Below are 144,179 nucleotides of genomic sequence, written 5' to 3'. Positions count from 1 at the left end.
CTACACTTCCCTTTTCTCAATAAATTTCAGTGAAGTGGAAAAGTCATTGATTTAGTCCCAATAGAACCTTGCGGTGCGGGGACTGTCTTGGCCATGTGACTATAGGCACTGGAATTGCCCAGAGCCTTGGCTTCTCAGCAAAATAGGGATAACGCAATTATTTCATAGGGCTATAGACTGATAATGGATGTGATAATGGATGTGAAGAACGCTTAAAAACATTTCATAAAGAAGCGTCAGTCTAAGTAGTAAGAATAGTCAACCGAAAATTCTATTTTAGTAGCAACACTTACTTCTCTTATTAAAGAAAGCTCTATTTTATAAATTCGTCATGAACTAGAAACAGTTGTAAAACCAGGGAGTATATTAATAATCAAAATAGAGGGAATGAGGATGGGTGGGGTAGGAGAGCAATGGGAGAAAATTGGGACAACTACAGTACGAACAACAAAAAAAAAAATCTTCCTACGATTCACAAATTAAAGAAATTTGCCCTTGTGCATCAATGCGAGAAGTTCTAAAATAAAATTATTGGTAATGTGTAAGTAAATGGAGGAATTAATCACCAATAGTAAAAAGTGTAGATGCATAGAAAGGACAGAGGCAGCCTGGTTGGTAATCTCATATCTTGCAAACCAGCAGAAATTCAGTATCTTCAGAAGGGAATAAGGGGATTAAAAATGTTAATTTGGGAGGGGTTTGTGGGAGTGTTTCCCACACTTCTGACTTCAAAGACTGGGTCACCCTTGTCTGGGCCTCTTGAGGAGTTCCACATCTACTCAGGGAAGACCAAGGCTCATGAATGTTGTAGGGAGAAGAGAGCAAGAGAAACCCAGGGAACCGTCAGGGGAGAAACCAAGCGCGATGGAGCGCTCTAGTGGCGGAGAAAAAAACCAGGAAGAAAGGGCACCCCCTTTGTATTGTTCTGACTTCTCCAAAAGTCTTATCTCCCTCATGTATAAAAATTTCCCTAAAGTTTCCAGTCCCTGATGGGAACCTTATTCTATTTTCTATTTCTTTTTTTAACTTTATTTTTTTCTTTATTGAGACAACAACTCCATTTTTTCATTTCTTAAAGGACTAAATGAGACTTCTACCTTGCTGTCTAGGATATAAGAAAAACACAGTTGCCTTGAGAAAGTTCAAAATTTAAAAGCAACATATCAGAGGAAGATGGCCAAACCACCCTTAAGGAGATGAAAAGCTCCCAAGTTTGCAAAAAGCCCAGAAGGCAGACTGAATGTATTTACAAATTTAAAAAAAAGAGGAATCAGGCAGTAGAGAGGTTGGTCAGCCAGTAAAGATTTACTGAAAAAAGAAGTCACTAAGAAGAAGCAGTCTGGCGGGGTGGAGCCCAGATCCACAGTACATTTTTGTCTCTGGCAAAATGGTAATTTATGGACACACCAGGCCTCATGGTAACTATGCTTCACGTGGCATTGGACTTCAGTGTTGGTGGTTTTAAGAGTTTGTGTCGACAGCTGCTTTTCTGACTTTCCATTTTGTCAAGAGGTAGAAAGAAGGGGGACAGATAAGAAAGCCTTTAAGGCTCAAAGGCAGATACTTGGCAGAGAACAGCTGGCTAGTTTTTCCCTGGAACGTGCATCCCTCACCCCCCAACACACACACCTACTACGTCTATATTCAATCTTTCATTATTTTGTTTCCAAAGAAACATCTAAAGAAGCTTATATGGTTAGTCAAAACCGGGTGTTAAGGTCGGTTATCATTTACCTTAGACTTCCCTCAGCCTCGGACTCAGTGCTCATTCTTGGGGAGTTCCCTCCGGCGAAGCCTGACACAGTTCACTTACCTTTATACACAGAAGCTACTTGATGGTGGTCCGCATCTTTTACTCCCCCAGCTTGAAGTAAAGTTCGAAGTAATACTGAAGGCACAAAGACTGGATGAGCCTGGCCACAACGAAGAAGAGGACTGAATACAGGTATCCGATCCACACATAACTGTCCTGATCATTTTCGAAGGAGATCAGCAATCTGCCAGAGCAAAACCGAGTAAGTGACGGCCACCAGGCCTCCAAGGGCTCCACACACCTCGTGCTCAGCCGCCTACCCTACCCTGCCCTGTAGGTAACACGAAGTACCGGAATTGTGCAGTGCTCTGGGAACAATGAGTGCCACAGATCATCTTGCTCTGGTGAGAACAGGAGCAGGAAGCACTTAAGGCTGATGACCTATGTTCGAGAGGATTGTGAATGAGCTGCAGAGCTGCCTCTGCAGTGCTGTGTCCCGGCTAAAGAGGCTCTGTGGGACAAGCTGATTAACTCCTAGACAATGCAGGCCTAGAAAGGAATTAGGACAGGTGTCCAGAATGACTTAAGAAGGGGCTCCCCCCTGAGGAGCAGTTGTGCTGAAGTCCAAGCGGACGTCTTGTCATGGCTAACCTGAACTGCTGTCGGGTAGTGGCTGTGGAGCAAGGAGGGTACAGACACAAGCCAGCAGGCTCTCCTGCGGTCCACCTCTTGGACATGGCTCAGCTTTCCACAGTGGTTTTGTTTAACAAGAAAGAGTTCCTAATGTGTATCTGGCATTCTCATGCAGCGGGGGCTGGGGAGAAGTGTGGAAAAGAGACCGCTGAAGAACATCATCATCTTAGAGTTTGAAAGCTGCCTTGCACTCTTCATGCACACTCACTGTAAAGTGGACGAAAACTGTGAGCATTTAAAAAATGAAAATTTAATGGTAAGCTCCTTCCCACAGACATGGGGGCAGAGTGGAGTGGTGGTTGGGGAGGCCCCTAGGATGGCCCAGGCACAGGGACTCACTTCAGCAGCCGAGGATTCAGGAAATGTGAGCAGGTCATACACCACCTTCAGCAGGAACGACTTCAGGATGATGGCGCCGGAAAGTTTTGAAGAGGGCCTTGATCAGCCAGGACTTAGGGAAGTCCTCAGAGGACTTAGGAAGTCCTCTGTGGTCTCAGACTTCTTTTTCTTCTTTTTGGCTTCTTCCCAAGTACAAAGTCAACAACAGCAGTGTCCACAGAGCGGTGGGGGGTAGGATCTTGTCCCCGTCCTGTGGAAGCCCTTGAGCCCTGCTGCCTCCTTTGTATGCAAGCTTTGGTGACATGCAGTGGCACTCAATAGATATTTTCGATGAAAATGTAAATGACTTAACTGCTAATGCTAAATCCACCAAGGCACAAGTTCTAGTAATGCTAAGGCATTATTTTATTTTATCTTTTTTATTTTAAAGCCATTTTGTCATAGAAAATTTCAAATATACCCAAAAGGAGAGCAAATTCCACATTCTACCCCCATGTAGTCCTCACTAAGGTGTTATTAGTATGGTGGGAATACGCCGAATAATAATATAAACTACACTGCAAAGTATAAAGTGACATAAGAATGTGAGAGAGGTCACCATGACCCTGATGTCCTTCCTCTTGCCCGAGTCATACAGTACACTCACACACACCCTCATGGGACAAGTTACCAGGACAAGGACATCTTGGCTTTTGATCTGGTTCTTGCTTAGGCCATGCAGCCTGCTTCCAGAGTCCCTCCGGATGTTCTTCCGCTGCGCTTTCTGCAGTGCCCGCCTGGCCTTCAGCAGCTCTCTTGCCATGTGCGTTTCAAATTTGTTGACCAGTGCCTTGCTTTTTACTCTGTTCATCAACATGTCCAGATATCTTCAAGTGTCAGAGGTCGGCTTGAAGCCTTTCAGAACAACACTAGAATAAGAGGGACCCAGAGGTTAAGGGGGCCCTGCGGAAGGCTGGGGTCAGAGGCTGTCTCCCTGGGTGCCTCTGCTCAAACCCCCACTCACTTCTGGGTTGGAGGGACAGGGAGAAACGAGACCTCCCCCTTCCTCACTGCCTACCTCTCCCCTTTGATCTTGACAGAAGAGTGGGGGAAGCAGGAAGGGGATCCTGTGGGGGAACAAGGGGGTGGAAGACAAGAAAAAAAGAAGTGGAGGGGCACTACCGAATCAAGAGCTCAAAACGCATCACCTCCCCCTCCCCATGCTCCTTCCTCTTCAAACACCAGCTGCCTCTGCTGGTCAGGCTACTCCTTGGGGGACTTCAGCAACGCCCTTTAAGGAACAGAGCAGACCTGGAGACACCCATACTGCCTTTCTAAGGATCAGAGCTTCTCAACCTAGGATTTGAAAAAAATGGATGGAAAAAAAAATCAAGTCTTTATTTTTAACAGCTTCTAACTGATACTTAGCTTTTCCTTCTAATAGAGGCAAAGGCAACCAGAGTTTTCTAAGGGACTGCTTGTGCCTTTGTCTCTAGAAGAAATCACAGATGTTCCCAAGGCCCATTTACACTCATCACTACTTTGAAATTATGGTCATTATTAGACACATTACTAGATCTTTTTGTTTAATGCATTCATAAAGAAGCACTCATATTACTACGCATTTGTTGTTTTTCTTTTAAATATGTATCCCTGGCTGGTGTGGCTCAGTGGGTTGAGTCTTGGCCTGTGACCCAAGGGTTGCTGGTTTGATGCTCAGTCAGGGCACATGGCTGGTTTTGCAGAAACCAGGGTCCCCAGTAGGGGGCATGCGAGAGGCAACCACACACTAGATGTTTCTCTGTCTTTCTCCCCTCCCTACCCCTCTCTCTAAAAATAAATAAATAAAATTCTTTTTTTTTTAAAAGAGCCTTGTGTTGGCTTTTAAAAATAAATAAATAAAAGTAAAAATATTTAGGTAACTATACTTTAATATAATTGTTTTCCTTTATAATTCTACATCATTTATGCATTGAAAACAGTGCCTAAGAAGGGATTTGTGGGAGTTACCAGACAACGGGTTTTGTGGAAGCACAAAGGAGAAGACTGCCTGTTCCACATCCAACTCATTCTATCCACCCTCCAAATTTGTGTCGCTCGCCAGTCCCTATGGCTCCCTGGTCCTGTTCTAACACCTCCTTTCCTTACAGCCCTTCCTTTTCTCCAGGGAACCCCCCAGGCTACAAAGAGCAAACCTCTCTCCCTCCATCTCCTCAGTGCCCCAGTCTAACCAATAAAGAGACTGAACTAACTTTCTCTGGCTTTAAGTAGAGGAGAAATAGAGGCTGTAGGAGACATGTTGAAAAATTAAGATTTCCATTACTTTCAGAAGACTGGGGGGGTGAGAATAGAGGCAACCTGATTTCCAGGCTTTCTTACCTGTCATACCAACTGAAGGTGATTCTACTCAGAAATGAAGCTGTGACTGATGGATTCTGCAAAACACACACACAAATCAGAAACTAAATCAGTGGGAAACAGGAACTCACAGGACTCTAAAATCGGAAACTGATGCAATGTGCCACTAAAGCAGGCTGGTCCATATGTATTTATCTGGAGACGCTAAGGTCACCAGTTGAATGATAATTAGACCTTCTGGCATAGATATGTGAATTAATTGTCTATGTTAAAGATTGGTGGGTCAATATCACAAGTCAATATTTCCATACTCTCTTCACCTTCTGTTTCCTTATGTCATAAACTGGTATATATTATTGTATTCCAGTCTTGAGGACTCCATGAGACCTAGACGTCTCAGGGGACCTGTATGACACCTAGACACCTAGATTTTGACACCTTACATTTGTCAGGGTGCCAGCCAATGAAATAACCTATGAGGTGGGTCTATTTTGAGTCTCACCTCTCGATGAGTCACCTCTTTCTGAAAATGCTGAAAGGATCAGGATGAGGATCTGGAATGCATAGCTGATGAGGAACAGGCAGGGTAGGCTAGACTGGAAGTATTGCCCTATGGCAAAACAAAAAAACAGAAGAGAAAATGAGCCTTTTATCCAAATTAAGTCTTAAGCAGCCCACATATGTCAATATTTGTGATGAAAGCATAGATCAAATCCCCTACATACGATTTTGTCCTGGAGCTCAACTTATTTCATGCCGCTGACTCCACCCAAGAAGCTGCCTAGCAGGCTCCCCTCATCACACCCTCTCATTCCTCCTTACCTTTAAGAGCATCCGGATCAGAGTCTGAAACTGGAAAGTGCCACAGAGTATTGAGAGAACCCAAAATAGGGACAGGAACCAAGAGTTCTTCTGCACACACCATTGCCTGCTATATTGGATCAGCAGAACCAGGAGCTAGAGAGAAATTGACATCAGGTTCTGAAAATACTGGCACTAGCCAAAAATAAGAGGCAAAGAGGATGTCAGAAAAGAGAGGAAGAAAGGAGGGCTACAGGAGGAGATTGTTGCCTTTAATCTCACAGGCAGAAAGCAGCACACGCAAATTGTAGATTTCCTCCCTGATACCACCCAACTTCCTCTTTCAGGTCCATCCATGCTCTCCCTGGGTCCCTCCTTCCCACCCCTGTCTCTAGTCGCCACACTTGGGCGGGGAGTTAGCAAAGAAGGCAGAGGATCATCATCTGCATTCGAATGGCTCTACTTTTGGGAGTCAGAAAAATCTTTTCAAGAGATGAGGAAATTAACTGCAGGCACTGCAGTAGTCGGTGGTGCAGGCAGATTCTGTTGGATAGGTGCAAGGTGTCTGTATCATGATTTTCTAATAATATCATAGACTAAGCAGTTAATAAAAACTTCTCTTGTAACATCTCACTTAGATATAATTAATTAAATTTTGGTTTCCTAAACTCAGTAAATCAATATTCTGAGAATAGGGATGGAAAGCCATGATTTGTAGCAATTGCCAACTTCCATGGTGTAAATACTCCCACTGTAGTGGGTTTCAAGTTCCAGCACAATGTTTCTAGATGCAGCATACCACTGCCTAGACACTTCTTGGTTCTTTTAAACAGCATTATCAAACAATGTGCCTGCAGGGGCCAGGCACAGCATGTTTCTGAATGGACTTTGGGAGACTGTACTGAGCATATGCCTGGCCTAGTGGGGGTGACTATTACTCGGTCCTAGTTGACCATTGCCCTATGGAAATGTAGGCCCAGAGTTGCCAGACATTCTGATTTTTCAAGAAAGACTGAAAATCCAAATAAGTTTGAGGTCTCTTCCTCTTTTAAAATAAAGACATCTAGTTCAATTGCTTTTAAAACACCAGATAGGCAGCCCCCCTCAAACATGCTTGCAGAAGAAACATTAACTTCTGTCATCAAGTTTATAAAATAACTCTAGACACGGTGATCCATTGATTACACTCTACAAATCAATTTAAAAGTAATATTTATGGCATTCAAGAGAATTCTTCTTGTCAATAAGCCAGAATTTCACATATGATCCTTAGATGGAAAGATATGAGCGCATATGATACATATCTTAGTTATTAAAGCTAGTATTCATCCTAAGGAGCAGGGTCTATAAACTAGTGTTCAAAAGAAGAAGAGCTAAAATCTGTTTCACCCCATTATAATTAAGCTTTCCCTCATCACAGGTCCCTTGAAAAAGGTAGATGAAATTGGACCCTGTTTCAGTACAAAGAGTACATTTCAACTATATGACTATGAACAGAGATTAAATAAACAGGGCAGAAGTGGTGATGACCCTTACCCATGTGCCCAGGTAGAGGCTTGGATTGGTATATCTGATGGCAGGGACGGTGGCTTGTCCAGAATCTTCTATGAATACAAGGACCAGCTCTGTGGCTGCTAGAATAAAAAGAAACCCAACAAGCACCTGAGAAAGGAAAAGAGACCACTGTTAGGAGGATATCATTCTTTAGAATAAAATGGTTCTAGTAACAGATGGTAAAAATGGTATGCAGTGATTCATATAAGACAACAAATATTTCTCGCATGAATGGAGACATGTAGTTCAAGCAATGGAATACAGTTCAAAGTAGGCTATCATAAGCTTTTTTGAAGAATGCTGAGTGCGATGGTTTTAAAATAAATCCACAAATTCTTTGATGTTCATCCCTTCAAAGAAGCTCTACTTTCTTTGAGTGTGAGCTGACCCTAGTGACTTGCTTCTAATTAATAGAAAATGGTAGAATTGACAGTATGTGACTTTCAAGACTAGGTCCCAGGAAACAGTTTGGCTTCCTCCTTGTTTTCTGTCTTACATCACAGCAGGGAAAGCTGCCTGCCCCAGTGTGAGGACATGCAAGTAGCTCTGTGGAGAGATTCACTTGACAAGGAACTGAGACCTCCTGCCAACAGCCCTGTGAGTGAGCTACCTGAGAATCAGATCCTCTAGCCACAACCAACACTTCAGAGGACCTTGGTCCCAGCATATTAATGATAACTTCATGGGAGACCCTGAAGCAGGACTCAGATAAGCTGCTACCAAGTTCCTGGTGCAGGAAAACTGTGTGATCAAAACTGTTTATTTTTAAGGTGCTAAATTTTGGTGTAATTAGTTATACAGCAATAGATAACTAAGATAATAGATTTAAATGAAGGATTCCCTCACCCCAGTGGGGGATGGCACTATTACCTTTCTTTAGTTATTAGTCCCAAACTTTTCCCCATATAATCTTCAAAGTTAATATTTCAAACAGTTGCAACTCTGTCATTCTTAGATGACTCCAAGCCGATCAATATTTGTCCTATGAGCTCATGAGATATTATATACATTGTATTGTTCTGAAGACCATCTCCACCCATCAGGATGGAAAATTACTACCTCTGCTGAGGAGGTCCACCAGTATCTTAGCTCTCAAAATGAAGATCTTTAGTATTATCTCACCTGCCCTTTCTATTCCCCATCCATCTATACCTCCTCATTCCCATGTCTCATTCACTCAGAACGACTCAGGCAAAAAAAAAAACAAAAACAAACAAACAAACAAAAAAAACCTGGGCCCTTTGTAATGAAAACCAACCAAAGAGGGAGAAGAATCACTTTTAGCTATAGGACTAGTGCCATTAGTTCACAAGGCTAGAGTCGAAAACATGTTAATGAGGGAATGTGTGTTTCTCAAGTATATAAGATGCTGCACAATATTGTGCTTTCCTCACATGAGACTGACTTTTGGGGAAGAAAAAATACTTGCTTTTGAAGTGGTCAGTAATGTTTGCCTTCAGGTAAATTAGGAGATAAAATAGAGCAAGCTGGAGCTAAAGCACCCACCCTTGAAGATGACTAGGTAAAGAGAATACCAACCAGCACAATACTCCCTAGGCCAAGAAAAAGGAGGGGGCCTTGCCATGAGCTTATGTATGTTAAACTCATACAAATTGATTAGAAACACATGAAGCAGCAGATCATATCAAAAAGGACCAATTTACATTATAAAGAGTTCCTAAAAGCAATTTTTAAAAACCAACAAACTAACAACCAACACACAAAAAAGTAGAATATAAATAGGTAATTTAAAGAAGAAGGGGACTTCTGGTCCCGTTGGAGGCATAGGTAAACATGCTTCACCTCTTGACTCAACCACAGAAAGAATTACAACTAGACCTCAGAACAACATCTAGAACTGTCAGAAAATTGAGCTGTATGGGAAGTCCAACAATGAAGGATTTAAAGATCCATGCCACATTCATCCAGGTGGGTAGGAGGGGTAGAGATGCAGAGGCAGGCGGAGAGCCACAGAGACATGGTGTGGCATGGAGAGGCAGCAGCAAAACAGACAATCCCACAGTCACATGTGGTAGATAAAAATTGGGAGGGGATACCTTGGGAGCAAGTGATCCCGGCCCCAGGCCAGACCATACATCCCATGGTTCTAGTACCAGAAAGATAAATACCCATAACTTCTGGCTGTAAAAAACCAGTGGGGGTTGGGGCCACAGAAGGAACTGTCGGATTTTTAGGAAAACATATGTAGACCCACCTCTTCCGGGATTCAGCACTAGGACAACAGCTGGAAAGGCACCAATCACACGGGGCAAGCACCTGGAAAGCCTCCAGAAGCCAGGCAGTGGTATTGTTCCCCTCTCTGAGCCCTTCCCCCACACAGAGACACAAAACAGTGAAGGAGGTTGCCCCCACCCTGGCAATTACCTAAGTCTCTGCCCCACACAATTTACAGGTAACTTTTCTACAATAGGCTACTAAGACAGTGAGTCAAAGCAGCTCTACCTAATACAGAGAAACAAACACAGAGAACTTGACAAATCGAGGAGACAAAGAAATATGGCCTACATGAAAGAACAGAACAAAAACCCAGAAAAATGACTAAACAAAATGGAGATAACCAACCTATCAGATGCAGAGTTCAAAACACTGGTGATCAGGATGCTCAAAGAACTCATTGAGTACGGCAACAAAATAAAAAAGACCCAGGAAAAAATAAAAGTTACACTAAGTGAAATAAAGAAAACTCTACAGGGAACCAACAGTGGAGGGGATGAAGCCAGGGTTCAGATCGACAATTTGGAACACAAGGAAGAAATAAGCATTTGACTAGAACAGCAAGAAGAAAAAAGAACTTTTAAAAATGAGGATAGTATAAGGTGCCTCTAGGACATCTCTAAATGTAACAACATCTGAATCATAGGAATGCCAGGAAGAGAAGAAGAAGAGCAAAAAAAACTGAAAACTTATTTGAAAAAATAATGAAAGAAAAATTCCCTAGTTTGGTAAAGGAAATAGACATAGATGTCCAGGAAGCACAGAGAGTGCCAAACATGATGGACGTAAACAGGTCTACATCAAGACACATCATAATTAAGATACCAAAGGTTAACAATAAAGAGAGAATCTTAAAAGCAGCAAGGGAAAAGCAGAGAGTTACCTACAAAATTTGTTCCCATAAGCCTGTCAGCTGATTTCTCAAAAGAAACTTTGCAGGCAAGAAGGGGAATGGCAAAAAGTATTCAAAGTGGTGAAAAGCAAGGACATGCAACCTAGATTACTCTATCCATCAAAGCTAACATTTAGAATTGAAGTGCTTCCCAGACAAAGTAAAGCTAAAGGAGTTCATCATCACTAAGACATTATTACATGAAATGTTAAGTGGACTTATTTAAAAAAAAGAAGGTAAAACCATGGTTAAGAAAAAAAACATGAACATTAAAATGGCAACAAATTCACGACTATCAATAACTGAATCTAAAAAAACAAGCTAAGCAAACTAGCAGAACAGGAACAGAACCATAGATAAGGAGATTTTCTGAAGGGTTGTCAGTTGGGAGGGGGAAGGGAGAAAATGGGGGTAAAGGTGTAGAGATTAAGAAGCATAATTGGTAGGTACAAAATAGACAGGGCAAGGTTAAGAACAGTATAGGAAATGAAGAAGCCAAAGAATTTATATGAATGACCCATGGACGTGAACTAAGGGAAGGATTGCTGGAGGGAGTGGGGGTACCAGGTGGAGGGGACATAGGAGGAAAAATTGGGAAAACTCTAATAGCATAATGAATGAAATATATTTTTTAAAAGACAAAGAAGAAGAAACACAAAGGACTTTTAAACATGTGAAAAAATGTTTAATCTCACTAATAATGAGTGTAATTTCAAATATGACATACCATTTTTCACTTAACTAATTAGCAAATATCAAAAAGTTTGATAATAAAAAGTTGGTCAGACTAAGAAAAAATCTCAGTTGAGAGAAATTTACGGTATCTATAAAAATTTTTATTTCACATACCCTTAACTCGGTAATTTTATTTCTGAGAGTTTATCCTACAGACATACTTATATATGCAAAGCTATTCATTGTGGCATTGCTTATGATGGTGGAAGGTTAGAAACCACCTTAATTTCTACTATTATGGCACATAAATTATAGTACATCCAATAAGAAGCATCTCAAGTAGCCAATAGAAAGAAAGAAACAGCCTTGAAGTATGGCTCAGTTGGTCAGAACATCATTTAATAAACCAAATTTTGTGGGATCAATTCCTGGTCAGGGCACATACCAAGGATGCAGGTTCAGGGCATGCGCAAGACTCAACCAACTAAGGACTTCTGGCCAAGATGTAGGCATAGGTTGATACTCTTTGCCTCTCACACAACCTAACAGCAAATCTAAAAACAAAAAATAACCAGAATGGCCAGAAAATCAAACCGTATGCAGTCTAACAACCAAGGAGTTAAAGAAGAAACATTCATTCAGACTGGTAGGAGGAGTGGAGACAGGCAGCTGGGGTAGAGAGGAAATGTGGCAAGGTAGCAGCTGGTGGGCCCAGTGCTCCCACATTTGCATGCAGATAAACAGGAGAAACAACTGGGGAGTGAGACAGACTGCACAGCCCAGGATTCCAGCGTGGCAAAATAAAGCTTCAAAATCTCTGGTATAAAAACCTGTGGGGGTTGCAGTGGTGGAAGAAATTTCCAGCCTCACAGGAGAGTTTGTTGGAGAGACCCATGGGGTCCTAGAATGTACACAAACCCACCCACCTGGCAATCAGCATGAGAAGGGCCCAATTTGCTTGTGGGTAGTGAGAGAAGTGACTGAAAGCTAGCAAAGAGCTGAGCAAATGGCACAGTTCCCTCTCGGGATCCTCCCCCACATACAGCACTACAGTGCTGCAATATGGGTTGTTCTGCCCTGGTGAATACCTAAGGCTCTGCCCCTTACAACATAACAGGTGAGCCAACACACACACACAAAATATGGCCCAAATGAAAGAACAGATCAAAGCTCCAAAAATACAACTAAGTGATGAAGAGATAGCCAACCTATCAGATGCAGAGTTCAAAACACTGATGATCAAGATGCTCACAGAAATGGTTGAGTGTGGTCACAAAATAGAGGAAAAAGTAAAGGCTATAAAAAGTGAAATAAAGAAAAATATACAGGGAACCAACAGTGAAGGCAATGAAACTGGGACTCAAATCAACAGTTTGGACCAGAAGGAAGAAATAAACATTCAAGCAGAACACAATGAAGAAACAAGAATTCAAAAAAAAAGAAATGAGGAGAGGCTTAGGAACCTCCAGGACAATATTAAACATTCCAACATCTGAATCATAGGGGTGCCAGAAGGAGAAAAAGAAGAGTAAGAAATTGAAAACTTATTCAAAAACATAATAAAGGAGAACTTCCCCAATCTGGCAAAGGAAATAAACTTCCAGGAAGTCCAGGAAGCTCAGACAGCCCCAAAGGAGTTGGACCCAAGGAATCATACACGAAGGCACATCATAATTACATTACCCATGATTAAAGCTAAGGAGAGCATCTTAAAAGCAGCAAGAGAAAAGGAGACAGTTACTTACAAAGGAGTTCGCATAAGACTATCAGCTGATTTCTCAAAAGAAACCTTGCAGGTAAGAAGGTGCTGGAAAAAAGTATTTGAAGTCACAAAAGGCGAGGACCTACATTCAAGATTACCCTATCCAGCAAAGCTCTCATTTAGAATGGAAGGGCAGATAAAGTGCTTCCCAGATAAGGTCAAGTTAAAGGAGTTCATCATCACCAAGCCCTTATTATATGAAATGTTAAAGGGACTTATCTAAGAAAAAGAAGATGATCAAAAATATAAGCAGTAAAATAACAAACTCATAACTATCAACAACTGAACCTAAAAAATAACAAAAACAAAAGAACTAGAAAATGGTAGGTACAAAATAGACAGAAGGAGGTTAAGAATAGTATAGGAAATGGAGAAGCCAAAAAATTCATATATACAACCCATGTACATGAACTAAGGTGTGGAAGTGCTGGTGGAAATGCTGGGGGTGGGGGTGGTGCAGGGCAGAGAGGAATAAAGGGGAGAAAAGAATGACACAACTGTAATAGCATAATCAATGAAGTACATTTTAAAAAGCAAAAAATGGACACAACCTATTAATGTATCTCTCTCACATTAATGCTTCTCTCCCTAACTCATACCCTCCCTTCCCCTCTCTCTAAAAAAAATCAATAAGCATTTTCTCAGGTGAGGAATAATAATAATAAATAAAAAGCAGATTTTATGTGTCAAATGGAAAAATCTTCAAGACACAGATGTGACATTAACATTTGTGTTAAAAATATATGTAGGTAGTTATTTCCACAAGGATGAATTATCTCTGGAACTGGTATTGATGGTTGCCAACTGAAAAAAGAATGAGTGACTAGAGTATCATGTACTATTTTGTAGCTGTTAAATTCTGTAAACCTCTTTAAATTATCTCTTAAAAAGACAAAAAGTTAGCCCTGGCTGGTGTGGCTCAGTGGACTGAGTGCTTGCTGGCCTGCAAACCAAAGGGTCACCAGTTATATTCCCAGTGTAGGGCACATGCCTGTGGGACAGGTCCCCAGTAGGGTGTGAGCAAGAGGCAACCACACATTGATGTTTTTCTCCCTCTCTTCCTCCCTTCTCCTCTCTCTAAAAATAAATAAATAAAATCTCTTTTCAAAACTTTCAGAAAAAGATAAAAAGTTAAGTACATTAACCTCCCATTTCAAAAAATTGTGTGAGTAGACAGTTCACAAATGCAAAAATATTCTTAACACATTTTTAAAAATCAGTTGCATTCATACATATAGAAATGCAGACTTCTGCCAAGCTGGAGGCATAGGTGGAAATACTTTACCTTCTCGCACAACCAAGTTTAAAGACAACAAAGTTTTAGTAACAAAAATGCAGCCAAAACACAGAAAATTGAACTATACTAAAATCTGAGGACAACGAACCCTTCATCCAGACTGGTAAGAGGGGTGGAGCCAGCAGTTGGTGGAGCCAGGTTGCACGGGAAAGATTCCCTACTCAGGTGCGCAGATAGCCGTGGGTGGATCCCAGGCATGGGGTAGCAACAGGTAGACCCAGTGAGAGCGCAAAGCGGCAGGCTGACCTCAGTTGCACATTCGCGCACAGATAAACCAGCCAAGGAGCGAGTAGTGAGACAGACTGCGCAGGCCCCAGCAACAGGAAGCAGCGGAGGGGACTGTTATTGCCCCTCTTTGACCCTGCCCCCACATACATCATCACAACCCAGTGACCTGGGTGGCCCTGCCTGGTGAACACCTAAGGCTCCGCTCCTCATAGGTAACAGGTGTGAACAGACCAAAACATGGCTCAAGAACAACTCAAAGTCCCAGAGCCCATAACTCTAAGAGACCAAGAAATAGCCAAACTTTCAGATGCACAGTTCAAAACACTAGTGATCAGGATGCTCACAGAACTGGCTGATTTTAGTCACAAATTAAAGGAACAAAGGAAGGCTAAACTAATTGAAATGAAGGGAAATGCATAGGAAACCAATAGTAATGGAAAGGAAACTGGGACTCAAATCGAGGGAGTGGACCAGAAGAAAGAAAAAAATGACCAAACAGAAAAATATGAAGAAATAAGAATTCAGAAAAATAAGGAGAGGCTTAGGAACCTCCAGGACATCTTTAAACGCTCCAACATCTGAATTATAGGGGAAGATCAGAAGGGGAAGAGGAACAGCCATGAGTGTAAAATTTATTTGAACAAATAATAAAGAAGAATTTCCCCATTCTGGCAAAGGAAATAGACTTCCAGGAAATCCAGGAAGCTCAGAGAGTCCCAAAGAAGTTGGACCCAAGAAGGAACATGCCAAGACACATCATAGTTATATTAGCCAAGATTAAAATGAAGGAGAGAATTCTAAAAGCAGCAAGAGATAAGGGGACAGTCACCTACAAAGGAGTTCCCACCAGACTGTCAGCCGATTTCTCAAAAGAGATCTTACAGGCAAGAAGGGGCTGGAAAGGAGTATTCCAAGGCATGAAATCCAAAGACCTACAACCAAGATTGCTCTATCCAGCAAAGCTTTCATTTAGAATGAAAGGACAGATAAAGTGCTTCTCAGATAAGGTCAAGTTCAAGGAGTTCATCATCACCAAGCCCTTATTATATGAAATGTTAAAGGGACTTATCTAAGAAAAAGAAGATAAAAAATATGAACAATGAAAGGACAGCAAACTCACAGTTATTAACAACCACACCTAAAAGAAAAGCAAACTAAGGGGACAGGTAGATTAGGAAAGGAACCATAGAAATGAAGATCACACGGAGGGTTAGCAACAGGGGAGTGGGAGATGGAGAAGGGGGAGAAGGTACAGAGAGTAAGTAGCATAGATGGTAGGTAGAAAATAGACAGGGGGAGGGCAGGAATAGTATGGGAAATATAGAATCTAAAGAACTTGTGACACATGGACATAAACTAAAGGGGGGATTGTGGGGGAGGGAGTATGCAGGGTGGAGGGGAATAAAGAGGGGAAATGGGACAACTGTAATGGCATAATTAATAAAATATATTAAAAAGAAAAAAGCAAAGTAAAACAATAGGATGCCACTTAGCATAAAAAATAGAGAAAATATATTTACATAGTGCTAGCAAGGGTGCAGAGAAATGCGCTTTAATGTAATTTTGGTGAGACTACAATTTGACAAAAATCTTCCTAGGGTATAAAAAGTTTCCCTTGTGTTTCAAAAGTCTTAAACTGCTCATATATTTTGACATAATAAGTCTACTTCTAGGAATCTATTCTGAGAGAGTAACCCGAATTGAAGGCAAATATTTATGCACAAGAATGTTAACTAGAGTCTCATTTTTAATGATGAAGAACTTATATAACCTGTAATCACCCCAAAACAGTAGTGGAGAGGTTTGTTGGGAGGACTTAATGCTGCAAGAGTTGTTAAAATAAGTTACGGTATACTCATGTGATTAATGATTTTAGTTATCAAAATTATGTTTAAGAATAATATTAACAGAAGGAAATGCTTTTTATATCATGTGAAGTAGAAAAAGTGGACATCAAAATTGCATATACAATGAGTTCAATTATATTTTAAAAACATGCACAGAAAGAGACAAGAGTTTCCTGTCTAAGATGCCAGGTTTAGAACATTCATCTCCCATCCTTCCCCAATCCATTGAAATGACAGTGAACTACCCAAGAAAAAAATCCACAGTAACACTGAGAATATGAATGAAGAAAGTTGAGTTCAGTAGACTGTAGGGGACTGGCTTGTTTTAGTCTGGCAAATGTGACTCAGCTCTGTATGGAAAACCTATAGAAGCGGAGTGCTGGGCAGGAGCCAGACCTTCAAACTGAGTTTTCCCGTGGGAATCAGGCCTAGAAAATGCTTACAGACTGTTATGGCTTGCTCTTGCTAAAAATCCATCACCCTGGTCTAAAACAACGAATGCGTATTGTCTATCTTCAAGGTAATTTCCAAAGTCTGTATGAGTTTTCCCAAGGACAGAGCTAATGAGCTCATTGCCATTCCCCTCTGCATGTAATATTCATTTTCTTGATTGTACCTAAAATGTAAACAATATTATATGTAATAGATAATAAATCTTTTTCTGATATAAGACCCTAAGAAAACAATAAAAGCCCGTCCAGGCAAGGGTCAGGGCGCTCCCCCCTTGAGGGAGTGGCCGAGGCACCATAGGCCTCTCCCCTTGAGAGAGTAGCCTTGCCGTTCCCTTTTTCTCCACAGGATTATTGTCGCCTGTGCATTCATTCTCGCCATCAGCCATAGTAGACCAGATGAGTTTTAGAAGACAAAAAGCAAACCTGCCGATGGCTCAAAAGCACACACAAGAAAAGGTAACACCAAAGGTCGGCTGAGATCAAGACTAGTGGCTGCTATGCTTACATCTTCTGTCTACCCCACCAGACTCACTTTCCACTCTTGTGTCTTCAAGCCTAGACGGGTAAGTTTGCTGCTTAAAGCCCCAGGTTCGTCTGCAAATACAGCCTCTTCCCATGATCCTGTTTCATCTCAGCCACGCGTTTCCTGCTGGGACCCCAACTGGTAGCATTGCCTCCTCAAAGCCATTCTCCTCTTCCTAACAGAACTCCGCCTTTTGTAAAATATCTACCCTGCTCAGCTCAGCCATATGTTTGGATAGAAGCTGGACCCATTTCCAACTCCATGAAGTGAAATAAAACCAGTCATGATGGTCCCATTCCCCTGGCCTGTGACACAGTGCTGGCCACAGAAAAGTGGGGGACAGACAGCTTGTGGGAATTAGCTTGTGGGGACTTCTAGGAAAAGTTTTCTTCACCATTCAAAGCAATACGTAGATCTAGAGGATTGAGAATTCTTTACAGCTCAAAAATAAAAAGACACAAATAGCCCAGGTAAAAAATGGGCAAAGGATTTATTCAAAGGATCCATTTTTCCAAAGAAAGGTGTACAAAAATGGCCAGAAGCATATGAGAAGATGCTCAACATTATTAGTCATTTGGGAAATGCAAATCAAAACCCCAATGAGATACCATTTCACACCTACAATGGCGACAATCAAAAGGATGGACCATAGCAAGGATGGTGTGGATGAGTACAGTAGTCCCACTTATCCTCAAGGGAATACATTCCAAGACCCCCCAGTGGGTGCCTAAAATGGCACATAGTACTGAACACTATATATACCACGTTTTTTTGTATACACACATAACCTTATGGTTTCTCCTTGGCACATCTGAACTGCCAGCACCACTACTCTTGCACTTTGGGGCCATTACTAAGTAAACTAAGCGTTACTCTACACAGCGCTCCAATACTGAGACAGTCGATCTGATAACCCAGACAGCTGCTAAGTGACTAACGGGTGGGTGGTGTATACACATGGAGACAAATGATGATTCCCATGCAGGTGGAGTGGAGCTAGACAGTGAGATTTGATCACACTGCTCAGAACAGCATGCAATTTAAAACTTATGAGTTGTTTATTTCTGGAATTTTCCATATTTGGTCTGTGGTTGACCACAGGTAACTGAAACCACAGAAAGCAAAGGATAAGGGGGACTCCTGGGTCGGAAACTCATTCGTTGCTGGCAGGAATATAAAAGGGTGCAGCCACTTCGGAAAATAGTGTGGCAGTTCCTCAAAATGTAGACTTTCCATAGAATTACCAAATGAATCGGCAATTCTACTCCTAAGGATTATATATACCCAAGAAAACTGAAGACCGGTGTCCATCCAAAAACTCTTACACAAATGTTCCTAACATCATTATTCAAAATAGACAAAAAACAGAAACAACCCAATGGCCACCAACCAATGATGAATAGATAAACTAAATAGGGTGTACCCATACAATGGTGAATCATTCAGTCAAAAACAAGAAATGAAATACTGATACAAGCTACAACCCGGATGAACCTTAAACATATAATGGTAAGTGAGAAACAGCCAGACACAAAAGGCCACATTTAACTTATACGTGAAATAAGCATGCTAGGCATAGAGACCAGAAGCACATTTGCGGTTCCCAGGGGATAGGGAAGGAGGGAAGGAGAAATGACCATTTAACAGGCATAGGATTCCCGTTCAGAGCATGAGAAAGTCCTGGGAGTGGATAGGGTGATGACATTATGGATGCATTTAATGCCGCTGAATTGTGTACTTTAAAATGGTTAATTTTATCTTATGTGTATTCTACTACAATAAAAAATAACTTTCAAAAAATGTACTGATTCATGCTACAACATGTATAAACCTTGAAAAACTTTATGCTAAGTGAAATAAGTGAGACACCAATGATTACATAATACATGATTCCAAGTCTATGACATGCCCTGGATAGGCAAATTCACAGAGGCAGAAAGTAGATTTATAGTTGCCAGGGACTGAAGTGGGGAGGGGAATAGTGTGTTACTGCTTAGTAGGCACAGACTTTCATTTTGGAGTGAGGGAAATATTCTGGAATTAGTGGTAATAGTGACTATAATAAAAGCCACTGAATTATACACTTTAAACAGCTGACTTTTATGGTACGTGAATTATATCTCAGTAAAGCTACTTTTAAAAAGTGATACATAAGTTCACCTAGCATAGCAGCCTCTTTATTCACCTCTGGACACTGATGTAAGGGTGTGATGCCTGGAGCTGCTGCAACCATCTTACAATCATGCGCTTGATAATTGGCTTGATATGCTAAGGTTGTCAAAAAAAAGATGAAAATAATCAGCTACCTGTTGATGTTGCTGAGTGGCTATGTTAACAAATCCTGGACTTGCACTACCTCTAGACTGTTTACTATATAAGATAATAAATTCTTTATTGTTTAAACCAATAGGTATGCCTTGCAGGTGAGAAAGTCTCAGCAGATAGAAATCTATTAGCTGTAGTCAGTCCTGGAGGTGAGTAAGAATAGAAAATGCAAACTGATAACAATTATATTTACCATCACCACCCTCAAAAAGTGTAAAACAGAAGTACTCTCTAAAGAAATTGAATTCTTTCCCTGAAGAAGGCCCAGTGGGTGGTGTGGATAAATGGTGCCCCAGAGTAACTTCATCTAGAGTAAATCCATTTGGCACAAGTAGGAGTAGAGAGGCACAGCCCAGCACCCTGCTCTTGGGGGAAGCCCGGAAGTCCAGACAGCCAGCCAGGACTCGGCGCTCACCAGCAGCCCTCCCATTGACGAGAGGCCACGTGGGGAGGCAGACTTACACAACAGCAGAGGGACCTTCTCCAGCCACACATACTCATTAACAGGTAAGCATATTTAGAAAACAGATCACTAATAGCCACCAGAAAGTTGAGAAAAAACAATAGTATCAAAGAAGATAACCAATCTAATTAACCCGAACAACTGATTCTGGGTTGAAACAAACTATTAACTGAATAGAAAATAATTTTTAAGTATTTTAAAATTAATGTCCTATGGGAGATTTGAGAAGACATTGTGTCCATTAATAGGTTGCTGGGTTTTTTAAGGTTTATTCAAAACTTAAGAAGAATTCTTAGAAGTCAAACCTATGATAATTAAATAAAAGCTCTTTAGGATGACAGGAGGAGAAACATGGAGAAATCTCTCAGAACATAGGGGAAAAGATTTGAGAAGAAGGATCAATTCAGAGTCCAATACCTACCTAAAAGAAGTTTAGATGGAGAAACAGAATCTCAAAATTGGAGGGAAGATAATGAAAGGAGTAACGTATGAAAATTTCTCAGAGGTAAGAGAGACATGGGTCCTTAGGAAGAGAATGTAGAACACACTGAATAAAAAGGGACCCATGCAAACAGACTGTAAAATTTCAGGACATCAAGAATAAGTAGAATAAAAGTTTCTAGAGAGGATAACAAGGAATGAGAAAAATCCTAGTTCGGTAGCTCAGAATTCTGGGGAACAATATAGTAACATCTTCAGAGATTAAATATATATATATTTTAATAAATATTAAATATATTATATATATATATATATATATAATTTGTTTTTTGAGGCTAGCATTTCACATTCAGATGAACATTTTCAGAAAGTGAATCAATCCTTGGAAACTTTCTTCACTGTTGTGCTTCCTGAAATTTTTAGTGAAGGATGTTCTCCAGATCCAAGAAATGTGAGGGCACTGATTCTATTATTTTACACAAAGAGGCATCAGGATGTAGAGTCTATAATTGATGGCAGACTAGTTTTAGGTGTAAAGGCAACCACCAGAAGGACGGAACATGATTGTAGAGAATTGAAAGACCAAGAGTGAGAGGAAGAGAGAGAAAGGAAGCTCGGAGATGGGTCGATGAAAGCAGCAATAGATTTTTAAAATCGATAGATCAAGAAATACAGGTATAAATACATTATTTGCAAATGTGGAGGTAGCCATCAAAATAATTTTAAATGGCAGTCTGGACAATGGGACTTGGGAGGTGCTAGGGTGAGAGACTTTTTCTTTTTTTATGAGAATAGAAGGGTACATACCAAAATGTCAACAAGAGTATATCAGAGTAACACAATTATCAATAATTTAATTTTCTTCCTATTTCCCGAACTGTCTACAATAACCAGACATTATTTTTATAATTAGAAACATATACACACTTTATTTACATAGGATCAGGGGTATCTTGTGGTTAAAGATTATCAAGTTCTTAACAGTGTTTGCCCTTAATCTCTGATTTATTGGAAGAGTTTCAAGCGCCCATGTTGTTTACTAAACTCAACTTCCTAAGGAGATAGAATCACACTGGTATTAAAAAAGAAAGGAGCCCTGGCTGGTATAACTCAGTGGATTGAGCTCAGGTTGTGAACCAAAGGGTCACGTTTTGATTCCCAATCAGAGAATATGCCTGGGTTGTGGGCCGGGTCTCCAGTGGGGGCATGTGAGAGGCAACCACACATTGATGTTTCTCTCCCTCTCTCCTTCCCTTCCCCTCTCTCTAAGAATAAAAGTAAAAAGAAAGAAAGAAAATTTTTTTAAAAAGAAAGGAGTGGTTTGGCCATATTTAATACCACTCCATCTCTTCACAGTCCTCCCTTCACCTGCACTTTCTGAGTGACAAGGCACTCTGGTTGACTCTTCCATCCATTGCAGAGCGTCAGCTTCCACCACTTCCCTGGCAGACAAATGTTTCAGGGATCCCCAACAGTCCATTCTATTGTCAGTTATTATTATTAGAAAATTCTTTTGTATATTAGCCAAAGCCCACCCCCCTAGAACAACCTCCACCCATTTACCTTGATCTTGCTCTGTGAAACTTTTCAGAACTAGTTAGGCAATCTTCTATGTTATACTTCTGCAAATATTTGAGGTAATTTCCACATCTCACTGGCTATACATCATGTTCATTTGTGCTGCACATTTTTCTCACACCTCAGCACTTCCACATCCTCCAGAACCAGATTCCTCTTCTGTTCCCCTAGACTATGAGCTCATCCACTAATTCGTTCATTTATTCATTCATTCATTTTGTAATTCAATACATTCAGTTATCTACTGTACATCAGGTCCTTTCAGTAGGGATGCACTTTTTTTTTTTTTTAATTCAGAGAGAGGGAAAGGGAGAGAGACAGAACATCCATGTGAGAAGAAACTCCCACATGTGCCCGGACCGGAAATAGAACCCACAGCTTTTCAGTTACTGGATGACGCTCCAGCAGACTGGGCCACACTGGCCAGGTCAGGATGCACCTTTAAACAAATAAATTTGCAGAGTCTCTCACCAGCTTGGTCAAGCAAATGCACCAAGTTCAGATGAGGGGAATGCTGCATTAGTAACTGAACAAGACTGGCAGTAACAACTGTTGAGGAGAGTGAGAGGAGCAAACAGCACACAGGCAGGGAGAAGAGGAAGCAGAGAAATAAAAAAAAACACAATCAGGTTGAGGAGTTAAGAAGAAGGTTCTTGTGGAAAGATGTAGTTTTGTTTTGTGGGGAATTATACTTCTGACTTTTTCAGAAAAGAGACTATTTTTATTATTTTTTTAAGAGAAAGCTAATCTGTGTTTGTCACTCTCATGGTAGAGGGCAAAAAAGTAAAGTATATAAATTATGAATGGAGCTCCTGAGAGTTTGAGCAAGGGTGAGTGGATTATTCTCTATGGAAAAAAAGGAAAAACTAATACATTGCTTTTCTTTTTTTCCATAGAGATTTTTGTTTATGAAAGTTAAACAAAATGTGATATGTTTATACAGTGGACTATTATCCAGCCATAAAAAGGAATGAAGTACTGCCCCGGCCAGATGACTCAGTTGTCCCATTACAGCAAAAGATTATGTGTCCAATCCCAGGTCAGGACCATACCTAGGTTCCATTTCTGGTTGGGGTGCATGTGGGAGGCAACCAATCAATGTCTCTCTCTCACAGCGATGTTTCTCTCTCTCCCTTCCCCCTCTCTCTAAAATCAATAAACATGTCCTTAGGTGAGGATTTTTTAAAAAAGCACAAAGGAGCCCTGACCAGTGTGGCTCAGTTGGTTGGGCATCATCCTGCAAAGTGTAAGGTGGCTGGTTCTGTATCTGGTCAGGGGCACATGCCTGGGTTGCAGGTTCATCTCTGGTCAGGGCACATAGAAGAGGCAACTGATCAATGTTTGTCTCCTACATCAATGTTTCTGTCCCTCTCCTTCTCCCTCCCTTCCCCTCTCTCTAAAAATAAATACATAAAATATTTTTAAAAAAGAATGAATGAAGTCCTGATAAATATTACAATATAGATGAACCTTGAAAGCCTTATGCTAAGTGAAAGAAGCCTATCATAAAAGACCACATATGATTCCACTCGTATGAAAAATCTAGGCCAGGGAAACTATAGAGACAGAAAGTAGATTAATGGTTATGCAGAGCTAAGGGGGATGAGGAGATAGGGGTTTCTTAATGAGGGAATGAAAGTGTTCTAAAATTGACTGGGTGATGGTTGCTTCTATCTGTAAATAAACTTAAAAAAATAGAATAGTTTTTAAATGGGAGAATTGTATGGTAACATGAATTACATTTCAAGAAAATTGTTTTTTAGAAGTTAACTAATAGCAGTGATTATGGTGGGACACTGATCTACTCATTACCCAGGCTTTTCCTGGACACTGCAGACTTGACTGACTGTATGGGAGAAGAAGAGGGTGTACCTTTTAGACATGTTCAACAGTCCAGTACGGAGTCACAGTCAGCCATGACAGTTGTGTCAAGTGCAATGTCAAAACTGAAGTAATGGGGTATAACAGGAACATCCTTAGCAGGGGCCCAGAATGCCCAAACCACAAGTCGGGACAGTTGGGTAAGGACCCCATCTGCACAGTGATATGAGTGGGACCTCCACCTGTAGTGGCTATAAGAACTCAGAGCTCCCACCACCCCACTAACAATCAAACTTGGCTGTGCCATGGGTCCTGCCTGGAGCCCCACCAGACTTCAACTTCACCAGACGTGTTGCCATTGCAGCCACTTGGCTTGAAACAGATGCCTACCTCTCCACCTGCAGACACCACCAGTGACAGGGGCTAGGTGGGCATTCTGCTCACATCTAACTCATAAGCTCCCCCTCTCTGTGTGCAATCTTCATCTGACTTTATTGGCTTATTAGGGATGTCTCACCTAATAAACCCGGCACTGTGGAAAGACACAAATATGTCTGAGTGACTCCTTTTAGGATGCTCCCTGACTCACACAGTGACTCTGACAAAAAGCTCTGACTCATTCCCAAGCTCAATGTTCAGAGTCTAAAACATTCTTGTCTCAACACCTATTTCTAGAGTGCATGTAATACCAATATTCAACAGTGCCTACTAAGTGCTAGACCCTGTGCTGTGCACTCAGGTCAACAGGGCAGACAATGACCGTGCCCCCAGCTCTCAGACAGAGTTCTCTCCCCATTCAGAGCCCTACAAAACCCCCACCAGCCCCATCTCACTGTGTTGATGCAAATCCCACTTCCTTTGGGCAAGTTCCCTTCTAAGTGCAGGTAGCCTGAGGTCATTGATGTGTATGCTCACAGAAATCCGAGTCTAACTTTCCTTTCTAAAACCCTGTGTAAAGATCAGATGGGTGGGGGCAGTGGAGGGGACCTAGTGAAAACAAGCAGGTGGTTAACCTTCTGAGGTAGCAACTTCAAATGAGGGTCTTTCATTTCCCACAAGACTCTACATGAACAAGTACAGCCGGCTGAGGGGCTCCTCCCCTCATTCCTCCTGGGCTCTCTCCTGGGGGCCCTGCTCTTTCCATTGTTTCCTTCCTGAGGCACATCACTGGGAGCACAAACCCTTCCTCCCTCTACTGTGAATGATCATCTAGACTTATGGAAGACTGTGGGAGAACGAAAGCCGCATTTCAGACCCAAGTTCAGAGAGGCGAACCGTGATGGTTGGATCACCTCAACAGTGAAGAGGGCACACTACATAGTTCATTTTCACCTCATGGCCGGTGCCAACTGATTTACAGTCTCCTGATATATTGAAACAGCTTAGAGATAGGGAAACCAGTGTTAGCTTCTCAAATACTGAAAGGTTAATACTTATGTATTTGATGGATTGAGAACCCATTACTGGTGTTGAGGGTGTCCACTACCCATAAGATTTCTGAGTCATTATTCTTTTGCAAAAATCAAAGTCACCTTAAGTAGGAAATATAGCAAGGGAGCACAGAAGCATAGGGCAGGCGGAGGAGGGACACTCAGAACCTGGCTCTGCCTGAGACCACAGCCCCTGGAAAAGCCGGTTAAAGACGGAGAAGACACTTTCACCACCAGGAAGATGTCTCTATGGTGCACCAAGGAATCAGTCAGAAAACAGTGGGGTTTCCATACCTGCTTGGCAAGGTAGAGCTTGGTTACAGAAGATTTCTTGGTCCTGGATCTGTACACATGGAGAAGCTGCCAAGGGGCCAGGAGCCAAAGGAAGCCCAAGGGAATCCAAACCAGAACCGTTTGCTCAAAACAAATCGGCAGGTCCGCCTCCGGGCTATCCAGCAATGAGGAATTCTGGGGGAGCAAAATGTGATGATTGTTGGTTACAAGTTTTTGAAGACAGAAGACCAGCCATAGCCCATACCCTCCACACCCAACACATTTCAAAACAATTTTAACTCAGTTCTGTATCTATATCCAGCCTGGCCCTTTAGTTAGCTATATTTTTCTATTCATTTCCATTGATGTAAATTGATCATTTAATGACATCTAGTGACTTCTTGACCAATTCAACCTCTAAAGACCTTTTCTTCCTGTGATTCTAAGCAAATTTCCCCACCAGTTGTTCTGACTTAACTTCACCACTGTGTTTGCCAAGTTGTGGGAAGAAGAGGGAGAGTTCCCCAATTCAAAGAGGAGAATAGTTCCTTGGGATGTAAAAACGTCTTATTCTAGTTTTTAGCATTGAATGAACTTGCTGGCAGACATTCAGACATACAGGCAGCCCTGGCCAGGTGGCTCAGTTGATTGGAGCATCACCCCGCCTGCCAAAATGTTGTGGGTTTGATCCCTGGTCAGGGCACGTTTCTCTCTCACATCCACATTTCTCTCTCTCTCTCTCCCTCCCCCCCTCCCTCTCTCATTCTCTCTCCCCCCCTTCTTCCTCTCTCTCTCTCTCTCAAATCAATAAACATATCCTCCGGTGAGGATAAATAAGAGGGCAGGAGGCATGCTTAGTCATACTACGACATTTAGACTCCCAAGGGCTTATGTCAGAACCCAAGGGGGCCTTCAGCACAGAAGCGGCAATGACGTTAATGGACAAAAGGTTATTCCTAGCAGGTTCTTTACTAGTCTGCATTCTGCAATAAAAAGAAGGGCCTTGTGAGTTGAGGTGGGGGCACTAGTTTTTATATCTGAGTCATGTGAGGGTAGATTATTTTCTCCTAATAAATATTTTTTAATTGTTTTTGTATGACTGTTTGGACAGACTCTTTAAAGAAAAGGTTGAGGTGCTCTGATCAAAATGATCTGCCAGGTAATTCTCAGAAAATTCTCAAGGGTTGGCCTGTTAAGCTCTATCTTCCTGGGGTACACATTTCCTGGCTCTGAGGGCCTTGGGGCCCAGGGTCTTTCTAAGATTGGGAAGTGCTGCCCATGTGCTCTGCTTTCTCATTCCTGCTCTTCTTAACTCTCCGTGAGGTTATCCAACTTCAGAATTAAGACTTCTTACCTACGATATTTAAACTATTTAACAATCTGCGTAATTCTGATGCTGATGCTGAGTTTGTAGACCACACTTTTACAAGATCACTAAATGCAAGGTCCCTTCTTATTCTCTCCCAATAAACCATTTGATTTTGTCTCAGTGCTCATGATGCTCACATGTGCATCCCTGGACTCACCTTCCAGTCCATATCACTGATTGCCAGCTCCTCTAGAACAAATCATTACCACTTCAGCACTAACATATCTCAGCAGGGCTCAATCACGGACCTTCTCTTCTTTCTTCTACCCCACAAATTACTCAGTTCTCACTCCTAACATGGATGAAATTGGAAGCCACCCCCCTATTTCTTTTTAGAGAGGCAATTTTGTAGATAGCTTGTCCAAGAAGAGAGTCAGGATACAATAAATATATGTTATAAAATAAATACATTACTTCTCCCATATAGAATGTCTTCTGGAGATATTATGACATTCTTTTATTTTAAAAATACCCTGAGCTTTACCACGAAGAGAGAGAGAGAGAGAGAGTTGCTTTAGAGCAACAGCATATATAACTTCTCTAGTTCTTATTAGTGGCTGCTCTAGGCTAATCTACTACTCGTTCTGAGCCTGAGAAGAAGATAAGTGTAATTTCTCACCCAAAAAGTAGAGTTGCAGAACTTCTCCAGCATGATTCCTGGAGGTCTCCTAAAATGCAGACTCCTGTGTGACTGTTGTTCCTTAGTGACTCCTTTCCTCAGAGAAGTTGGAAGGTGACTAGCGATGTGTTATCTCCCATTCTGATGTTCAATTCCAGGCAGGTCTCCTGACCTTTCATCTCAACAATTTAATTGTTAACCTTGCTGAAAGGTGTGTTTACATGATCCCAGTGGATAGACATGTGACTGAGGATAGTCAGAACAAGTCCATTCACCAGGTCCCCAAGGACCAGGAGCCTGTCTGGGTGTGGACATATCTGAAAGGAACAACTGAAAGTTGACAGCAGAGCTGACTGTCAGGTCAGGGTTGGAGAAGCCTTTCCTTCTGCTGAGGACACATGATCTAAAGGGAGAAGCCTCCATGGAGGGGTGTGTACCCCTGAACGTGCAGTTTCACCTCTGTTTAAGGCCTTGGTGTTCACAGACATGGGAAATATCCTAGAACACGGAACTTAAAATAGGGTTGAAAGCAGTGTAAACTTTGCAAAACTGAGGTTATGAAATAGCAATATTCAGACTTCCGCCAAGATGGAGGTATAGGTGGATGTGCCGTGCCTTCTCACACAACCAAGTTTAGGGACAACTAAATATTAGCATCAGAAAACACAACCAGAACACGGAAAATTGAACTTTTCGGAAGTCCGTTAACAACAAATTCTTCAGCCCGACCGGTAAGGGGCGAAACCGGCGTCTGCTGAGGGGTTGCACAGGAGGACTCGGTCGGTCGGACCCAGGCGCGGAATCCAGACTCGCGAATCCAGACGCACGGGTTCCAAACGCAGGATTGGACCTAGTGAGTGACCGAGCAACCCACCAGGTGAGCGACTGCAGAGGAGACAGTGGGGAGGCGGTGCTGCGTGTTGACTGCGGTCGTCTATCTGCGCGCGAGCGGACAGGCGAGGGAGTGGGCGGTTGGACCTTGGACCAGCCGCAGCTGAGCTAGAGGGCGCCGCCATTTCCCTCGCTCTGACCACGCCCCCACATAAGCGTCACAACCCAGCGACCTGGGAGTCCAAGGCGCCGCTTCTCCCACTTAAAGGGCCAGAACAGACCAAAAATGTCGCAGGAAGACCTCAAAGCCCCAGAGATAAATCTAAGCGATGAAGAAATAGCAAAACTCTCAGACGCACAGTTTAAAACACTGGTCATCAGCTTCCTCACAGATCTGGTTGATTATAGCCACAAATTAGAGAAACATATGAAGGCTAAACTAATGGAAATGAATGGAATTCCACAGGAAACCCATAGCGATGAAAAGGAAACTGGGACTCAAATCAATGGAGTGGACCAGAAGAAAGCAAATAATGGCCAAACAGAAAAGAGTCAAGGAGCAAGAATTCAAAGAAATGAGGAGAGTCTTAGGAACCTCCAGGACATCTTTAAACGCTCCAATATCCGAATTATAGGGGTACCAGAAGGGGGAAAGGCACAGCCACCAGTGGAAAACTTATTTGAACAAATAATAAAAGAAAATTTCCCCAATCTGGCAAAGGAAATAGACTTCCAAGAAATCCAAGAAGCTCAGAGAGTACCAAAAAAGTTGGACTCAAGAAGAAACACACCAAGGCACATCATAATTACATTAGCCAAAATTAAAATGAAGGAGAGAATCCTAGAAGCAGCAAGAGCTAAGGGGACAATCACCTACAAAGGAGTCCCCATCAGACTGTCAACGGATTTCTCAAAAGAGACCTTACAGGCAAGAAGGGGCTGGAAAGAAATATTCCAAGTCATGAAATCTAAAGACCTACAACCAAGATTGCTCTATCCAGCAAAACTTTCATTTAGAATGGAAGGACAGATAAAGTGCTTCTCAGATAAGATCAAATTCAAGGAGTTCATCATCACCAAGCCCTTATTATATGAAATGTTAAAGGGACTTATCTAAGAAAAAGAAGTTAAAGAAACATGAACAGTGAAAGGACAACAAGCTCACAGTTATTAACAACCACACCTAAAACGAAAGCAAACTAAAAGGACAGCTAGATCAGGAATGAAGATCCTGATGAAATGAAGATCTCAAGGAGGGTTAGCAACAGGGGAGTGGGAGGAGGAGAAGAGGGGAGAAGGTACAGAAAATAAGTAGCATAGACAGTAGATAGAAAATAGATGGGGGGGCAAGAATAGCATGGGAAATATAGAACCTAAAGGACTTGAGACACATGGACATAAACTAAAGGGGGGTAATGGTGGGGACGGGGGGTAGGGTGGAGGGGAATGAAGGGGGGAATAGAACAACTGTAACAGCATAATCAATTTAAAAAAATAAATAAAAAAAAAGAAATAGCAATATTCAGTGTGAACCTACACACGTACAATTTATATATTTATGCACAAAACATTAACCTTAGCTGTAGAATTGTAGGTAATTTTTAATTTCCTTTTTGCTTGTCTGTATTTTCTGGGGTTTTTCATAATTATCAGGTATTATTTATGTATTAATATTTTAAAGCAATTTTTTTGTATCGTGGTAAAAACATGATGTAAAATTTATACCATTTCTTTTTTTTTAAGATTTTATTTCTTTAGAAGGGAAGGGAAGGAGAGAGGAGAGACGGAGATCAATGTATCAATGTATGGTCGCCTCTCGTGGGTTCCCATCTGTGAACTGGCCTGCAACCCAGGCATGTGCCCTGACTAGGAATCGAACCATGATTCTTTGGTTTGCAGGCCTGCATTCAATCCACTGAGCTACACCAGCCAGGGATACACCATTTCTAAGTGTACAGTTCAGTAGTGCTAAATATACTCTCTCCATTGTATGACCACTTTCCAGAACTTTCTCATCTTGCAAAACTGAAACTCAGTAACCATTAGACAAGAACTCCTTGTTACCCACTTCCCCTAGTAAAGCAAGTGTTCTTTGAAAATCAATCAATCAATCAATCAATTACTTTAATTGAAAAAGGTTATCTAGCCTTCACCAGTGCTAACAACTTTCCAGGCCATGTGTGGGGCTGGCCTAACAGAATCTAGAAGAGCCTCAGAAGTAGTCAGACTGCACCATCCCCAACTCTTTGCCACACTGGTCTTCACCAACTGCTGCTGAAATTAGTACTGCAGTACTACGAAGCGGGAGGGAGCAGTCAGGAGAGCTGAGAGAAAACCCCTAGGCACTCTGAGCTTTCACCTGCGGAAGACTTAAAAAGAGCTGACAGGAGGCCCTCCAATGTAATTCCGACCTTCGCAGAGAGTGAGGCAGCCCCCATCATTCTTGGGATTGCCATGGAAAGCAGTGGCAGAAGGGCTGAATGAAATCCCCCAAGAAAATAGAAAGCAGGAGGCAGGACTCAGGACAAAGAGAGCTCCACAACTACCCAGAGAATTTTATCAAGGTTTTCCTCACCTGAGTCCTACCCCAAGAGAAACAAGTCGCCTGTAGGTGCACCTTGTCCCAGCCTAGATCCCTTTTGTCCACAGTTCACCTTCTCTGGCTCCTCTAGTGAGTGCTGCAGTTAGTGATTGGCTCTTACAAGCCAAGTCGTTTTTCAGATGTGCATTTAGTGACTATTTTTCCCCTCTGGTGTCAGTGATGTGGGATTTTGGTTGTCTGACCATTGGCAGGGATTTCTACCAGGTGGGACCCAATCTGTGGCAGGTGGCAGACAACAGGAAAAGTGAATTTGCTAATTTTGTTTATTTCTGTCTGTCTTGAAGATTCTGGTATTTCCTGGTATTTATCATTGTAAGTTTGAGACATCAGTAGCATGTCCTTATGATCAGAGATAGAATTTATTGTGTATATTTGCTTTGTATGTATACCAACATGAGTTCCTGTAATTCTAAGTATCGAAGCCTTCTTCCTCCCTCTAAACCTGTGGATTTTTTTCATGTTTACCCTTTAGTTGTCAATATCTGAAAAGTACAATTCCTGTATCAGAAATGATGAAAATATACAGTAGGTCTCTATAGGAACTTTTGATTTTAATAAAAGACAATATCCTAAAATAGACAGGAACAAAATCTCTAACACACAGGGGTCAAATTTTTTTGATTAGCATACTAAAGCCTCTAGATGAACTCAAGGAACCTCAAGAAAGACAGAAACCTGATAGCCCAATTATTTTCTCATATGATTATGTTTTATGATTTATCTACACCCAGTGTATTTGTCCTCTGTAGTTAGATCAATTAAATTTAGACAGGAATTTGTTATGTTTACTTTTCAGTTCCTCAAGATGCACAGTGTAAACTACTCTTATGTAGTCAAATGGTCTTCTCATACTTACCACATAAGGTGTAAGTGCATAAATAAAACCTGGCTAAAAACCAGGTGCCCAAATGTTTGTTAGGGATTTGTGGCTGTCCTCAGAGTTGTTGCCTTCTGACACCGTTAAATATCTGAATGGTTAACTGTTAAATGGTCATTATCCCAAGTTAATATCCATTTGATGATCTTTTCTCAAAAAAGAAATGAAATCCTCATGTGTGAATCCATTCCTTTACGAGATAATTTTGTCCAAAAGGGAGAAGAGAAATTCTGCTGAGAGAAGTTAATGGTCCTGACCTGGCTTCCCCAAAGTGGGGGGTGCGAACAGCATACAGAAGGCACTAGACAGCTTGCCATACACGCTTCAAAGCCAAACTCCAAAGGCTTTCAGAAAATTCACAAATATCTAAAATCGTTTTCCTTGATGACTCAGTCAGCCCACTCCCCCGACCTTCCATACTTTGCCTCTGTAATGCCCTCCAGCTAATCAGCATAATCAAGAAAAACCCTTAATTTTCCCAAACTCTATGTTTTCCTCCTTTCCCATCTCTTTTATAAATCCTGGTTTTACTTCTGTGTGTTGACAACAGTGTAATAACAGTCTCCCTCGTGCATAAAAGAACTTGCATGCAGATATCTAAGTGAGCTGTTCTTTGACAAAGTGTTGGTTCTCTGCCTCTCTAATTGGCAGATGAAAGAGGATGCATTGACTAGGTTTGTATAGCAAGTAGTTGTAAGAGCAAACTGGCTATGCTTGGAAATGTTCATTGGGCCTGAACAGAGGGCCTGTTGAGTGGTATGGTGTGAGCTGGGGTCATTTTCTAAAATTAAAGTACAAGTCCCCTATGATGTCTACTGCAAACAAGAGGAGCAAAAGGTGACTGATAGGAATAAGCTAATTTTGTCAAAATTTAAGTTTTAAAACAAGCAGGATTTGTACTTTTTTGTGCTTAAAGCATTCTGAGTACCCCCCCAAAAAAAGAAAAAGGAGAAGGTGAAGGATCTGAATAGTCATTAAAACAGGTGTTTTGGTTACAGAATATTTATTGACATGGATAGTGACTAAAAACTTGCCCCAAATTAATGGTAGAAACCAAAGCACAAATCTAGAAACTTCAAAGCACACCAAACAGGATAAATGCAAAACAGACAAACAAACGAAAATCACACCTAGTCATATTATGTTTACATTTCAGAAAATCAAAGATAAAGAAAAAACTGAGAGATGCCAGAGGAAAAAACATCTTACCTATAGAGAAGCAAAGGTAAGAATTACATCTGATTTCTCCTTAGAGACAGTACAAGCAAGAAGAGAGTGGAATAAAGTATTTAAAATATTGAGAGAAAGAAACCCCTAGAATTCTATGCCCTGCAAAACTATCCTTCAAAAGTGAAGGATAAATAAAAACTTTCTCAGACAAAAAATACTGAGAAAATCTGTTGTCAATGCACCTGTCACGCAAGAATTGTTTTTAAAAAGTTTTTTTAAGAGAAGGAACATTATAAAGGGGCTAAAGCTTATGAAAAGAAGGGGAAAATAGCTGTGCAATTTCAGGCAAAACAGACCTCAGACCAAGGAAAATGATCAGGGATAAAAAGGACATTACATAGCGATGCAGTGTCAATCGTTCGTGAAGACAGGACAACCTTCCTCCCTCAGATAACTTAATTGCACATTGTTAAGTGAAAGAAGCCATCAGAACAGGCTGCGTACTGTGTGATTCAAACTATATGACATTCTGCAAGAAAGCTATGGAGACAATAAAAGGGTCAGTGGTTGCCCAGTGTTGGAGGGGAGGGAGGATTTTTCAGGGCAGTTAAACAGTTCCACAGGACACCAATGGGTTCATGTCATTATAAGTTTGCCCAAATCCAAAGAATGTACAACTCCAAGAATGAGTCCAAATATAAAGTATGGCCATGGGTGACAATGAAGTGCCAGCGTAGGTACAACTGTAACAAACGTACCACTCTGTCGGGGAGTGTTAGCTAAGTTGATAATAGGAGAGGCTCAGCATATGTGGGTGCAGGGCTAGATGAGAAATCTCTACGTTTAATTTTCCTGTGAACCTACAACTGCTTTCAAATATAGTCTGTTTTTTTAAGAAGCAAAAAATTAGAAAGCAACCAGCAGCATAGTATGTATGATTCCATTTTGACATAAAATTTGTATACTTGTATGTATCCAAATAATATGTATACTTGTATTCAAGTATACAAGTATACTTGTATGTATTCAAATAATATGCATTAATTCAAATGAACTATCAATATTGATAATTCCTTGAGCAAGGGAGAGCAGGGTCTTTGGAGATTTCCCTGTTCCCATTATACATTGGCAAGGGTAGAGTAAATGTCAAAGAAGTTTGTGCAAGCCAGCACAGGCTCTGGGAGAAGTTATGGAGATAATTGCAGGACCGTTATCTGAAATCTCTTTAAATCACTGAGAATAAGAAAAGTATCAAAAGACTAGATGGTCACCCTGGCTGGTGTAGCTCAGTGGATTGAGTGCAAGCTGTGAACCAAAGGGTCGTTGGTTCGATTCCCAGTAAGGGCACATGTCTGCGTTGCAGGATAGGTCCCCAGTGGAGGTCACATGAGAAGCAACCACACATTGATGTTTCTCTCCCCCTCGTTCTCCCTCCTTTCCCCTCTCTTTAAAAATAAATAAATAAATGTAAAATCTTTAAAAAAAGACTGGATGGGGCAAATGCCTTAGTTTTTTTAGTAGGAAGGTGCTGAAAATCAGATAAAGCCTAACATTAACCACTGGAAAGTTCTAGACAGTTTTGCTGAAGAACAAACATTTTAGGAGTTTTGGAAGAAAAATGATCATTAAGAACCAGAATGAATACTTTAAGAAAAAACTAGGCAACCTAATTTAATTTCCTCTTTTGATGCGATTTTTACATCGGCAGCTGGTATAGTTTATCCTGAACTCAGCAAGGTCTTTAGTTGTTTGAATAATTATACAGGTTCTGGCAGAAGTAAGTAAGGCCTGCTTGAGTGTGGTTGGTAGGGTAATAACATGGGTGTGATAATTTATGGCTTTAATTTGAACATTTCACCTAAAATGTCATATGATGTGCTTCAGTATGCTATTATTATGTTAGAAAATTACATACTTACAATTTGTAATAAAAGTTTGTAATGAAAAAGGGGCATTTTTGTTCCGGGCCCTGTATATATCTAAAGAACTTAAAAGAATGATGTGACCCTGGAAGGATGTCTACCCACATTCCTCAAGGGTGAGCAGGAGCTCCAGCATCTTCAACATTTGTATCAATGACCGACGGGCCTTTCAAGGGACTCACATTTAGTGAACATCTATTATATGTCAGTTGAAACCTCACATAGGTTTCTTAAATAATGAATATATTTCTACATCAGACACTCTAAAATTTTCATCTTGTTTAATCTTTACAGTAATTTTATGAGGTAGGTATTTTTTCTATTTTAATCTACAATAATTCTATGAGGTAGGTATTTTTATTCCAGCTCTACCAGTTGGAAACTGAAGTTCAGGAAGGTTAAGAAAACCGAACACTGAAGAAAGAGTATTTATGCTCTTGGGGGAAGATATGATTAGAAGATCTGATTAGAAAATCTTGAAGATTTTCTAATTTAATGTATATAATATTTACACAAAAGACAAAATACTATGATGATTGCCTTTACCAAGAATACGCAATAGGACCCTGGCTAATGTGGCTTGTTCAGTCGGAGAGTCATCTCATAAACCGAAATGTTGCAGGTTCGAGTCCCAGTCAGGGCACATGCCGGGTTGGGGGTTTGGTCCCTGGTCATATGTTTCTCTTCCTCCCCCTCTCCCTTCACTTATCTCTGAAATCAGTAAACATGTCCTTGGGTGAGGATTTAAAAAAAGAAGGAAAAGAAGGATGTACCACACACAGAATTTTTTTTAAATCACAAGCTATCCTAGTGCCCTGACAATGTGATCTGAATGTGTCAAATACATGCAAGTTTTTAGGGATGATCCTGTTCTGTTGGATGAAGTGTTCTGTGATTTCCTTGCTTTTAAATATTATCGATATTTATAGACTGCACTAAGAGAGACTGCAAGATGTACAGGATCCAGGACACCTGAATTCTGGCCTTAGCTCTGCTAGTCTTATGTAAAATGTTTTCTTCTTTTCTTGTTAGTGGTCTCCACAAATCACTTCTTAATGGTTCCATGTGTGCCTGCTGTAAACAGCTGATTGTTGAGACATGATTCATGATTCAGTGCTTGATCACAATGACTCAGGGAGAAAATCTACTGTATCACGTGTGCTTAGTAAACAAAACTTTGAAAAATCTACAAAAGTTCAATGTTCACAAAACCCAGAGTTGTATACTTTTAGCTAATGATTACAAATAGACTTAAAAAGAATTTCCTCTCTTGTGCAATACCTTAAAGCAGATGTCCAGATTTAAGTGCTAACAATACAAAGATTGTTTTTTTTCCCTTTACATTTTTTTTCTCACTCAACTTTGCTTTAATGGGTCTCCAAATTCTGTGAAAGGTTTTTGGTCAAGTTGTTTCTATTAAAAAGTACTGATTCCAAAAACTAATAACTTAAAAACTGCCACACAGAAAGTCCGCTGTGGTCCACAAACATTCTCCTTCCCTTCTGAAGATTTCACAGTGCATTGTTATAATTAATCAGCCTTCTGCTCTTTAACTTAAAAGGCCAATTGAGACAAATATTTCTGAGATCGGATTAAAACTGGGTGGCAGGTATTGGGGATAATGCTCACTTAGCCTACTGAGATTTCTGGGCAGATCTAGTGACTTTGCCAACTCCAGCTGCCTCCTTCTCCACTGCTCTGACAACACCAACAACTATTTGCCTCATGTCAAGAACAGCAAAATGGCCCAGGCAAGGACAGTCAGCAAAGCTGTCCCCGCACACACGCTCTCCAGAAACCATAGCAGTGATAGCAGAACCACCGGATTTTAAAAAACTATGGGCTATGCTCCAGCTTCTTTGCAGACAATGATCAGTCTCCTTCAGTTCAGCAAACTGGCAAGCAATGTGAGCTGTGAGCAAGTCAGCGCAGGTGCACACCCAGCATTGTTTTGGGCTGGAGGGTTCAGGATAATCACCTGGGCTGTGAAGCCAGCTTCTTTCACTGGTGGGTCATTTTTGTGATTACCAACTACATTGCCAAGATGAACATCTTTGACAGACACATTCTTGGCAGTGAAGCCCACACTGTCCCCAGGAAGTGCTTTGCTCTAAGCTTCATGGTGCATTTCAGCAGATTTTACTAACCATGCCAGGTGTGAGAACACCTGTCTCCATTAAGCTCACAGGGACAGTACCAATACTTTGTAGACATCTTGGAGGGACAGACACAGGGACTTGTCAGTTGGATGAGTTGGTGGCAGGATGCAATCCTGAGCTTCAAGCAGCAGGTTTTCACTGGCATTGTCATCCTTAGGCTGAATTTTCATCCCTTAAACTAAGTCACGTTAGCACTTGGCTCCAGCATGTTGTCACCATTCCGACCAGAATTTGGCACAAATGCTACTGTGTTGGGGTTGCAGCCAGTTTTCTCAGTGTGGGTGCTGACTTCCTTAATCATTTCCTTATATCTCTTCTGGCCATAGGGCAACCCAGTGGAATACAACGGCTAGTTGTTTATGCCCAGTGTGAACACCAGAAGGGCGTGCTTACTGGTCTACCATTCTTGGGGATGCCTGCTGCAAACTCACCAACACCAGCAGCAACAATCAGGATGGCGCAGTCAGCCTGAGATGTGCCTGTAATTATGTTGTTGCTAAAGTCTCTGCCTCCTGGGGCATCAGTGATGGCCCCATAATACTTGCTGGTCTTGAATTTCCACAGGGAGCTGTCAGTGGTGATACTGTGCTCACATTCGGCTTTCAGTCTGTCCAAGACCCAGGCTTACTGGAAGGAGCCCTTTCCCATCTCACCAGATTCCTTAGCGACTTTTCTGATTGTTCTTCTGTCAATCCCACTGCACTTGTAGATCAGATCGCCAGTCCTGGTAGCCTTGTCCAAATCTACGTGATGTCAATGCTAATGAGTCCTTTCCTTTCCCATTTTGGCTGAGATGTAGTGGCAGTTTCCATAGCACTTGCATTCAGGTACAAACTCACTTTGAAAATCTCTCCTTATATGTTTTTAATTGGGCCTGGCAATCCATGTTCCTATAGCAAAAATTAAAAACTATAAATATGAAGTAATAAAATAATTACTCCTAACTTCTCCCACCAAAGATAATCTGTTTTTGTACTTCTGAAACAAAAAAAAAGTCTTTTCAGAATAGCCAGAGACCAAAAGGTAACTATGTAAAAATAATTAAATTAACACAATTTTAATAATATTTTATTTATTGTATGCGGATTCTCCCTTTAATTTTTAAAACCTGAAATATATTGAATTTTTCTGGAAGAATAAACAAGTTGCAAAAAATAGATTTAAATAACAAACTCACTGAATTAGACTTAAAACTTCCAAAAAGAGTCCACAACTAAAAGTTTTATCTACTTTAAAAAGGGAGTATATTGAATACTTTTGAAAATAGTCAAAGTTATGAATGATACAGAATAATGTTCCCAGTACAGTGAAGGAATAAGCTCTTAACTTTTGACAAGCCAGAGAGAATGGGATGAACTGAGCCATGTTTTCTGGACAGCAGCGTATCGGCACAGAAAAAGTGAAAGTAATTTATATCTTTACTTCACATCACAAAATGCACCCTTGATAGATCATAAAACAACAGAAGAAAATGGACTACCATAAAAAGAACGTACTGGAGAAAAAATATTCTTCTGAGTCTGGGGGGGAAAAAGGCAGGATGATATCAGAAAACAGAAAAATGTCTTCTTAAATTTTCTTTACTTTTCAAGAGAATTTCATGAAACTTATAAATTCTTTTTTCATAAGAATTTTAAAATATTCTTATGAAAACAAACACACAGGAAATACATCTGACAAAATAACATGGTGGGGGGCAATATAAATAATAATTATTGTTACCGAACAAGAGGTCTGAGGGAGGGGGCAATATTTGGCCCACCTAGGGATGCCAAAAACTGCTAAAGAACAGGGGCCCCTCCCAAGGATGGAATACTAAAATCTACTGGGCTCTTCTGTCCGCCGCCAATTGGAAAGACATCTCTCAATGCCAGAGATTCGTGAAAAGGAAACAAAATGTTTATTTAATGCTTTTAGGCTTAATGCCACCACTAAAAATAGCAAAGTCCTTTAGGGTATACACCTATACCCACACAGCTCCCGCTTCTCCCACTGTCCCAACTCTGGTACCGTAAATCAGGAAAAGAGCACACGTTTGTGTTTGAGGCCGCTGGCACCGTCAGCTGTGTCACCATGCAGGCAGGATCTCTCTCTAGTTAATCCAAAGTACTGTGGTACCCTCTCATGGTCCACTGGCAAGAGTTCTTTGTACCCAGTTCCAAGCCAAAGTCTCTCCTGCTTTCCAGGCCATGCGGCCAAAGGAAGCACCCCAAAGCCGCGTGGGCCTCTTCTACCAAAGCTGCAGGGGTTCACACTCCACCAAAAGCACTTGTCTTTCTTCTTCACCTGGCTGCAGGGATCTCCATTCTGGCAAAGCTGTGTGGTTTTCCCTTTCACCTGGGCAGTTCTTCCCTCATGTCCCGGAGCCAATCTTTTCCAAGCTCTCACGCAGGCACTCTCCCTCAGGGGCACAACCCCTAGTTACATCCTGGGTCAAAGCCACTCTCTTCTCCTTGGCTCAAAACTTGGCCACAGCTATTTAACATATCTATGAAACCAGTTAAAGGTTATAGATATGTTAAATAATCATTGAGAGGTTAGCTGCAAAACTGTTGCTATGCAAAACAGCTCTCAAAACAGACCTCCAATCTGCAATTTCCTAACATGGGTTACATACTCTAGATGACCTCTTCCCCTTTCAAATCCTGTCCTTCCGCAGCATGATCTTCCACTGCTAGTAATATGTTACTGGGTGGAGGTGTTAACAAGATAGTTCCTTTACGAGGTTAAGTTCCTACTTTTATGACTAGCAAACTAGAGACTAGAGGGCAATCCATGTGGATATTCAGCTCCTACCTTTTACCTAATAGTTTTACCATTAGAGTGCAACATGGTTATTCTCTAACTCTAAAAGATGGATAATGTTACCATGAACATTCATGTACAAGTTTTTATGTGAGCACATTTTCAATTCCCTTGGGTATATACATACAAGTGGAATTGCTGGGTCATATGACAACTGTTTAACGTTTTCAGAAGCTCCCGGACCATTTTACAAAGCAGTTCCACCATTTACATTCTCACTGGCAGTATATGAAGATTTTAGTTGCTCCACATCCTTGGTATGGTCAGTCTTTTAGGTTGTAGTCTCATCCTTGTGGGTACAAAGTGGTATCTCACCGACTTGCATTTCCTAATAACTAACATCGAGCGTCTTTTCATGGCCCAATTTATACCTTTTTTTGAGAAACATCTATTTAAATCCTTTGCAATTGGATTGTCTTTTTCTTGTTGAGTTGCAAGTAATCTCCACATATACAAGCCCCCTCTCAAATATGTGACTTGCAAATATTTTCTCCAATTTCCTGGGTTGTAGTTTCACTTTCTTGATGTTATCCTTTGGAGCACAGCTTTTCAATTTTGATAAAGTCCAATTTTTTTTTCACTTGTCCATCCATGTCATATCTAAGGCTTTATCTAACCCAAGGTCACATGTTTTATGCCTGTTTTCTTCTGAATTCTGTTTTAGCTCTTTTTTAGGTCTATCATCCATTTGAGTTAATTTTTGTACATGATGTTAAGCTCCAACTTCATTCTCTTGTATGTGGATGTCCAGTTTTCCCAGAATTGCTTGTTAAAAATACCATTCTTGCCCCATGGATTGTCTTAGCATTCTTGTTAGCAATCAATTGATATACTAATTGATTGACATTATGTAAGAATTTTTTTTGGATTCTCAATTCTGTTGCATTGAGCTACACATTCATCTTTATGCCACTACATTTTCCTAATTACTGTAGTTTTGTGGTCAGTTTTGAAATCCCAAAGTGTGAGTCCTTCAACTTTGTTTTTTCCAGATTGTTTGGCTATTCTGGGTCCCTTGAATTTCCAGATTATTTTAGATCGGCTTGTCCATTTCTGTTTAAAAAGGTACTTGGGATTTTGATAGGGATTGTACTGATTCTGTACATCGGTTGGAGAGAACTGCTATCTGAACAATACTCTTTCAATCTACAAACATGGAGTGTCTACTTATTGTTAATGTCTTTAAAAACTTCTTTCAACAATGCTTTATAGTCTTCAATGTACTGCCTTACACTTCTTTGGTTAAATTTACTCCTAAGTATTTTATCCTTTTGATGCTACTATAAATGGAATAGTTTTAATTGCATTTTAGGGTTGCTAATTGCTAGTGTATAATAATATAATCAATTTTGTATATTCATTTTATAATCTGCAAACTTGCTCAACTCATTTAATCATTTTTTTGTGTGTATCTATTCCTTAGGATTTTCTATGTATAAGGTCATATCACCTGCAAATGGTGCATTTTACCTTTCTTTCCAATGTGTGCTTTTTTCCCCAATTCTTTTTATTGTTGTTCAAGTACAGGTGTCTCCATTTCCCCCCACCACCACTCCCCCACCCCAGCCATTCCAATCTGTGTGCTTTTTATGGCTTTTTCTTTCCTAACACCTTTGGCTAGAACCTCCAATACAATGTTGAGTCCAAGTGGTGAGAGTGGATATCTTGTCTTGTGTCTCATATTAGAGAGAAAGTATTAAGTATGTTAGCTGTGTAGGGTTTGTTTTGGTTTGTTTTGATAGATGCTCTTGATGAGATTGAGGAAGTTCCTTTCTATTCCAAGTTTGTTGAGTGTTTTTATTATGAAAGGGTATTGGATTCTGCCAAATGCTTTTTCTGTGTTGAGATGATCACGTGATTTTTGTACTTTATTAATATAGTGTGTTACACTGATTATTTGATATTAAACCAGCTTTGCATTACTGGTACAGTGTAAATCCTACCTGGTCGCAGCGTATAATTTCTTTAATGTTGCTGGACTCAGTTTACAGAGCAAAGTGAAGAGTGGATCTGGAGGGACAAACAGAAGATATTCAGCATCGATTACCAAAGGCAGTGCTCTTTTCCCACTGGCAATGTAATCAATGTGAGGATAAAATTTGATGGGTAATGAGACACATATAAAAATAAGAAGACATTGTCCTCTAGCCTCAAAATACTTACAATACCCTTGAGAAGAAACTTATATACATGAAATAATCAGTAAATATTTTTAAACAGGACTAAAGGTGTAGAAAAATAAAATCAAGGTAGAGATGACCTTATGTTGCTTTTAAATTTATACAGTTGAAGGCACAAAGTATTGGTTTCAATACTCAACACCTGGCTTCCTGGGAAGGGCTTTTAAACTATCAAAGACTGATACTAGAAAGTTAACCTAGAAGAAAAGAACTAACATTTAATTGGGGCTTACTATGTACTTGGTGCTTTACTATATCATTTAACCAGAAACCATGGTTTAGTTATTATTCCTGATTTATAAATAAAAAAATCAAAGTTCAAGAAATTAAGGTAACTTTCTCATGCTCACACCTTGGAGCCAGATTGGCACAGGTGTGTCTGACTGGCCCAGGAGTGTGGCTCTCTGTGCCCCATCAATGCTCTAGAAGCACCTCAAAGCAGAAGACTGGAGGTTAGTAGCCCAGTATTTAGTAAAAGAGAGATGATAGTGAGATAGAGATGGTCTGCTCTTTCCTTTAGAATGCAGTGAAGTCCAAGTATAGAAGAGGGTTAGGCCAAAATACTAAACTTGAGTACATGTGTATACGATACTTACACCTCTGCCTCTATATTCCAAAGCCAATCATGAAGACTAGTTTTGAAATATTTATTATCTTCCGTAGTAGTCTGAATAAGCAAGAAAAAAAACCCTTAAGTTATTGTTGATTTTTAAATAGTTTGCCTCTCATTTTTCATAAATTACTTACAAATACTCTACCCTGAAATTGTACCTGAAAAAGTGAGGGAAGGCACTAAGATTTAAAGGTGAGGGAAGGGACACATTTAAATGAAGGCAAGGCTCTTAGTGTACACATTCATGAGTACCCATGAATTCAGAGAGGCTCCATTAACTAGCTTCCTAACCAAAGGCAGGCTCTTTATATTAAGCTTCAGTTACTCCCCTAATATAGAAACAACGGTTCTATTATTAGTGTGTAGTTAGTATAAATTTCAAAAAGCTAGTAATGAACTTCAAAAAAGCTAGTAATGAACTTCACCATTTGGGGCCTGCTCGTCATTAGACTACACTCTCCCAATCGGTAGCCTCAGCTGAAAGGCTACAGGTCCTTGTCAGCTGTCAGATGAATGTTATGGTTTAAGCCACTCCTCCATCTGGAAACAGAGGCAGAGGTACCACAAGAGATCACTTCTGCCTTTTTCAAGTCAGGGAACTTTTATATGCTGCTTCCGAAGTCTGGGAATTTTTATGATGTACCATTTTACTCTGTATCCTTAGCATCTTGCCTAGGGCACCATATCCAGTGAATACATAATAAAGAGAAAATGGAGGAAAAATCAAAACAAAAATCTTCCCTTTCATACTTGGCTCGACTGTATTCATGGTAAAAAATAACAGACTGCTGTTAATAGCATGGACATTTTTATTTTACAAAAAAAAAAAGCAAAATATTGCTATGAAATTGACCCTGACGTCACATTCTAAATTCATACCTTGCAGTTGAATTTTCTCAGTTCATCACTTAAATCCAACGAAAACAGACTAAGCCTCTGTCTACAGAAGCAGCACAGACCAGAGTGGCCATGGCAATGAAGATGGGTGGCAAGATTAAGCAAAGGTAATGATTGTAGCTCTGTTTCAAGTTTTCTTCTTGGAAACATTCTCCACAGCCATGTGAAACTTAAAGACCGTGGCTGTCCTGGGCAGAGAAGAGGCTAAAGCTGTGTCACAGAGAACTGTAAACTATTCTGTCTTCATCCCGTGATATCCAGGTCTCTCAGGAGGGCCGGCTAAACCAGAATATTCTTAGCTATAGCATTCAAAGTCCTTACTAGAGTCACATCTGTTACCTTTAGAGAATATTCTGAGCTAGAAAGAGAGGCTCCCATGGCAACAGAGGAATTTCTGCAACAGAAACAATAAAGGAAAAGATGATTATGTAAGTTGTTAAATAAGCCCTCCTGCTGGAACTTCATTTTATAAGCGACTTCATGGCCTAGAACAAGGGTAAACTGAGGACCCTGGATTGCTAAGCTGCATAATTTTTATTAATTACTTGAAACATCTAGTAGCCAAATCTACCAAACAGTACAATTGATTTTGAATCTAGAAATGTAAGTTCTAAGGCTTTTGCTTCTTTTACATCACATTTTCCCCCAACTTATAAGTAATCAACTACTATTAAATTATAGGAGTCCTCTCAAGTCACATAAGAGTTTCAATTCCTTAAAAATAATAAAATTTCAAGATTACTGAAAATAGAGCAAGGGTAAGGGAAGACTAAATATTAAAGGTAGGAGGGATAAAAATAACCACGACTCTCCATCCTTATACCACAGTTACTACATCTGCTAAAGGAAAGCACCGGAGAATGAGCACACACTTATCTAACTCATGTGAAGCTTAGCTGTTAAATTACTTGAGTACTGACTGGTCTAAGCTGGACAATGACTTAAGGATTAAATGGTCCACCTCTGTTCAGAAGAGCCCACTTATTTACAGCGGGGTAAGAACAACTGCAAGACTTATGTACTAATCACAACATTCCATTCATTTATCATGCCATTAACTAAGGTTTCCTATGTTGGGGAGTAAAGATTAATCTCATCCTTTCTTGTATGTGTCAAAGAATACACTTTTACCGAAACTTCATTCCTGAATCTCGAGCAGACCGAGCAGAACAGTGGAATTCTGTAGCACCTGAACCCTCAAGGATTCTTTGTAGATTTCTGTCTGTTATACCGCCTCCTGTTGAAAAAAATAAGTAATACACTAAGTAGAATAGAATTTTGCATACAACTTAATGAATAATAATGACTGCTTGCTCTACCTACTAAGTTAGAATAAAGTTAGAAAGAACGATGAACTACAGATTCTAAAGAACAACTGGTAAGGCCATAGAACATATGATGGAACCTTCTACGTCCCCTGGTTTACATAACAATGTTATATGCTACAGACTTTAAATCTAAGAAGGTTACTCTAGGGCAAGGAAAATCATCAAGCATTCTATCCCTGCTCCCCCTCAGTTAAAAAAAAAATCAAATGAAAACAAAGGAAGGACTGACTTGAGGTCAGAGCTACAAAAGTGCAGCCTCAGAAAGGTGTCTGAAAGAGAACCTCCAAGATTCTCTCTCTGGACCAGAATTCAAAGACCACACTGACGTCATTAGACATGGGAATAATGCCAAGTGTTACACAGTTTATTATTATAATATCAATTTTTTGTTTCTTTTCACAGAAGAATCTAACTCTCCTTCATTAAAACTGTACATTCAAATACTTATGATCACTCATTTGTTTTGATGAACAATCTCTTAAATATTTATACATAAAGAATCTTATTCTCAACTGATACCAGATTATAAATATAAAATTAGTTTATTCATCTTTTTATCTTTATCTCCTAATGTACAGGAGTATTCAATGAATATTTTTAATGACTGATAAAATATGTACTTTGTATCTCAAGCTGCTCAGGTTGCTGAAGTAACTTGACTTCACACACTCTTTAAGATTCATAAACTTTATTTTCTTAGAGGTACAGTAACATCCCTGAGCCCTAAGAAGTAAAAAGAATACAGACTGAGAAGTCAGATTTAGATCTTAACTCTAGCTTCACCACTGTAACTCTTCACAGCTATATGATTTCAGATAAATAACTTTAAACCACTGAGCCTCAATTTTTTTCACCAATAAAAGAGGGATAATTGCCCACCTCAGAACTCGTTATAAGGATTAAAATACAAACATGTTATTTCCTTCTAACAAATAACAAGATATCTGGCCACTGAAACCATGCTGCTCCAGGTACCAACAATTTTAGGACATAGATAAAACATTTTCCAAACACAGAGCAACACATAGTCAGAACCTTAGAGGAAAATTAGTTCAACATCCTCTCTTTACAGATGGGGAAACTGGTGCCTAAATTTGTTATAAGCTTCATAATGAAAGTCCCTAGATGCAGGGGTGTCCAACCTTTTGGTGTCTCTACACCACACTGGAACAGTTGTCTTGGGCCACATATTAAATACATTGAGACACGTAACCCCCCCCCCCCGAAATCTCATGATGTTTTAAGTAAGTTTACGATTTTGTGCTGGGCCACACTCACAGCCGTCCTGGGCTGCATGCAGCCCACAGGCTGCAGGTTGAACACCCCTGCAGGAAAACAACTATGTTTTACTATCTTTATATTTCTCAATAATGAATGAATACTCATCAAGGCATTTGGTTTCACTTACCTAGGAATTTTTACTTTTTGGTACTTATTTTTATGAAATGATAATAATTTACAGATCTATTCTGTGAGTTCCTCAAGTAAAAGGATTATTTCTTATTCATTTGTTTTTTTTTCATATCTCCAAAGAACTTGGCATATAATTATCATTTGCTTGGTAAAGTTTGTTAAACAGCCACAAATATTTTCATATACAGCACCTTCTCACCCAGGACTGTCAAGCCTCTGGAGGAAGTCGTTTCTTGTGTAACTCTGCCTCCCAAGTAATGCCTTGCACACAGAAGACAACTTAATAATTATATAACAAGCAAAGGCAATCTTAATATTAACAATTATCTAAGCCTGCCTATTAGTTATCAAGACTAAATATTTAGTCTTAAATGAAAACACATTAGACTCGGTTAACCTCTTTAACATTCCCTGATTAATTAACAAAGGGTCTCAAATTTGACAGATAACATATGCTTTCTATCTGCTCATGTTTCAGGGACTTGCTACAAGGCAAAATATTCCTAAATTTCTGGCACTATCCCTTTACATGGCCTCTTTTTAAAAGCTGGCCTTTATTAGTTATCACGATTCTGACCCCTGGGCAGTCTTGGCATCACTGGTGGTGAGACAACCAGACACCGAATCACATCCTTCTGATGTGATGTAATATGACATACACAGAATCGCCCAGGAAGCAGCCTTGCCAATATTTAACCAGAATCCAATTGAGCCTTATCATCTAGTTACCAGTCTGTAGGAAATGCAGAGGCTAGGACATACAAGCTAAAAATGTCAGAAGGAAACAATCTGATAAATCCAGAAAGTAGGACATTTTACAGGGTAAATGCTGAAAGTTTTTAAATATCATTTTAAAAAAACAAAAAGGAAAATTTCTACATTAAAAATAGTAGGATAACAACGAGAGGCAATACTTATTCTCTGATGGGCTCCTGATTTGAACATATCAGCTATAAAAAACACTCTGGGGCAACTAGAGAAAGGAGAGGACTGCTGATATTAAATGGTATTAAGGAATCAGTGTCTATTCTGATAAACAAGACCACAGCATCGTGGTCATAGTAAAATGCTCTGATTTTTTAAGATGCACAAAGACAGAACGTCCTGGTGCCTTTAACTGGACTTTAAAACACCTCAGGATGATGAGACCAACTTTACAAAACATTAAATTTATGGAATGAATATATGCTATTTTATACTGTCTTATACGTTTGAGAAATTTAATAATAAAAAATTAAGACACTCTTTATATTTGTCTCCCTCTGATTCTAGGTGGCCTATTTAATTCTTTAAAAACTTCATTTCTCATGAGCCAGTGTGCATGTCACCAATCTCACAGTTGTCATCAGGGGCATGTATGTGATCTGACTGTTCTGACCTCAACAAGAATTTGGCAATCAGAGACTTTTAAGACCTGAGCATTATATTTATCTGGGGTATTATTTGCTTATACCTTGTTAACAGCTTGGACATTTGGCCCTAGCATAGTGCAGCAGCAAAATGAGCATGCCTGACCAGGGATGAACATCCACATTCACAAAATTCTACACTGTGGGAGAGCAAACATGGAGAAAGCCCAACCCTAGTCAATTTCTTCTCTTGTTTTTTGCTGAGTTTATCCCTTCTAGGATGTTCTCCTCTTTATCTAAAGCTTTAAATCCCAGCAGAGATCTTCCTATCTTAAACGTGTTAATCAAATGTATGTTCTCTCTGAACACCATATGCACTAATACTCCCATGCCACCCTGCCTCCCTGCTCTTGCTCCGCTTCAGATCAGTGGTGCACTAGTGAACGGAAAGATAAATACCTGGCATTACCACAATCCTGCCTTTAGCCTGAAAAAAAAAATAAACAAGTAAATTTTAATATCTTTCTCTAAATGAGGTAATAAGGCAGTGAGAACAGAAACATAAGTTAAATTTTAAAAATTACTATGAAGTGTTTAATTTTCGATAGGTCTTTTCCATTTCTTTGGGATCTTGGATAAGTAAGATGTTCAACATAGTAACTTTTTCTATCCAGTTATTTTATTGTATTACATTAAAAATTTGTACTGTTATAAACACAAAGAACAGGAGAATACAATATAAATACTGAATAATCTCATCACCTTAAGAAAAGCCATTACTGAAAAACAACACTACTCTGAGTTCTTGGCATATGATGGGGCGGAAGCAGCTGAACTTAAACAAGATTTCAATGGTAAAGAAAGAGCATAGCCTTACTGTAAGTTACTGAAAAAAACCTACTCACATTTTGTATTCTCAACTAAATTCCCTAGCTTATCATACCAATTAAATAAAACCACAGGTCCACTTAACTAGGTTTTAAGTAATAATACTAGACTATATGGATTAATTTTATTTATGATAATTCTAGAAGTATTGAAATTTCCTTACTTTTCTTCCAATCCCCATCACATTTTCTAAATAAATTTTGGTGATATATCACTGAAATTCAAAAGGAAATCACCCATTACAAATGCATACTTAGAGGAACTACTAATAGTGGAATTAACTACTACTAGTCAATTCCTACTAGTTAACTACTACTAGTAATTAACCACTAACTAACTATTAGAAACAGGCAGATACCAGGAAAAGAAAAAAAACTACACACTATGTCAGGCTTATAATAACTTATAGAATAAAATCTTTACATTATACATGAATTGAAAATGTTCACATGTGGATTCCCTGAGATGGGTTTTTAACACTGGACCAGCCAACCAGCCCCACCAACACAATTCCAAGTCATGTGCCCCCAGCTGCTCAGCCTGTGCGTGCAGTCCTCCGACACTACCCAACTCAGGGTTAGGTAGACAATCTTCTACTGAGTGCTGCGGAACAATGGAAAAAATTCGACCAAGAACTACCCATAACTTAGTTTCTTTTTCCATAACACAATGAAATATTCAACTACTGTATTCAATAAATATGATTAATGTTAAAAAAAATACTTAATTCTCCACCATGTCCAGTCAGGGCAAATGAGAAAACTGAACGATGGGTTAGTATGGGGAAGACGAATGGGGAGAAGAGAAGAGGTCTCATGTCTGGTGTGAGAAGGGGGCAGAAGGGTAAAGAAGAAAGAAGATACAAGGGAACAGAAGAGAACAGAAACCAAAAGAAGGGAATAAAGTAAAAACTGACTGACACCAGCAATAACAAATGCCAAGGAAGAGAAGCAAAAGTCTCAAAAGCAGTGACAGCACAAAAGCACTGACGAGGAAGGGCACGGCGACAGCTGTGAGGAGAGGAGAAACCACTTTCTCCTTACTTTCAAGACAAGTTATGATACTTTAATGAGCTTTAAGTAACTCACAGTGTAAAGTTAAGGTGAACATTCAATATGATTGTTCCCTGAGGGATTTTATGTAGCAAAGCAACAAATTCTAAAGAGAAGGCTTCTGCAGAAGCCTGTGAAAAGGATTCCAAATGTTTTTAGTTTAAATAAAGTGAGGGTAAGGAGCCATCGTGGTGAGGACCGTGTTGCTTCTGAACACCCTGCTCACTGGTACACCAGGGGCAGGAAAAACCATGCGAGGCAAAGAACCTGCATCAAGATCAGGACTAAAATACATTAACGTGGGTGACTGAGTTCAAGAAGGGCAGTTATAGGACGGCTATGATGGAGAGTATGATTGTCTCATTTTGGATGAAGATAGAGCCGTTGATGAGTTGGAAAACCAAATGAGTGAGGGCGGAGTTACTGTTCATGACCACAGTTGTGATTTCTTCCCTGAATGCTGGTTTCATATAGTTTTTGTGCTGAAAGCAGAGAACAGTGTATGCACAAAAGACTTGAAACAAGGGGTTACAAGAAGAACCTAAAAGATAATGTTGAGTGTGAAACCTTCCAAGTTCTTTATGAAGTATTAGCATCCTACAAGAAAGAAATAGTGTGTCAGCTGCCCAGAAACAAACAAAAATCGAGCACTTAAATATAAATACATAAATAAATAAATCATTGAATTTAAAAATTAACGTGAAAGATTTTTTTTCCTGAAAGCTTGGGCCAAAGACGTCAGTGGGCACGATACACAGCAAAATATGGTAACTTTTTTCCTAAACCTCTTACCTACCCTTTCTTCTCCTTATAAAAAGGTCAGCTTGAGATGAGATGTTAAGACAGAAACTGAGGGCACATAAACTGCTTCTTCTCAGATCGCCAGCATATGAATAAAGCACCCAGAAAGATGCAATCCTTGTCTCCACTTATTGATTCTGGTAGTGACAGGCAGCCTGAATGCTGACTTTTCCAGTTTCAATAATAATAATAATAATGCCATATTTAATAATACTGAAATTTTACTAAGAGCAGATTTCTGGTGTTCTTACCACACACACATACACACACAGTAACTATATAAACAGATAAAAGCTTGAATATAATCATTTTATTATATACGTATATCAAAGCATGTTGACATATTTTAAATCACACAATTTTTATTTTTTTTAAGTTAGTGCATAAGAAAAGTTAACCCAGCTCTTCTTGCCAAGCCATGATTAAACTACAAATCTCTTATACACACAGAGATTTAAAATGCAGTATGTGACTACAGCAATTATTCTCTACTCCATGCTAAGGAACAATTTAAAAATGGAAACCTGGGACTTCCACCAAGATGGAGGCGTAGGTGGGAACACTTTTTGTCCTCACACAATCAATACTAAAAACAACAAAGTTTTAACAACAATAAACACAACCAAACCACACAGAAAATCGAATACGGAGTCCGGAAACAATGCACCACTCAGCTAAACTGGTGAGAGGGGCAAAACCAGCAGCGGAGCCAGTCCTGCAAAAAAGATCCGGGCGGTGCACAGGCAGCCAGGAGCGCAGATCCCAGGTGCTGGCTAGCTATGGGCGGAACCCAGGGAAGAGGTGCTGTGGGCTGTCTGCGGTTGCGCATTTGCACGCAGATAAACCAGTGAAGAGGGGAGCGTTGAGACAGATCTCACAGGCCCCAGTGACTGGCACAGGGCAGCAGACTCGCACATTTGCACTGGGATAAGCAGGCGGGGGCTAGCGGTGAGGAGGACTGGGAGAGCAGAGAGGACCGCCATTGCTCCCTCTCTGACCCCGCCCCCACACACGGCGTCACAAACCTGCCACCTGGGTGGCCCTGCCCCAGTAAACACCAAGGCACCTCTCCTCGTAGGTAACAGACGCGAACAGATCAAAACATGGCTCAAGAACAACTCAGAGCCTCAGAGCCAATAAATCTAAGCAATGAAGAAATAGCCAAACTTTCAGATGCGCAGTTCAAAACACTGGTGATCAGGATGCTCACAGAACTGGTTGATTTTAGTCACAAATTAGAGGAATATATGAAGGCTAAACTAATTGAAATGAATGGCAATGCACAGGAAACCAATAGTAATGGAAAGGAAACTGGGACTCGAATCAAAGGAGTGGACCAGAAAGAGGAAAAAAATGACCAAACAGAAAAGGATGAAGAAACAAGAATTCAAAAAAATGAGGAGAGGCTTAGGAACCTCCAGGACATCTTTAAATGTTCCAACATCCAAATTATAGGGGAAGATCAGAAGGGGAAGAGGAACACCCACGAGTGGACCACTTATTTGAACAAATAATAAAGGAGAATTTCCCCATTCTGGCAAAGGAAATAGACTTCCAGGAAAGCCAGGAAGCTCAGAGAGCCCCAAAGAAGTTGGACCCAAGAAGGAACACACCAAGGCACATCATCATTACATAAGCCAAGATTAAAATGAAGGAGAGAATCCTAGAAGCAGCAAGAGATAAGGGGACAGTCACCTATAAAGGAGTTCCCATCAGACTGTCAGCTGATTTCTCAAAGGAGACCTTACAGGAAAGAAGGGGCTGGAAAGAAGTATTCCAACTCATGAAGTCCAAAGACCTACAGCCAAGATTGCTCTATCCAGCAAAGTTTTCATTTAGAATAGAAGGACAGATAAAGTGCTTCTCAGATAAGATCAAATTCAAGGAGTTCATCATCACCAAGCCCTTACTATATGAAATGTTAAAGGGACTTACCTAAGAAAAAGAAGATAAAAAAGATGAACAGTGAAAGGACAGCAAACTCACAGTTATTAACAACCACACCTAAAACAAAAGCAAACTAAGAGGACAGCTAAATCAGGAGCAGAACCATAGAAATGAAGATCACATGGAGGGTTAGCAACAGGGGAGTGGGAGGAGAAGAAGGGGGGAGAAGGTACAGAAAATAAGTAGCACAGACAGTAGATAGAAAATAGGGGGGAGGGTAAGAATAGTATGGGAAATACAGAATCTAAAGAACTTGAGACACATGTTCATGAACTAAAGCGGGGAGAATGGTGGGGGAGGGGGTGTGCAGGGTGGAGGGGAACGGAGGAGGGGAAATAGAACAAATGTAATGGCATAATCAATAAAAAAAAGTTTAAAAAAATGGAAACCTGATACATCAAATCCTCTATTTTAAAACACTGCAGGCTTCCCCAGTACACAAGGGATAAACTACAAACTCTTAAATAGTTTTCAAGACTCTGGACAGTATTATTCTCCTCACATTCAGTATTACAGTAATTCTTCAGTGTCTTATGTTCCCTTTTGTTTCCACTCCTTTGCACATACCATTATTCTATGTGGAGCGTTCCCCCACTCTCCCTCTCCTCCACCCCCCTTTACACAGATAGCCCCTAATCATCTTTCAAATGAGTAAGACCTCACAGTGCAGACGTCTTTTCTTCTGGGAAGCTAACTACTGCCAACCCCCATCCCCCAAATCTGGAGTTAATCCCTGCCCCACATGTTCCCACAGTACCTTTTTGATAGCATTCCATGAAAACTGCTTGCTCTATTGAAAGTGCCTGTTGCGCACTACGTTGTAAGGGCAGTGGTTATACACACACACACACACACACCCTTTGAAATCACCATAATACAAATGCCCTGCTCCTACTACACACTTAATAAATATTTGTAAAATCAGTAAGTTCCAGATTAGCAAAGTCATATCAGATCTGTATGTGAAATTTCCAAACATTATTTTGTCTATAGAAAAGCAAACATAAACAAATGTCTACCCAGCAACATTAAATAATATTAATAATACTGGTACTAATAATAGTAGAAACTAACATGCATTAAGATGTATTATATGTCAAACCCTGTGCTAAGGCTCTTAGATATCTTGTCTCTACCAATCCTTAGAGCAACCCCACACAGGAAGAATTAAACTTATCTCAATTTCACACTTGAGGAAACAGAGGCTTATTTTTTAACAAATTTTTCTATGCCTTTTTTTATTATTTTGGTTATTTACTCTTTTTTAAGTATATTTTATTGATTATACTATTACAGTTGTCCCGATTTTTTCCCTCCCCTTTATCCCCCTCCTCCCTGTACCACCCCCACCCTCCAGCTTCCCCCTCACCCCACAGCTCATGTCCATGGGTCATACGTGTAAGTTCTTTGGCTTCTCCATTTCCTATACTTTTCGTAACCTCCCCCTGTCTATTTTGTGCCTACCTATCCTGCTTCCTATTCCCTGTCCCTTTTCCCCGCATCGTCCCCCTCTCCCTCCCCACTCATAACCCTCCATGTGATCTCCATTTCTGTGCACCTGTTCCTATTCTAATTGTTTGCTTAGTTTTTGTTTTTGTTTTTTAGGTTCAGTTGTTGATAGTTGTGAGTTTGTTGTCATTTTACTGTTCATAGTTTTTGATCTTCTATGTCTTAGATAAGTCCTTTTAACAGTTCATATAATAAGGGCAGAGGTTTGAAGGTTAGTAATCTATTCAATATTACACAGCAAATAAATGTCAAACCTGGATCTCAAATCTAAAACCCTCTCTTCTCAAAGTCCATACTCACTAACTTAGAATGCCTCTGGACTTATGTCAGAAAAACACAGACACACCCAATTACAAAACCATCTTCCAACTGCTCTACAATGATGCTAACACACCAGGGTGTACAAGAGAAAAATATTGTATTTCCTCCTATCTTGATACATAGAAAGAGATGAGAGAATAATACAGTTTTAGAATTCACCTAAAAATGATAATTATCTCAAAATTTTTATTACAACTTTTTAGCTATTTTTCAAGTACAGTTTTCTGCCTTTTCCCCCACCACTCCACACCACCCCAGCCCTCCCCACCTCCCTCCCCAAATTCCACCCCCACCTTGTTGCTGTCCATATATGTCCTTTATAACCGTTCCTGTGAACCCTTCACCCTTTTTCCCCCTTGATCTCAAATTTTATATGGAATCCCCTGAGTATACAAAGACTGCCAGTGAGAAGATGTGGTTTAAAACTATGCAATGCTGACGGGAGAGAAAAAGTAAAATTTGCTCTGGGTTAGGTACTGTCTATAATCTGATCTTAAGAGCTTTGGTTACTAAAAACGCTCACATGAAACAAATAGAATTACATGAATATATTACTGCACACTTGCTTTTTCCAAATGGTAAACATGAAGTCAGTAATATCTGGTTTCACGACCTAGCTGAACAACAGAATATCAGGAGTAAGCACAGCAGCCTCAGGAAAAACAGAAAGAAATTGTGTGTGTACCTGATCTATGAGCCGTTTTATCAGAGGCAGCCCTTCCAGAGCCGAACTGTCACATCCACTGGTCAACACTCGTTCAAATCCCAGGGTTAAGAGAGTCTCTAGAGCTGCCACTGGATCATGAACCATGTCAAAGGCTGAAATAAACAAAACTGATTTGCACCCTGAACAGACATCATTGACACAGTGCTTTCTAAAACGTAGTCTATACACAGTGGTGAGCTGGACTTGGCTTCTGCGGGCTTGCAAGAGCCAATTGTTAAATCTTCAGAAATTTTGCAAACATGACCATTGGCAGCTTGAAATCACTGAAGGTGAGAGTATTTAAACCACAACAATCAGAAAATGCCACTACCCGGGGCTCTTCCCCCAAGAGCCAGTTTACCAGCACACCACAATCTGCACACCAGGGGCGGTGTGCACGATCGTTTAGGTGGTACACATCTGAATAGACGCATTTATTAAATGAAGTGCAGATGAGTGAGAAGTTTCCAGTTCTCATTAATTATATAAGTTTCTCTTTAAAATAAATTTATTTAGGATTTACTTTAAGAAAATTATTAAATAAATTTGCACAAGTAGCAATCAGGTATGATAAAACTGTAAATGTGACAGGCAAGTGACTCGAAATTGGTAAAGTCTACCTTAAGGCTCAGACAGAACAAGCAGAATTAAACATTACTCATCAGTTCTAGAAAAGGCCTTGGTTCACATACTGTCTCATTTAAATACATGAGTGAACCCAGGCCAACAGAAAATTTTGGGAACATGAAAATATTTTTGTTGAACTTACTGAATAATTGAATAAACTTATATAAAGTTAGTATCTGCAGGTATGACTGAAAAGTCAGTTTTGTGACTGCAAAAGAACAGAAATTTGGAATGATTTTCTTAGTTTTAGAACAAAAAATACATTCAATATGATGGGCTTATTTTTATTTAACATGTCAAATTTTAAAATGTTTTCCAGATGTTTATTCATTAAAATTAGTTGTTATATTTCAAAAAAATTTTTGACTAGCCTCAAGGTTCTGACTTTTAAGCAGTCTAACATATTTCCGTTATTGTTAGTCAATGAGAAGCACTGCTAAATAGCAAGTCAAGAAAACAGTTTTTGGGTGGTATCACTCATTTAAAGAAAAACAGGGTAAGAAATACTTTGTCTCTAGTTTATATAAATGGATGCAAGTGCTGGTGTCCACTCTTATCCTAATCTCTGGATCTTACTCGAAGGTCAGAAAAGCATCCGACAATTTCCCAAGCACACTATCAAATCAAAAAACACTGTAGACTTCCTTCTTTTCCTGTGCAAATAGCAGTGCCCTCTGAAGGCAAAACTGATGCTTGTGCCTTCATTTTACCAGTATTTGGCAAGTGTATGGAAATTATAACTATCTGATTTATAGACAGGAAGTATTTTCACATGAAGTTAGGTTAATTTCAAAAATTACTCATTATCAATAATGTAAAGCAGTTCTGTGCACTGCAGCGAACATGCACCTGCTCAGTGACTGTCCAGCGTATCTTCTTTCCTCCTTCCTAACAGAATCCAATTCCTCTTCAGACATCCACCCCATCTCTGTCCACGAATCATATGTTCTTCTGGGAAAGCTGACCTCACTCCTAGCTCCAGGAATGGTGTTGTCTAGCTTAAGCCAGGCAGTAAATGTCACTTCACTGGCTGCAGTAAATTTATTCCTTTGGGGGTTGCGTATGACCAAAGGCAATCTAGTAAAAATGAGTCCAGGATTCTTGCCTGGAACACTGTGATGAGTACATACACTTGTAGGCAATGCTTTCTCTCTCCCTCTATTATACGCCCCCACCACAAGCATCTATTTTTTTTTTACCACCGTATATTTTGAACAACTTTTCACAACTAAAGCTTCATATACTTAGAAGTTGTGCATTTCTAAATTTACAACTATTAGTCCCAAGATCAGTATAAAGAAACCAATTGGTAACACTGTAACACTATAGAATTTTGTTCCGAAAAAAAGTTGTGGCATTTGGTGAAATCAGGTGACACTGTTCAACAGAACTTCTAAAATGGAAATGACTCACCTCGGTGGAAAGTGACTGGCAGAGGACGGCACATAGCTATAAAAGAGTCACAGAACAACATGAATGAAGAGACCATCATTGACTGCTATACACAGTACTCTCCACGACAGATGGGACCATATACCTTCCTATCCCCAGTGAACTGAAATGATAATAAAATGGCAGCCCTCCAAATGCAGAAGTCCTATGTTCCTATTAATCTAATTATTATATTAAAAAAAGATCACCCTCTCTTTAGAGACACCAAATTAAAGTTATAAAATCTGGCAACTATAAGGGCAGCGTTCATTTCATTTATTGCTCACTCTTCTGAGAATCTTCAATACTTTGACCTAGTAACAGATAGTTTACTTCTGTCCTCTCCACACCTCCCCATCCTCACCAAATGCAACAGCTTTTGTGGGTTTTGGTGCAGTAATTAAAAGAATCAAGGTAAACTCTCCTTGGACATTTCAGGAACAGTAGTAGCAAAACCAGATCTACAGCAACTGAAAAGAGGACGGCTATGCCACACACACCCTCTGCCCAAACATCTCAGTAACTACTGTGTATTGCGGGTGACTGTAAGTACCTGCACAGGTGACTGAAAAGTCAGTTTTGTGATTGTGGTTTTCTGTCTCAGGAATATTAAATGCAACCATTATTCGAAGCTATTTGGTCTCAGACACAAATTCTTACCCACAAGGGATGTGCACAGTTCTTTGTCAATGTGTCCATCTTCAGTCAGTGCCCCAAATACCAAACCATCAGCACCATAAAGCTTGGCAAGACGAATGTCAGCTTTCATCACCTCAACTTCTCGATCTGAATATAAAAAATCACCTCCGCGTGGCCGAATCATCACAAAAACGGGGATCTGGACACACTGCTTCACTACTTGAAGGACACCTATAGGAACGGAAATCAGACTAATTAAAATGCAAATGCGAGCTAAAAGCTCAAGGAAGTCAATAAAATATTATTGGTCTTTTACGTATGCTCTTATGATAATATCACTTCTGTAAGAAAAGGAAGAGTTCACTGAGGAAACCAGAGGAAAGCGGACCTAAAAGGAAGAAGGATACTGAGAAGAAAAAATAGACACGAAATAAGCTAACTAAAAAAATCAAAGGTAAAAAGAGAGCAACTTGGAAAATAGAAAGAAGTTACTGCCTTTTAAAAGCACTTGTCAGTTGACTCCACAAGAACCCTTTCCCTGGTAGGTAACATCTGAAAATGTGGTGACCGCCCGGCTCAGTGCTCCCTAGGACCGGCCCCCCTTCCTGACAGATGACAGCCCCATTTCACACCTCCTCCAGGCATGGTCACACGGCGTTAAAGTTTACAATCCTCTGATGGACAAAGACATTTTAGCAAAACCCTTTTTTGAGAGGAGCAAAGTTCTACTTACTTGTGATTTTACGCAGGGATCTATGAATAAAAGTACCCGAGTATGACACAATTCAGAACACTGCAATAGTTACGATTTCTGGCCAGCACCATTAGTGTTTAGCCAACATGAATTGACTTCTTTCTCTTTGCTAAAAGAACCCCAACTTTGCACGGGATGTCAATACGCCCAACACCCATGCAGTGACTCATGCCTGCTGTTGCAAAAAACAGACTGCAGTCAAATTTACAGATACGTTCTAGAGATTTCTAGAGGCTATGGAATACCCTCTTTTGGTGAGATTTCAAAGGGCTATTGCATATATATTTATAATAAAAAATGCTATCATCAACCTCAAAGTAACATATGTCTCGTATTCAATAAAAAATCATCAAGCAGGAATAAGACGTATCATTAGGTGATAAATGAATCAAACAAAAACAACCTAGAACTGATACAGATGTTAGAATTAGCAGCTAAGTCACTCAATAAGCTACTATTTATTTCATTTACTCAAAAAAGTTGACAAGGTACATGGGAGATACAACAATAGACTCAGAATTCTACAGCTAAAAATTGTGTGAGATGAAAAACACATGAGGTGGGATTAACAACAATCACACACTGCAGAGAAAAGATTAGTAAACTTGAAATCAAAGCAATAGGATCTGTGCAAAATGAAACACAAAGAAAAGGAAACAACAAAAAAGAGTGGTTCATCAGTGAACTGTAGAACGAATATAATCAAATATTCGATTATAAGAATAAGTGGATTATCATAACTGAGTAACTTCAATTGAAGTCCCTGAAGGAGGGAGAAGAGGATATCGAATGCTGGAAATTTTCCAAATGTGGTAAAAAGTATAAATGCACAGTCTAAAAAACACGAAGAAAACTACACTCAGGTACACCATACCAAAATAAAGAACAAGCCAAAAAATAAAGAACAGCCAAAAAACCTTAAAAGAAACCAGAGAAAAGTGACACATGACACAGATAAGTACGAAGGCATGGACAGCAGATTTCTTATCAGAGACAGTACGAGCAAGAAGAGAGTGAAGAAGCATCTTTAAAGTACTGAGAGAAAAAAACTGTCAACCTAGAACTCTACTCTCAGCAAAAATATGTTTTAAAAAATAAGAAAAGATGTTTTCAGACATTCAAAAACTGAATTCATCCCCAGCACACTTGTATTATAAAAAAATGATAGAAGAGTTACTTCAGGCAGAAGGAAAATAAAACCAGACAGAGCTATAGATCTATGCAAAGGAATTAAGAACACCAGAAATGGTAATTATGTATGCATAAATGTGATCGTTCTCTTATTATCTCAGACTCTTGAAACAAAAACCACAGCTGTGAAAATGGTTGTGAACCTCAGGGGCAAGTTAAACAAGTGCGGAGTGGTCAGCCTCAGATTTGATGTGCAGCTCGAAGACGAAGAAAGTGGCAGACTGACCCGCTCCCGGCCTGTCAGTTTGGTTCCACTGCACTGACATCAGCGAGCATTATGGAGCAAGAAGAAGCAAGACCAAAACACACGGGAGGGAAAGTCCTGGGATTCCTTTTCTGGGGATGTAATACATACGTGGAAATAAAATGCCTCAGTGGAAATAACAACAAACAACACAGTGTGGAGTTTTTAACATACGTAGAAGTAACACATAAAAGACAACAACATGAAGACCAGAGGGGAGAAATGAAGACGAAAGTCAATAAACTGAGGATGCCAAAATGGAAAGATAAATTACTGCACAGCAACTGAACCAATATTAAGAGCAAGTACCTATCTCTCAACTTTTTGATAAGGAAAAAAAATCAACTTGATCACATATCAACTTGATATGAAGTAGACAAGCTTATTTACAACCATAAGCATTTCTGATACAATATCCATAGCATAGTTAACAAGGTAGTAACATCAGTAAAGGATTCTAATGAAATGGATGATCAACTGTCTCTTGGCAATCCAAAAATTGGTTGTTTACCCATGCTGGGTGTGGTCCCTCCTTCCAATAAACCTGAACATAATTCAATCCGACCGGCACCTGTGATTGAAGAAGCAAAAAGCATTGCTCAGCACAAAAAAATGTTTTTAAATGAAGAAAAAAAATTAACATGTATAATTCACATAGCATAAAATGCACCCATTAAAAATGTTTACTTCAATGATTTTCAATATACTCACAGAGTTCTCCAACCATCTCCATGATCAATTTTAGAACATTTTCATCAACCCCCTAGAAGATCTGGTATCCTTCAGGCAGTCACTTACCCGTCCCCATGTTCCCAAGCCCTAGGCAACTACTAATCTATTTTCTGTCTCCATAAATTTGCCTGTTCTGGACACTTCATATAAGTGGAATCATACAATATATACTTTTTACTGTCTTTGACCCACTTAAAATAATCTTTCAAAATTCATCTATGATGGAGCATGTATCAGTACTTCACTGTTTTTTATTGCCAAACTAAGAATGGCATTTACATTTTCAAAGGATTATTTAAAAAAAAACGAAGATGCAACAAAGACCAAATGTGGCCAGGAAAGCTGAAAATATATTGTATATTATGTTGCTCCTTACAAAAAAGTTTGCTGATACCCCCAATATAGATGAAAGATTGGCCATGTACTGAAAATGAGTGAAAATAAGTAATGGGTGCATAGGGATTCATTATACTATTCTATTTTTGTATATGTTTGAATTTTTCCATAATAAAATTTTTAAAAAATTTTCTGACCCTGAGGTGATGGGAATTTTTATTACAGCAGGTTCCTATTACAGCAGGTTCACAGTGCAAAAATAACCTTGACATAAAAATAATGTTTAAAAAAAGGTAAGATAGAAGTGCTAATAATAAAAATCTACAAGATCATCTTTTAAGTCTATGGTTTGAAAAAACATTAAATCTATGCTAAGTTCAATAAAAATATGAAGTTGGAGAGTAAGCACTATTGTGGACACTGACTCAAAATGTGACCTACTAAGGGAGTAAGACTGGAAGATCATAATTTTTAGGAAGGTTTTCTAGTTGGTTGGTTGTTTTCAACAGGATTACTAGGATCCTTCCAAATCACGAAGGCTTGCAAGATCAGTTCACAGGATTCATTTTCAGACTCTTAAAAGGACTACAAACTGTCATTCATTCTCTAATTTCTCTTACCTCCTCTTTCTGCATTTATAGCTGACTCCACTGAATCAACACACACTTCCATGAGAAATCCATTTGCTGTTCCTAAAATACATGAAAAACAATGCAATACCATAGTAGGACTATTCATCCAGAATAATCTATCGTGAACATTTTATATTTTGCTGCAAAAATCCAAATGTGCAAGAATAAGAAAGCAGGTAAGTACACTAGCGCCCGTGAATGCAATAACACATTAACTATAAAACTACGTCTGTGGACTATGAAATCAGAACACAGACGTATGTATAAGAAATTACACTGAGAAAAATATACACTGAATGCCAAGCTAACCTTCCTAAAACACAGACCTCATCATCACACTCCAGGTCATGATTCTTTCAATGCTTCTCAATGAATGCCTTGCAGACTGCGTTTAAACTTCGTTACAAGGAATGTATGAGAGCTGGGAGGGACTTCAAATCCTGGCCCTTAACCACATACTTGTTTGATTCTAGACAAATTATTTAGCCTAAATTTCCTATAAAAGAGTGGGTTTTAGTATCTACCTCAGAGCAGTAAGCATAGAGATAATTCATGGAAACTGGATCCTACCCACTAAATGTGCAAAAAGTGTTAGTTTCATTAACTACAGTCTTTTTCTGTGTGCCTCACTCTCCCTAATCCCCATCCGTTCTTGCTGATGCCACCTCTTCAACCCACAAAGTCCTTCCAGCTTCATCTTTGACTGCTAAACTCCTCCAAGATTCATGTTAAGTCATATAGTATTTCCTCCCTTCCTCTTCCAAAGTAGGAAATTGTATCTCCCTTTTTTGAACTCATAACGCTTTATACGTGATATGTTCTTCTTTAAAACACTACTTGTATCTATTCAAAATACTAATTATTTCCTAGCTATTATTTTTATCTCTATAGATAAGTGTCTGATCACTGTAACTTGTTTTAAAGTTCTCAACGCTTTTATGTGAGATCTTTCTCACAGCAAAGCACAGTGTCTACCATGGTACGCAATAGCCAGGCAAAGATTTATTAAAGACTGAATAATTACAAATTCAATAATTACAAATTACAAAAATGTTTAAAGGATTTTATTTATTTATTTTCAGAGAGAGTGGGAGGGAGGGAGAAAGACAGGGAGAGAAACATCAGTTGGTTGCCTCTCTCATGGTCCCAAGGGGGAACCTGGCCCGCAACCCAGGCATGTGCCCTGACAGGGAATCCAAACAGCGACCTCTCGGTTCGCAGGCTGGCACCAATCCACTGAGCCATGGCAGCCAGGGCTTAAAAAAGATTTTTGAATGCATACTTAATGTAATAATACCCAAATAATGGTTACCACATACTCATAATGATGTACAACTAGGTGCTGGGATTTGGAATGTCTTTATTCTCTTCTTTACTTTCCTACATTGCTTGATTTTTTTCTACCCAATACTGCTTTTATTATTTTTTAAAAAGCAATTTTAATTTGAAAAACAAAAATCTATCACCTACTAATGTCAAGTGCCACTGCCTCATTTATTTAAGAGAAGATTATCAGCCTCAAACTGTGAAAGAGTTAAGTGCCGCCCTATGCTCTCAACCAACAGTGCTGCATTAACTCCACGAGCTTCCTGACAGCCACCCACACCAGCCGTCAGGCCAATCCAATTGAACACTGCTGCAGGGGGGTCATTTGCCTCTCAAGCAAGAAAGCACATGGGACAGCAGAGTGGGGATGCACACACAAGACTAGGAGAGAAGGCAGCACAAAGCAATTGTCCTAAGAAAAGAAGTTATTTGTAGGAAACCAAGACAAAGATACTTCTTTGGAGCTGCAGTTCTTGAAGTGTGGTAGGTCAGTTAGCTCTGGGGACCTTAGAAATCTTAGGATTGTCTAAAATCCTTTTCAGTCTGGGCAGTGAAAATTTTCATGATGACATTAAACTGTATTTTCCTTTTTCACTGTCATTATTTCAAAACAAGTGGAGTTTTGCATAGGCCACCTGATATGTCAGATTGAACGTAGAAGCAGGTATAAGAAAACAGGTATGAGAATTCAATTACGCCAGATAGTAAAGAGCTACAAAAATACAAAACATTGGCACTAAACTATTTTGTTTAGAAAAATATTTTTCATAAAAAATGTTTCTTGCGTTAATATGTAATAGGTTTATTATGGTCACCTTCTGGTTAATAAATATTTTTAAAATTTGTTTTAATTTCTAATAGTCATCAATAGATTTAACCTATATAAACAAGAGGTCTTTGAGGTTCTCAATTTTTAGGAGTGTAAAGGGCTCCTCAAATCACAAAGTTTGAGGACCACTGGTTCACGGAGGAGGGATCTGCCAAATCCCTAGCACCTGCCACGCCATCCTACCCCGGCGTGACGGAAGAACTCGGGACTTGGTGGCAGCCACAAGCTTTGCCACTTGGTAGCTGTCTTTGGGAACAATCCCCCCTGCTGTTGCAGCTACAGGTTACTGAGCGGTCACCACAGGTTATGCAGGGTGCTCCTCGACGTTTAACTATCACAGTGATGCCGTGAAGAGAGGACAGGGATCCCCGTGTGGCGATGGGAAACGTGAGGCTAAGAGAGGTTAACCAACTTGGTCACGGCGGCACGATGATAACGCGCTGGCGCCGGGATTCAAGCCCACACATACGGCTCCAGTGCAGGGCCACTCTCGCAACAAGCCCCTGCTCAGGCCACCGGTTCCTACGCGTTTAAAGCCGGAATGAGAGAACGTGTCGCGCAGGGAACTCTTAGGGAAATCGCGATTAATCCAAGGGTCAGAACCCACGCCTGCCCGCCCGTGGGAGCAGGTGGGTTGACGGTCCCCTCCTCTCCCTTTTCCGCACCGGCATTCCCAGACGGTGTCCCCGCCAGTTTCCGCTCCGAGAAGGACCCCTGCCTCTTCATCTTCCAGGCGCTCCTCCCACGCGCGTCTTCGGTTTCCACTCAGAGTCCGGGTTCCGCGACCAGAAAAGCTCGCTCTCACTGCTCCGCACGCCCTGCTGGGGCCCAGGAGACACCCCAGTCGCCAGCGCAGGCGCAGTCACGCACGTCTGAGAAGGAGGGGCTTGCTCTTTGACTCGGAAGTGCTTCTTTCTGCAGCAAGAAAAGGAGTCTGTAGGGATTGCTGGGGTTTGGAGTTGGCGGTTGTTCGCTGTGCTCAATATGCAGCGATTACTGTTTCCGCCCTTGAAGGCCTTGATGGGGAGTCCATGCCTCCGACTCCTGGTTCCGAGGGCAGCGCCTAGAACGCAGGTACCGCGTCGCAGCGGACTCTGTGTCGCGGAAGCGGGCGTGGGGAAAAGAGCCTGGAGAAAGCTAATAGATAGATAACCCATTTTCACGATTCCGTAGTTCCTTAGAATTCAAAACGCATTTTCTGGTTTCCAGAGCTTCTGACTCCTGACCTGGATCTGTCAGTGACTAGCTGTGTGGTGTTAGCCAAGTTGGCTAACCTTTCTGTGCCTCAATTTCCCATTTGTAAAAATGGGGATAACTGCAATACTTAGTTCGTAAGCTTGCTGGAAGGATTAAATGTAATCTACATCATGCACTTAGCACAAAGTAAAAGCTCAGTAAGTCTTACCCAAATAGTTATTTTTCACCAGAAGTCCCCAGGAAGTCAGATTAATTATTATAACCCCCTTCTACAAAGAAGGAAAATGAGCTTAAGTTGTCTAAAATTACTTAATTAGAAGCAGGAAACCAAAACGGGTCTTCTGAATCCCTAAAGGGATTGAATGAAAAGAGGGCGTGTATCCGTTCAACGAATAACTGTATTGAATGATTATTATGTGTTAGAAACTGGGAAGCGAAAGGTAAGCACCAAAAGGTTACTGCCCTGGAGGAAGCCACAGTTTATTTATTTATAATTCATTTATTAAATCTTTGTTAAGCTGTTGTTATGTAAGGGAACTGTGTTTGAAACAAATGAAGCAGGAGGGAAAGAACCCAGCTGACCAGACACCCTTGTCCCACAGCTCATAGTTGAGTGGGAGATAGAGAGGAACCAGAAGTATATTAAGGATTGTTAGGGGAGGTAAAGTGTACTGAAAGTGGCCTGTTGCACACCTAGAATAGTCTGGGAACACTTCCCAGAGGAGGTGACATCTAAGCTGAGGTCTGCAAGTAGGTACTACAGGCATATCTCGAAGATATTGCAGGTCGGGTTCCAGAGTGCTTCAATAAAGCGAGTATTGCAAAAAAGCAAGTTGCATGAATTAAGTGTGCAACAGCATTATATCTAAAAAAAAACAACAAAAAACAATGTACATACCTTAACTTAAAAATACTTTATTGCTTAAAAATAACGGTGACCATCATCTGAGCCTTCAGTGAGTCATAATCTTTTTGCTGATGGAGAGTTTTGCCTTGGTATTTATTGATGGCTGCTGACTATCAGGGTGGTGGTTACTGGAGGCTGAGGTGGCTACAGCAATTATTTAAAATGAGATAACAGTGAAATTCATTCCATTGATTGACTTTCTTTCATGAGAAAGATTTCTCTGTAGCATGCTGTTTGATAGCATTTTGCCCACAGCGGAACTTCTTTCAAAATTGGAGCCAGTCCACCAAACTCTGCCACTGCTTTTCCAACTAAGTTTGCATAATACTCTAAATCCTTTGTTATAATCTTTTTTTTAAAAAAAAGATTTTATTTATTTTTAGAGAGAAGGGAAGGGAAGGAGAAAGGGAGAGAAACATCAGTGTGTGGTTGCCTCTTGCTTGCCTCCTACTGAGGACCTGGCCCACAACCCAGGCATGTGCTCTGATTGGGAATTGAACCAGTAACTCTTTGTTTGCTAGGCCTGTGCTCAATCCGCTGAGCTACATCAGCCAGACTTTGTTACACTCTTCACAGTATCTTCAGCAGTAGATTCCACCTCAAGAAACCACTTTCTTTACTCATCCATGAGAAGCAACTCCTCATCTGTAAAGTTTTATCATGAGGTTATGGTAACTTAGTCATATTCTCATATTGCTGCCATGTCTGTAGCTCTTTCTTTCACTAAAGGCTTAAGTCCCTCCATGTCATCCATGGGGGTTGGAGTCAGCTTCTTCCAAATTCCTGTTTAATGTTGATATCTTCACCTCTTCCCAGGAATCGGGAATGTTGATGGCATCTAGAAAGGTGAATCTTTTCCAGGAGGTTTTCAGTGTGCTCAGTGCAGGGTTGCCATACACCTTCAATTAAACAAACAAATAAACAAACATGCAGTATTTACAAAGCAGAATAATTGAAGCACAATAAAATGAGGTACGCCTGTGTTTTCCATCAGAGGACAGCTAATGTCCCAACCAGAGAGAAATCTTGGTTGAAGACCCACAGAAGAAGAAAATGACCCATATGTAGGTGTGGAGTTAAGTTTGGGGAAGTAGGCGGAGACCAGAAGGTTCTTGTCGTGTGGGAATGGATTGGGTTGCAGCCAAGACTAGGGGCAGGAAAACTAGTTGGAAGGTAGATGCAGTGATCCAATGAAGAGAAGACTTGCTGGGGCAGGAGATGTTGCCATACAGGGCACTCAGACTCCAGAGGGACAATGTGAGTAACAGTGGAGTGACGTCTTATCCTCTTTCTTCAGTTGTAATTGATCTGTCTTGATCCTTAGTGTGGTTGCAGCTATGGGATCAGGCGCCCCTTGAGGCCAGGGCAGTACAGCACCATCTCTGAAGTAGCTTTACAGTCTGGAAGGGGTGCAGTGTCCCTTCCCTCCAAGGCTGCTGAGCGGGTCGTGGGCCGATGGCTCCTGGTCTGCAGTGGAACAGTGGCTGGAGCAGTTATTCTCGGTGGAGTAACTAGGTGAGTAATTTGCTCATAGTGTTTGGGTCATCAGTAGAGGCAAAGTATGACCAAGGGGGGAAGGGGCCCCAGGAATCATGTAGTCTGGCTCTCTCAGACGCAGAAACTGAGGCCCAGAGAGGGAATGTGTCTGGAGGTTTGCCTGACATAGAACAGTTTCCAGCTTTTTTAGTAGGAGCCCTTCACAAATACTGATTTAAATCTTAACTATTAGCTGTACACGCTTTGTGTATATTCCCCTACAATCAGAGTTCAAATTTGTCTCAACATTTGTTGTATAGTTACTTTGAAGTAAATCCAGATAAGTTCCATATATCACAGTTCATACGCCTCTCAGGTCTCTTAAACCTCCTCCCACCCCCATATTTGCAGGGGGGGTTTGTTGAAGAAACCCAAATCGTTTGTCCTGCAGAATTTCCCAGTCTGGATTTCCCGATTGCATTCTGTGGTGCTGTTCAAGTGCCACTGTCCCCTGTATTTTCTGTAAATGGGTTATTGCTTGATCAGATTCCTGTTGGGGTGGAGGGGGAGGAGGGCACAGAATACTTCATAGGTGACTATAACGTTTATAGGTGTCTGATGTCTGTTACAGATGTCAACCACCATTCATGATTATTGCCTACATTCATTATTTCATTAGAGTTGCAAATTTGTAACATTCTGTTAGCTCAGCTCTAAAGAGAAAGGCTTCCTCATCAATAATTAGGTTATCCTAAGGTACAGTGAATAAAAGAAAGGCAGGGTAAGTACTTGATTCTTTCCCTTTATTTACCAATTCTCAAAATAATAAATTGGTTCCCAAGCATCCTCCAAAGGTAACCAGTAAAGTGCCTGAGTGTTTAAGTATCATGTGCTCATGGGTTTAAACGTACTTGGGTGTTTCAGTCCATCATGCTTGGTGTTTTGCTCAAATTGTCCCATTTTCAGTCAGTGGAAACCTCCAATCGGCTCCAGAGTTGTTCTGGACAGGACCCTAGTAACCTTTGGATTCCTTGCTTTCTGGATGGTCACATATTCCAGGCTCTTGTACATTTCCTGACTCAGGCCAAAAAGAAACCTTTTCCTGGAGGAATCCTAACTTGTTTTCATGGAAACACTTTCAGTTTTAATAAAGTACATATTCTCAGATTCTCCCCACATTTCTTGTGCCCTTATTTCAAAATACTGTACCTAGGCTGTTACGGGAAACTGACACATTTGAGTTTTACTGTCTTTAAATTCATTCAAGAACCTAAAATGTTTTATACCTATATCAAATATCTTTTCCTTATATAATGTTGTGTATGCATTTAGGGTAAACTTCTTCAGTCTAAGGGTTGATTTTGCTGTTCCTGTCAAAATTCTAAGCAGTGAGAGAAGAGGAACAGGTCAGGGAGGAAACAGTGACATGGTGTGTTTGCCTTTAGAGGTGCGATGTTTAGATACACTTGTTGCTGTAAACCATTTATGAATGATCCAGCATTGCATGCACACACACACTCATTGCCTCTCTCACTCAAATTTCTTCCCTTCCCTTAGGCTGACAGAGTCTGGCCTCTCGATGGTAGATTGGCATTTAATAAAGGAGATGAAGCCACCGACAAGCCAAGAGGAGTGGGAAGCAGAATTCCAAAAATACCAGCAATTTCCAGAATTTAAAATGTAAGTATTATAGAAAATCAGGCCAACATCCCACAAGGTCCACTCAGTCTTTTGCTTATTTAAACATGTCAGAATGATTAGATCCCATCATTTCTTGATATTTGCCTCAATTATGTTTAGTGAGCTTCCTACTCTAAACCTCCAATCCAAAGCGATCCTAAGGTCACTGATGAGGAAGAGGGCAGACCTGTCAAGCTTCTAGACTCAGGATGTCCCTGTATTCCATTGAGAAATAAAAATCAGGTGGATTTTCCTCTTTCTTATTTTTTGACTCTCTACCTAGATTGAATCATGATATGACACTGGCAGAATTCAAGTTCATCTGGTACATGGAGTACTCACACCGCATGTGGGGTCGCCTTGTAGGCCTCGCATACATCCTGCCTGCCGCCTACTTTTGGAGAAAGGGCTGGCTCAGCCGAGGCATGAAAGGACGTGTTCTTGCCCTCTGTGGGTTAGTGTGCTTCCAGGTGAGATTTATTCAAGTCCGGGAACCAGAGATGCTCCCAAGAGTTTCTTAGTTGGTATTGTTTTTAAGGAAGTGATTTTATAACAGTAGGGGAGAATGTGCATTTTAGTGTCATGGCCTGGCTTCAAGGCCCAGCTCTACCACTTAGTAGGGCAAGTTCTAACCTAAGTAGACTCTGCTTTCCTTACCTGTAAACAGAGATAATAGTAGTGCCTGCTGCTTAGCTTGCATGAATATTACGTGAGGTCATGCATGTAAAGTACTTAGGTTAGTGCCTGGAAGCAGTAAGCACTCAGTAAATATACTTTTGTGTCCCAAGAATTAGAGTTCTCCCCACCATGGCTCTCCTCCTGGGTTCTCATGTGCTCCCTTTTTCTAACTCGACTGCTCTGCGTGGGCCTGGGATCCTATGGTAGAATGGCTACAGAAGCAAGTGGGAAAATTCCAAAAGAGAGAAATAGTTTCTGGCTTGAGGGATCTTAAAATACAGATACAGCTGAGAGATATCCAAGTACTGTATAAAATGGTTGTTCAAATCACATAAGTTGAACTCCTACTAAGGAGAAGAGCATTGAATGACTCTCAGTTAAGGAGTTAGGTAAGGCTGAGAGCCAAGAAAAGGAATATTAGAGAAGACATGTGAGTATTTGGGTCGAAGTGTACAAACCATAAGGGAAGAGAATCAGAGCATCAAAGAAGAATCAAAATTCAATGAGGAGGAAATGAGGTGGTAAATTTAACCTAGAAGTGGGGAGACGATGAACCAGATAGAAGGAACTATGAAGGGAGATGGAAGAGATGTAATAGAGGCAATAGAAACAGATAATAAGGAAGTAGACATTAGTAAAAGTCTGATAGAAATTGGGGGCGGGGGTAAAACAAAATGAAAGTTTGTTTTAGAGTGGAAAATAGAATCCCATTAAAGACAGAGCACCAGGGAGGCAGAGAATTGAAGATGGCAGAGAGGGTGCGGAAGGAAGAGAGTCGGGGCCGGTAGATCGGACTGTGTACGCTTTCATCTTCCAGTGTCCTGTGCAGATGAAGTCAAGATGGTTAGAACTTCCAGGACAGTCATGAAGGGGGGAATGCCCAGAAAAGTTTCCTGAGGAGCATATATTTAGAAGAGGTAGAGCCCTGGCCAAGGTAGCTCAGCTCGTTGGGGAGTTGTCCCCCTATATGAAGGTTGTGGGTTCAGTTCCCAGTTGGGGCACAAACAAAAAGCAACCAATGAATGCATAAATAAGTGGAATAACAAATTGAAGTCTCTCTTTCTCTCTCTTCCCCTTCCCTACCTCTCCCTTCCTATGCCTCTCCAAAATCAATCAAGAAATTTTTTTTTTAAAAATTCAAGCCCTGGCCAGTGTGGCTCAGTTGCTTGGAGAGTCATCCCGTACCTGAAAGGTTGTGGGTTTGATTCCTGGTCGGGGCACATACCTAGGTGGCAGGTTTCATCTGGGAGGCAGCAAATCCATGCTTCTCTCTTACGTTGATGTTTTCTTCTCTCTCTCTCTCTGAAAGCAATGAAACAACTGTCCTCAGGTGAGGATTAAAAAATAAAAAGAAGAGGAGCAGGTGGGAGAGATCCCTCCTTTTGACAGGATAGGCTTGGATTGGATCGGCAGGGTGGGGGACGAAAGGTCCATAGCTCGCCTGATATGATTGGAACTGACATTTGTTTGGCTTACTTGGAAAAGTTGGTAAAAGCAGGGATTCATAGAATCCTAATACATACCTTAAAGTTTTAAACATGTACTTTTATCTTTTTTTTTTAATGAAGAGATAGGCCTGTTCTTCAGTCCTCTGGTTGCTGCTCAACCTCAGGTCTCTTGCACCCCCATAAACTATCATTATTTTCCTTACAGAGGGGTGAGAACTTAGATACTTGGAAAGCATCTGACTGCAGAGCCTTACAGATTTTAATGGCCTTCCCCCATAAAACTGTCATTATTTTCTGTTTCCATCTGACTTGACAGTGGCTGTTTTTAAGCTTTCTCAAGCTTTCCAAAACATTCAGTCTGGTTTTTATAGAAACAGCTCTCTTACATTTCACAGGTTTACATAATATTAAATCAGATAAAGGATAGGTAAGGTTTTGCCCACAGACGAACTTTTGTATACTTTATTTGACTCATTTCAGTAAATGTTACTCTCATCAGTGGTTAAATGTTTATGGTGCCGTGTGTGGAAATGTGGACAGGCCGTGATTCTGGGAAACTGAGGACATCGGAGGCTACGGGAAGGAGGGGTCAGGCAGAGAGTATGTCTGGTGATTGATAGCTCACATTCTCAGAGAATAAAGTTCAGCAGACAGTTTCAACCTTGTTTTATTTGCCTCTTATCTTTTTCGTTCTAGGGTCTGTTGGGATGGTATATGGTGAAAAGTGGATTAGAAGAAAAACCAGATTCTCACGACATCCCTCGGGTCAGTCAGTACCGCCTCGCTGCCCACCTGGGATCAGCCCTTGTTCTTTACTGTGCCAGCTTGTGGACCTCGCTCTCACTGCTGCTGCCTCAGCACAAGGTAAAAGCCAGTCTCTGTCCTTACCACATCTGCACAGAGGCTGATGAGGCCAGAGAAACAGGAATTCTGGTTCTAATAGGTTAGGTCAGAATGCACACACTCCCTTAGTGACATCTGCCAATTTACCAGAAACTAGATCCAACTAAAGTTTAGAGGAACATCGAACTCCGGGACTGGATAGCTTTGGGACTGCAGAGTAAAATGTGCAGTGACTCTTTTGAGCTGGAACAATTCACTCAGAGGAGAAATAGTATAGGAGCCAAGTATTTTGTCGGCATTGCCTGTTGGGAAAGGTGAAAACATGAATTTTAGAAAAAGTAGGAAAGTATACAAACAACAAGAGGTATCCCAACTCTAGTTCTGACTCCCAGAGGGAAGGTGGATGGCGAGGTGAGGAAGGCCGAGCGAGAGTGATTTCTGGCCCTGTGGTGGTGCACAGGGGCCGTGCTGGTTGGCTGGTTGGTTCTGCAGATGGGGACCTCCCGTTCATCGAGTCGAACGATAAGTAAACCTGAGCGATCTTGCCTGAGAGTATTTCCTCAGGAGGCTGATTAAAGTTTTTCTAGTTTTTTTCTTAATAATATTTTAGATATTGATGTCATGTTAGGCCTGAATAACCTGTTCGCGGAGTGGTTTTTGATATGATAATAAGAATTTTTAATAAAAGATTTTACTTATTTATTTTAGAGAGGGGAAGGGAAGGAGAGAGAAACATCAGTGTGTGGTTGCCTCCTGCATGCCTCCTACTGGGGACCTGGCCTGCAACCCAGGCACGTACCCTGACTGGGAACTGAACCAACAACCTTTTGGTTCACAGGCCAGCACTCAATCCACTGAGCTATACCAGCCAGGGCTGATAATAGGACTTCTAAGTAGAATCATCCAATAGGTACTTGGAGCCAGGGGCCTGGATCCCGGTAAGGACAGGAGGTGTTGACTTGACAGTCGCCCCACAGGGCAGCCAGATGGAGTTGAAATGTTGGTGTGGTAGACAAGTCCGCATCTGAACAGTTCTCCTGACCTTCAGAGTCGAGATTCTGAAGTGAATTGCCCGTATCTGTAGATGTTCACCCTGACACATCATTCCTCCTCTACACTTCTTGTCATCCGACTTCCCCACCCACCCTACACACATGCACACACACATCCCCCTCCACTGGAATGGTAATCTTAGAAGTTATCGGTGAGTTTTTACTGATCAGTTCATTGTTTTTGTCTTTTTAAAATGTGTTTATATTCCACTAACTACAGAAAAGGTTTGAGATGATCATCAAACGTAGTGGACTGTGCTGCCCAACGCAGTAGCACACTAGCTACACATGGCTATTTAAATTTTAATTAATTAATATTAAGTAAAATTAACGTAAAAACTTGTTTACTTCAGCTGTAAATGAAATTAACTTCTTACTTAGTTTTCAGTTGCCCTCGCCCTGCTGTGAGACCTCATTACCCGCACACTGGGCAGCGCAGAAAGTTCTGTTTGGCAGCACTGACGTGCGTGCGGCGTACTCTGGGTGACGGCACCCAGTTCTTCACGTGCGAGATTGCAAAGCATTTTTGCATCTTTACAGTTATCTGTTCATAAAGTTCTTAATAAATATTTGTTGATTCATTGATTAGTATCAGAAGTGGGCTATAGTAAAAATAAAAGCAAATTTTGACTTTACCAAAAACGCTAAATGCAAGAATCTCCACATTATGCATTTTATGTAGTTTCGATCCTGACTCTATTTGTCAAGCGCTGAATGTCTCACACGAGATGAAAGTCCAGTCCTGTATCTTAGGCCACACCATTTCCACCATGGTGAAGCATTTTCCCCCGGACACAGCAAAGGCCAAGCCCTGGGCTGGTACCACTGCTGTACAGATGGCAGTTCCTGTCTTCACAATGCTTACAGGATAGCAGTGGAGACACACAGTAACTGTATAATTTAATAAACTGTGATGCCTTCGTCAGAACAGAATAGCGCTGGGCATACCTAACCTAGCTTTGGGGTCAGACAAGATCTGACCTCAAATTGTGTCTTAGATTTAGCCTTGGAGATAGCTTCTGAAGTGCAGTTAACCTGAGCGATTTTCTTCTTTAGTTGCCTGAAACCCGTCAACTCCTGTGGTTGAGACGATTTGCTCACGGAACGACAGGCCTAGTGTTCCTTACAGCTCTCTCAGGTAGGACTCCTAAAGATGGCCCGTTTTTATTTCACTCTCAGGTAAGATCTCTCGCCTAATGCTTTTTCCCTTTCTTCCTGTATCTTCCTATTTCCCTTTCACACCTGCCTGCCTCACACCCATCATCTTCACCGTTCCTTCCTCCCTCCCGCCAGTCCTGCTCTCCGGTCAGTTGAACAGAAATATTGAGCGTCTACCTGGATCCAAACCGTCTAGGCTCACATCCTGGATTTACCACCTGTGAACTCTATGACCTTGGACGTGCTAGGGGACCTCTTTGGGCCTCGGTGACCTCTTCTGTAAAGCAGGGATCATGATAATAGTATGAGTAGAATATATCAAGTGCTTACAGTAGTGCTTGGTGTGTAGCAAAAGCTGTGTAAGTGTTGGCTGTTATTATCATGTAGGCATCATTGTTATTACATATACCAGGATGGGTCAGACAAAAGGCCTTCCTTCAAAAACGGTCCAGTGCAGGGAGTTCTTTGGGGCAAAGACACCAACACAGGTCTTTCTCATTCTTTAAATCATACCTCTACCTCTCTTATTCTGAAACTCTGCTATCCAGTACAATAATCACTAGTCGCATGTGATTTATTTAAACTTAAAGTATTTAAAATGAAATAAAATTTAACATTTGGTTTCTCGGTCATGCTAGCCACATTTGAAGGGCTCAGTAGCCACATGTGGCCAGCACCTATTATATTGAATGGCAGATACAGAACATTTTTATCATCCCAGAAACTTCTCAAGCAGAACTTTAGTTATTTATTTGATTAATTACCTCTCACACGTGTCCCAACCTGGAACTAGACGTGAAACCCAGGCATGTGCCCTGACTGGGAATCGAACTAGTGACCTTCACTTTGCAGAATGACGCCCAGCCAACACCGGTCAGGGCCGGACAGCACTCTAAAATATAACCATCAGCCCCGGCTTGTGAGGCTTGGTTGGTCGGGCAGCGCCCACAGATGGAAAGGTTGCAGGTTTGGTTGCCGGTCGGGCACGTCGCCCCAGCTGCAGGTCCGCTCCGCAGTTGGGGGGTGTGCGAGAGGCAACCGGTCAGGGCTTCTCTCTCACACCAAGTTTCTCCCCCTCCCTTCCTTCCTTCCCCTCTCTCTAGAATCAGTTAAAGTTGTTTTTAAATAAAACCATCAAACCAGTGACCTACGCAGCCCTCACTGCTCCCTTTTTATGGTGAAAGAAAATGGATCTTGACTTGATAAATGGCATTTACAAAATAAGGGATGTGATCTAAACATCCCTGAATTCCCTGAAACATCCATAACTAATGGAATCAGAATAATAATTTGATTATAATAATAATTATTCATAAATACCCCGTTTATGTGTCTATCCAGGATTTGGTTTATAAGGTTTTTCACTTTTTTATGCATTCAACAAACACTTTTTGAGCTCTTGGGGAAGAGGGAAATGATACAGAGAACATGGCAGATAGTGTTCATTCAATGCTGTGAAGAAAAGGCAAGCACAGTAAGGGGTGGAGGTGGGGTGGGGAGCTCTGGCCTACACAGGGTCACTGGGGAGGTCTCTTTGATGAGGTGACATTCGAGTGAAGACCCGAGGAAGACAGGGAATAAATTACACAGAGTCTGGGGGAAGAACACTTCCAGAATAAATCGGTAGTTCTCGGTGGAGGAATCACTAAGGGAGTTTTTCCAAACTAGTATGCTTCTCTCAGAACTTGCAGTTCACTTCTCCAGGGGAGGCTTGCCAGAATCCTGTGGTGGGAGCAAGTGAGGATATAGTTGTTTTTCGTTTAAGTTCTCATGGGGATGGTGATGTATATCCCCTGTTTGAGAACCCCAACTGTAAATATTTCTATTTGTTATTCTCTGGCACTGCCTTTTATGTAACTCGGGAACAATGAACTTTTTCTGTGTCAGGACAGTATTTGGCCTCTTTTTCTCATCTTAATAAATACCACTTACCTTGGCATTCAGGGGCTTTTGTAGCAGGACTGGATGCTGGGCTTGTTTACAACTCCTTCCCCAAGATGGGAGAATCCTGGATCCCAGAGGACCTCTTTACCTTCTCCCCCATCCTGAGGAACGTTTTTGAGAATCCGACTATGGTGCAGTTTGATCACCGGGTTCTGGTAAGTCTGGCTGGTGGTTACTGGCTACTGAGTAATGGGGAGCCTCTCACAGGTGTTGGGGTGTTGGAAGCACTGATGGCAACAGTGAGGGCAGAATGGGCACTAGATTTCTTTCTCAATTTAGAGGAAGTTGAGTACCAACTCTCTGTTCTGATGTTTTTTTCCCACTTACCCATATGCCCTCCAGCCAAATTCTAGCTTTCAGGATACTGCCAGTTTCTCAAAATTTTGCATCTGCTTTTACCAGGTAGCAAAGGACATCCCTCTCAATGCTGCACACACATTGTAGCAGGTGGAAGGCTGAGCAGAGAAGACAGTGGTAGCCGAGCACATGGCTGTCAGAGCTCAACCACAGCCCCAAGGCGCCAGGAGCATCACACTTACTTCTTATTTGATTCCAGTTGATGTTTATTAAGGGCCTGCCGTGGGTTGTGTTAAGACCAGCCTGGTCGTCTGGGCATGATAAATTGGAGCAGGGAGAGATCAGCAGCAAGGAGACCAGTGAGAAGCAATATTGCCATCTCAGTAACGCAAGTGAGGGTGAGGGGGTTCAAGGTGGGAGTGGATTTAAGAAGAGTGGTGAATCTGAGAGAGGTAAGGAATAGGGGACTGGCTGGAGAAAGGAAGATGAGGAAAGATAAAGGGAGATCCCGAAGTTTCTTCTTGGGCGTGCTTAAAACACGACCAACAAGAATAGGACTGCTGGAGTGGGTGCTGCACTAGACGAGGGAGGATGCCATCGGGCTGAGGTGTGCTGAGTGTGAGGGGACATCCAGACAGAGCCCAGAGGACCCAGACGTCCCAAGGTAATGTTGGGGCGGCCCCCGTTACCCAGTGGTGGGTCATCCCCAGCTGCCACACATTTTAGAATCAGCAAGTCTGGTTGAAATTGTCGTCATGGACAGTTCTGAAGAGGAAAAGAAGTGAAGTGAATGTGCAACTATGACAGAAAAACACTCCCCTTGACATCAGAGAAGGGGCATGGAGACCTTATGGTCAGTCCCAGACCCTTGTTCTATAAGGGATGAGAATGAAAATGAGGCTTTAAATCTTTTTAGCACTCGCTGGCAACACTATCACCTCCTCTGCTCACAGCCCAGGAAAATAATAACCCTCACGGGCTGGGGGTGTCCCAGTTTGAACAATCCAGGATTAGAATAGAGGGGAAAGGGTGCAAAGAATGGTTTGAAATTTTAGGGCGATGCCGGGGGGACACCCGCAGGGGAAGGTGGATGAGATCAGTGAGAGTGTGTACAACTGTGATATAAAGTGACAGGTACAGAAACTGCAGGAGGCATCCCAGGGAACCCCGACATTTAAGTGGCAAGCAGAAGAGGAGCAGAAATGCAACCAAGGAGCAGCAGTCAGGTGGAACTGCAGGCGGCTCTCTGCCTGGGACAGGGAAACGCCTCGTGGTAACTCACGGGTGCTGGAGGAGATACGTGTGCAGTGAGCGGAACTCAGGAGAGTGGAGTGCTTCTTCCTGGCGCTTGATGAGACTTTCCTCCTCGCAGGGGATCACTTCAGTTACTGCGGTTACAGCGCTCTATTTCCTGTCCCGGAGAATCCCCCTTCCTCGGAGGACCAAGATGGCAGCAGCGACTCTGCTGGCGGTGGCGTATACACAGGTACAAACCACTTCTTTTTGGCCTGAGGGTGTCCCCAAAACAAGGTTGAAAAGGAAAGGTAACAGGCTACGAGAAAATATTTTCAATACTTAAAATGGACCAGAAGATTAATAACCAGAAAATAAGAGTTATCAATCACAGTTCTCACAAGAGGAATGATGAATGGCCAATAAATATGAAAAGCTGTTTAGTTTCACTTGTGATCACAGAGGAGCGAATTAAAACAATGCATGCCATCTTGTACCTGTCAGATTGGAAAAAATAAAGAAATAAAAAGATAACCAGGTATCGGCACAGGCATAGGAAAATGGATACCTTCCTTTATTTTTGGTGAGAGCGTGAGTTTGTGTGGCATTTTTCAGAGGGCACTTAAAATGTTAAATGTATATGTCCTTGGCCCAGCAAATCGACTTACTTATCAGTGCCTGCCCTGGGCGTATTCTAATGCACAAAGAGCTGTGTCTGTAAAGAAATTCATTATAGAATTGCTGTGATGCCCTGGCTGGTGTGGCTCAGCAGATTGAATGGCCGGCCTAGGAACTGAAGAGTCGCTGTTTCAATTCCCAGACAGGGCACATGCCTGTGTTGCAGCCAGGTCCTCAGTTGGGGGCATGTAAGAGGCAACCAGACATTAATGTTTCTCTCCCTCCCTTTCCATCTCTTTTAAAATAAATAAATAAATGAATGAATGAATGAATGAATGAATAAATAAATAAATAAATAAATAAAATCTTTTAAAAATTGCTGCGATCGTGAAAAATTGGAAACAATCTAAGTAGTTAAATAAACAACTTTGGTAAATTTATACTGTGGAATACTTACAAGAGTTTAAAATAATAAGATCTCAAGACCTGTATTAAGTGAAAAAAAGCAAGACACAGAACAACGTATTTTTTTAGAGCACAAAACTGTTTTTCTAAAAACATTTGTACAAAAGTATGAGTGTGTAGTAGCTGGTAATAGTACCTTTGGTGAGGGGAACTGGGATAGGGTAAAGGATAGGTAAGGGAAATTTTATTTTTTTATTTTGTTTGAATTTACTTCATTGTTAAGTATACTTGTAAAATTAAAAATATATTTTTAATGTTCTGATGGGGGAACGTAGAGGTTGGTGTATCTGGTTGTTGGTGCTCATTTCAGCTCTGCGTTTGCGGTTCCTGCTTTGCTTACTACTTTCTTTCCTCTGTGGCAGGCAGGCCTGGGCATCAGCACTCTGCTGATGTACGTGCCAACTCCTCTGGCTGCCACTCACCAGTCGGGCTCCTTGGCTCTGCTCAGCGTTGCCCTTTGGCTCATGAACGAACTCCGAAGAGTCCCAAAATAATTCTAAGAGGAGCAGCTGCATAGGACTGAAACTGTGCTTTTGAAAGCTCATGACAGAGCACAGGAACTTGGGTTTTGCTAAGAGGGATGACCTTAACTTATCAAGTGGTTTCCAAATTTGTTAAGCATTAAAAATGTTTTTGCCTCTTTTTGAAACAGTCTGTGGATCGAGAATGTCATTACGGTTACACTAAAGGTTCCTTTTTAAATCTGTTACTTTTAATGTTGGAAATTGGGTTTAGTGTAGAAGAAGTATTTGCTGCTTCCTGGTAGGTTTCTGTCTCGGGTCTGGGACGTTGGCAAGCCCTGGAGTCTCCATGCACCATCTGTCTTAGCCTCCCGAGTCCTGCATTCTGCCCACATAGAAATTCTCTATGGTCTTCACTTCTGCCAGGTGAAGGTTCAAAGGGACAGATTGGCACCCCCGGAAGTAACCAGATAGCCTTCGACAAGAAATAGCTACTGTCTTCTAGTGTCCTGACTTTTATAAATGAGGTAGGTTTTGACAAGCTTCATATCTATGTGCAGCAGAATGGTGGATAGGTGCCTAGAGGAAAGGAGGTAACCACTGGTAACCCACTCGGCTTCATCAAGCTCTAACCTGTATGTGCTGTTATGTTGCTAGCTCAGTGAATGGAATAGATCGCATAAGTCAGTTCCTGAAAGGGTTTCCTCATGGACAAAAAAAATGTGGCCTTAATGGGGGACATGGACAATTTGAACAAATTGTTGACTAATGAATTGGTGTGATTTCAGTCTCTATTGATATTTCACAGGGTTCTCTGTCCTGTTCAACCTTGTTTTTTAAATCAGTGTCTGGATGAAGGCAGCAGATGAGATTTGAGCGAGGAGCAACCTAACATTGCTAATATGACGGATGACAGCCACAGCTCACAGCTTCCAAGAGTGACATGATAAAGTTGAAATTAAGTTAATCATCACCAAGCCCCTATTTTATGAAATGTTAAAGGGACTTAGCTAAGAAAAAGAAGATAAAAAACATGTACAGTAAAATGACAGCAAACTACAATTACTAACAACCACACCGAAAACAAAAACAAACTAAGCAAACAACTAGAACAGGAACAGAACCACAGAAATGGAGATCACACGGAGGGGTAGCAACAAGGGAGTGGGAGGAGAAGGGGAAATGGGACAGCTGTAATAGCATAGTCAATAAAGTATATTAAAAAATAATTATAAATATAACACCCTCATTTCAATTAAATAGGTTATATAAGTTTGGGGTGGAGAAACCTAGCTTTGTTATGATTTCACATAAAAAAGACAGGGATTTTGGCCACATACTCAGCACGAACCAACAATATGATGACTCCAATAAAAATTAGTGCCGGTTTAGATTTTATCAATGTAACTGTCATAGCTGTAGACATTTATATTGATAAAATCTGATGTATTCTGACTGAGGTCAGAATACCTCGATGCATAGGCCGCATTTCACTAGGGGTACCAAATTTAAGGACATTGACCGTGAAGTATGTATCAAGAGGAAGGAGCCAGGATGGTGCGGAGTCCAGAACCCATATCACTGGAAATACTGGAAGGAACTCTGGTATTTCTCAGGAAGAGAAAAGAACATTTGGAGAGAACAAAATTTCTGCCCTTGACAAGTTGAAGCCTTCTCATGCGGAAGCAATGAGCTCCCTTTGTGCCGCAACACTGGAGCCATGCGTGGAAGTTGCAGAAGGCTAGTTTTTAGTTTTGTAGAAGGCAAAAGAAAGTTGGACTAAATCAAATGCCCACTGAGGCCAGTCTGGCTGAAACAGTGGCAGACTGTCGAGCAGGTGCCCCCAGCTAACAGGTTAAACTACTGCCTTGTTGCTGCCCTGCATGTCCAGGGTTGTCAGATCTGGTGTTTTAAAGAAGCCTAACATCTAGATTTTTGTGTGAAAGCTCTCAATTAAGTGCTGGTAACTAATTTCAAATTCTTTAGATTATGCAGGTGGAGCACATTTGGGAGCCATAGGTAACCTGAGTTTTGCCCACTTACAGTCTCTGCACTAGATGGTCTCAGTTTCCTTCCAACTCCAGTATTCTGAGAGTTTCAGTGACTCTCTGTACCATTCTTAAGTGGTTCTTAGCAGAACAGAAATGGACACTTTGTCTTTGATTTTGAGAACATCTCAGATCCTGTGACTTAATGCTCTGGCCAGCCCAACTTCTCTCACATTAGAATCTTTAAAAAGCCTAAAGCCCAGGCCACCCAAGACCAAATCAAATTACAATCTCTGGATGCAGTAACAGGCATATTTTTAAGGTCCCTAAATGATTCCAATTACAGACAAGTTTGGGAACCACAGACCTGGGCTCTAATAACCTAATTACCTTAGAAAGTTTTGACCACTTGTTCCCATCCCCTCTGAATCTCCATCCCCACCATATCTCATTAAATCTGCTTTGTTGATCCTGTTAATGGGATATCACCTCTTCTAGACACTCTTTTTAAGGAGAACTTTGGTTACTGGGGTAGGTTCCCTTACCGTTACTCCTCATCCCCAAACTACGGTTGTCCTTAGTTAAGAAGTCAGCAGAGGGCAGTACAATCCAACCCAAAGAACCATGTGCTAATACTACAGTTCCCGCCAACAAAGTAGCAACAAATGAATGAATAAGTTCAAGTTTCAGATGTTTTACTTCATTTTTATTTTATTAAAGATGAATAAGTTTGGAAAAACAGATCGGGTTGCATTTAGCAATGTAACTGTATTATGCCTATCCACAAGCTCCTGGTGCACGGAGATTATCTGAAATGTTTTTTTTGTTTGCATTATTCCCAGCACCAGACACACCAAACAGTGCAGAATGCGTGCAAGATGATTACAGATTGATGCCGCAGACACTGCTTTCAAAATGTCATCCCATACCTAGAAGATTAAGTGAATTTCCTATAATATTTTCAAAGGTCCCTCAACAGTTCTGTCAGCTGTTTTTAAAACATCAAAGGAAATGAAAACACCTGCCTTTCTTAATCAACCCGGAACATTTCTGTCTTTAACCTACAGTGACAAATGATGCACATGTGGCAGGGGGAACGATTAGCTACTGTTGCAAAGACAACAGTGATGATCACGGTACTAGGATAACCAGTGTACCTGCAGCAGTCCTTCTGGTCCTGGAACGAACGGTGGGTTATACATTGGCCTGTGTAACAAATTAACCCATGGCCGGTGTAAGGGAGAATGCCTCCTTCTCTGACATGCCTTGCATATTTTGCTCAGCAATGATTTAACAGTACTTATCAGTGAGAATTACAAGACCTGTTCATCAAAATTATTAATCTGAAGCTTTAGAAAAACTTAACAGTCTTAGTAACCCCCAAAAGTGATGCAATATGGGCAGCCTTTGGTGTTGTAAAGCAAGAAGGGAATGTCTATTGTGGATCATACGGGAAAGATACCTTTGAACACTGCAGTCCATAGCTCAAGGCAGAAACAATGAAGGAGACAAGGCATACAATACACTTCATGGCATCAACTAAAGAGGAATTGTAGTGTAAAAATGTCAAACACAACATAATAATAGAAATACCAGAGATCAAAGTATTTGGGATCCTTGCAGAGAAAGGCTTGTATGAACCTATAAAAAGACGGAGCCTTCAGCACTGGTAGTTGTAACAGGCCAGACTCTGTCTGGCAGTTACTCTGCAGAGGGGCTGCCTGGGACGCACCAGGGCGAGCCCGCAGTGGAGTGGGGCAGAGTGCAGGAGTCGGGCGGCCACCGGGGGGCGTGCGAGTGGCTGCACTGTTCACAAAGAAGCGGCTCAGACGCAGACCTGTCGCCGGGCTTGCCGGAGTCATACACGCATGGCTGTAAACATCCTGTGATTCATAATTGTTTTTCAACTTTGGTTTAAAAAAAATGGCAAGCAATGATTGAATTCATTTTAAAAGTAGAACGCCCTTACAGTACGAGTAATAATTTGATTTTACAAATAAAAGGATCTCCTTACTGCTCAGACTTCTAGAGAAACAAAATGGTCAAAAGAAGTGTTTCTCCTGTCCTTCCAATAAAAGTCCTGAGAAATAATATTAGAGCAAAGGAAGTGCTTGGATGGATAACACTACAAAGGAAGTCTATTACAATATTTTTAAGCCCTCATTTCTTAACAAATATGTTTTGCAACACCAGCGACATCGCCAGTCTGAAAGAGCATGTGGCCCTGTGGCAGGACTCTGAAACCAGCCCAGCGGAAAAGACGGGAGAATTTGAAACATGCACTACTTTTACCTCAATTCTTGATCCCAGCTGACGCTGCATCACACACCACAGCAAAAAGAGAAATTAGATACCAGTTCTGAATCACCTTCAGAAGAAGTTTAGTTTAAAAGAGAAACAGCACTGTTTCTAGAAGGGAGTCTGGAAACTGCCCAAGAATTATAGATCTAGTAGGCAATTTACCTTAAATAGTCTGGGCTGTAACCATCACATGAACTGCTTGGGTGCTGTGCTTAAGGAAATTGTATAAAATTAAGCAAATTGTTTAAAAGACATCTAAAGTTTTGAAGTATTAAATACAGAAGCTAGAATAGATGTAGTGAAAACTTGGTAACTGTTTCTGGCAGTCTTTCATATTTATTCCTAAATACAAGCAAAGCAATCACAAATGAGTATCAGAAGCAGTTACAAAGACTGGGCATGATTAGCTGCAGCCAACTAATTATTACAGTTGAGTCTATCAAAATACAGTTTGTGGGAAGGTTCCGTCCCTGAGCATTTTGTGGCAGCTGTCATTACTGCTGGTGTAGTAACAGCACATATTCCTACTGCTCTGGGGCCCAATTTCAAGGGACCTCTACAGTTCCTTTTAAAATCTCATGTTCTGAAATACACGTATTAATGATAGCCACGGGAAACTCCCTTCCCATCAGGGAATGTCAGGGGTCACGGATAAAGTAGGAGATGACCCTGGGCTCCTGGGCAGCCTGGTCTTCTAAACCAAAGATCAAAATCTTCCTGAAACCGTATCACTTGTCTAGCTTCGCTCCTGCTTTTAGTGCCTTAGGCCAATGGGTCTCCCTTTAGAATTAAAGTCTGCCAGAAACAGCCTAAGTGCCCATCAGTAAATGAATGAATCAAAAAACTGGTACATTTACACAACGGAATACTATGCAGCAGAAAGAAAGAAGGAATTTCTACCTTTGTGACAGCATGGATGGAACTGGAGACAATTATACTAAGTGAAATAAGCCAGTCAGTGAAAGACAAATACCGTATGATCTCACCTATTAGAGGAACCTAACGAACAAAATAAATGAACAATATAGAACCACATGCATGGAAACATGGAACGGACTGACAATGACCAGAGGGCAGGAAGGAGGGGGTAATGGTGTAAAGAAGGGGAAGGGACTAGGCAAATATCATGTATGAATGACCCATGGACATGGACAACAGGGTTGGAACTGACTGTGGGGGTGGGGGTAAGGTGGGCAGAGGAGGGCAAAGGGGAAAAATTGGGATAACTGTAATAGGATAACAACTTTTAAAATGTTTTAAAAAAGGGAACTCACTTTAGGTCGTCTGTCTAGCCACCGTTTTATAGATGAAAAATGAGCCCAAGAGGGCAAGTGACTTGCCTGGAGCACCAGAGCTAGTTAATGGCAAAACCAGGAATAGAACACAAGTCTGTTGTGCACAAAGTCTGATGTTCCTTCCCCTAAATCGTACCACCCACTTGTCTCACTCCTGACAAAAAGCAAACACACAACTGTGAGAACAGGGATGGAGGGCCATCTATTTAGATAACACCTGTGAGAAGTATAAGTTATTTTATTTCAAAAAAGTAAATATGGATGTGAAAATGGTAATGTCTAAAAAAACTAGCTAAGCAATGGGTGGCAGATTCCTACCACCTTTTAATAAGCACTGTCTTTGGAGTTAAAGGAAGCTCTTAGGCTGCAGAAGGGAAAGTCAAAATACTTAAGATGACATTAGAACAAATACAAGTCTATTGATTTTCCTTGACTTAAGAAAATCAATTCAAGGAACTAAGTAACTGAAAGATGGTTATAATTTTGCTTAGATTTAGTTGCAACTTAAGTGAATACAATGCCATATAAATATTACACATATTTTCCTTACATCCTAGTAATAAGAATTCAGAGAAAAGTGCGGGGCTGTGCCATCATAAGACTAATGAAACATTACCCTTAAAGCCAATGACTCTGGTTCTGACATCTGTGACCTGTCTCAGTAATAATGAAAATACTAAACCAGTTCAGTTCAGGTTCATTGTCACTATTATCAGAGTCTGGCTCAGAGGATTCAAAGGAACCGGTGGAATGTGAATTTTACAAAGAACATGATTACAGTCACAGGAGAAGCACTCAAAAGGCAGAAATGCAAATAGAAATATTTTAAAATCTTAAGAAAATGAGGGCTAAAAGAGAGTTAAAAGCAAGACAAACTGACTCTACAAGCAAGAATATTTCATTAACAGAAAATGTATACAGTGGCGCCTCAGTATTCATCGTGAATTCATTCAGAACTCCTGATGAGTGCTGAGCAACCGAAGAATGAGGAAACTTTTTTTTTTTGGTCAAAATGCAACAAGTACAGGGTTTAATGAGTTCTGAAGCTGACAACTGTATATAAGTAATTGCCCCTCACCCACAGCAAGGAATAAATTGCTTCTGTTTCTAGCTAATGAGATTTCATTTAAGTTATTAATTGGGAGTAATGGAGAAGCACTGGAACCAATACTAAGATCATCTATTCAGTTTGTCTGAGGGGTAAAAATTTGATAAAATTTTTATCAAAAGATTTTAATAAAATTTTTATCTGTGATAAAATTGTTTCATATTTTTAAATCATGGAACTCTGAGAAATTTTATTCATGGTAATAAAGACGAGCCTACATCCTATAATAGTAAAATAATATTCAGGATATAGCACACCAAACAAAAAATCAGACTGATCAAATTAAGAATATGAAAAACATTACAGGGAAAAAATGATGAGTAGAGGTATCCTGAATCTCTCAACTGTAAAAAGAACACAGTAATATCAGTCTGCAAGGTCATCAGATTGATGCATAAGACTCTTAACAGAATGTCTGGCACACGAGTGCTTAACAAACGGTGGCTGTTCTGTTACGACCAGGACGAAGAATGACTTCACAGGAGCTTTTGAGTTGGACTGATCACCACCTGCTGTCTGCTACAACTTCATTTTGAGACATGAAAGGTTTAACAGTTAGCCAACTGCGAAGCTTTTGACTAGAGCACTGGCTAGATCTACAAGAAAAATACGAGTAGTATTTGGAAATCAAGGTGAGGAGAAAAGAGTCACCCAAGTAGGCAATGGCGGGCAAAAAAACATATTTTGATATCACGTGTAAGCAGCATTCATAAGGCGAGGCTCACTCACAGAGACAGAAAGATAAGTCAAAGAAAATCAAGGCAATTTAGAAGTCTTAAAATTAATGGAAATTGCTGTGATGAGTCTTAAAAAATATTTCCAAAGGGCACTTTTAGACACTTTGTTCGACCCATCATTAACTAACTTGGAAACAATTCAAGATTTGTTCATTTTCACCTACCAACCAACAGTCCGTATACTCATTTTCCTCTGTTTATTTCTAGGAGGATCTTGAGTTCTTTTACTCCTTCTGCTGCCAATATGAAACTTATATTTTAAGAATTTTATTCCCCCCCTTTAAAGTCAAGGCCCATAACCCTATTTATCTAATTTTACAAATCACAGATGACAAAAAAAGAAAAGCAAGTTCCTTCAACTCTGGGAGCATGTTCCTGGGCAGGACACTCCAGGCTACACATAGGAAGGGGTAAAGTATGAAGAAGATTCTGTGAGGGAAGGGGGGAGTTGATGAACAGGAAATCCTTGTGTGGTTTAAAGGGTAAGTGAGAAGGTGGAGCAAAGCTCCCAAAGGGTCATGGATGGAAATGTAATTATTATAGCTTTTCCTCTCTCCTTGTTAATGGAGATGCTGTTTGGGACTAAGAAATCTCTTAACAAAGGTTCTGAAAATTTCCAAGTGGCTTATTCACAGATTTATCTATTTATTCCAAAGTTTAGAATTTGCTTCTTCTAAGACATTCTAGTTGAAAAATTTTCTATTTCTCAGAAAGACTTAGTAAATAAGAGTTTGGATTTTATTTTGCCTACTATCCTAGAATTGTTCTTTCCTTGAAAGACGACCCACATATTATCTCTTCCCAAACTATATATTGATCTTAGCAGTGAAATAAACAAACTCCTGAATCTTCCTGTATACAGACTCATAGAAACAGGCCTGGAGACTTAGGCTAGGTGAACACACAATACAATACACAGATGATGTGCACCTGAAACCTTTGTAATTTTATTAACCAATATTGCCCCAATCAGTCCATAAAAAAAATAAAAACAGGCCTAGAGGACAATGACCTGGAACCAAACCCAGGGTTCCAGTCCCTACCACAGTCTCTCCACCCTACAAGGCTCAAAAAGAAAAATTAATGCCCAGCTTCTGAGGCACATAGACACAGAAAAATTTTCTATCCTGATCATACAATACATCAGATAAGACTCAGTCAAATCTTCAATGGACCATCCATTTAGAAGGGGTTCTAACCCTTTGAAATCACATACTAACACAAGCAACAGTAAGTCAGGAACCTTGGACCATGTTCATAATGGCTTCTTTGTCAAGGAAGCGAGGAAGTTGTATTATTTTGGTTGCCTGCAAATTCATAACTGTTCCACTGAATTGCAAATTATCTTGGATCTCTTGTAAAGGTTGTGGGTCTCCACATAAATGATATCTCTGTTACAGAGAAAGAAGGGGATGCTGCACTTCCTAGGATGTCTTCGACTTTGTATCAGATGCCCCAAGTTTGGTTTCAGCCCGGCTTCTAGTGTGCCCAATGCCAAATTTCATGCTTTAGCATGGGGAGGAAAGTCTAAATCCTGGGAACACACCAGATCTCCCAGATAAAGGAGCAGATCGATTGGACTAAGGTTGGTCGTCTTTGTTAGCACCAATCTCTCATTATTTAGTTCTTCACAGACTAAGTTACAGCTTCTCATAGATAAGAGGACCTGGAGATTGAGAAGGAATTAAAGAAGATATTAAAGTAGAAGTTCCAAGGCCAAAAATGCACATGGTCAGGCAAAGCAGCATCTGAAGTCAGTACAAGAAAGTGATGAAATCCGATGAGCAGCAGCTCTGGGGTACTCAAGCTTCCATAGCCCTTGCCCAGCTCATGGCTCCACCTGTACCCCCATCATGGGCACCACCTCTTCAATCCACAGCAAGTTCAATGGAGCTGAGGCTCGAGTTTGTCGATGGTGAATTCGGCGCAGCCGCAGAAGGTACAGGATGATGGCCAATAGCACCACCAGGATACAGGCAAAGAAGAGACAGTGGTTGTAGACAAAAGAGAGACGGAACCAGCTACTATGGGCCTGCCGGACACCTTCCTGCCGTAGATCCCTAGGGAACAGTTTGAAGGTGAAAAGAAATGTTAGTTTCAGAGAGAAACCTTTGCGCTGATTTAAAAGGCCCAGCGATAGTCCATTTATTCCGTTCATGCAAACATTCTATGACACCAGCTCCATAGAGCTAGCAAAGCTGAAACATGTCCCCAGCCCCAGGGCTGCCATGTGATTCTTCCTGTACCTTTCTTTCCAAGCCTGAAGGGGAAGCCTCACAGGCTTACTACACCCTCCAGAATCTGGGGACAAATCAGAAGTCAAAAAATTGAACAGTTAGGCAAGGCTGGTCATCTGTCACATTAGTCTTAAGAGTGGCCCCATAACACTCTGGCCTATATATGGTTTGTAAATAAAAGTACTAGTGAGAACAGGTGGCCCCTGAATTCAATAAAAAAATCAGAGTATGTATAAATCTTTTTTTAAGAGTTGCTATGCTTTTTGAGGATTTAGGTTATGGCTAAAGAAAGCTGGCACCTGATCAATTCTATTGTAGCCTGCACAAAAGTGAAGAGGCATGTAAAGCTAAGTGCAGTGGTCTGCCTGCCTAGAACAGAAGCCTCTCTCTGGTAGTCTGGATACCAGATCGGTTTCTGTTTGGTGTGACCTGCAAGTGTTTTGTTGTGTTTTTAATGTGACTCTCCAAACTGAAAGACTGCAGATGAAATACAGACTCCTGGCTTCTCCTGGCAAATGAGAACAGGCGATGCTGGGATAGCACTTTCACAGCCGTCAGCTGTGGGAGGGCACACACTCCGCTTCCCCACTTCTCTGACTTCTATCACCTGCAGGCTTCTGACAGCACGGAGTGTAGTAAAACAGGCACCCCCCCAAAAAAATAAGAATTCATTTTACTTTACCAGAAATAATCCAGGGGAGAGAATACCTAAAGATTATCCCAAACATCTTGTGATTCTCACAGCAAGACATCAGGCTACCATTGCTGGATGCAAATACCGCCCTAGGAGCACCTCACGCCCTTTGCTCAAATCTCGGCCCACCAGAAGCCCTCCAAGGCAAGGACACCACCTCTGGAGGGGTGCTCGCCATCAGGAGAGATGGCTCCACACAGAGAGCCTAGCGCATTTCCCCAGTCACATAGGTTTTCCAGGGTAAATTAACAATGGATGACATTTTAGTTTATCAGTCAGTATCTTGGAAGTAGTTAGTGAGAGTTCAATCTTAAAGGTTTATTTGTTGTGGATCAACAAATAAAACTGAATTTACAAAATTTCAAAGCTAAGTAACAGACTCCAGACCCATAATGCTCAACCTTCTTTCTGTTTCAACATGCCTGGTTAGTAATGACAGTTCACCTGGTAGTAATAAAGGGAATTGTTTGCTTGCTTGTTTTCGGGTTATTGCTTAAGAAACCTATTCTGAGACACTATCATGGTCGGAGCTCAAGATGCCGGCTTGGTCAGTCCACCTTACCTGAGCGGTAGGAATCGTGTCTTATACAGAATGGCTCCCAGTGTCCACTGAACCTCTCGGTCGTATACCAGCTGGGCTGTCTGTAGGTTTGGGTAGTCATAAGGAAAGTGGAATCCTTCATGAAGAACTTGGTACATCCAAGCTGATTTAAAACACTGGTATCTGTGTGACAAAGAATAAATAATTTAAAAATGTTTAAAGATTTAGAAAAAATTTTTTAATTAATGCTTTCCTTTGTGTACTCCTACTGGATGTCAAAAAATTCTCTACCAGCTTTACCTCCCTCACCTCTAGGGGGAGGTGTCTACTTTTGAGTCTACTTTATCTTAACATTTACTATGTATGTGAGGAGCACCTTTATGCAGTAAAAATATTATGGCAATATTTTCTTTCCTTTTTTAAAAAGAGATCTTATTTTCAGAGAATATGCTGGAATATCTACATATGTAATTATAAAGTATAGGATTTTTTCCAGTTTTTATAAAACTGTTCAAGTACAGTTGTCTCCATTTTTCCCCCCACCAGTCCCCTCCACCCTACCCATCCCCACCTCCCACCTTCAATCCTACCACCTTTGGGTTTGTCCACGTGTCCTTTATACGTTTTCCTTAACAACCATTCCCCTTTTCTCCCAATATTCCCTCCTTCCTCCCCTCTGGTTACTGTCAGTTTTTTATTTCAATGTTTCTGGTTATATTTTGCTTGTTTGTTTTATTGATTCTACTTGATAGGTTCTACTTATAGGTGAGATCATAAGGTATTTGTCTTTCACCTCCTGATTTATTTCACTTAGCATAATGCTCTTCAGTTCCATCTGTGCTCTTGCAAAGGGTAGGACCTCCTTTCTCTCTGCTGCGTATTCCATTATGTAAATGTACCATAGTGTTTTGATCCACTCATTCACTGATGAGCACTTATGTTGCTTCCAGTGCTCAGCTACTGTAAATTGTGCTGCTATGGACATTGGGATACATTGGTTCTTTTGAATTGCTTTTTCAGGATTCTTAGGATATAATCCCAGCAATGGACTTACCGAGTCAAAAGGCAGTTCCATTTTTAGTTTTCTGAGGAAATTCCTTACTGTTTTCCACAGTGGCTGCACCAGTCTGCATTTCCACCAACAGTGCAGTAGGGTTCCCTTTTCTCCACAACCTCTCCAACACTTGTTTTTTGTTAACTTGGTTATGATGGCCACTCTGACCCATGTGAAATGGTATCTCATTGTGGTTTTAATTTGCATCTCTCTGATTGCTAGTCATGCTGAGCATCCTTTCATATGTCTCTGGGCCCTCTGTATGTCCTCCTTGGAGAAGTGTCTGTTCAGGTCCTTTGCCCATTTTTTTCATTGTTTTTTTTTTTGTCTTCCTGGAATTGGGTTGTGTGAGTTCTTTATATAATTTGGTGATCAAACCCTTGTTTGAGGTATCATTTGCAAATATATTTTCCCATACAGTTGGTTCCCTTTTCATTTTGCTTATGTTTTCTTTAGCTATGCAGAAACTTTTTATTTTGATGAAGCCCCATTTGTTTATTCTTATCTTTATGTCCCTTGCTCTAAGGGACATATGGGTGAAAATATTTTTACATGGAATATCTGAGATTTCCTGCCTACGTTCTCCTTTAGGCGAAGTCTGGGATTTGCTTCAAAAGAACCCAGTTATGATCAGAGGGGGTCGTGGGTGGGAAAACAGATGAGACATGACTGGCCAGGACCACTGTTGACAACTGTTAGCAGGGAAGCTGGCTGATAGGTCCACAGAAGTTCATTATTTTTATGTTTTCAAATTTTTAAACTAAAATGTTTATAAAACAGGAGGACAAATGAACCAAACTGACAAATACTGATATCTGTTGAAGCTGAGTGATAGTTACATGAGTGTTTATGTTATTTCTACTTTTCTGCATGTTTGATATTTTAATGAAAAGTTTGTTGTTTTTTTTTAAATACCACCACTTTTGATTTCAAGCCACTTGGAGAGAACTCTGAAACCACTGGTTTCCTTTGGCTTCACTAAAATAGGCTCCCTATTTGGCCCCTAGCATTCAGAAAAATCAAAATCTGATATAATCAAATTCTCATTCCACGTGAAACCCAATCTGTGCCATCGCTTGTTCCCCTCCTTACACTATACCTACATTTTAAGGTCACATCTAAGGGGGAAAAGGAAGTAACTTACTTGAGTCGATGCTCATCTGCATGTGGTGAATAAAGGCCATTCCTGAATCTCTGAGTCAGTACTGACCAAGTCATGCTGCAGTAATCCTGGGAAAACCAGAGAGAAAAAGTGCAACATGAAATTGGAGGCAAACTCTGTAACTTCCTCCAGAGTCACAACCGTTCCATTTCTAAAGTGACCTGAGGGCTACTAGTGGACAAAGGAAAACAGACATGTCATATTCGTTCGCTCAGTACTATGTCGTGTGCTGTGCAAGGCAAGTCCCAGACCCTGGGCTTCTGCGAGCGTTGAGTGGACTGGAAATACTCCTTTTTACTCCTAGTACCTCCAAGTCCAGTACGAAGCCAGCCTGAGATGACTCCTAAGCCTCCTAGGCTGCAAAGACAGGTAAGTTTAGGACCAGGAGTATCAACTTCAAAATCCAAAGACAGCTTCACTCCACTCTACAAAGGCCCAACACGAGCAGGTGAAGCAGATGGAACAGAATGGCCCAAAACCTGGCACTGGCCTGCCTCCAAGTGGTAATTCTCACCAAAGGAATCATTCCTTTCAGTTTTTTCGGTAAACTAGCAAGCATTTCCTGAATGTCCACTATGTGCCAGGTGCTGTTCCACACGCCAGGGGATACCAGCAGTAAATACAACAAAGATTTCTGTTGAGTTTTCTCCATTTCTCGGAAGCCTATGTTCTAGTGGTGGGGACAGAGGATAACCAAATAGACACATATACAAATGCATACAGTGTGTGTTAAATGACCTAAATGCTCACAGGAAAATAAAGCAGGAAAAGGAAAGAGGTAAGAATGGGGAAGGCTCCAATTTTGGGTAGCATGGCCAGGGAAGGAGTCCCTGGAAAGATAAAATAAGAGTCAAAGTGAAAAAAAATAAGGAAAGGAAATCATTTACCTGGGAAAGAGAACATATTAAGCCCCTACCAACTCAAGCAAGCAATAATTTGAGCTCTTTGGTATTCAAGGGAGTAGAATTTGAAGAAGTTTTACAATGAGAGAAAGATTCAAGCCATGAACAATCAGGGAGCCCGGGACACAGGAAAAGGAAAAGGAGTTTGAGGGTATTCCTGGAGGCTGGGGAGGAAAAAGCAAACATAAGCCCGGTTTTCCTCAATATTCCCCAGGGACTGCCTTCAGGGAACAGAACAGTACACGCTGCAGAATTACTCCACTGGAAGTCTCCCACCAAGAGACCCGAGAGAATTATAAGAAAGCAAAGAATAAAAAATTCAAGAGAACAGATTCTTCCTGTAAGTTTCTCTGATAAAAGAGAGAGATCAGCTAGATATACACAGAAGTTCAAAGTGATAAATCTAAATTGAAGGAGGATCTATAGAAGGCTAGTTGAACTTTCACCTGTCCAGGTAACTAATGATTTAAGCCTATAGGATACTTAAGTCTTATATATGCTCAAAATAAATGTTTACTTCTTCTGCATTTTAAATTAAAAAAATTCTTCCACCATCAGTGCACATTTTTTGCATCTTTCTCCTATTCTTAGTGATCCTCTACTACTCCAACTTTTAAACAGCTCAAACCAAGACAATGAAAATGGACTCAGCCACCTGTGTGACATCATCTCCAAAAGCACAGTACAACTGGAGACACCAGCAAGGGGAAAACCCTCTGCAGGTGACACTACTTGGCCATAAACATGAAACAGGACGGTTGGTAAGCTGGAGGAAAAACTACTAGTTGTCACAACAATGTTAGACCTGGGTGACACTGTGGGTGACAGGACACCCTTTGGGAAAGCTAAGCTTAATTCACTGAAGGCAGTATAGCATAGCAGGTCCCTTAAGTTCTCTAAGTACTGTATTTCCTCATCTGTAAAACGTGAGCTGATACAGCTGTTGCGAAGAGTCAAGTGAAACCATGCACGCAAAGAGCATGAAACCATGCTCTTTGCACAGCACCTCGTTAGGCATCTAATAAATAGCCACTGATGGCATGAGTCATCCTTCTTATTAATAATTTACCTGCGCAGCCTTGGCAAATGTTGGCCCATGGTAGCGGCCACCGATGCGCAACACGTCCTCTGTACAGTAAAAAAACTCGGAGAAACCATAGAACTCGCTGTTGTTGAAGTCGATTGGAGATTGGTAGATGCCATTCAGTGAGGCCTGGCTGGTGTTGGGGCGGGCAAGCAGGGGGCTCAGCTTTGCCCCACAAGTCACCCAGTCTCCCTTTCCACGGACATGCAGGACCTGGTTGTTCCTCTCCACCACATCGGTGAGTCCCACAGGCAGGCAAGGATCCAGAAATGGACTGTCAGTACTCAGACCTGTCTTCTCGCCCAGCAACCTATCAAATGTCGAGAACAAAAACATATCAACTACTGTGCTCCACCTACTCTAAGAAACGCCTGATGGAAGCAACCCCGTCTAAGAATGTGCTTCACAGACACCTTGTAATTGTTTTACATGATACCCCTAGAAACAAGGGTGGAGCATGACCATGTAGTTGAGTCATATATACATTTAACTTAAGCAAATTCAATCTAGCAAAAAAGAAAAAGAGAAATATGGCAGTGGTCAATTTTGTTCAACCTTTTAGTCAACGTGTATATTTCTCAGTGCAAGGTACAGTTGGAGATGTGAATTAGCTATTCTGTATCAGGGCTTTATTCACACTTGCCTCTTAAAAGTGCAAAGCTCTCACCCCGCTAATTGTGGTTCTAATGTTTAAAATAATGACTGGGAGGAGACGAAGTGGGAAGGGCTGGAGGCATCTCCTGAGGAGGGGATGTGGCCTGGGTGCAGTGTCAAAAGCCCAGGGAGGTGCGCGCCCTGGCTCTGACGTGCGAGGGAGGGGACAGGTTTGAGTCCCACCACAGCCATCACACAGCTCTGGGAGTACAAGTGTGCACTAGCCTAGCAACAGTACTCCCATTCTTAAAGAGACTGACGTGCAGACCTTGCCAAGAGCGAAAGTTAACTGGAGATCAAGTAGCGTTGCCAATTGCAGTTAACCGTGCCTCAGTTCCTAAAGAGACGGACACTGAAGAGTGGACTTCCTGGGATGAGGCTGCACACGCGAGGACAAAGACTGAAGAAGGGAATGGGGGTGTAGCAACACGAACAAATGCTGGGGCACACCAGGACCTGTTTAAAGGAGGTGACAGCAGCTATAAGGAAAACTTAGAAAATTATCATTAAGAGAGAACCAGTTTTGACATCTCAGGAAGCACAGGTTTCTCTAGTAGATCAGCAGCTACGTGAGATGAGCAGCCATGCTTCTGAATTACGTGACTTACATACATGGCAGGAACATGCAGATGCCCGGGAAGAAGAAGGCATAGCCTGGCAAGGTCTGAGGCTGCAGAAAACAGCAGCCAGAGAAAAAAGAGCAGCAGAACAATAAAGGAAGAAAATGGAAAAGGGAGCAGAGTGGCTAATGAAGAAGGAACAAAACTAAGTTGGTGTGAAACTTTCACAATAATAGTTTGGACGTCAGTGTCAGCAGGAGGGGTCTGAGCCCCACAATCCAAGCAACACTTGTATGGATTTGAGAGCCTTTTCAAATACAAACACACTGCCCAATTTTAATGCATTTACCAATTATCCAGGATAACAGGATTCTCCCAAAAGTTCTTAAACTCTTCCTTACAAAAACAAAAAAGACTTATGAGACAGTATTTTTTTTACATGGTCCCAACAAAGGATAATTGAGTTCTGTGGAGAACTGGGATATACCAGCACCCCTACCAATGGGATATAGCAATAACTTTTCAAACTAGTGTTTCTAGCTAAACAAATGGGGTAAATAATTGTAGGGTAGAAAGAACTCAACCATCTATTATGTTTTCCTTCAATATACATGATGATAAAATAATTTTAAATACTAAAAAAAACCCACAACTGTTTATACATTATGGTCTGCTTTATCTGATACTCAAATTTAAAAAAATCAGTGATCTGGTCCATGCTGGAGGAAAAACTGGTGATTCTGAAATTAATGATAGAACAATTTAAAAATTAATTTTGCCCTGGCCACTGTGGCTCAGTTGGTTGGAGCATTATCCCATAAACTGAAAGGATGCAGGTTTGATTCCAGGTCAGGGCACATGCCTAGGTTGTAGGTTGGATTCCCAGTCAGGATATGTGCAAGAAGCAACAGACTGATGTTTCTTTCTCACGTCAGTGTTCCTCTACTGCTCTCTTTCCCTCCTATCCCCTCCCTCTAAATCAATTAGCATGTCCTTGAGTGAGGATTTTTTAAAAAAGGATAATTTTGACTACATGCTTTTTACCCTTTAAGTGCACTATGGAACATAACTCCTGCGTAACATGCAATTCCACTCTACTAATAATTCAATTCAACAAGCCTGTCACAAGCACTTCCATGCAGAAGGAACTGCTAGAGTCTACATTATACTGCACATTTAAAATTGACAATTTAACTAACCTCACCTAATGCTGCGACATCTGAAGTGAGACACAGCAAGCGGTCACCACGGGAAGCCACTATACATTTTTATGAATTCTAATAACAAAGATTAGAACACACTCTCATCTCGGTCAGCTAATGGAGGGTCTCCAGGAGATGCTCCCCCGTTGGCAGGGCTGGTCAGAAGAAGAAAGTAAGGATGTGCCTTAGTAGAACATGAATATTTCCAATATCTGAAACCTGACAATAGAATTCCTGGAATTCTATTCCAGAAGCACAGATCCCATGTCAAACGTACCTGTTTTTGTTAACAGTTTCATTCAGCACAAGGTCTTCATAGCGCTGTCGGGCAAAGTTGCCCCCAAAACCCAGAAAGGTGGTGACGTAAACCCTATACACGTGTTTGGTGTGTTGCACATCACAACCCAGGTTGAACTCAGCCAGCAGGATCTTTGCAGCGTCTTCCTGTAACACCACACAAAGAGAAAAAAGGGAATTTCAGTTTAGGTCAATTTCTAGAAAGCTAGGACATTGCTAATACACTAGGCTTCATTCCTTATGACTACTCTTTAAAATATCTTGTGGCATTCTTTCATCCTCATAGCATTATTTTAAACAAAAACCTAAAATGGCAAGACTGTAAAAAAGCATAAATCAGAAGCTGAACATCAAAGTGAAGACCAAAACACTATTTGCAGTTTTACAGAAGGCAGAATCATTACAGATATTGCATTTTCTCACATGTGTGGTACTTTTCTCATTGTCCAGTTCACCAAAATGGGAATGTACTGTTTTTATAATTAGAATTTTTTAAATCTTTGATAAAAATGAATTAAAAGAATTTGGGAGATCATCATGAGCTCTATTCTATGACCTTTTCTAAAACGATTCGAGACGTCATAATGTTCCCTGTGACAGATCTGAAATTAGAAAGTTCAATTTTATCGTACCTCCAATACAGATGTATTCTCTCTCTTTCTATTTTATTTTTAACTGGTAATGAATAAAAGGTTTCTTTTTGGAGTGATGAAAACATTCTGGAACTCAACAATGGTGGTTGTGTAATTTTATGAATGTGTATAATTTTATGAATTGTACAAAAATACATTAGACATTTAGGGTTAAGTTTTAGAAGTGCTATTGTGTTATGCTTCATTGTTTTTACCTTTTTTTTATCAAGCACTAAGATTCATCTTTATGATCCATTATACTGTTGTGTGTACGACCATTTGTTTTTCGAGAGTCCATTTCTGTATCAGTGCTGCTTTCTAAATCTGCACACACAAAATGCCCTTGTGGGACATGTAGACATTTAGATATTTCAAACTCCGCACACCTAAAACTGAACTCATTGGTTGTAGGACTTCAGCTGGAAACCAAACAGACACTCTCACCCAAACCACCTGGACATCCTGGTTTGCCCAGCATCAAGCCTGCCCTTTCCCCTGCGGTCTCTCTCAGTGACTGGGCTCCTCCCACTGCCAGTTAGCTCTCTGAGCTGGACCCCTGGAATTACTGGCCAACCCCCCACCCCCACCTTACCCATACCACCACATTACACTGGTTTTTCACTCCAAAATATCCTAAATTTGTCCCTTTCTTTCCATTTCCACTTCCATTGTCTAGTTCAGCCTCTTATCACTTTTCAACCAAGGTTCCCTGACCTACATTTCTCTCTCTAACACCAACATTATTTTCCTAAAAAATACATAGACTGGATCACAGCCATACAATTAACATAGCCACAAAGTTCAGAGCTGGGAAGGCCCTTCGGGTCTTAATTACTTCATAGATGATGAAACTGAGGCCCATATGAATGCCCTGCTCAAAACCTTTGCTGGTTCCCCACTACCTGTAGATATGAAAGCCGAATCCCAGCATGGGACCCCAGACTCCTCCTCATGATTTAACTTCATCTTATCTCCCTGGCCTCACCTTTTATCACAACTGCAAATCCTATGCTTCAACAGGCTATTCCCTGGATATTCTGGGTGCTTTGCTTTGTCTGTGCCTTTGTGCATTTTGTTCGCTCTGTGCAGATGGCCTTCCTCCAACCTCCACTATGCAAAATCCTATCATCACCGGAGGCCCAGGAAAATGGGAAATGGTGGAAGCTGGCATGACTCCTATTCCAGCCTTGCAAATGCAGTCGACCCTGCCAGTGCACACACTGCCACAGCTTTGTTTAGACCAGAGGTTCTCAGCCAGGGTGATGTTGTAACCCCAAGAGACATTTGGCAACATGTAGAGACACTTTTGTTAAAACTGAGAGTTTGGGGTGGGCAGTGTTACTAGCATCTAGTAGAGGCCAGGGATGCTGCTAAACGTGATACGAGGCACAGGACAGTCCCTACAACAAAGATTCATCCAGGCCAACAAGTCAACAGTGCCAAGAAACCCTGGCTTACGTCGAACCCCAGCACTGTCATGGCTGGCCTGTTACTGTAGGTGTCTCCACTGATAGATTACAAGCTTTGGGGACCAGTGTAACATGTCTCGTTCCCAACACGTAACAGGTGCTCACAAGTGTCTGTATTTTTTTCCCTCTCTCTGATAAAATATCCCCCTCAAAGTGCATTCTTTACATTCTAGTCAGGTAAGGGGTTTGTAAGAATGGAATCTTTGGTAAGAAAAAGGGAATAAACTTAACAAACAAGTATGCATCAAATACTATGCTCTGGGATTTAGATGTATTGCCATGTTTAATTCTCAGGCAACCCAGGAATATAGGTAGTATATTTATAATTGCCAAAATGTATTAAACATTTATTATATGCTTGGCATTTTGCTTAGTACTTTATACACTTGGTATTTCATCCTCACAACTTTGTGAAATAAAGACTATTATTATTCTCTTTCTACATACAAGGAAACTGATGCTCAGAGAGATGGCATAAGCTGGCAAGTACTGAACAAGTATTTGTACCCAGGCAAGTTGGTCTCTAGCCAAAGACAGTGCCCTTCTTTTTTAAATACTGGCATCCCTGGCGACTCTCCCTAAAGGGTGAAATACCTCTTTTGGAGGAAGGACAGAGGCTGAGGTAGGAACTTCATAAGCAATCTGAAGAGAGGCTCCCCCCATATCCAGGATCCCCACTGTCCTCCTGCGTCCTGCTGCCAGCTCCTGGGGAGCTCCAGCATCGGATTCTGAGACAAACGGGAACAGAAGGGGTCCAGTCATTTAAAACCAAGATTAGGTCAAAAAGGAAAAAAACAAAAGACAGCAACACCTTAAAAAATTGAAAGTGAACAGAAAGAAATTAACTGTGTATTACACTGAGAATTATTTCAAGTGACTTAAAACATGGTATTTTGATAATATTCCTTGTAGAATATATTTAATGACAAAAGAAACAAATATCTTAAACCGCAGTCTAGCAGTCTTATTGGTAATATTATTCATATTACTGATATAATTTTAAAACCATTAAACATATATTATGGAATAAAGCAAATAAATATGTTAACATCTTTAGGAACAAATATTCAGCATAAGAGAAAAAGGATAAAAGTATAAAATCAAAGAAATGAAACAATAATTTTATAACCTTAAATACGAGTTGGAGATGTCATTGTGAACTCATGGTTTATATTTTTACTTTCTAAAAAATACATATTTCCTTGGCTGGAAATGATAACCCAGGAGCTATCAGCATCCCTGGTATTTAGACCACAGCCTCTAGGTATCCTTTTCCGCTAAAACAAACCAGGACTCCTTCACAAACAGAAAGCCTGACGCCCAGGTCCAGGGTGAACACGGTGTTGAGCAGGGAGCCCCTGGTGTGCCGACAGCATGGGAAATACAAACACTGGGACCGAGTTAAGAAGAGTGACCTAAAGGTGTTCCTACTCATCAGTGATGGTATGTTTGGGGCACTAAAGCACCAAAAAGTGATATGTTGGACAGTCATGCATCAACTACATTAAAATCTACAAGTTCAGAGTAATACTGAAAATAAACTTCACTGGTTGCCTTTGGAAGCTGCTAGGACACCGAGTCATTATTTTGATAAATAAAGGGAAAGAATCAAAGATTTATTCTGACTTTCCCATAAAGACAGAATCTCTCAGAATTTTGTATTTCAGGATAACCAAATAGTTGATGAAGAAGATTTCATTTTATAAAATGTCCAGCCCTGGCTGGTGTGGCTCAGTGGATTGGTTCCGCCCTGTGAAGCAAAAGGTCACAGGTTTGATTCCCGGTCAGGGCACAGGCCTGGGTTGCGGGCTAGATTCCCCAGTTGGGGACGTGCAAGAGGCAACCAATAGATGTATCTCTTGCACATAATGTTTCTCTCCCTCTTTTCTCTCTCCCTCCCCCTCTCTAAACATAAATAAAATCTTTTTAAAAAATTCCAGCTGTTAAATGCAGAAGGAATGACAGAATTAGCAAAATCATCATTTTGCAACTTCCAGTGAAAAAACAGATCCAAGCAACTGACCATAATTGGCTACTAAACCATAAGGTGAAAAGTGAATGGGGAATTTTTAGAATAGACTAGATCAGGCTGACAATACCTGAACCATGAATACCTATCTGTTCAGTCTTACTTAACATGGCTATAAGTGAGACAACCACACATCACAGCCAGACTCTTGATGTGATGGAGGAAGAAACTCTCAGCACCACCTATGCTTTCTTCTTGGGAAAAGGACTGCACTGGAGTCTAAGAAAGCCTCTATATCTCATCTCCAATTTGTAGGACACATATGGGAATGAGAAACACATTAAAGACCCACAAAGATGCGGTTGACCAAATTTAGAACGTGGCACATTCATTCATTCTGTCAATCAACTAGTTGTGTGTGTGTGTGTGTGTGTGTGTGTGTGTGTGTGTGTGTGTTTAATGAATGTTTGGAAAAAAGAGGTAGAAAGTTAACTGTTATGAATTAAAAGAGACATATCAATCAAATGCAATTTGTGATCCTTGTTCAGATTCTGATTTAAGAAGACAGATACAGATAAATATTCTTGAGACAATCAGGGATGTCTCTACCTGGGTATCAAATGGGTGTTACCTATTAGGAATTGTTAATTTTGTTAAGTATAAAAATGGCACAGTGCGTATGTGTTTGTTTTGAAACTCCTTATCTGTTTGAGATAGACACAAAAGTATGTGAAGGTAAAAGATGTCTGGAGCTTGCTTTTAAAAATCCCATAGGAGAGCTCTTTGTAGCTGGTGCTGAGCTATGGTCATCTCTCAGAACAAACTGTGTAAGCCCCACAAGACAGGCAAGAGAAAGCCCAGCTGTAAGGGAATGAATGTAAGAGCTGGGACGCCCTGCTGCCAACACCGAGATTGGCCCCCACCTCACACACACAGTCCGTCCATAGGCTGGACGTGGGCAACTGCTCCTGGGGCTCGGAGCGTTGTACAGGCAGAACAAGGAGTATTGATGCTGTTGCAGTGCATCCAGCAACGAACTGGTCCTCACCAAGACCCTGGGAAAGAGCAGCATTGTTGGAAAAATACAATAAAAAATAAATTTAAAAAAATAACTTCACTGTGCCCCCTGACAGCATGCGACACCCACTGAAGTGCTCTGAGCCCCATGGGACACTGCCTCTGGGCCACAAGAAGCGGCCCAAGCTAACTCCTGAGGAGGAAGAAATTTTAAACAAAAACAACTAAAGAAAATTCAGAAGAAGTACAATGAAAGGAAAAAGAATACCAAAATCGGGAGTCTTCTAGAGGGGTAATCCCCACAGGGCAAGCTTCCTGCATGCATCCTCCACGGCCAGGCTGGCGTGGCCAAGCAGTGGCTGTGCGCTGGAGGGCAGGGAGCTGGGGTTCTGAGGCAGACCAAGGCCCAGAAGGGCAAACATATCCTCCTCCCTCCCATCTGAGCTCATGTAATACAGGCATTTGTTGTCCTAAAAAAAATCCAATAGGATAAATATCCTTGTGTGGAGGGAGTGTAGGGACTAAAAAATGGCAAAATGTTGGTAAGTGTTGAGTCTGGGTGACAGATTCCTAGAGGTTCATTTTATCATTTGCTCTACTTTTGTGATAGTTTGAAATTTTCCATACTAAAAAGTGAAAAAGAAATAAAAGATGTTAGGCTGGAAAATGAAGCAAGTTAAGTTTTAAAAAAGAACACAATAAAATGCTACTGATAGGGTATGATTTAAACCTTCAACCCTTATTTAAAGAACTTCATAAGAAGACCACATCACTTACCATCCTCATGGTCAAATCTTCCCAAAACAAAGTTGATTCCAATCCATGCATAAACCCCTAAGAGAGAAATACAGGAGTAAAAGCCCTCACTTAATTCCCTGTGGCCACACCATGCATATGCCTCTCTCTCCAAGAGACTGTTCTTATTCTCCTTTTGCTCAGAAAAGTTGCTAATAATTTTTTACTCCACACTCTCAGCATATAAATTTAAAATTTTTTATCCTGTGATGTTTTTCCTTTTAAAATCATCTGCCTTTCTAAATTTCCTGCAATGAGTAGGAATTATTATGTAGAAACAAACGTTAAATAAAGTAAATCTTGGAGTTCTGATCCTGGATGAGACAGAGTAAACACATTCCACCCAGGCTTCCCACTGAAGTGTAAAGGATGGAATGTAGGGGCAGCTTGCTGAGAACTCTGAAAGTAAGTGATAGCAGACACGCTGGAACAGAGATCAGAATTTAAAGAACCACCAAACCAATAACGAGCTTCCCATTTTTTTCCCCTCTTATATTGCCTAGCCTGGACTCTAAAGCAGCTTGATTGGAACAAAAGTATACACGGGGTGTGGACAGAAAGAACTTGCTTGCTTTCTGTTCTGAGGAGCTGGAAAGAGGACTCCACACCTAAAACTCTGATGGATGTGAATCCTTCTCTCTGACCAGTGGAGCTGTGCCTCAAGAGTTGCAGCAAATCCCTATGCTTAATTTTTCCTCCCTCTGTCCTCTACCACTTGGCCCTGGATGCAGACACAATCATGGGTATGCATGACAGAGTGGACAAATTAAAACTCTAGCTCTCTGACCAGAAGACCATAAAAGTAAGCCCCGGGGAACCAGAGAGTGTTGGGAAGAGTGTGGAGAAAAGGGAATAAAATGGTATACAACTCCTGGGCTCACCTCCAAGCGATACATGCAGGATCTGACTGTAAGCGATGTATCGAAGGTTTTCAGAACTGAGGTAGGGGCCAGACAATCAATTCGTATGGGCTATGCCCAGGTTCCAGACTGGCCAACAGCTGGCACACACAGGGGACAAATCCAAATAGCAGTGCCATAGCTTTGAAAAAATGAATGAATAGACTCACAGCCCACAGAAGGCAGGACTGAACTTGAGGCCTGAACCTAGCCAGGTCAACTGCTCAAACGAACATCAATAGTCTTCTCATGATTGAAACAAGACACAGAGTCTTATAATGTAATATTCAAAATGCCCAGATTGCAATATAAAATTACTTGGTGTACAAAGAACTAGGAAAATCTCAACTCATAAGGGAAAAGATGGTCAAAAGATGCTGACCCTGATGTGACAAAGATGTCAGAATTTTCAGGCGAAGATATTAAAGCAGCAACATAACCAAGAAATAAAATCAGTCTTATAGTGAATGGAAAGACAGAAAGTCTCAATAAAGAGATGGAAAATAAAAAGAGTTAAATGAAAGTTTGGGGACTGAAAAATGCAATGTTGAAATTGAAAAGAAGTAAATCTTTTCCCTTATGTAGATGGCAACTAGAAGACAAAAAGGATCTGCTTTTTCAAGAAATGAAGATATAATTCATCACGGAGGCCACATTTGGGCTACCTGAGGACACTCGTTCAACTCCACCCCAAACCTACACACCCAGCAGTGTGGGGTGTCAGGAAGCACCAGGACTAGAAAATGGGATAACGGGAGAGCCCAGGACAGAAGGGACTCGTCCTGATCAGTGCCTGAAACTGAAGTTTCCCTTTGCTGTAATAACTTGCTTTACATTTGAATTTGGCAAACTCAGTACAATTCCTGAATGCATGTATGTTTTTAAAACTATAATTAGCCAAGGGAGGTGGGGGTAAAGGGAAATGTAAAATATAATTTTTGGTGGAGAGGGGGTGGTGTGGGGGGGGCATAAAAGGGGGGTAGGGGGGGTTTGGAGGTGTCTTTTTTTTTATAACTAAAGATCCATTTGGAATCACCATTAAATACTAATACATTCTTATAAACACAGTCTTTAGCATAAAGTTAAAAACATAAATTTATGTCTTCTAGAAGCAGCATTCTAAAGCAGATACCAATGTGTAATATGCAAATAATAAAATAAACTAGATAGCAGAATCAAGAAAATTATTGTGAGAAAAATGAAAATCAGATCTATAAAGTAATCTAGACACCCTTTGCAGAGACTATGTCGTGGCTGGCTGGGAGGTGAACCAGTTCGGCCCTCAAGGCCCAGTACCTTCCTGCTTCCCAGAGATCACTTCGGCCTGAGACTGTGAAAAGAGGAAGTCAAACTCCAGTGGTAAATCTTGCACTAGATCAGACAAGATAGCCAACTGCTTCCTGCAAGAAAGAACCAAAAGTTAATCGTTAAATTCTCTTCTCACAGCCTCAACCTGACCTTCTATTTAGCCTTGTTATATGACCTTGCTGTTCACCTACCTCATCCCTTGTCAAGCCCTGCTTTCCTTCGGTACCTCCTTTCACTCCAAAGGTTTAAACTGCCTTCAAAATATAGCCTCCTACTTAAAAGGCAATATGGTAATAGTAATACTTTTCCTTTCTATGATGTTACAATTCAAACGGTGTTAAAAGACAAGACTGTGGTTCTGTGTCTCTCACAGGCTGCATAAGCCACAAGAAGTTGAAGCACGGTTTCACAACCTGTTAAAATAGGTGTAATTACATTTTTCCTAACTGCTATGAAAGTAAGCTGCTAGACTGAGGAGCACAATCCTCAGACACAATGACTCACTTCACCACACAAGAAGCGCTGTCAGGTTCACAGGTGTTTCATAATCCTTTACGTGAGCTTACAATAAACTTTTTAATCTCCTTTTCCATATTCCACAGTTAAATTTTCTCCTTTATAAAATCTTATCATTTGAAAATCACAGATCCAGATCAAAACCCAAAGGTCATAACAATCTGGGAATAACGTTTGAAGCTTAGTGCCTACAGGGTTGTTTCTTCCCCTGAAGTTTTATGTTGTCAGTATTATCAGGCAAAGAAAAGCAAAGAAACAAAGCTAGAAGTAATACTACGAGTCTAGTGAAAATGTTGGTTAAAAACAAGACTGACAAGCTTGGACTTTTAACATTACTGATTGCAAAAATACTTCACCAGTTCAGACAGTTGTCAGCCTGACTCAGCGAGGAAGTGGTTGGCGCTTCAAAGTGAAGAATTACATTTAATGTAGTAACTTCCAATTTAATGTCAAGTACAGTCTCTAAAAAAGTTCCTTGATATGCATGTAAAATTCACGCAGTATGAATTTCACGGGGGGAACAGGAGCAGCTATTTTCCCTCCCTAGTGGATCTTCCCGAAGAGCAGGGCTTTGCTGCTTTCAGTTATGATCTGGAGGGTTGGGCACCCACATACACTGACTGCTGTTTGGAATGTAAGTCGCTCATGCAACCTCTCTAATGGGCAATCCAACACTATGTACCAAAAATTTTAATGTGCTTAACCTTTGACCCAGCTATTATACTTTTGGAAATTTACTGCAAGGAAATCCTCAAATAAAAATTCAAAGAGGAAGGATACTGCAGCATTATTTATAACAATGAAAAACTAAAAATAACCTAAAACACATAAATAGGCATTGGTTAAATAATTTACATCCTCACAATGTAATACTATAAATATGTTTTAAAAAAGAAGTCAATTTATATATCCATATGTAATGACATGCAAATTTATCCAATATATTTTGAGTTCTCATAGGTTACAAAACAACATATGATCCCAACTTATGTTAAAAAATACTAACTTTCATTTTGTAAAATACTGTTGTTTTTTTAAAAGACTTTTAATGGCAAAACCATAACTACTGAGGTTGGGTGGTGGGTGAATGGGGATTCATTACACTGTTCTCTCTACTTTTCTATCCATTTGAAATTTCCATAATAAAAAAGGGTTTTTTTCCCTTAAACATCACCAGGTATTTGGTATTTTTTTTTGTATTTCATTAAGGGTTCTTCTATTACAAAATAAAAAGGAGGTAGAACAAGCCCTGGCTGGTGTAGCTCAGTGGATTGAGTGTAGGCCTGCGAACCACACAATCGCAGTTCGATTCCCAGTCAGGGCACACACCTGGGTTGCAGGCCAGTTCCCAGCAGGGGACCCATGAGAGGCAACCACACATTCATGTTTCTCTCCCTCTCTCCAAAAATAAATAAATCAATAAAATAAAAAATTTAAAAAAAGGAGGTAGGACAAATTTTGTTAATCAAAGTCATTGTCAAAGAAAGAAAACCTAGTGCCAATAAATGAAAAATACAATCCAGCTGATTTAAATCCATTTTGAATATTGCTCACAAATGCTAATAAGTTAGCAAAACATCATTTCTACAAAACAGGTTTTTGCAGTGATAGTTACACTAATGTCAACAACCACAGTTGTTGTGGAGGCGGCAGTGGTTTCATAAGCCCAGGACAGAGCTGGGCATTAGACAGGTGATCAGAAAACAAGGTAAAAGAAAAGGAGAGTTCTTTACAAATCCTTAAGACAAAATAAATATTAATATTCAGGGCTTCCAGGCCAACAATGAACATTTAGACAAATGGGGTGGAGCTACACGGTGGAACTGGTTCGAAGAGGACTTTTCTGACAGACAGAGGGGTTGCTGGGCAAGCAGTGCCAGGAGATGAGGCAATCCTCTCCTTTGCTCCCGACACACAAAAGCTGGCCAAACCATCGCCCTGCTGGCTGACGGATTTCTGACCTCCGACAGCTTGTCCCCAGTCCCTCCTACCCTGCCCCTCCTTCGCTGTGAGTCATCGGGATACTCACAGACTTGTGATGTGGCACTACCTGTGTCATCTATACTCTTTCTTCCCTGACTTTCTAAAATTTTGAACAATGTAAATATTAGTTATGTCAAAAGCAAAAATTCTAAACCGCATGTGCGTTATGATTGCAATGTTGTAGAAACTACACACAGATGTACAGAAAGAAAGGGAATGTAGCAAAATGAAACAGTTTTGATAGAGTAGTAGGATTGGAAGTTTTTTAGTTGAGTTTTTTTTGCTTTGCTTTGTTTTGTTTTGTTTTTTTACTTTTAAGATTTCCTTTAAAGCCCTGGCTGGTGTGGCTCAGCGAATTGATTGCCAGCCTGCAAACCAAGGGGTCACCAGTTCAACTCCCAGTTTAGGGCACATGCCTGGGTTGCAGGCCAGATCCCCAGTTCAGGGCATGTGAAAGGCAACCACACATTGATTTTCTCCCGTTCTCTTTCTCTCCACCCCCTGATTGTGAAAACAACTGTGAAATCACTGGGTGTAGGGGTAGGATCTGCTCTCTTTTTGAGCAAAGAGTCTTTTGGTGCTACCTGTCCACTCTGTGGTGAACCCACGTCCCGTCTTCAGACCAGGGGACCACAGTGGACATGCATGGAATCAGTCCCCCAACTCTCATGTCAGCCATTTCCCCGTGTTTCTCAGACCCTGCATCTCACCTCTCAGGAAGGAGCCTCATGCCCGCTGTGCAGAGAATGTAAAGGGGCGTCTCCTTGTGCTTCTTCACAGGCACGTGAGCAGCGGCAAAGCTCAGCAGAGGACGAAGGTAATCACTGGCATGTTCGGGAGTATCTGCCATTGCAGAGATTCCTTAAGAAAGATAAAGTGTACCTTCTTTAAAAAATAAATCACAAAACACTCAGAAGACTGATACCCACAAGGTTCTGCTTAAGGTCCTAAACATTTATTTATCTGAGAGAGGAAGGCAATGAATGAGATATCCCTCCCATTATGCAGAATCTCAAGAGAAAAGGGCAGCTTGCTTTCCCCTTTCCCTCTTCTTTCCTCTCCTCTCCTCCTTCATGGCCATAGTTGATAAAGGAGATCAAAAACGAACAAATTCCAGTTAGTACCTGGCTTGATTTTTTTAACCACTGGTTGGCTGTTGCGGTCTCTCATCTGTTTGATGTCCAGCAAGTCATGGGGGTTCCCATTATGTCTTGGCCAAAAATAAACAAAAATCCGGGAGCCACTGCTGCCACAGTCCACAACAAGGCCGTAATTCAGATTTGGGTCTTCGGTGTCAGTAGCTTCAAGATCCCCTACTCGAGCCAGATACCTAAGTCAGGAAGAAAAAAATTCAGCGTGAAGAAAAAGCCAAGTCCACAAAAGGCACTGCCAATGAATCTATTGTTTATGAACCTTTATTCAGCATCTAATGTGCCAGGCACCTAGGAGCACGGGCCCTGACAAAGGGGTGAAACACCAGTGACCGCATGCTCTGGTGCATGTGAGGCAACTGCAGGTCTGTCTGCCTAGAGGCCAGTGAAGTTAGATGACTGAGACTCCTCCGAATTCGGGGGAAGTTCTGGAACTGGCTGTGGTAACGAATCTTTTACCAAGCATTAAAGAGCCTCTAGGCCCGGGTAAATAACTGGTTTTAGTTGTTATAAGCCACTAACTTCTGGGGTGGTTTATTATATACACTAAATAACTAAAACAATCCTAATAATTTCTTTTCTATTTATCCTTTTTCTATATAAACATAAGAATACTATGGGATGATATATCACACTTAATATGTGTTTCTGCGTGGCGACATTTTCATGGGGCTTTTTGCTTTGCATTTTAAATTGCTACACGTGTATTTCATAAGAAGAATAATTATTTTTTCTACAATCATTTAAAAGGTTTGTAGCTGTAAAAAGAATGTTCAGAAAATATGTAGTATAGGGTATAAAGAAGACTAATGAAACAATGCCTGTGTGCCTAACACCCAGATGAAAAACAAAACATTACACTGTAAAACAATAAAAGCTACTAGGCCGTAAGACAGTGCTTTGTGTTGAGATTTTCTTAGACTCTCATCCCAAGACATCCGACAGCAGGAAGATAAAATGAGTAGATGTTGCCAGCAACGCTGAGGTCTGAGTCTCAGCTCTAGTGCTCTCTGTGCTGTGTGACCTCAACAAGTTACTTAACTTCTCTGGGACTGTGTCCTCATCTGCAACGTTAGGATAGCGGAGTCTCTGCCCTCAGAGAGACTTTGCCTGCCCAGCAGTTAGCACAGCACAGTGCCCTGTGGCCCTGCTCTTACCACATGATGGTACTGGGGAAAAAATAACAGAAGACTCTCTGGAGAAAGGGGCTGAAAAATCCAGAAAGAAAAGAAGGTTAAGAGTCAGTAAATACTGCTGAGCCCTGAGGCTTTAAATAATACTAAAATTCCCTCAGAGCCTGAGGGTCTGAAAAGTACAAACACTGCCTCCTTCTCAAGGTTTCCCTTAAAAAGGAGCCCTGTGAGAATGGCTTTTAGTTTAGCCTGTTCTTCAGAAAAGAAGAGTTTTTTCTTGGGACCCCTCATGAAAGTCCATGTGGACTTCCGACCAAGATGGAGGCGTAGGTAGACACACTGTGCCTGCTCATCCAACCAAAAGAAGGACAACAATAAATTAAAAAACAAAAAACTAGGACTGACAGGAAATCGAACTGTATGGAAGTCCAACAACCAAGGAGTTAAAGATGACGTATTCATCCAGACCTGGTAGAAGGGGCGGAGAAGGGCGGAGGAGAAGGGCGGAGAGGATGCCTGGCAAGACAGCAGCTGGTGGAGTGGGCGGCCCCACATTCGCACACAGATAAACCAGGAGGCCCAGGGTCCCGGGGGGGGGGGGGGGGGGAAGCCTCAAACCATTGACTGAAAACACTTGTGAGGGTTGAGGCAGCTGGGGGAGAAACTCCCAGCCTCACAGGAGAGCTTGTTGGAGAGACACACAGGGTCCTAGAATGTCCACAAACCCACCCAACATGGAAATCAGCACCAGAAGGGCCCACTTTGATTGTGGGAAGCGAGCGAAGTGACTGAAAACCAGCAGAGACCGGATCAAGTGCCACTGTTCCCTCTCAGACTCCTCCCCCACAGACAGGGTCACAAGGCAGGGCTGAGGGTTGCCCCACCCTGGTGAACACCTAAGGCTCTGCCCCTCACTATGTAACAGGCACGCCCAGACCACCCCCCCCAAAAAAAATGGCCCAAATGAAAAAATAGATCAAAGGTCCAGAAAAAATAAAACTAAGTGACAGATAGCCAACCTATCAGATGCACAGTTCAAAACACTGGTTATAAGGACGCTCACAGAATTGGTTGAATTTGGTTGCAAATTAGATGAAAAAATAAAGGCTATGCTAAGTGAAATAAAGGAAAATGTACAGGGAACCAATTGTGATGGGAAGGAAACTGGGACTCAAATCAACAGTATGAACCAGAAGGAAGAAAGAAATATCCAACCAAAAAAGAATAAAGAAACAAGAATTTAAAAAAATGCGTTTATAAAATAAAATTTTATTTTATTTAAAAAAATAAAACAAAAATTAAAAAAATATATAAGTATTTTTCATATATGTGTACAAATATATTTTTATATTTTATATATTTATATAATTTTATGTTTGTATGTTTACAAATTATGTATATGTTTTTATATAAATTACATATATATATATATATATATATATATATATATATATATATGGACTGTCCAGAAGGTATCCAGCCATGTAATGTGGAAAATAGAGACATTTATTGAAGAAGACACAAGATACAAGCGCCACTGTACACAGGACAATAACGCCTCAGTCCCCTTCAAAGTAGGCACCCTGGGACCTCACACAGTTCTGCCTCCATATCTTCCTGAATCTCATCAATGGTCTGAAATCTCTTCTCTTTCAAAGGGGACTTTAGTTTCGGGAAAAGCCAGAAGCCACAGGGCACCAAATCTGGGCTGTAGGGGGGCTGAGTCACCTGGGTGATTGGATGTTTCTCAAGAAAAACTGCACGAGATGAGATGCAGGAGTGGTGCACTGATGTGATGAACCTGCCAGTCACCAGCACCCACAGCTGTGGCCTTCTGAATCATTCCAATAGTTTCCGTGGAGGAATGTCCAAGCTTAATGCAAAATTTTATGCAGATTCCTTGCTCTACTTGCTCAGTCATTTTGAATGGGATGGCCACAGAGTACACATGCTCACTCAACGGTGTTTATTGCCCCCACTGACTAGTAAAATGAAGCTGTCATTGTTCACACATGTGCATTCTAGTCCACTCTCCTTGGCTGCCAGGTTACCTAAAGGTCGCACAAACTGTTCTCATTATATTAACAATGGCTGTACTTTTTTCCAGACAGACCTCATATACTGCATATCAAAATTTTGTCTTCTAAATAATTGAGCTAATAATTGAATAAATGCCCTGAGAGCAGTGCCATGGACTACTTCAAGTATTACGGATAAGCTCCCTTCCTTAGAGGTATGTGTCCTACTCACCCCCAAGACCCTTACACAGAACTCCTCAGGACTAAGTTTTGTGAAGCCTGAAGCTAATACAATGGCGGGGGGTGTCTTTTAAAAAAAGACTCAACATTACAAATACAAAAGGGGCCTATGCAAGTGAGGGGCCTTGAAGTGGAGGCATCAGTAGCTTTGCAGTGAATCCACCTTCATTCGGAGCACTAGGCCTTGTGCTGTGCCCCTCAGAACTGTGTTTACTGGGGACTTCACACTGCTATACAGACCACAAAGTTCCTTACTTTGGACAGAAAAGCAAACTTGTTAAAAAAAGAACACGTAGCAACTGTTCTAAAATCAAAAGGTAGAGCCGAGTGCCTTTCCTATTCCACAACGCAATATGCGTTTTGTAAAAAGAGAAGAGAGCAGCGTCTCTAGGGAGTGCGTCTGTGCCCTTCCCTTCCTGGCCCCTTTCCTGGGTGTTTCCCTGGTCTCCCCCCGTCTATGTTCCAAGGGCCTTTCCTTTGCCTCTGTAACTTGTTTCCCAAGCCCATTTCTCCTATGTCTCACTTCTTCCACCTCTGTAACTTCCTAAATAGACTATCTCATATAGTTTTTTTTTAAAAAAAGAGAACATTTATTTGAGCTTCATTATAATGCTGTAAATTATTGCATTAACATAGAGTCAGGTAGAACTTTTTTCTGGATTTGATATGAGAGCAAGTTGTGGGAAATGAACAGGTGGTAAAACTCTACTGCACAACAGAAAGTTTCTAGTCCTAAAGATTCCATTTCACCATGTCCTTTCCTATGCTAGTCATATTCCTGCTGAGCTGGGCTCATAATCCACCAATCAACTCAAACCAACTCATTGCTATCACACGAAAGCTGGGAAGGGGCCTGGGTTCACTACAGAACTCTTGCAAATACTGACCTTGAAAGACAGGAAAAGAAATAGGCAAGATAATCCATGTCCAGACCAAAGTGACTTTTCATTTCCCATCTGAGTAACCTTTGTACTTCAGTGCTTCACAGATCTTTCTCTGCTTCTCTGAAACCACCCTTCCTACTTCTCTCAGACAACACTCTGGATCCCACCTGCTTAATGAATAACTTTTCTCCAGTACATTGGGTTGCAAACTTTTGGGGCCCAGGACCCCTTTATTTTCTTTAAAATTAATGAACCCCAAAGAACATTTGTGTACTTGGGTTACATCTATCTATATTTACCTTATTAGAAAATAAGACAAAAATTTAAATATTTATTAATTTAGATATAACAATAGTAAGTATATATTAACATATTTTATGAAAGATAACTATATTTTCTAAAACAAAAAACGAGTGGTGATGTTTTATAGTTCTGCAAATCTCTCCAGTGTCTGGATTAGTAGAAGACAGCTAGATTCTCCTATTTGCTTCACTACTCAATCTGTTATGATATGTTCTGGTTGAAGTTTATGAAGAAAACAAAGCCTCCCATAGACATGTTGGAAAAGGGCAGAGTGTTTCAACAGCCTTTTTAGATCATTGTGGATAATCTTTGTTGATACTGCACTAAAAGTCAACAGGTGGACTTTCTTAAAGGTTAGCTGCAATGTGGGATCTGAAACCCTTTCTAGGGGCTTTTTATACTCTGTAACATAAAAATCTACTGGTTATCTTGAGCTTTGAATGGCTTTTACCCATGCATAATTTTGTAAAATCGTATACTGGAAAACATTGGTTCACTGAGCTATACAAATCTCCCTAATGTCCACACATTTCATTACACAATATTTAAAAACACATTTACTAACATCACCACCAATCTTATCAAAAAAGTCTTTTATACATTGGGAAGCTATCAAATTCACAGTGGCTGATACACATTTTTCAAACTTCTGATTTTTACTTAAAAGCTCAAATCTTATTACTGGCAATAAATACTGACAGTTGTTTTCTTTAAAAAGACAGGCTTTTATTTCATTCATTTTCAAGAAAATGTCTATGAAATACCTAATAGTGAAAACCACAGTTTTTCTGGCAGTTATTCTTTCAAATCAAAATAGCATTGCATGATGAAGTAATTAGGTTTAGTTTATCAATTGAACAATCACCTAAGTACTTTTCCTCAAGACAACTTAAGTATGTAACATAAATGCTTAATGTACATTTCCCATTTTTTTCCACACAGAATATTGATATTGTTAAGTGAAACTGTTACTGTCTCCCTACTACAACTGTGTGACAATGACAACTACAACGACTAGTACAACCTGGGGCCTCTAATCTTGACTTGCCTTAAGGCGCCCCAGTGTCCCTGAACATTGCTTTTACACTGTCCCTGTAAACATCAACTCAGTGGAAAGGCCAAGTAACATCACAATAGCCAAGAGGTAGAAGCAACTTAAAGGTCAGTTGACAGATGAAGAGATAAACAAAATGTTGTACATACAATGGAAAACTATTAGAATCCTGCCACATGCTACAACGTGGATGAACCTTGAAAACTACACTAAGTGAAATCAGCCCGTCACTAAGATAAATACTGTATAATTCCACTTCTATGAGGTATGTGAAGTAGTCAAACTCATAGAAACAGAAAAGAGAATAATGGTTACCAGGGGTCAGAGTGGGGAGGAAAACAGTTGTTCAGTGGATACAAAGATTCAGATTTTCAAGATGAAAAACTTCTGGAGACTGTTTGCATAACAATGTGAATATACTTCACTGGACATTTAAAAATGGTTAAGATGGTAAATTTTATGTTTTTAACACAATTTTTAAAGGGGCAAACATCAAACATCTCAGTATTATTATGAAAGTGGTTTTGGCCTCACAGACCCACTGAAAGGGCCTCAGACACTCTAAAGGGTCAGTGAACACTTTGAGAACCGATGCTCCAACGAGACCATCTGCTTCTCTTCCTGTTCATTCCTCTTTCCCTTCTTTGACGTGCCTCTGCGGCCTCTACCCACAGTGCTGATGTCTGTAGCAGCCACAGTGATCTGAAAAGGCCTCCTCCTCCTTCCGCCGTAACCCGTGGCATTAACCCTGTGAGCGCTGAGATCTCGTGAACCCTCAGCCTCCTTTCATGAGTGTTCCTCCACCTCTCCACTTAGGCCATTGGTGTCTTAAGAGCAGGTGTCTTATCCTCGGTACCTTGATATTGTCACAGTGTTCTCACATTTCTCTGATATGTATCAATCAATCCTGATTAGTCTGGTCCTAGAGCTCACAGTATGGAACTGTTGGTTCCTTACTAGCTCCTCTATGTCTTCGTATTCAAAATCGGTTGGTCTCCTTAGAAAGTTTCAATGGCTTCCCAAAGCATTCTGTCATCCTCTTTGGTTCCTGTCAAGATAAACAACTTTACAGCTCCAATTTGGATGCAACTCAACTTCTCTTTCTCTTCCCTCAGAAGTCTTCCTGTATGCATGGCAGAAAATGCCAGCTGGCATCAGAACACAGGGAAGAAAGACAGGACCTGAGGCGTTCGTTACACTTCCCACTTGAGCCTTTGGTCAGTGCTGCAGGCGGCAGAAAGTCTCCATTTTTCTCTTCTGGCAGCAAATGAGAAACCGAAGAACACTTTTCCACCCTGGGAAGTAATAATATCACCTCTTTCTGGAACTCTGACACCTTGTGACCAAATCAGTCTCCTTACACTTATCAACAACCTGAAGGTCTTTCTCTGGCAAGGCTCCTAACATGGATGGATGGCTGGAAGACATCCTTCTTGGACGTCTTTGTTTGTAATTTGCAGTCCTGGCCTTCGCCACCGTGGTCACTTACTTACACAGATGGACCCTTCTGCTTTGCTGATGCTGCACTAAGTTAATCCCTAAAGACGAACTAAAGCCCAAGAGAAAAATTCTGAAAGCCTTGGAGTCCCTCACATTCACCTTCCCAGGCGGTATCTAATTCACCATCACACACTTATCTCCCTGGCCCTCACACACACACATTGTCTGTCTATTTGAGAAACATGATTTCCCTCTGGTCACTGCTGAGTCAACAAAAAGAAAGTTACCCACATACACATCACCCAAGGCAGAAATGAAAGCCACTTTTCACTGCCATTATCCTGAAAACAGTAACAGCATCAGATTGGTAACTGACAAAACCATGACCTAGCTTACAAAATCAAAACTAATTATACCACCTCTAGAGTTCAACTAGAACTCAATAATGTGCTAGAGGTCAATTAAAGTGGCCCTCATCAGCACGGGGCTGCCAGCTCTCTGCTGAATGTTACAGCGAAAGCAGCTGTGCATGACTGAGCTCAGTAACGCATGCCCAGAAAAGCACCTCACAGGTTACAGGTTACGCTGTATCTCCTAACAAGATTAATCAGAGCAGTGAGGAACATTTATGAGCTAAAGTTCTGCTTATAAATACTAGTAAGGACAGGAGAATAAATGAATAAATAAGAACAAATGTCTTCAATTTCACCAACAAAAATCTCTGAATTATTCTATTCTATGTCATAACACTTATATACACAGCCTAAAGTTAAGAATTTTTTTCTAACCCAAATAATGTCTCTTTATGACTTGCTTTAGACAGAACTCAAACTCCTATGGAAGGCCAGCTCTGGCCTACATGTGGCCAGTGAGCCCTTAAAATGTGACTAGTACAAGTGAGGGATGAAATTTATTTTATTCATGTTTAAATTGAAAATAGCCACCTGTGTGTAGTGGCTACCCTATTCTGATACCACGCTGTAGTAACTCAACATTATTTGTTGAGTAAGTGAGTAGGTGAGTGAATCAATGAATGTAAAATATTTACTGAGTCTGGAAAAGTTGCTGGTGCACCTCTTACAACACATGGCACACGCCAGACAGAAGTTAATGACAACACACGTCTAGCCAAAATTATTCTTAAAAATGGTTTTGCTGTGCGTGAGGGGGTAGGGTACAGGGGCTACGTGGGGGAATCTCTGTACTTTCTGCTCCATTAGCTTTGAACCTAAAACTGTTAAAAAAATAACATCTATTAAAACAACAAAAAATAGCTCTGGATTCAATCCTTACTGACATTCCATCACTCTCTAAATTTACCTTCCCCTAAATTCTAGCTGTAATGCAATCCCTCTTCTTTTCTCCCTTCAGAAGCAGTGTGGGTGCATGTCCATAATAAGAAAACAAAAAATGTCACCCTTTAGTTTTGAAACTACTGAGAGAAAAGCCCCCACGCAGGCTTCTGAAGTTCTGAGACATTATCACTTTAGAAGCGATAATGAATGAATGAAAAAAAAACTAGACTTAAAATGTTTTTTCAACATAAAAACAAATTAAAATGTTGTTAAACATTAGACACTTTCATACATACATGTACTGAAATAGAAAGATGTAATGTAAGACACATTACAACTTCTAACTAAAGCAATGCCTCATTTACCAAGACCACGGGATGAGTTCCATGTTCTCATGGGCATAGTTTCCTGATCAAGGGAAGTCCTCACTTAACGTCATCAACAGGTTCTCAGAAACTGAGACTTGAACAAAACGACATAGAACGAAACCTGTTTTACCACAGACTCATGATACAAACAAGGGTTAAGCTCCTGTGGCATATTCCTGGTCACCAAAACATCACCAACTTCTAAATAAGTCCCAAAACAGTTCTAATATTAAACACTGAAATAAATGTGAACTATACACACATTTAAGAAAAATTAATAAAAACAAGTGAAAGATGATCACTTTCCAACCCTATGATTCCAGGTCAGGGTCCCAGGGGGCTGGAATCCATCTGGCAGCTCAGGGCACAAGGTGGAATCCGCGTGCTTGGGACACGCCCCATCCAGGGTGCGGCAAACACCCGCACTCACTGGGACTGGGACCACTGAGGGATGCGCACCTCGGGTATGGGCACCTCGGGTACGGGCACCTCGGGTACGGGCACCTCGGGTACGCGTCGTTGGGATGTGGGGGGAACCGCGGTACTCGGAGAAAACCCACACAGACATGGAGGACGCGCGAACCACACACAGTGGCCTCAGACGGGAATCAAGTCATTTTTCTCACCAGCATTGATGAAACAATGTTATTCAAGGACCCGCTGTACACACCTGTAGAACATCACAAAGACTGACACAACTCATTGTACAAATTAGGAACAATTTAAATAAGACTAAGTATGACTATATTACATGTCTGTAATAAAAAAATCACAACCACAGCATTATCTTAAACATTTTTTATAAGCTGTTGAACTAACGTGATAGGTGTTGCCATCAATTCCTAGTTATTTGCTTAATGATTTTATCATCAGCTAGTGGTCGCCTGTGCTTAAGCAGTAGCTGCCACCACAAGAAAAGAAATTCTGGAAGGAAAATTTTAAATGGAGAAAATGCTACCTATTGTCTTCAGTGTATATTTTCAGGGCAGGAAAGGGAATTAGAAAACAAAAAAAAACCCCAAAATGTCAAATAATATAAGACTAACATCCATGATGCAACAGGCTTTTCTCCTTTAATCCAAATGACAAGGCTACCTCACTTTATACATAAAAAAAATGGCATTCCACAATCCAACACTGCCTAAGGCACGTAACTAGCAAATAACAGGCTAATTAACTCTCAAATCCATCCTCTTTTTCCTACAACATAACATCTCCCCCCCAAATAGGTAAACCTTAGAGCAGTGATTTTCAGCTCATGGCACAGATCAACTGATTACTAAAATTCTGGGGCATACCAAAAAATGTATTTTTTGCCGATCTGACAGCTATGTTGTGTTGGCCACTGTCATTTCTTTATTTGAAAATCTCAGGGAAATGCCCCTGAATAGTTGAGTATCGCACATTGTACAAATTCTTGCGGCGTACCAGTGACAATCACTGCCTCAGAGCAATGGCTCTCCATGCAGGCTGAACATTTGTCACCTTGTGAAGAGGCCCAATGGTCTGCATTTTTAAATGTCCCTAAGTGATTCGGATATACAAAAGCTGAGAACCACTGATTTCAGGTCATCATTTCATAACTGTCAGGCTGAGTATAAAAGTTCTAACAGAAATGTGTAGACTTGTTTGCCACTACAGAAATGGTCTATAGAAATTTTGAGTAAGTCCACACTCAATACACTTCCTCTTCCATCTTGCCGTCAAGATGCCAGATATGCATATTTTTTAATCCTTACCCAAGGATATGTGTACTGATTTGGGAGAGAGAGGAAGGGGAGGGAGTGGGGGCGGTGGAAGGAGGTGAGGGGGCGGGGGGAGAGGGAGGAACATCAATCAGTTGCCTCCTTTATGTGTCCCAACCTGGGCATGTGATCTGACCAAGGATCAAACCTGCAACCTTTTGGTGAATGGACAACATTCCAACCAACTAAGCCACCCGGCCAGGGCAAGATGCCAGATATTATTAATTATTGTTATCAGCGTGCGTACATCTCATGATCAATGCACACTCCCCACCACCACCATTCTAATCAGCTGTTATCTGCTGTGTGCTGAGACTGCAGAGAACCCAGCTAATTAAAAACGTATGTAAAATAAAAGCAAACAGGCTCTACATGAGAGGCTATCTTATCTGTAAAGTTCATGAACTTCAGGTACATGAAATTAGTTATACCAAATTTGGTTACTCATGGGCCTCATCTGATTATTTCTGATTCTTAACTTTGTTCCTGATTCTGGAGAGTGTGGAAATCCTGGTTCTCTCTATTCCTGATTCTACACAGCTATACATAAACGGTTTTCTCATTGGTAAATTATGAACTCCATGAGTTCAGGGGCCACATTTTACTTGCCTTTATACCCCAGCATCTAGCACAGTCACGCATACAGCAAACTCTCAACAAACATTTGCTTTCTCAGTGGCTCATGGAGGCTGCCATGAGTATAGTTCAACAATATATGATAATTTGTAGCAATATACACATAAATTTTTATTAAAGAATAAGAAGATTTATTAGCACCATTAAAATATCCATACTACCCAATTTAATTTATAGATTTGATGCAATTCCTATTAAAATACCAATGGCATATCTCACAGGCCTAGAACAGATATTTCAAAAATTTATATGGAACCAAAAAAGACCCCGAACAGCCACAAAAATCTGGAGAAAAAAGGACAAAGTTCGGGGATCACAATATCTGATATCAAACTACACTATAAGGCCACCGAAATCAAAACAGCCTGGTGCTGGCGTGAGAACAGACACACAGATCAACGGAACAGACAGAGAGCCCAGAAATGAACGCCTGTCTCTATGGGCAGTTAATATTCGACAAGGGGGCATGAGCATACAATGGAGTAAAAACAGCCTTGTCAATAAATACTGTTAGAAGAGCTGGACTGGTACATGTGAAAAAATGAAATCAGACCACCAACTTAAACCATACACCAGAATAAATTCAAAATGGATAAAAGACTTAAATATAAATCATGATACCATAAAAGTCCTAGTGGAAAACATAGGCAGAAAAGTTTCAGCTCTCCCAGGTAGAAATTTTGTTGCCAATATCTCACCTAGGGCAAGTAAAATAAAGGAAAAAAATAAACAAATGGGACTATGTCAAATTAAAAACCTTCTGTACAGCTAAAGAAACCATCATCAAAAAGAAAAGGGAAACAACCATATGGGAGAACATATTTGCCAATGATATATCAGACAAGAGTTACATCTCCAAAATATGTAAGGAACTCATACAGCTCAACACCAGGAAGATAAACAACCCAATTAAAAAAATGGGCAAAGGACCTGAACAGACACTTCTCCAAGGACATATAGAGGGCCCAGAGACATATGAAAGAATGCGCAACATCACTAGCCATCAGAGAGATGCAAATTAAAACCACAATGAGATATCACCTCATACTTCTCAGAATGAATATCTTTAATAAATCAATAAACAATAAGTGCTGCTGAGGATGTGGAGAGAAGGGAACCCAAGTGCAGTGTTGGTGGGAATAAAGATTGGTGTAGCCAAGTGGAAAACAGTATGGAATCTCAAAAAATTAAAAGAGGAACAGCCTTTTGACCCATTAATTCCACTGCTAAGAATACCTTAAGAACCCCAAAACACTAATTCAAAAGAATTTATGCATCTCTATGTTCACAGCAGCGCTATTTACAATAGCCAAATGCTAGAAACAGCCTAAGTGCCCATCAATAGATAAATGGGTTAAAAACTCTGGTACATTTACACAATGGAATACTACCCAGCAGAAAGAGAGAAGGAATTCCCACCTTTTGGGACAACATGGAAGAATCTAGAGAGCATTATGCTAATGAAATAAGCCAGTCAGTGAAAAACAAATACCATATGATCGCACTTACAAGAGGAATCTAATGACCAAAATAAACTAATGGGCGAAACAGAACCACAGGCAGGGAAACAGGGAACAGACTGGCGCTGCCAGCGGAGAGTGGGGAGAGGGGACTGGTGCCAAGAACACGTATGAATGACCCACGGACGTGGGCAACTGTGTGGGGATCGGCTGTGGAGTGGGGGTGGGCTGGGATGAGGCGGGAACTGGGGCAACCATAATAGAATAAGCAAGAAAAAAAAAAAAGAGCCCTGGCTGGTGTAGCTCAGTGGATTGAGTACCAGTCTATGAACCAAACCGGTGCCAGTTCGATTCCAGTCAGGACACATACCTGGGTGGTGGGTCAGGTCCCCAGTGAGGGGCATGGGAGAGGCAACCACATATTGCTGTTTCTCTCTCTTTCTCCTTCTTTTCCCTCTCTTAAAAATAAATAAATAAACTCTTTTAAAAAAAGAATATGAAGGTTTAGGCTGCATGACTGCTGGCTGCTCAGTGAAAGTATCACACAGTGTCGAGACTTTGGTGAGGTCACCACAGCAGCACAGCCTGTGTGTTCCTTAGCGCTGTAGCTAATCCTTGTGTCAATTAATTCAACTTCACAAGTATTTACTGGATCTGCCCACCTGAGGTACAGTGACAGACAAGAGCTACTGGATCACTGCCACATAGCCCTGAAATGCGTTTACTGCTCTCCATCGTGACTGCTGCCACCCAAGTCCAGGCCCCCATCATCTCTCTATTGGAGTGTTCCAATCCATCTCCCCTTCATTTTTATTCCCCTCCGTTCTATTCTCTACAATGCCACCAAAATAAGCTTTCCTTAAAAAGCATTTCAGAGCATGTCTTCTTCAAAGCCTTAATGTCTAAACTCCCTAAAATGGCTTAGCGACCTCAGCCTGATCTGCCTTTCCAGTTATACAACTCACTACTAACTACCGAACAGTCTTCGCTACAGCCATATCCACCTACATAGAATACAGTAAGTAGACCATGCTGTCTTCCAGTGGGAAACTATGCTCAAGTCTATAAAAAAAAAAAAAAATCCCAGTAAGCATTAAGAAAACTCAAATTATGGATTTAGTTCTCCAAAGCCAATAAGCTTAAGGCCAATGATTGACAACTGTGATCATCTAAACAAATATTTCCTCTTCTGGAAAGGCAGAGTCAAAAATACAATGGCACTGCTAGAGAAGTAAACGTTGAAAACATAAACTTCTTGAGAAAAGGTATCGAAGTCTCCGTGTCCTCATGCCTATTATCACCTGGCACGTAGTGGCTACTCAATAAATATTTGTCCAATGAATAGATGAATTACCAAGTAAATAGGAAATAAAAGATTATGGAGACAAAACAACCCAGAAATATTAAGGGGAGTAGGCATGTGCCCCAATTCTAACCGAAAAAGACTCAAGGAAAAAGTGACTAGAGGTTTCTTCTAGTTACTTCTAGGTAAGGGTCTTCTTCATTCTTGTAAGAGAGTATGGCAGACCTGTGTCTCTCCTACAGGACATGAACGAGGATGCACGGCATTTGTCGCTGCTGGCTGCTATTTTGCAACCATTAAGTAATCTGACACTATGGGCAATCGAGACAGAAACTCCCATCCTGCCACCAAGTGTTGAACTTATGGTTCTGCTACCTCTAGACTTCTAGTTATGTGAGCCAATAAAGTTTCATATTATTTAAATCAGTTTGACTGTTACTTGCAGCCCAAGGCCTCCTAACTGATATACATCTGACAAGCAACAGAGAAAAACTCATGTTGCAGATGATGAGCATGACATGTCGTAGTTTAATTTTATAGCCTAATCAGAAACTAAGCTTAAAAAGTAGCAAAATGAATCACTGTTATAAAAGAATATAGATATTCTATGCAACTGGCAAGACATTAAAACCATATCAAATAACTCAGATGTATTTTCTGTGAAAAAAGGTATTATTCAGATCTCAGTGGCTAGAGCTAACAGATTAGACTTTAGAGAAGAAAATAATGAACTAGAAGGCACAACAAAATAAAATATCAAGAAAGAAACACAGAAAAAAGACTGAAAAAAAATGAATAGAGCATTGGTATGCTGTGAAAAAACTTCAACATGGCTCGCCCTGGCTGGTGTGGCTTAGCGTACAGAGTGATGGCCTGAGAACCAAAAGCTCACTGGTCTGATTCGAGGTCAGGGTAGATGCCTGGGTTGTGGGCCAGGCCCATAGTTGGAGGCTTGCAAGAGGCAACTGATCCATGCATCTCTCACACATTAGCACTTCTTTCCCTCTCTTTCTCCCTCCCTTCTATAGGGAACCATTTAGTGTGGTGTGGGAATGTAGCCCAGCCCCCACTTGGAAAGATGAGTGGAGAGCGAGGTCCGGCACACAGGACCCACAACCACAGATAGGTTCTCCCGTGGGAAATCAGGCCTGCATTGTACCTAGGCTGCTATGAGACTTGCTTTTGCTAAAACTCCCTCACCCTGGACTGAGGCAGCAAATGTTTACTGCATATCTTTTAACTTCCTAAAGTCTGTACTAAATCTCCCAAGTATGGAGTGTAACCAGTTCAACTACTTTTCCCCTTGATTTGTAACATTCTTCTCTTTGAAGTAATAAGCAACATTCTTTCCTTTGCTATCTAAAAGGTAACCACCTACAGCAAACCTGTGCACAGTAAATGAGGGCCATCCTCAATGTAATGTACCCAGAAATGCAATTAAAGCCTGTCCAGGTGGGGGTTGGGCCCTCTCTCTCTCTCTTAGAGAACAGCCATGCCATCCCTTTTTCTCCACAGGATTTCTGTTGTCCGTGTAAATTTGTCTCTCGCAGCCACAACACATGGATCCTGCCAGCCAGGGTCCACATCACCCTCCCCTCTCTCTAAATAAGTAAAATATTTAGAAGAAAACAAAACTTCAACATGGCTCAATATACATGTGCTTGGAGATGTCAAAGATGAAGTGGGAGAGCACAGAAAAAGTTTCTAAGGAAATAATGGTCAAAATTTGTCCAAATTTGATTAAGAATTATAAATCCATATATTTAAGATTCAACAAATCACAAGCCCAAGAATCATGAAGAAAACTCTACAAATGAACAGCAAAAGCAAATTGCTTAAAACCTATGATAACGAGAAAATCTTAAGAGCCAGGGGAAAAGGACACATGCACAGAGAGAACAGAGATAAAAATAACAGCAGACTTCTCAGAAAGAATTCAAGCCGAAAGACAGTGGGAGCATCATCTTTAAAGTAATAAAAGAAAACGAATCAATCCAATGAGCATTTCTTTTAAAAGGAAAGCAAAATAAATACTTTTTCAATAATATAAAATTGAAAGAATTCACCAATCACAGACTCACACTATTAGACACATTAAAGGAAGTCCTTTAGGCAAAAGAAAAATGGTACCAGACAGAAATATGAATCTACACAAAGGGATGAAGAGTCCCAGACATAGGAAATATATAACCCTTCTTTTCTTATTTTTAAAATTTCTTTAAAAGATAATTGAACGTTTAAAGCAAAAATCAAAAACAATGTATAGTAGCACTTGTAACATACAGAGAAGTAAAGTGTATGACAGCAACAGCACAAAGGCCAAGGGCAAAGGCATGGGTTCTCACACTGCATGTGAAGAGGTGTGCTATTACTTGAATGTAGACTTGAATGTAGACTATTACTGAATGTAGTATAAAGGCTAAATCCTAAAACAATCACTAAAAAAATAAAAACAAAGTTATATCTAATAACACAACAAAAGAGAAAAAATGGAATCATAAAATACGTACTTAATTTTTAAAAAAAGAAACTAGAAGAAAAACAACAGATGTGACAAGCAGAAAAGAAATAGCAAGAGATTTAAACATAAACATAATTGATAATCACATTAAATATAAATGGCTTAAGCACCCCAAATAAAAGGCAGACATTGTCAGATGGGATGAAAAGCAAGACTCAACTAAATGATGCCCACAATAAGCCCGCTTTAAATGTAAAGACAAAAACAGCCTAAAATTAGAAGGATGGAAAACCATCTGTCATGCTAACACTCACCTGAAGAAAGCTCAAGTTCCTATATGAATACCAGACCAGTAGATGTCAGGGTAAAGAATATAATCAAGGATAAAGATAGTAATTTAATCATGATAAAAAGGGTCCATCCATCAAGAGTACACAACAATCCTAAACATTTATACACCCAATAAGTTAGCCCACCAAAAGAAGAAAAAAGAAAGATACAAAACACAGCATCATCATTCCTGATTCAAAACTGAAAATTGTCAAGATGTTTATGTAGTAAGTGGCATGCAATTTTACTAATAAAAGTGCAAAAGGGTCAAAGGTAGTAAGGTATTAATAAATGCTTATGACTCCAGTGAAAAGCTAATCAGAATTATCTAGGGCTGACTCACCTTTCATATTGCCTATCTCGTGGTAACGAAGCACCCCAATGTCGAAAGTCCACGATTAAAATAAGCAAAAGGAGACAGGATATGCAGAAGAGTCCTAGGAATGCCGCCCGCTGACGAGGAAATGGGCTCACCGTGGGCACAGTAAAGTACCAGGAGGCTGGGCAGAGGTAGGAAAAACTGATCCTGAAATTATACGAACATTAGTAAGAAAAGTTTCAGTATAAAAAACAGCTTTTAAACTAGTGTAAAGCCCTTCCTAATAAAGGCAAAAATTCACGCCACCAGAAATTGAAATGTCCTTTTAGTCTTAAATTAAAAAAAAAAGACATATATAGTTCATGATACTTCTACTATATAAATCAGAAAAGCTTGGAAAATCTTTTTCCAAGTCTGTACTGTGGGGTGCAATTCAAAGAATTAAATCTTATTTTAATGAAAGGATCACCAGTCTCCCTGAGCAACTTCCTAACACTGAGGAATCAGAGTACGACAACAGCCCCATCAGGAATACTGCCAAAAAACTGGATGGTCAGAAAGTTTATTCAACTGATTTTTAAAATACTTTAATGGTAATATATGCACATGTTTAAAAGGATATATAGTGGGAAGTGCATCTTTTGCCCTGACCCAGCCATTTCCCTCTTAGAGGCAACCATTACTACCCAGTTTGTGTATTTTTCTGGGAATATTTTCTGTATACACAATGACAGATATGTCACATGTGGTAATAGATCCATGGGTGTGTGTCTCCATTCCTTTGGTTTTACACCACACATATTGCTCTGTCTTTCCCCACTTACTCTATTTGACAACTGTCCCATATCTACAGAACCACATTAATATTTTCTGAAAGCTTCAGAGTATTATTACAATGTATGGATAAGTGTATTCAACTGTGAAGTTCACTTTCTATATTGATTCATAAGGTCCTGGGTCTGTTTCAAAGTTCACTGCAAAAAAGAAAAATTCTTTGTTTAATCTCCTCAAGGAGATCAAACAGCCTCACTCAAGTGGAAATACGTCAAGAACATTACAATCTAGCCCTTTGCGACCTGAGCCCGGGGTTATGGGCTGGAAACTTTTGCATCTGCCTTCAGAAGAATGCAACGTTGATCTTTACAACCGTATGTTCAGATGCAAAGTCCAGATGCAGTCCTAGGGTAATCTTTTCTAGTAATAATCTCTCAGGGCCCCTCAATCTGCCTCCTGCCCCCATTGAGCGCCAGCTGAAAAGAAAGTGCATAGCCTTACCTAGCCATGGGTTCCCTTCAGTGGTCCCGCCTGTCACCTCCTTTTCCTTTTGACCTGAGAAGGTGGTCTCCTTGTCCCAGGCATTTCCTGCGCCTGAAAAGAGTTAGTTGGGTTTCAGGCTCACCTTCATCAATGCCCACAAGATCAGACCTCCAGGAGAAGGCCACACACTCTCCGAACGCCCATTCCTAGTACGTCCGCTGTCGTTCCTAGGGCCCAGCGGACCCTAACCGGGCTTCCCGGGAGAGAGGGGTTCTCGAGGGCCAGCGATATCCTCGAGGAAACAGCAGTACCCAGGTGGCGGGGTTGGGGTATCCCCTTCCCTTCCATCCCTCCTGGCTCCGAAGCCCTCCAGCACTTACTCTCACGGGTCGAGCGGCCCGGTGGCCCCTCCAGCGCCTCTCGGCTCTGTCCACCAAGAACACCCGCAATCTGTAGCTCAGCCGGAAAAAGGCCTGCGCCTGCGGCGCCACGTCCCCAAGGAAACCACCAGTAGCCAATGACTGACAGGGGACCCTAGGAGAACCACCCGCCCTCCACACAGCCAGAGCCACCATCGAACCAGTTTCATTGGTCTCACGTCCATCCACCAGGGTGGCCAATCCCCAAGAGCGTTCGTCTTCTAATGCCCGCCCCAAGATTTCGAGTGCGCCCAATCCGGAAGGGCGTTGTGCCCCCCCCCCTCCACCCCGCCGGGAGGGGCTGGCAGGGAGCACTCAGGTGAGTGGTGCGGTGACACCGGGGCTGCAGCGGGGTGGGCCTCGGGGCGCGCTGCCCTCTCTACTGCGCCAATTCTTCGTGGCCGCCCCAGTGGGTGGGTCTTGGGGTGTCTGCGTCAATAGTGCATCCCTGGCCCACAACCTATCGGAGGTTTTTTGTCCTCGTCTCTGCCTGGAAGAATGGCAGTTCTTTCACCTCAGACCTTTCCTATTGCCTCCCAAATTGATGCCTTGGCCTCACTCTCTTCTCCCGTGAGAAAAACATTAAAAAATCGGCACAATGACATCTACACCAAAGCGCTTGGAACCATTCATTCAACATTAATTGAATATCTACTGTGTGCCAGACATTATGAGCAGCTGTGTTCCTCCCACCTGGACCTTACATTAATACATAAAATCGTAATGATTCCTTAATGCTGTTTTTCTTGCTTATACAAGCCGTTTCATTTCCAGGAGGGAGCCATTTGGAAAGGGTCAAGCCCAAGTTCTTACAAACGTGGCACATACATGGCTATACATGAGCTGTCAGTGCAGCGTATTTTGCCTGTGCCTTACCTCGATTATTCTGCTCCAGCACCGCACCTCTGGTTTCCACCCTCCTAGGTTTTGCTCACTGTCCATCCACCTCCCCAACCCCTCCAACTGCCTTGAACATCCTTCCCTGACTTTTAGCCAGGCCAACTCATACTCATTCCTTAGCACTCCACTTAAGCGTCACCTCTTCTAAAAGCCTTACTTGACCTACACCCCCTTTCACTCACCACATTAAATTACAAGTATATTTATGTGCCTGTCTGTCCAAATGACAGAATATCCTTGAGAGCAGGGACTGTCTGCTTCCATATCAATGCTGGGCACCATCTGGGACATAAAACCACTAATATATGTGAACCAGTAAATGTGGAATTAAATGAAGACAAGCCAAGTGAGAACAAAAAGAGGCTATTTATTCCATGCCTGCTACAACAAGGCAGTCAGCTGCTAACACTTGTGTCCAGCAGACTCAAAGGGTGTTAGGGGAGTGGAAAAACAAAATGAAAAAAAAAATGGGGGAGGGAGAAGATTTTAATGTGTGCTCTGATTTGAGAGTACAGCATGAGGAAGCTACAGGCGGACTAACCGGAAGCAGGGTATCTTATGTAATTGTGCTGGGGGAGCATATTTGGCTCTCTCTAATTGGTCCTGGGTCAGAAGGGGTGCGGCAAAAAATAGGGAAGCAGTTATTAACCAGTCAAGAGTTCTGGGCTGATTGCTGCAGAGTTTGTGGGTCAGAGTACAAACCAGTACTCTGTAGTACAAATGGTCTGGCCATTGTCTGGTTTGTACATTCATTTTCTCTTGACTACAGTTGACCCTTGAACAACATGGGTTGAACCACATGAGTCCACTTATACGTGGATTTTTTTCAACAGATATGTGCAGTATTATAAATGTATTTTCCCTTATGATTTGTTAAGTAGTTTTCTTTCCTCTAGTTACTTTGTTGTAAGAATACAGTATTTATTCATATAGCATACAAAAAAGTTATTAATGGACTATTTATGTTATCTGTGAGGCTTCTGGTCAACAGTAGGCTATTAGTTGTTACATTCTGAAGGAGTCAAAAGTTATATGCAAATTTATGATGGAGCAGAGTCAGTGCCCCCAAGCCCCGAGTTACTCAAGGATCACCTGTATTGTCTTTTCCTTCCATAACCCTCCCAACCTAACTGGCTCTCCAACTTGCCTTTCTCCCTCAATTCTTAGTGTCGGTGTTCTCTTCTTTGTCCCTCAGCCCCTCCTGTTCTTCAAGGGTTATATTTTATCCGGACCCCCGGAAGCCACATTGAGTAAAATAGCTGCATAAAGTTAGGATGAACCACAAAATGATACAAATATCAGGTATTTTTATTATTCCAGAGCCCAACTTAGTGCCTGGAACAACATAGACACGGAAAACACTCAACAAATGTTTTGGCTTTTGTAGAAATTCTTGTAGTTGCCTGCCGACTGTGCAGTTCTAAGTCTAGCCTATGTGTATTTCAAACTCCAGTGTTCCACCACATGGGAGATTTTTTATGGAAATAGAATTCCTATTTACGTTTTAAACAGTACTTAATTCAGATGATTTGTGACCTATATTAACTTAGAACTTGAAGGTACATTGCAACATCTTCTAATTTACACAGGAGCCTATATTTTAGTATCAACGCTTTCTTTTTTAATAATTATGTTCTTTAAATATTTTATTTTGGATTTGAGAGAGAGAGTACAGGAGGGCGAGAGAGAGAGGCCAAGAAACATCGATGTGAGAGAAAATGTGAAAAATGTCGGTTAGCTGCCTTCCATATGTGCCCCAAGGGACTGAACTGTCCACCCAGGCACGTGCCCCAACTGGGAATCAAACTGGTGACCCTCTGGTTCGCAAGAGGATGCCCAACAACCCAAGCCATTGTGCCCAGAGCTTAGCACTTTGTCCTTATGCTTTTTTTGTCTGCCCAGTTTGGACAATGCTTCCTTCAAAAAGTCCATATGCCCTCAGGTATTTGTACAGCATAATTCTTATGGAAGCCTGCCGTGTTTATCTGATCAACGGCTCACAGGGCTAAGTTCTGACGTTTCCAGTCAGATGGCTAAAAGTACCTATATATAAATGGGTTGAGATCATTTCTCCATCTCATTTGTAGTAACTCAACATGTTGAAACAAATTACAGAAATCCATGTTTCAACACAGGTTTTAACTGCTTTTTAAAGCCTTGTCTACAATCACATTTGCAATTTTCTCTGCAAGTTTTTGACTCTACCTAGCCCTGAACAAAATCTGCCAAACCAGTCCCACACTAGACGTCACTCGTCTGCATTGCTTTATTTCTATCATTAATTTTCCTTCTTTCCATACTCCATCAAGCCCTTACCTCTGAAGGAGTTTAAGTCATATGGTCTTCACTCTCCCTTGCAAATTTACTCATCTCTCTTCTCGTGTCTTAAAGGCACCTCATTGTCCAAGACCAACCTCATTTTCTCTTTAGTTTCCCCTTATCTACCCAAACCTCCTCTACACACATTACCAACTTTGATTAATACCCTGTGATTCACTTGAGCAGAAATCTGCAAGTCATTCTAGAACCTCTTCCTTCCATTTCCTTTCACCATTCTATCCAATTAGTCACTAGGTTGTTCTTAGTGACTCTTAGTGACTCTTAGTTTCAAGTTTCTAAAATCCTCCCTAATATCTTCTGATAAAGCCTTCTAACTTTCGGCCCTGCTCCAGACCCCTGCCCCTCCTAAGTACCCCTCCATTCTGATGACACTAGTGAAATGTAATTATACAGCTTCCTGTTTTAAAACCTTTCTGTGGTTCTCCATCCCAGTGGGATATAGTCCAAATTCCTTGGTGTGGCATGGCAGATTCTGCTGAATGCTAACCCAAAAAGCCAACGATCTCTCTTCCACCTTGTTAACATAATCCCAGTTTCCCTTGAGTTACTACACTCTTACACTTGGCCATGTTTAGAGTGCTAGGCTCCAATCTCACCCCCAAACTACCATTGGTTGATCCGAGTCAACCATGGTGGCCATTCCCTCACCAAATATTAAGCCTGGACATAGGATGCAATTCTAGGCAATGATACTGAAGGGAAGTCAGCTGTTGGGATGAATGAGAGGAGGAGAGAAGACATTCTGGGAAGGGATTTCTCCATCCTAAAAAGAGTGTAAGCCAATAAAACTTTTACATATGAGAGAGAACAGAAGACCCCTTTCCTTCCTTGAGAAGTAATTTTAAAGATACGATGCCTGGAGCTGCGACAGCCTCTGACAACTATGGTGGGGGGACCAGCCCGGGAATAACAGGAGAAATACAGGAGGAACCTGGGTCCTTGAGAACATCGTGAAGCTGCTAAGTTAACCAACATGGGAGCAGCCCCACCTATGCACTTACTATCTGAGACACTCAATTCATTATCGTTCTTATTTTTAAGACACTTGATTCATCAAATTGCTGCTTGTGGTCTTCTAACTGATAAACCTAGCCCCCAATACCTTCCAAGCACCCCAACAGGTATTCTTACCACGCCCCTGCCATTTGCAGTTCTCAAAATTACGCCTCTCCTCACCTCTGAGCCTTCGTACTTGCTGTTATTTCTGCATAGACGACTTTTCACTGATCTACCAGATGAACTCCTGCTTATGCTTCATGACTCAGCTCAGAGGCACCTCTTCTGTGAGGGCCCCCAGGCAGCTTCGGCGCTTCTCCTTCTTTGCCCTTGCAGTACTTTGCTCATGTATACTTCTGTTAGGGCAGGAGTAATTGTTTCATAAGCTGGCAGCTGTGCGAGTGGACCTGCTACCAGTTGGCCTGGTAGGAAAGCAGAACATCTAGGTTTTAGACCTCAGTTAGTATGTTTGGTCAGAGAAAGCAGGGTCCCTGGGCTTAGCCAAAATGAGAGAGGTTTAGACTAAGATACTTAAATTACTCTGCATAGTAAAGTACAAAAATTCTGAGCATCGTCCCCTCTATAGGTTGGATTTGGGGAGCTCTGGTAAGGAAAAAAACTTTAAAAGGTAAAGGAAAAGGGACCTGTGTAGAGTCGTGGCAGACAGAAGGGAAGAGAAGGCCTGTGACAGATTCCCTGCCTTATTTGTCTACATTAGTTGTGTATTAGTTGTGTTACAAATTACACCGACACGTGGTAGCCCACACGAATAAGCACTACTGTCTCTCACAGTTTTTGTGCATCAGAAATTTGGGAGCAGCCGGCTTACAGTCTCTTATAGGCTGCAGTCAAAATGTCAGCTAGCATTGTCATTGTCCGAAGCCTTAACTGGGACTCAAAGACATACTCGTACTTCCAAGGTGGCATAGTGCATGGCTCGCAAGTTGACGCTGGCTGACGGTGGGAGGCCTCAGTTCCTTTTTGTATGGGACACTTCCAGGGATGTTTGAGTATCTTCATGATGTGGCATGTGGCTTCTCCCAGAGCGATATGAGAGAGAGAGAGAGAGAGAGAACCTGGTGGAAGTTCTATCCCTTTTATGACCTAGCCTCAGAAGTCACATATTGCTCTTTCTGTTGTCATAATGGTGTGCATTTAAATTCCGGCTGACGTTCTCAAGGGCATCAACAGTGCCAAAAAGAGAGGAAAGCGCCAGGATCTTATGAGGCCATCCTGTCAGTTTGGCTTCATTATACTGACAAGCTAAGCGGGCGTGATGGACTATGAGGAAGCAAGACGGAAACGCCCAGGAGGGAAAGTCCTGGGATCTTTTTCTAGGGATGTATTACATGCATGCAAATAAAATGCCTCCGTGGAAAAAAAGTTACATATCTTTACTTCTGCCACATATTATTTGTTAAAAACAAGTCACTAACTCCCAGCCCATATTTCAGGGGAGGGCAACTAGGCTCTACCTTTTGAAGGGAGAAATATCAAAACAATTTGTAGACATTTTACAATCAGCACAGTCACCAAGACAGAATGGTCAAAGAAATTTCAGATAATAGTGTTGACATCTAGGGTTTAATTCTGAGTTCTCTGCTGTGTCATAATCCTTTCCATGACCCCAAAATTTTAACCAAAGTTTGATAATACTACAACCGTGTGCTACACAACGTTGTGGAATGAAGGGTAGCAGCACAAAAAGATGACAGCAACTGTGGGAAGTGAATTAACAGGTAGCATGATCGAAAATTTGACAATCACAGGGAATCAGTGGTTATTCAGAGAAGTGAAAAGTCATGCTTTGGAGGTGCCAGCAGGGGAGGCAAGGTGCAGTATGGGAAACTCTAAAATGCTCATAGTACGGGGACGCAGGCATGGGAGAAAGATGTTGATCCCTTCTCCTAGCATGTACTATCATTTCATCTGGGTGTGGACACCGTCCCTGTGAGTGCTCCTGTGATTCTGAGGATTCCAACTCCGCCCCTGCCTCCAGGAGTGAGACACAAAAGCCAGGCCCCAAGCAGGCAAACCTCCATCCAGTGGCCACATCCGTTTTTCTAGGACCGCACATAGAGCTCAATTCCAAATAAAGAGGCATTTGCTAGGGCAAATGAGAAGTTCATTTGCTTTTGTTAGAGAGTGTATTAGGGAGCAACTTCCTCTCTGCCCCCACTCCACTCCCTAGATTCTTAACAATGTGATTAAGCCACTGAGTCAGACCGAACCTGAATTTCATTTTATGTCTAGGCATCCAATTATTTGAGCTAATATCTTTTATAAAGTAGATATGAAATGAGTACTTGTCTTTTGACATTTTATATGTTTGACAATTTTCACAATCAAAATGTAGGGGGGGAAATTAACATTTAATACTATCTTTCAACTACCACGCTGGAAAAATTAAACTGTTTGATAACGTACTATGTTAGTGAAGAAATAAAAAACTCTCCATTCTTCCAGATGCTCAGGCCCAAAATTGTGAGATTTCTCCTTAATCCCTCTCTTGCTCCCAAGCCCACTTCCAGTCAATAAGCAAAGTTTGTGGACACTACCTAAAAACTGTATCCAGAATCCAGTCATTTCTCACTAACCTCACCACTCCCACCCTGGTCCAAACTACTACCATTTCTTACTGAAGTACTGCAGCAGCCTCCTTCCTGCCTGGTCCTTCTGCTGCTACCCTCCCTCCTCACAGTCTATTCTGAACACCACAACCTACGTGATTCTTTCAAGTGTAAGCCAGATGGTGTCACTCCAAACTCGAGTCTAGTCGCTTCTCACTTCAGAGTGAAAGCCTTAGTCTTCATAACAACTTACGACATACACACCTCTTAACGTTCCAACTTCATTTCTCGTTATTCTTCCCTTTGCTCACTTTACTCCAGCCACACGGCCTCCTTACTGTTTATGGAACATGACTGGTCGTCTCTTGCTTCACGTCTTTGTAATTAGTGCTCTCTTCTCCATAGACTTTATGCACCGTTCTCCCTCCCTAAAGCCTTGCTCTCTTACCTCCTTCAGTCTTTATTAAAATATCAGCCTCTCAGTGAGACCCACTGCAATATTGTGATTTATAAGAAATACAGTCATTCAGATGACCCAAATATATTTCTCAGATATACTGGTTCTCACACACAGTTCTTGGCCCTTGGAATTTCCTGATGAGAGCAACAGAAGTGTCTCTTATGTTAACAGGTGACTTTTGGACCCCACCCCAGGCTGGGAGCTGGTTGCCAGTAGAAGACAACCATTAAGTAAGAGGACTGGAACAGTCTGTCCCACCCCCGACATCGAAGGATGTGCATGACTTAGTCAATCATGATACAAAAAAAGGCAGAAGGACAGCTCACTGGTCCTTTTTCAGAGTTTTCACATCGGGAAAACAAAATGCTTCTGTGTGCCACCACGCCAGGCCCCAAGCGCCAGGAGGATAAAAGCTCCTTCATTCAGGACCTCTCCCTATACATCCTTCATCTGGCTGTTGATTCAAACCCTTTAACAATCTTTGTAATAAATCAGTAATTTAGTAATCAAATGGGTTCTCTTGAGTTCTGTGAGCTATTCTAGGAAATTAGTCAAACCCAAGGAGGGGGTCTTGGGAAACTCTGATTTACAGTTGATTTATGGTTGTAGTACAGGTGACAATCTGAACTTGTGACTGGCATCCTGAGTTGGAGGGGGTGTTGGAAGCTCTGATTTGTAGCCAGCTGGTCAGACAACAACCTGAGTTTACGACTGCTGTCTGAAGTGGAGGGTGGTCTTGTACAACTGAGCCCTGTACCCGTGGAATCCGATGCTACCTCTGGGTAAATAGTGCCAGAATGGAGTTGGATTCTCACACACCCTGCTGGTGTCCTGAGCATTGCTTATTGGTGTGGGGAAGCCTACACACACACACACACACACACACACACACACACATGCACACACACACTGGAATTGGGTCCAGGAACCCCTCTTTACCCATCCTGACCACCCTATTTAAAATTATAACTGTCCTTCCCACTCACACTTCCTGCATTACCATTTTCCTTGCCCAAACACCATTTTACATGCGATGTTTTACTTATTGGTTTATTGTTTGTCTCCCTGCAACTAGAATTTAATCTCCACCAGAGCAGGAATTTGGCTCTAAAAATGAATAAGGAAGTTCTTTATATATGATAATATCTCAAAGAAATATTGTTAAATAAAAACTGAGAGCTAATGAAAAACCTCATATCACATATAAAAATTAACATGAAATAAATCATAGCCCTAAGTGTAAGGGCTAAAACTATACAACTTGTAAAAGAGAAAAGTAGGAGAAAATCTTGGTGACCTTGGGTTTAACAAAGATTTCTTAGGCTCAAAAGCAAAAGCAATATCCACAAAAGAAAAACGTAATAACTTGATTTCTATTAAAACTAAGATATGGCCCTGGCTGGTGTGACTCAGTGGTTTGAATGCCAGCCTGCAAACCAAATGGTCACCGGTTCAATTCCCATTCAGGGCACATTACTTGGGTTGTGGACCAGGTCCTCAGTTGGGGGCACATGAGAGGCAACCGATTAATGTATCCCTCACACACTGATGTCTCTCTCTCTCTTTTCCTCCCTCCCTTCCCCTCTCTCTACAAATAAATAAATAAAATCCTTTTCTTAAATAAATGAAATCTTAAAAATAAAACATACTAAGATCTGTTCTTCAAGAGACACTGGTAAGAGAATAAAAAGATGAGTCACACATTGGGAGAGAAAAATATTTGCAAATTACAAATCTGATAAAGAACTTGTGTCTTGACTGTAAACAGACATGTCAAAACTGAGTCATAAGAAACAATCAACCCAATTATAAATTGGACAAAAGACTTAGATACCTCACCAAAAAAGATACACAGATGGCAAATAAGCACAGGAGATGTTCAACATCATTAGTCACCAGGGAAATGCAAACTAAAACTACAGTGACATACTACCAATACCCACTAGAATGGCTATAATGAAGAAGACAGTAATTTGCCAAGAATGTGGTGCCATGCACTACAAGTCATGACGACCCATCAGCAGCTCTCAATGGAGAGGACCTGAGGCCTCCTGCCAACGGCCAGCATCAGCTGGGCAGCCATGCGCGTGAGCCGCTGTGGAAGTGGATTCTCCAGCCCCAGTCACACCCTCAGATAACTGTAGCCCCAGCCAATGTCTTGACTAAAACTTTATGAGGTATCCAAAGCCATAACCGCTCATCTAAGCCACCATCAAATTCTTCACCCACAGAAACTGGTGATGAATGAATGTTTATTGCTGTTTAACCCACAATGTTTTCTAGTCACGTGTCCTGGAGCAGTGGATGACTAATACAGAGTCACATAGGAGTAAAAGAAATAATATATACATCAGCGGGCCTGTAGTAAGCCCTTCATAAAGGTTAGCTGTAATCATTGTTGTTTAGTGCATGCATGTCCTTTTTCACCAGCTATTGCAAGTTTCTCAAAAAGGAGAAGTACAGTTCATTCCCTTTTTTGGAACTCTCTGACTCTCCTCATCCTGCTCTGCCCTTTAGCGCACTGCTGGCACACGAGTAACAGAAGTCCAGTAAGTAACTCTCAAAGGGAGGGGTTTAAATCCAAAGGTGAAACAATTCGTCTTTGTCTCTGTGAGGATAACTTTCCATTTTGTAAAGTATCTGATTATCTTCTTTGTTGCAGCCCATGTAACTGCCTTGGCTCTTACATGCTAGTTTGTACTGAGTAAGCTGCAAAGGCAAGAAAAGACTTGATTGATCAAAAGAGGCAATAAAGAAATGAGCACTGGATAAGGCAGAAGACCTGGTGAAAGGGCCAAGAACACACCTGTAGTAAACAGAGTGAAAAATGGGAGTAGGACCTGAAGAAAAGCCAGGAAGATCACACAGCTAACTCAGGGTTTCCAGGTTCATGGGTTTGAGGTCCACATTTGTTGCCATAATTAGCTTTTTGTCAATGCTGTTGTTGATAATGTTTGCTGCCTCCATAACCCTGGCTAGTTGCTTTGAGAAGACACCCTACATTTGTAAAGAATTCCATACCATAGAGCATTAAAAATACATGACAAGTACTTAAATAAATAAGCCAAACCTCATCCCCTGCTGACAGCTTATCTTATTTGTATGTCAAGGACAACAAACATTACATTATTTAAGATTCAAGGAAAGTTTTATAATTCTAGTCATTCTACTTAAGGTACTAAAAATATTTAAATCTACTCTTTATGATACAAAGCTCATACAATAACTGAGGTCACTCTGACATACCTGAAGTAAGGATATTATCGTTAAGAGGAAAGGAGGCTTATTTGTGAGATGGCCCGACTTTGGTGCTCTAGCTGATGGACAAGGTGTGCGGACGAGTGGCGGGGAGTAGGCGCGGTCATCTTGGTTTCCAGCTTGGCAGTTAGGTGACACGATGGGATCAGTTTCTGGAATGGGTGGACAGACACTCATCAAGGAAAAATAGTTAATAATAATCATAACAATAGTAACGATAATCAACATTTATTGAGTTCTAACAATATGCCCGATTGTGTCGCAAGAACTTATTCTTTTTCTGATTTAATCCTCACACAATCCAATGCAATGTATGTTGTGACTATTACGTTTTACAGATTGGGTGACAGAAACTTAGATCAAGTTGTGGAACTTCAGCTACCCTCTGTTTTCCTCTTCATTCTGCCATTTTTCTGACGGAGTCATGACCAAGGTGAAGGAAGGCAGGATGAGTCAGACCCAAACTCTCTGTTTCTTCCTTCTCATCATTTTCACTAACTCTGTTTGGGGGCTTATCACCCAGTAAGACAAAGTTTGCTGACTGTAAACAAAGACCTACTTCAATTATTTCAATTATTTAGGCTATGTTCAAATACCTTAAGACATTAAAGATGGGCAGAAATTGGTATTGTAAAAATATTACATACAGGTTTGTCATTTCAAGATTTATACAAGTTTAAAATTATACACTTGACATCATTAAAAGAACATGTCATCATCTGAAGAAATTAAGTTTAATTAAATGAAACAGTTTCCTAAAGTTCGGGACATTGTGTCCTAGATTACATTTTGGTGAAACCTGGTTTTACCAGGTACATAAGTAGGAGCTGTTAAGAGTGGGAATAAGTAGGAAAAAGAAGAGAAGGCTTTGCATGACTAGTAAGTGCAGTGTAAAAATAATTACTTGAGGGCATTAATTACAGAATTTACACATTTTTGCCCAGATAATGAAGATATGATAGAATTCATCAATGAAGGGGGTGGAGAATGGGTAGCAGTGAGATTTGTGCCCAAATATGAATGAATTTGGACTTAGCATATTGAATATTTTCTTTCTAACTGTATCTGTTTCAACTTAATTTGAGCGTGAAATGAGCTGAAACTTCCTATTAGACAAGAACCAGTGAAGTTAAAGCAATTTTTCTGGATTTTTGCCCATGATCCAAAGATGACGTTATGTTTGTTTCTTAGGTAAATGAAAATTAGTACTTTACTTTGTTTTTCCTTTTAGAAATAAGATCCTTTAGGAGAAAATTTAATTAAAAAAAAAAGCATGGTGTGATTACAGTAACCACATCTCCAAAAACGATGTACAAAGGGAAACCGTTTATTGCTTCAAGGTTGATGAAACTGAAGTTCCAAAAGAAGATAGTCTTCGTTGCACCTCAATTAGATGTTTTATTGTTTTGAATAGCTTCATTGAGATATAACTCTTATCAGTAGAAGTCACTAAATTAAATGGTTTTTAGAATATTCACAGTGTTGTCTAACCATTAGTCACAATATCATTTTGACACATTTGCATCAGCTGAGAAGAAACTTGGTCTCCATTAGCAGTCACTTCCCAGGTCTTTTGTTTTGGCCCAAAGCAGATCTTCTTCAAGTTTATGTGGGAAGCCTGAGCATAGACTTTTGAGAAGATAATCAGATTATTCAGTTCATCTGTTGGATGCTAGTTAATCTTTTGTTTTTTAAATTGAGGTGAAAATCACAGACCATAAAACGAACCATTTAAAAAATGTTAATCTCTGAAAAGTAACACATACTTACCCTATACTTCTAGAAATAACAATGCATGATATAAAACTGAGATCCAAGTTGAGACGTTAGTAAATGAAGAGTATATCAGCTCTTTCCTATTCCTGACCAGGGAAGGAGCATCATACTGTAGCACATTATTACTTCCCAGGATGCATTTCTAAAAATCTTGATTATCCTGGTCCCAAGATAGATGATACAGACCTTGCCATGAATGTGTCACCTGAATGAAATAAGGCCGTACCACTTTTAATAGCTAACTATTTTTTTCTTTGTTCTAAGGGGTATCTTCCTAAGAAACAATGTATTCTTTGATAAAAGTCAGGGGTTAGAATAGGTAAAGTAAATTAAAAATCCACTGCTCCACTGTAATATGTATTATATATATATGTGTGTATATACACACACACACACACACACACACACACTGAATATTCCACAAAGACTAAAATTCCCATTCCTAGAGCCATGTTTTGCCCTAAGAGAAATATTTGTAAGTCGGAGAAGACATGAAGTCTACAGCTACACTTTGATTAGAGAGGGCAATGAGCTGTAACGAGGTGAAGTATGGGTAAAGGCACACTTTTCTTTTGTAAGGTGGAAGAACAGACTGAGAAATGGGCGGAAGGAAAGGAGAACTGCTTCAACTGCTTTTTCAGGAAGAAGAGTTTTAGGAAAGATGCTGAAGATGAGTAATAGCAAATTGATTCCCTTGAAATTTTCCCCCACAGACCCCTTGGGAAGCCATCCTGTGTCCATTCTTCAGTTTTAAACTGCTTCAATACATAGCATCTTCTTATTCCTCAGTCCTCACTAATTGTCCCATCTCTGAATTCCTATGGATCTTATGATCTATTCTTCATAATTTCAGAAGCAATTTTTCTTTAAGCGACCATAAAGGACTCAGTCTTATTTTTATGTGTGGTTGCTCAAATCATATCAATCTACACTATAATCAGACCTCATGCCTGGTCATGAACAATGGCAGTTGATGGAAAGAGGGTAATATAAGCTGGAAAGAGTAGTGGGACCTGTTTTAGATCTTCAACAATGAAAGTTTTGTTAAGAACCAAGAGGAATGCATTCTGGGGAAGAACATGTGTCAGTTAGGATATGCTAAATCAGCAGCTATAACAAAGATTCAGACTAATAGCAATTGCTTAAATGAGTCCTCTCATGTACTAGAACATGAGTGGTCCAATGGTGCCATTGTTATCCAAAAGCAGCAGGTTTCTTCTACCTTTTACTAAATAGTTGACATCTTCTGGATATGCATTCTAGATGACAAGGGAGAAAATGAGAAGAATATTCAGAAGACATAATATTTCCTTTTAAAGGCAGAACCCAGAGGTTTCATGTAATTTACACTCACTAGCCAAAACTTAATCACACAGCCAATGCCAGCCACAAGAGAAGTTGGAGATAATGTAGACTTCAGCTGGGAAGCCATGGGCCCAAGCTAAAACTTGGGGTTTTGATTACTAAAGAAAATAAATGAGACTTGAAATTGAGACCACTCGTAGTCTCACAGATAGAGGAAAAAAAGAAAATGACAGGATCTAGAAGAGAGAATGCAGAAAACAATTGTCCTAGAAATACTGGGAAAAAAGAGTTGACAGTACCTGACTGAGGAGTTGCAAAGTGAAGGAAGCTATTGAGGGTTTAGAAAGAATATTACCCCCCCCCAAAAAAAAAGAGAGAGAAAAAGAATTGCTAATTTGCTTTTTAGGAAGGTTTAGTGCTTTTGAGATGTCGGATAGAGTATGTGTAGGTGTACTGAGAGGGGTATACCAGACAGTCACAATGGATTAGGTCCTTGCTATTCAAAGTGTGGTCCAGGGTCTCACAGCATTGGCATTATTTGGGGGCTTGTTGGAAATGCAGAATCTGAGTCTCCAGCCGGACCTACAGAATTATAGCAGTAGGCTAGATTATGCTATGGGTGGAATAATCCTAAAATCTTCCTGTCTTAAAAATAACAAAGATTTATTTCTTGTGCATACTAAAAGTCCGTCTGGAATGAAGTAGGTGGCAAGTAGGGGCCTCTGCTCATCATCCTCAGTGGGCTGATGGCGCCTCCCCCATTTGAACATCAGCACTCACGTGACAGGGGAAGTTACTGTTTGGCTCTCATGTTTGTCTTATGTTTTAATGGCCAAAGCAAATCCTGTGACCATGCCTATTTTCAAGGAGGTGGGACGAATAATCCTACCACATACCTGGAAGGAGGGGAATCATAATTCTGGCAAAGCTAAAAGACTCTTGGGGTAGGGAGGCATTTCACAGTTATTACAATATAGATGTAAAGTGACCAGATACTGGGAAAGTATATCAATTGGAAGGAAAAGGAGAGCATGAAAAAAGGAACATTTCAGAACAATTATTCTGAAGTAGTCAAAAAAGGTTCTCAGTTTTAGAGTCTGATTTAGTAGACAAATTGGGAAGACTTGTAGAATAGGAAAATTTTTGGAGGAATTAGTTGGGGTGGGAGTGGAAAGACTGAGATTGGAATGGACATGCTGAGTCAGAAATTAGGGTGGATATTCACCTCTGCCTACCTTTCCAGCCTTGTCTTGTGTCACTTCCCCCCACTCACCAAGCTCCAGCTTTGCTGGCCTTCTTTCTGTACTTTCACATACCAGCCTGTTCTCACCTTAGGGTTGTTATATCTACTGATTCTTCTGAAATGCTGTCTTCTGGGTCCATCATGAGCTCCTACCTGTCACTAAGAACTTGATACTAAATGTCATCACCTCAAAAAGACCTTTCCTGGTCATACGAATGTAGCCAACCAGTCACATTTTATCACACCTATTTCAGTTATGGGCTTAGTTCCTGATATTTTTATTTGCCTATCTCCTTCTCCCCATTAAAAAATAAGATCCACGATCCCACCTGTCTCGGTTGTGGAGCGGCCTTGGGTGTATCTCCTCTGAGAACGAGCTCACAGCTGGTCCCATTCTTGAACATGTGCTGAGGCCCTCAAGGGGTTGCCGCCCAGGTTTACAACTGGTCGCAAGAGCAGGGCAGCCATCTCTGCAGCGGCTTGCTTGTGCCACCCACGGCTACCACCAGCACTGTTTGTTCCACTTCCAGTGACAGTTCCTGTGTAGGTGCTAGTGCCCTGGGAAGTCATTCTCCACCACCCCGATGCCACCCCAGGTCACTGGTGGGCAAGCTTCCTTTTGGGGAAGTCCACTTTCCTGTTCATGGCTAGTGCTAGAGTGCCCAGTAGCACTTAGCAGCAGCGTGATCACCTGTGACCTGCCTCAGGAAGCCACAAGGAAGCAACCTGGCAGGGAGCACAGCAAAGCCAATGCTGGGAGCCCATCCTGAGAGGCCTCCATCAGCCACCAGACTTTCAGAGGCCCTACGCTCTTTTCAGCCCTTCCCTCTTCCAATCCCCCTTTCCCCTTCTCCCAACCCCACCACATTCCATACACTAGGCAGGCTGCCACAAGCAGCAACAGTTGGGTTCTTCTGTATCAAAATGACAAAACACAAAAAAGGAAGTTCAGAGAGCCCCACTCTTTACTATCCAAGCCACACACAGTCTTCCCGACAACCCATAACCTTGTGCCTTGCGTCAAGTGGAAAATAAATGACAAGTAACCAGCCAAGGAAAAAAAAAAACCCTCCATGACAGCATGGAGTCTATCCTGTACTACCAGCTTCAAGTAGTTCAGGCACAAAATTAGTACTCAGTAAAGACTAACCTAATGTTCATGTGGAAATTTTAGTTAAAAAGTATGCAATAAAAGAAATACACATAGGGGCGTAATGAAGAAAACAGATTTGGAATGGTAAAATTCTCTAAGGTATTAAAGATGAACAAGGGCATTAAACCTTTAGGATGCTCCCCCTCAGTGGGTAGAGAGGTGTAGGCGACTGAGATGTCTGACAGGTAGGACAGAGTGGTTCCTGACGCTAGGAAAAAGTTTCAGTGAGGGATGGGTCAACAGGGGTCAAGTGTTATCTCTTTATCAAGAAAGATGGGAATAAGGAAAAAGACCATTAGATTTGGAAAGGTCATTTGTGAGCACTGAGGAAACGTATAACAATGTAGAGCTTTAGAAGAGAAAGGACATAGCAGGTATAAATCGTTCGTAGTTGAATAAAGAGAATTAGTATTCTAGCAAGATGAGTAGGTTTCATTTCGAGACCTATTCATTTCCAAGGGAAATGAACTAGAGAAGTGGTAAGACTGAACACGCTCTGGAGGAGGGTTTCTTAACCGGAGATTAAGAGACCCTTAAGGGTCTACAAGTCACTTTCAGAGACTCTGCAAACTCAGAAATCACATGCGAAATTTTGTGCCTGCATAGCGGGTGGGAAGTGGTGGGGAGACAAGGCTTTGTAGCTTCATACTTTTCCAAAAGGTCGAGACTCAAAGATTAGTAAT

At 41.0% G+C, this 144,179-nt stretch overlaps 4 protein-coding genes across 7 annotated transcripts; 1 reads left to right on the top strand and 3 right to left on the bottom strand.

The window, feature by feature from the left end:
- Window positions 1-5,663: 5,663 nt before the first annotated feature.
- Window positions 5,664-27,896, bottom strand: LOC128626958 (ATP-binding cassette sub-family C member 2-like). The gene is made up of 5 exons (XM_053662471.1): window positions 27,708-27,896; window positions 25,741-25,914; window positions 7,460-7,585; window positions 5,945-6,079; window positions 5,664-5,732 (listed from the first exon to the last, which is right to left on the bottom strand). Exons 1-5 carry the CDS (start codon window positions 27,738-27,740, stop codon window positions 5,664-5,666), a joined length of 537 nt encoding a protein of 178 aa, XP_053518446.1. The 5' UTR covers window positions 27,741-27,896.
- A 10,917-nt stretch (window positions 27,897-38,813) lies between these two features.
- Window positions 38,814-64,670, bottom strand: CUTC (cutC copper transporter). The gene is made up of 9 exons (XM_037139000.2): window positions 64,484-64,670; window positions 61,652-61,723; window positions 60,475-60,534; window positions 57,796-58,005; window positions 57,118-57,153; window positions 55,057-55,190; window positions 48,313-48,340; window positions 44,895-45,000; window positions 38,814-44,157 (listed from the first exon to the last, which is right to left on the bottom strand). Exons 1-9 carry the CDS (start codon window positions 64,542-64,544, stop codon window positions 44,043-44,045), a joined length of 822 nt encoding a protein of 273 aa, XP_036994895.2. The 5' UTR covers window positions 64,545-64,670; the 3' UTR covers window positions 38,814-44,042.
- A 54-nt stretch (window positions 64,671-64,724) lies between these two features.
- Window positions 64,725-80,469, top strand: LOC119044554 (cytochrome c oxidase assembly protein COX15 homolog). Of its 4 annotated transcripts, XR_005081633.2 has the most exons (10): window positions 64,725-64,892; window positions 67,247-67,437; window positions 68,956-69,078; window positions 69,362-69,548; window positions 71,901-72,068; window positions 74,156-74,237; window positions 76,202-76,356; window positions 77,871-77,984; window positions 79,702-79,802; window positions 80,084-80,466. XR_005081633.2 is itself a non-coding variant. In XM_037138998.2 (9 exons), exons 1-9 carry the CDS (start codon window positions 64,803-64,805, stop codon window positions 79,747-79,749), a joined length of 1,158 nt encoding a protein of 385 aa, XP_036994893.2. In that variant the 5' UTR covers window positions 64,725-64,802; the 3' UTR covers window positions 79,750-80,469. The 4 variants fall into 4 exon arrangements, 3 of the variants coding, with proteins under 3 accessions (XP_036994893.2, XP_036994892.2, XP_036994894.2); XM_037138998.2 differs by having other exon boundaries at window positions 79,702-80,469; XM_037138997.2 differs by lacking the exons at window positions 79,702-79,802; window positions 80,084-80,466 and adding an exon at window positions 79,177-79,463.
- Window positions 80,470-83,878: 3,409 nt separating this feature from the next.
- Window positions 83,879-127,581, bottom strand: ENTPD7 (ectonucleoside triphosphate diphosphohydrolase 7). The gene is made up of 13 exons (XM_037138996.2): window positions 127,457-127,581; window positions 127,095-127,187; window positions 125,844-126,026; window positions 108,804-109,009; window positions 108,390-108,540; window positions 105,169-105,272; window positions 102,956-103,012; window positions 99,787-99,920; window positions 97,072-97,238; window positions 94,364-94,688; window positions 92,375-92,460; window positions 90,198-90,359; window positions 83,879-88,764 (listed from the first exon to the last, which is right to left on the bottom strand). Exons 2-13 carry the CDS (start codon window positions 127,100-127,102, stop codon window positions 88,533-88,535), a joined length of 1,815 nt encoding a protein of 604 aa, XP_036994891.2. The 5' UTR covers window positions 127,103-127,187; window positions 127,457-127,581; the 3' UTR covers window positions 83,879-88,532.
- Window positions 127,582-144,179: the final 16,598 nt, after the last annotated feature.

This window comes from Artibeus jamaicensis, unplaced genomic scaffold, assembly GCF_021234435.1.
Source record: "Artibeus jamaicensis isolate MK-2021 breed Jamaican fruit bat unplaced genomic scaffold, CSHL_Jam_final contig_252, whole genome shotgun sequence".
In the NCBI taxonomy this organism is placed as follows: Eukaryota; Metazoa; Chordata; class Mammalia; order Chiroptera; family Phyllostomidae; genus Artibeus; species Artibeus jamaicensis.
The sequence above is the reverse complement of the archived record's forward strand: the minus strand, read 5'-3'. Positions and strand labels throughout refer to the sequence as shown.

Bases quoted from the DNA above. Each gene is read 5' to 3' on its own strand.
- LOC128626958 (XM_053662471.1), bottom strand. From the start codon at position 27,740: ATGCTGGAGAAGTTCTGCAACTCTACTTTTTGG. The intron at 25,915-27,707 runs GTGAGAAATTAC...TTGCTCCCCCAG, and splicing joins TCTGCAACTCTACTTTTTGG to AATTCCTCATTGCTGGATAG. The intron at 5,733-5,944 runs GTAAGGAGGAAT...GTTTTGCCATAG, and splicing joins TGATCCGGATGCTCTTAAAG to GGCAATACTTCCAGTCTAGC.
- CUTC (XM_037139000.2), bottom strand. From the start codon at position 64,544: ATGAAGAGGCAGGGGTCCTTCTCGGAGCGGAAACTGGCGGGGACACCG. The intron at 58,006-60,474 runs GTAAACAACCAA...CCGTTCCTATAG, and splicing joins AGGGACCACACCCAGCATGG to GTGTCCTTCAAGTAGTGAAG. The intron at 48,341-55,056 runs GTACACACACAA...TTTTTTTTTCAG, and splicing joins TAAAACGGCTCATAGATCAG to GCTAAAGGCAGGATTGTGGT.
- LOC119044554 (XM_037138997.2), top strand. From the start codon at position 64,803: ATGCAGCGATTACTGTTTCCGCCCTTGAAGGCCTTGATGGGGAGTCCA. The intron at 69,079-69,361 runs GTAAGTATTATA...CTCTCTACCTAG, and splicing joins CAATTTCCAGAATTTAAAAT to ATTGAATCATGATATGACAC. The intron at 76,357-77,870 runs GTAAGTCTGGCT...TCCTCCTCGCAG, and splicing joins AGTTTGATCACCGGGTTCTG to GGGATCACTTCAGTTACTGC.
- ENTPD7 (XM_037138996.2), bottom strand. The intron at 105,273-108,389 runs GTGAGATGCAGG...TCTTTCTTGCAG, and splicing joins ATGAGGCTCCTTCCTGAGAG to GAAGCAGTTGGCTATCTTGT. The intron at 90,360-92,374 runs GTAAGTTACTTC...TTTGTCACACAG, and splicing joins GCAGATGAGCATCGACTCAA to ATACCAGTGTTTTAAATCAG.